This window comes from Pagrus major, chromosome 16, assembly GCF_040436345.1.
Source record: "Pagrus major chromosome 16, Pma_NU_1.0".
NCBI classification, from domain to species: domain Eukaryota; kingdom Metazoa; phylum Chordata; class Actinopteri; order Spariformes; family Sparidae; genus Pagrus; species Pagrus major.
The window spans coordinates 19,731,543-19,851,769 of record NC_133230.1 but is presented as its reverse complement, the minus strand read 5'-3'; the positions used below and the strand labels follow the sequence as shown (position 1 = coordinate 19,851,769).

General features: G+C 40.6%; 8 protein-coding genes and 4 non-coding genes across 20 annotated transcripts; 9 read left to right on the top strand and 3 right to left on the bottom strand.

The window, feature by feature from the left end:
* Nucleotides 1-6,859: 6,859 nt before the first annotated feature.
* Nucleotides 6,860-13,733, bottom strand: mtfr1l (mitochondrial fission regulator 1-like). 6 transcript variants are annotated; one of them, XM_073484348.1, is made up of 8 exons: nt 13,650-13,733; nt 12,572-12,702; nt 12,301-12,387; nt 12,074-12,183; nt 11,421-11,632; nt 9,933-10,314; nt 8,950-9,111; nt 6,860-8,804 (listed from the first exon to the last, which is right to left on the bottom strand). In XM_073484348.1, the coding sequence occupies exons 2-7, from the start codon at nt 12,605-12,607 to the stop codon at nt 8,994-8,996; spliced, it is 945 nt and encodes a 314-aa protein (XP_073340449.1). In that variant the 5' UTR covers nt 12,608-12,702; nt 13,650-13,733; the 3' UTR covers nt 6,860-8,804; nt 8,950-8,993. The 6 variants fall into 6 exon arrangements, with proteins under 6 accessions (XP_073340449.1, XP_073340451.1, XP_073340446.1 ...); XM_073484350.1 differs by having other exon boundaries at nt 12,572-12,734; nt 13,650-13,715; XM_073484345.1 differs by having other exon boundaries at nt 12,301-12,408; nt 13,650-13,713.
* A 1,073-nt stretch (nt 13,734-14,806) lies between these two features.
* On the top strand, nt 14,807-36,217 carry LOC141010365 (oxidation resistance protein 1). 3 transcript variants are annotated; one of them, XM_073483285.1, is made up of 16 exons: nt 14,807-14,898; nt 15,579-15,801; nt 17,303-17,493; nt 17,723-17,802; nt 19,892-20,035; nt 20,494-20,673; nt 23,033-23,164; nt 23,256-23,440; nt 23,529-23,878; nt 23,958-24,117; nt 27,211-27,412; nt 27,513-27,629; nt 28,274-28,426; nt 34,575-34,670; nt 34,898-34,971; nt 35,130-36,217. In XM_073483285.1, exons 2-16 carry the CDS (start codon nt 15,701-15,703, stop codon nt 35,263-35,265), a joined length of 2,301 nt encoding a protein of 766 aa, XP_073339386.1. In that variant the 5' UTR covers nt 14,807-14,898; nt 15,579-15,700; the 3' UTR covers nt 35,266-36,217. The 3 variants fall into 3 exon arrangements, with proteins under 3 accessions (XP_073339386.1, XP_073339388.1, XP_073339387.1); XM_073483287.1 differs by lacking the exon at nt 14,807-14,898 and having other exon boundaries at nt 15,623-15,801; nt 20,512-20,673; XM_073483286.1 differs by lacking the exon at nt 14,807-14,898 and having other exon boundaries at nt 15,623-15,801; nt 20,497-20,673.
* Nucleotides 36,218-37,092: 875 nt separating this feature from the next.
* Nucleotides 37,093-44,267, bottom strand: selenon (selenoprotein N). Its single transcript, XM_073483288.1, has 12 exons — nt 43,978-44,267; nt 43,114-43,231; nt 42,870-43,000; nt 41,110-41,322; nt 40,902-41,026; nt 40,239-40,376; nt 40,079-40,160; nt 39,485-39,673; nt 39,297-39,402; nt 38,538-38,650; nt 38,339-38,440; nt 37,093-38,079 (listed from the first exon to the last, which is right to left on the bottom strand). Exons 1-12 carry the CDS (start codon nt 44,164-44,166, stop codon nt 37,912-37,914), a joined length of 1,674 nt encoding a protein of 557 aa, XP_073339389.1. The 5' UTR covers nt 44,167-44,267; the 3' UTR covers nt 37,093-37,911.
* Nucleotides 44,268-45,802: 1,535 nt separating this feature from the next.
* znf593 (zinc finger protein 593) lies at nt 45,803-47,801 on the bottom strand. 2 transcript variants are annotated; one of them, XM_073483282.1, is made up of 4 exons: nt 47,719-47,801; nt 47,142-47,349; nt 46,919-46,981; nt 45,803-46,200 (listed from the first exon to the last, which is right to left on the bottom strand). In XM_073483282.1, the coding sequence occupies exons 2-4, from the start codon at nt 47,339-47,341 to the stop codon at nt 46,074-46,076; spliced, it is 390 nt and encodes a 129-aa protein (XP_073339383.1). In that variant the 5' UTR covers nt 47,342-47,349; nt 47,719-47,801; the 3' UTR covers nt 45,803-46,073. The 2 variants fall into 2 exon arrangements, with proteins under 2 accessions (XP_073339383.1, XP_073339384.1); XM_073483283.1 differs by lacking the exon at nt 47,719-47,801 and adding an exon at nt 47,493-47,625.
* A 704-nt stretch (nt 47,802-48,505) lies between these two features.
* Nucleotides 48,506-63,668, top strand: rlf (RLF zinc finger). The gene is made up of 8 exons (XM_073483291.1): nt 48,506-48,719; nt 50,434-50,588; nt 52,872-52,953; nt 53,853-53,988; nt 54,096-54,298; nt 56,826-56,962; nt 57,159-57,300; nt 58,461-63,668. Exons 1-8 carry the CDS (start codon nt 48,540-48,542, stop codon nt 63,126-63,128), a joined length of 5,703 nt encoding a protein of 1,900 aa, XP_073339392.1. The 5' UTR covers nt 48,506-48,539; the 3' UTR covers nt 63,129-63,668.
* Nucleotides 63,669-65,022: 1,354 nt separating this feature from the next.
* Nucleotides 65,023-71,100, top strand: zmpste24 (zinc metallopeptidase, STE24 homolog). Its single transcript, XM_073483719.1, has 9 exons — nt 65,023-65,442; nt 66,417-66,563; nt 66,648-66,851; nt 67,354-67,506; nt 67,697-67,838; nt 67,978-68,156; nt 68,860-68,964; nt 69,051-69,194; nt 69,280-71,100. The coding sequence occupies exons 1-9, from the start codon at nt 65,335-65,337 to the stop codon at nt 69,502-69,504; spliced, it is 1,407 nt and encodes a 468-aa protein (XP_073339820.1). The 5' UTR covers nt 65,023-65,334; the 3' UTR covers nt 69,505-71,100.
* A 1,016-nt stretch (nt 71,101-72,116) lies between these two features.
* Nucleotides 72,117-73,477, top strand: atp5if1b (ATP synthase inhibitory factor subunit 1b). Its single transcript, XM_073483434.1, has 3 exons — nt 72,117-72,241; nt 72,862-72,974; nt 73,179-73,477. The coding sequence occupies exons 1-3, from the start codon at nt 72,173-72,175 to the stop codon at nt 73,318-73,320; spliced, it is 324 nt and encodes a 107-aa protein (XP_073339535.1). The 5' UTR covers nt 72,117-72,172; the 3' UTR covers nt 73,321-73,477.
* A 1,174-nt stretch (nt 73,478-74,651) lies between these two features.
* Nucleotides 74,652-77,777, top strand: rpl13a (ribosomal protein L13a). Its single transcript, XM_073483227.1, is given in 8 exon segments — nt 74,652-74,687; nt 75,387-75,459; nt 75,740-75,805; nt 76,019-76,120; nt 76,728-76,813; nt 77,028-77,087; nt 77,525-77,640; nt 77,642-77,777. Coding segments are annotated over 8 exon segments (615 nt in total). The 5' UTR covers nt 74,652-74,666; the 3' UTR covers nt 77,733-77,777.
* Nucleotides 75,586-75,667, top strand: LOC141011302 (small nucleolar RNA Z195/SNORD33/SNORD32 family). Its single transcript, XR_012180273.1, has one exon. It is a non-coding gene; the product is annotated as a small nucleolar RNA Z195/SNORD33/SNORD32 family (small nucleolar RNA).
* Nucleotides 75,858-75,940, top strand: LOC141011303 (small nucleolar RNA Z195/SNORD33/SNORD32 family). The gene has a single exon (XR_012180274.1). It is a non-coding gene; the product is annotated as a small nucleolar RNA Z195/SNORD33/SNORD32 family (small nucleolar RNA).
* LOC141011306 (small nucleolar RNA SNORD50) lies at nt 76,547-76,622 on the top strand. Its single transcript, XR_012180277.1, has one exon. It is a non-coding gene; the product is annotated as a small nucleolar RNA SNORD50 (small nucleolar RNA).
* Nucleotides 77,204-77,279, top strand: LOC141011305 (small nucleolar RNA SNORD50). Its single transcript, XR_012180276.1, has one exon. It is a non-coding gene; the product is annotated as a small nucleolar RNA SNORD50 (small nucleolar RNA).
* Nucleotides 77,778-120,227: the final 42,450 nt, after the last annotated feature.

Genomic DNA, 120,227 nt, shown 5'->3' with positions numbered 1-120,227 from the left:
AATATGGCTAGCCAGGTTTCATCGGTTGCCATGCCAATTCCTAACAAGGGAGCTAGTTAGCGGTCGCTGTGTTTCTCTTCTGTCTTTGATTCGCATGTGTTTCACACTATTCTGAAGATAGTTATTATACTCTTGAGGACTTTCCTCACAGTATTTATGAGCACTTCAGCAATGTCAGTTGGATGCAATATGTCTCGCTCTCATTTAATCAGATATTTTTTTGTTTTAACCAAGATTTTACGCAAACCTCCTAATCACATATCAACTGTGGCAGTGATAGATTTTTGGAAATCCAGTCTGAAGTCGACAACAAAGAAATACATACATATAGTATCACCAATGTATGTACAGTACTTGGAGAGCATATTGGCTTCTCTGTTATCATTTATGAATGACTCTCACATGATACTGGGGGACCATCTGGGACTCACAAATTGGCTCTTATCAATTTCTTATCAAAACGTGACTCTGAGATGAGGGAAAAGAGAAGGAGGAGGAAAGAAAATGGGCATCTTCCCTGTGTCTTCCTCTCCTTGGGTTAATTTCTATTACATTTCTGTGACTCTGAGGCTATTCAGGACCTTATTTTGATTTGACCAGTAGAAAAAAAACAAGGCTGACAGTTTCCTGAAGATGCTTCTGAGATATTTTCTTGCTCAGGTAGCTGATGGATGCCAGTCGTCACCCATGAGGAGCCGGCAGACTAAAACAAGGCCATGATGATGACTTGCTCCAATTAACAGTGTAAAATGATGGATCTGAACACACCATGCTGCCTTGTGCTAATACCCATCAGGCTCATCTGTAATCCCTCCTCATTATGCCCTCACCTCATTTTTCCATTCATCACTTCTTCTATTCTACTTGCACTTTTTGCAGGCCAAAGTTAAAGGAATATTTTTGACATTTTTGTAAATATTCTTACTTGCTTTCTTGCCGAGAGTTGAATGAGACGATCAACGCCCCTCTGACGGTTAAATACGAAGCTAGAGACAGCAGGCTATTAGCTTAGATTAGCATAAGAACTGAGAACAGTGACAAGACATCCCGGTTTGTCCTCCACTGTCCTGGTTTCAAGCTGGGTGTCTTGAGTACCAACAAATATATGTAAAACATTAAAATGTCCTGGTCTGCACCATAATTAAAATAATAATTATAATATTTAACTTGTTTTCAGTGCTCACACTGACCTTTATCGTGTTCTGTCCCACTCATTATCCCATTATAAAAACATTAACAATGCATGATTTGTCCGTGTCAATCAATTAAGCAGTCGCTGTCAAGACTGTTGCCAGTCTATGAGTCAGAGTGTCATAGGCTATGACGTTTGCGGCCCTTACTGACAGAACCTGTCATTATGCTAACAGTTAGCTGTCATTCTGTAGATAAAGTCAGTCTTTTCGAAAGAGCTCCAGGAGGCAATCTCCTTCCTTTATAAAGATCTTTTGAAAGGTGAGCACGGCAGGTGTAATCACCTGTGGTGTGTGCATAAGTGCCTGCATAAATGTGTGGTACACTTTTCAAAAAATGGTCGCCTGAGGAACAAGGCAGGAAGTCTTTGCTCAGGAAATAGTCACATACAAAAATTTAGCCACATTATGTATTTTTTACACTTTGGTTTCTAAACAAGATAAAGCATATTGATTAGTGAGCTTTAAAGGTGTTGGTAGGTGGATTTTGATACTCAAAAGATAGGTTCACACAATAATGAAATTCAGTATCTGCTCACCCCAGTGCTGGTGGAAGGTCAGGTGAAGTTTCGTAGTCCGCAAAACATTTCTGGAGCTTCACAGCAAAACAGCTTTCTCCTTATCAACTGAAATAGATGGGGACTTGTTTTTTTGTTTGTTTTTTAAAATGTTTTAAATGGAAATAAACATAAAATGGACATCATACAGCACTTAGTTACAGTCTCAGGTAGCCACAAGAGGCTTTTTAAAGCCAGAATCGTTACTGTAGCTGCTGAGCTGCGTGTCAAGGGAGTAAATAACATCTTTTCAAATCAGATTGGGATCTCTGGGCTTCTGGAGACCTGGATTATGCCAGATGAGCTGTATGGAGCCAATTCATGGTTTTCTTGGGTTGTTTTTTTTTAACATTTTAAAGCAAATTCCCATCTACTTCAGTTGTTTAGGAGAACGCTGTTTTCCTGTGAAGCTCCAGAAATGTTTTGTGGGCTATGAAACTTCACCTGACTTTCCATCAGCATGAGGGTGAGTAGGTTATGACTGAATTGTCTTTTTTGGGGGTGAACTAATCCTTTAAGGCAGAGACAGGCTAGAATTGTCCATGTCTAGTCTTCACGCTAACCTAAACTAACCACCTGCTGGCTGTACTTATAAGTGTATCAGTGCATTTCCCAAAATGTTAAACTACTGTAATTCCTTAAAGCACTATGTGGTTCAAGAGGGATTTAGCTCAAAATTAAAGGGATATTTTAGAGTTAATTTCATATCTGATAGATGTTCGATATATTTTAATCTGGCTAACAGGGAACATTTTAGCTTTAACACAACACGGAAAAAGCAGCAACAAGTTCACAGTGAGAGGCAGCGCAACACTTAAGTGCTATCAACAGTCCCACTTATGGACGCAATTTACTTTGCATCACAAAGCAATCATGTTAAGAGGGCAAAGCCACTAATAAGGCAGAAACACTACAAAGGCCCAAAAATAGAAACAACAGGGTGAATTCAATGGAGCTGCAGCCGCTCTTGTGGAGCTGTTCCTGTTGTGACTCATAAGTGTTAGTTTTGTGTCTTGGTGACGCGGGCGGATGCGTGGGTGACACCGGGGGAGGATGGGTGGGTGGGTGGGAGCAGCAGATGCATCGCTTGTGTTCCCCCAGACCCTTGTCATCCACTCAGTCTCGGCTTCATTCAGCTGGTTGTTGCTACGATACAACATGGGAGATGACACTCGCACTGAACACGCAGGCAAACACAGGAAAGCTGTTACGTTCTTACGCATTCTGGGAAATCTTTTCTATTTCTGAAACAGTTGAAGTGTCTTGCGCACAACAAGTTTGTATGTTGTTAAATCGGGATCATGGCAGTAGTGGTTAAATTAAATCACATTCACTATGTCTGACATGTTTATTACAGTGGCTTTTCTACGCTAAATGAAGAGGATGGTTAGAGTTTGACAATAACTGGGTGATCTGAGGAGCTCTTGGCTCTCAGGTTTACTTCCTCTCATGTGGACATTGAGGAGCTTGGGAGCTGTTTTGTTCATCATAAAACTCAGAGCACTGTGCCTCTGGCATTTCCACAGTTGAGGGCCATTCAGTCCAGAAAACTATGCAGCAACTGCATAACCACACCGAGGACAGTCTTTTCTAAACTCACTTGTGTTAAATGTACTCGAACCCAGAGAGCAGAATGTGTTATTTCAACTTTGAGTGATGGTCAGACAGGCTGCTGTGAGGTTGGAGATGAAAAATCTACTTGGAATCAACATTCAGCAACAAAAGTCAGTTTAAATGATGAAAAAACAATCTAGTATATGAGGGCAAACATGGATCAACACTGAAATACTAACATTTAATCAATACTGTCTGAATGTACAACATGGCCAACTTTCAAATCAAAATACAACCATTTTAGGGCGTGTGTGTACGTTTCCATTTCACATAAAACACTCCTTTACTGTGATGTACGCATCTTTTTTACAGATATCAGTTAAATATAAGAATCTATGTATGCATTAATATTAGCTATGAATATAAATATAAAATATACTGTACAGAGATGGATGACAATAAAGTCTCTCTTATCTCATGCCTTAGTTCATGTTTATTCAATTGTCTTTTGCTATCTGGGTAGCTACGAGTGTCATCTGTTCATGTTTGTTTATTTAAGAATCCCCATTAGAAGAACATGGATGTGTCTTCATAGTTTCCCATCCATAAGAATACAATACAATTGTGTTTTGTGTAATGTTGATGTGTTTTGTGATATATTATTGTGTTTTGTGTAATGTCGTTGTGTTTCCTGCATGTAATGTTCTGTTTTCTGTAATGTTGTGTTTTGTAAAATGTTGTTTTCTCTAATGTGGTTTGTGATATGTTGTTGTGTTTTGTGAAATGTTGTTGTGTTTTTCATCAGCCATGTCAGATGTACATGTACATAGCTGACATTCGTAACAACCAAAAGGAGCTGCTTTTTTCTGCAGCTTGCTTTACCTTGGGAAAGCATATTTGTAATTCCAACATGACACTTTGTGCACATCTCTTCTCTTAGATGACAAAGATATTTCCCTGCACTTTGAACTTGGGATGCTAGCGCAGCATTTTAACACGTGAACCACAAATGAAGGCATTTCCATCACTCCCAGGAGGATGCAAATATGGCAATAAATAATACCTACTGTGACATGTTTTCTGTAACACCTGCTGAATGAGAGCGATGGCTCTCTTGGAGTGATATATGGTCCCCTGGTTTCACTTCAGCTCAGCTGTAGCTCAGAATGCAGCGGCGCTCGACACATTTGTCAAATCAATTTATCAAAACCAAAAACCCGAACAGTGTTTCTGTCCAAAGTAAAACTTCATCTATTTAGATGACACAGGACAATTTTCCCTCCGTGAAAGAAACCAAAAAGCAATTCCCTTTGATCATATTGCTCATGAAAGAGACAAATGTGCAGCATTAGAAAATTTGTTGTCCGTGTCCAATGACAGGTCTCCTTCTGAAGAGCCTCCAGCAACGTAAGGAGACAATGATAAAAAGCTCTGTGGCTCAGAGATACGGAGGAGCCACGCTGACCAGTCAGGATGACAGATACTCTACCTGTTGGCATGTTTCTGCTGCTTCATTGCCACTTATCACAGAGTGGGAACTTAGCTGGAGACACCGCCCCATGTGGTGGGACTGGAGTTGCCCAAACTACAGAGACACTGCTGCAGAGACATGTCTCCAGTTGGGATAAAGCAATTGACTTAAAATGTTCCAACACAGCAAGACTTAATTTATAAAAAATAATTAACATGTTTTAGCCATGCTCGCGGGATGGCTCTTGGCAAAGACGGTCTGTCAGTCAGTCCACTGCTTTGGTCCAAACTAAATTATCCCAACAGCTGTTGGATGAATTTGCCAGATTTTTGTCCCTGGAGGACGAATCCTACAGACTTGGTGATCCCCTGGCCTTTTTTCAAGGCATCGTCATGAGGATCACATTTTTGGCTTTGAGAGAAATGTCTCAACAACTGTTGGATGGATTGCTATAAAACCTGGGACAAACATTCAAATCTCCCTCAGGATGCACTTAAAACAAATAGGGGACAACATATCACTGGAGTTACTACTAACGGCTGCTAACTACAGCTGCTGCTGGCTAGTCAGCTCAGATAGAAGTGCAGGTGTGCATTGGCCCGCCTCAGCTGTAACGTTAGGCTAGGCCTAATTGTGTGCAAATCTTAGCATGCTAATATGTGAAACTAAGACGCTAATATCAGTATTTTTATGCTAACCCACTTCAATAGCAAACTCACACCTATTCACATCACACTGCTTCATTAGGACACTAAGTTTCCATTTCATTTTACTACTTTGTTGTGAGAGCCCTTTCAACAGCTCCAGGGAACCTCCGGAAACTGCTTATTCATATGTGTATTAAACAGCGTTGAAATTATTTTCATAAGTCTCGTCGTGATAAAAATGTGTCAATGTCACTTTGAACTGAAGGCCTGTATTTAAAGGCCTGTATAAAGAGCCTAATTTTGACACTGAGCCCTATTAATTGAGCTCTCCACAGACATCTCCCTGTATCTAAAATAGGTAGGAAGTCCATTGTGGAGGTGAAGAGGGACAAAGTAGGCCAAGGACTCTCACAGAAAATAGACTGTGACTCACTGAGGGGCTGGATCATCTTGGGAAAGGACAGGAAATGGGAAAGAATGTGGGTTAACAATAATCCTTGAAATTATGCAGGCGTGAGAGTACAGGCCCCCCGCGGTGTAATGAAGTGAAGAGGTACTACATGTTATCACTGTAAACTTTATCTAGCTACATATATGGAGGCTAAATGATCAAATGTTGAATATTCACATCAGTAGTTAAGTACATGTATTCGAGTACATTTCTTTACTTGAGTATTTTTATTTTATGCTGTTTCATCTTGCCTACTACATTTCAAACTATAATGTAATGTATTTTTACTAATTAACCCTACTTCAGGTAAGCCCTTCACATATGAAACATACCCCAGTTTGCCCCATTGGACCTTATTTTAGAAGAATGTACTTGTTTGAATTGTGCCATTAATTACAGATGTTTGTCAATTTAAAAGATAATTTTTCAACTTGAGAAAGTCGCAGCTTGTAAATATAAAACTGTGAAAATACGTAATTATAAACAGTCGCTTTAGTGACATCACCAAAGCCATCAAATATATTTATATAAGAATATAAGTCTAAATGGTGCCAGTCTGGATAATGAGCAGTTTTTACTTAGGTACTTGAAGTCCATGTTGCTTGTATTTGTATTCTTTTACATTAATAACATTTTGATTGCAAGACTTCATAATGTGGTATTGATATTTTTGTTTAAGTAAAAGATCTTAGGCCTTCTTCCACCACTGGTTGATATTACACTAAAGGTAAAAGTAAGCCTACATCCTTCTTCCTCTAACAGTATAGCCACTTACAACATACACATGTTTTGTTTAAATTGTTGAAATAAAACCTAAATGTTTATAGTAACCTGAGAGTTTTGGAGGGGTATGTTGGAATTAAGATGCAGCAAAACTGAATTAAACATACTTGATTTTGTTCATCTGCGGTGACCCTGTGTGGTGATCATTGGAACTGCATGGGGACGCCAAAAGCAAATTGTTCCCACAGACCAAACATAGTCAAGTCTCAAAACATCAGCCAATCTTTATTTACAAGACCTTACATGACAAAAAAAAAAACCCAAACAATGGTGGTGATGGGCTCAATCCTACACAGAGGTACAAGGATGAGAAACCTAAGAAACAACAAATTTAAAACAAACTGAAAATCTTTAACTAAATTCAGTTGGCAGAGTATCTCAAGCACAGACACACAGTTAATATATCTAAATTCACATACAGTAGTTTTGTCAGTTACTGTGTTTGTTCTTCATCTCTTTGTTCAATGAGGAAACTGAAAAGATCAGCAAAAACAAGGTAATGGCCATTTCTAGCAACACAAAACACTCTTTAACTCAACTGCATACAGCGACACACAGATGGGCACGTTCTTGTTCAATCCAAACAGGAAACTTTTCACACCGCAAAAATACACTAAAGGATTCCCAGTCGTGTAGCGTAAATACGACAGATAAAAAACAGAGCGGGAGTGACACGTGGAGGTCAAAGTGAAAAACATTTGAACAAACATTCAGCAACACCACACACAACTGGTCCTAAACATCGTTTTTCACTGTATGTTGGTGAGGTGAAAACATGGTAGAGATGAGGATATGAGGGCACATTCAGGAGAGGGCAGGCAGGCAGGCAGGGGTCAGCTGATTAAAACAAACCCATGGCACTTGAACTAATATGGGGGGGGGGGAAATTCAGGCATTGGAGCAGGCAAAATATCTGTGGTAAGGCATCAACAAGAATATTGTTATCATGACTCACACTCTCATACAGAAGGATGTGAAAGCACTGTTACACATAGCTTAGTTGTCTTTATCCAAACTGAAATCTCCTCTTTAAAGGATATGTTCACCCAAAAATAAAATGGGGACATTTTAAATTTTTTACATTTAAAATGTCCCCATCTACTTCAGTTCTCTATCGCCATGAGGTTGAGTAGGCAATGACTGAATTTATCCTTTTAATGTCATTAACAAACATCGTACAGGTCTCAGCTACAAATTAGCACAATCTACATGCATTCCTGTCTAAACAGACCTGTACACGCTTGTATCCGTTAGTTTTACATGAAAAACAAACAATGGGTGCATATTTCACTCATCAGTTAGTGCTCATTCCATTTAAACAGCTCAAACTTCAAACTATATCATCAGCATATACTCACTCCTTTCAGTTTCGGTGTCAAAACCAGTGCCCTGTGGTTCAGTGACTATAAATCTATATGTTAATCACAAACAAGAGGACAGGCATTGAGAAGTGGAGCAAGCAACGTATAGTATATGATGCTGTGTGCGCATTTGCAAACTCACTGTACTGTAATGCAAATATTACACAGCAAAGATCTGAAGTTATCCCCCCTCCACACACACACACACACACACACACACACACACACACACACACCCTGTGATAAGCTACAGTACATCTCTGCATCTGTTTCATTTGTCATTAAAATATTTTCAAGTATGTTAGAAGACTTCTTTACATAATTGAAAAACAAAAATGTTTGCATCTCTTCTGTGTAAAATCCAAAAAGAAAAAAAGGATAATAGCAGGATGGATAAAAGGCGTTTTAAAGGGACATTCTTCAATTTAACTCCTACAACTCTGTTAGAACTGTTTGGATGGACAATGTGCTATAACACAAACAAAAAAAAACACATCTAAAATCAAAACAGTCTGGAGAAAGTTCCTGTACAACAGTGGAAACAGTCTACAAGCCTTTTTTTCCAGAGAGAAATAAAGTGGTTGAAATATGTGATGCAGTGCCGAATCTGATTATTGTTACCCAGACTTGGCTGTTCCCCCTCACACTGCACCAGCACTGTGAAGTTCCCATTTGGTTTTGAATGTCTGGGACAAAGTGTTTTTTTGTTCTAACTCTGGCAGACAGCTATTGCCTCGGGTCTGAAGAGCAAGGTTGTGGATCCATGGGTACATATTCCACAGGCAAAGGCCTAAAAATAATGAGAAAGAAAAAAACAACAACTATAACACCCTGCAACTATCACCAACGATAACCTGCCACATGCCCTCAAAGGTTCTTTATACAAAAAGTAAAAAAAAAAAAATCGACTATCTGCTATCCTTGTCCTGACTTACATGGAGCAGCAGGATCGGGTATTGACGATAAACATGTGATTGGGCTACTTCCGGTTCAGAGAGGCAGTATCTTCTTCCTTCAGGACAAACTTTTTCCTCAGAGCTTCTGATATCAGAGTGGCAGAGTCCTCCTCTCTGAGAGACGTACAGCCTCTGTTGTACCTGCAATGACACCCACCAAACAGTACAAACCAAGTCATGTAACAGCCGTTCAGTATCGATAGTACTATAATAATCATATTGTGTATGAGAGGAAAGAAACTGTCATTTAAAACTCATGTAGAAAGGTTTTAAGAACTTTTAAAGCATTTTCAAGGTTTTTCTAGCACCTTAGGACGTAATACAATCCATTTTGCAATGTAAACCTGCATTATTTATTATAAAATAAAGTCTTCTGTATCATAAATAGATATTTGGCATTTGTTGGACAGGCCCCTAAAACACTAAATCACTAGTGGTTACAGAAACGAAGGGCAGCGTGAGGCCGTGCCGGTCTGTTGGTTGTTTTTATTAGCATTCGTATTTCTTTATCTAAAAATGTAATTATTCAGTTGGTTAGTGATTTTTCATGAAAGCAACGCAGTTACAATTTCAAGCAGTTTCAAGAACTTTATCAAAAATCCGAGCACCATTCAGTCACAGCATGGTGGTCATTTTAACTATTAATTCACTGAATTTTACAGAAAATGTGTCGTGACATGTATCATTACATTGATACAAAATTACCTACTTTGGGATCTGAGATTTTGGTCGTATTGCACAGCCTTACACAACAGTATGAAGCAGATTAGCTTAGCTTAGCTCAAAGACTGGAAACAACGGGAAACAGCTAGCTTGGCTCTGTCCATAGGTTAAATGATCGACCCTCTAGCACCTATAAAACAAGCTAATTAACACTTAATTAGTAAGTATAACTCTTTCTCTAAGTCTGATACATAACAAACAATGAGCTGTGTGGTGTTTAACTCATTGACAACTCTCACCTGTCTTTACTCATCTTCATGCGGTTCATGTCCTTCAGGATGTCCATGACATCAGCAAAACTGGTGGACTTTGACAGTGACACTGTGTCCTCCTCTGCCTCCCGGAAATCCATGCTGGGTCTGTCCAGGTCAAAGGTCGCTGATGCTGTCATGGAAACAGGCGGCAGAGGGTCGGGGACGAGCTCTGACACCACAGACACCACGTCCTTCTCATCATCCTCTTCCTCCTCCTCCTCTTCTTCCTCCTCTGTGACATCACTGATGACAAAAGAAGCAGAAGCCGTGGCAGCTGGCTGGTAGGGCACCGTCTCGAAAGGCGCCATGGAGAAGCTCATACTTGTGTCGTCAGGAGAGAGCAGGTCAGGGGTCAGGGGGTTGGAGCCTGAAAGAAAGAACAGTAGCAGATTGGAGTTTGCGTTGGTGTTGTGAGAAATGGACAGGGCAACTGAAACTATCAAAAGCAAGCAAGCGAGTCGCAATGCAATTTCAATTTGAATCCATCATCTGAATCTGAAGCTTGCATATCAGTACTGTACTGCTGTTTTCAGTAACTATCCTTCCAGGCACAATTGTACCTTTAAGTGACTACTTGGAACCTTTAAGTGTTTATGAAACAGTCTCATGATTCCTCTGATGATTATAAATGACCTGTAACAGCAAACGAGACCATCACAAAAGACTGCTATTTTCTTTAACAGTTATTATTAATGCCTGTGCTCGGGTCCAATCAAATATATCACATATAAAATCACATATAAATACATTACCTCATCGCAACCCATCCAGTGTCTCTCTGTCACTCGCTTCCAAAACAAAACATGCCGGCATGCGCCAGCAAAGATCTTTACAAAAGATCGGACGGCTTTTGTCCGAACTGAAAGTTCCTCATAGTCACTTTAAAAGGAGTGCTATGTGAGAGTCTACAAGCTAATCACCCACAGCTGTTTTTTTTCCCCCTCAGCAATATGTGATTTCTTCATGATACAAGCGTTAATGTGTCCCTTGAACGCTCAAATGCTTCCAGGATCACATTGTGGACATTGCACCAGTCTTCTCAAAGTCCGGACCTCAGTCCACAGCTGGACATCCAGTTCTCTGATCATTCAAGTTGTTTTCTGCTTGTTACTTCAGTAGGAGTACACTACATGAAAATACTTACTCATGACATCCCTGCTGAAATGTTCAACTAGTGACACCCAATCGCCACTGAACTGTAGAGATTATGTTTTGCCGCTGACCTAGAAACTGATGCCAAGACATCTTAGTACCAAAGAGCTTTACGAGAATCAGGTCAGCTGACTTGGCAACAAAAGGATCACAGTCACACGAGGACAGTAAAACAGTAGTGAAACATGGGCTCAATAAAACAACTTTAAATCTACACTGCTTGAAGCATCTTTATGAATCATAGTGTGACATATCAGTGAGGAGAGTGTCATGTTAAATGTGTCACACATTTACACTGCAATTCTTGCTTTGGTTACTTACCAGAGTCAGTTGCCACGATCTTGGCGATCTGTGCGCGGAGTCTGCTGAGCTCGTCCTGCAAGGCAGTAGTGCGGTTCAGCGCCGTCACCCCAGGCTTCCTGAGCCCCTCCATCCTTTTGCCCTCGCGGCGGAAGTTGGGCACAGATGAGTTCCTGTGGAGCACCAGGAGAGGCGTTGGCCGCCATTCATGTTTCAGAGGACGGGTGTCACTCCTGTGAACAAAAGAGTAGGTCATTAGCATTACTAAACAGCAACATTTATTATTATCAAACTCAAAGGGTTGAGTTCAGCTTTTGAAGTAATGTTACATGTCATCTGATGCCTCTCCTTCCCTCTGCTCTACTTTACCAGCAGTTTGTTACAGGTACAGCACAATCCAATAGCACTGCAATAAATCCTATCTTTGTTAAGCTTATAATGTGCAGTTTTCACCACCGCCAGCTGCAAAAAAAAATCTGCATAGAACTGAATCAGCATCTCTCAGACCCAGTATCAACAAAAACAGGACATTATAACCTTGCACTGCATTTCTTTAGGCTGCACATGTGCACCTTACAAGTTGGGAGATCAGAGAGTCTGAGATAATGGAGAAGTGAATTGGCACCAGTCCATAACCTTAGTGGTTGTCTCTTCGGGCTTGACTCGACACTTACCGCACTCTGGCATACGTCTCTTCTTCATCTGCGACAATCCAAGCTATGTCTGCCAATGTAGGAACCACAGGTCCATCCATAGGCCGAAGAGGGGACAAGCCTGGTAGTTCCTAATGCACAAGGACAATAATTAATGTAGTATACACAATCATTTCTATTATAATAATAAGGGAATATAATTAGCAGATAAAATTTACTGTGCTGGACTTTTGGGATCTGATATTTACCTGGAAACATGCCCTTTGTGGAGGCTTGAGTGGAAGAGTGGAACCTATTCTTCTCACAACACTGCGGGTGGATCCATGAGGCTTATTCTGCCAGATAGGAATAACTTCCTGTAAGCAAATGTTTAACAAAAACAGTCTCTACACAATGCGTAATACTTTAATATCAGCACTTACACTGCAATTTGCATTCCTGCACAATCATGTGTGAGAAAGAGTTTTGTGGTCAAGTTAAACAGTGTTAAGACATCATCAGCCAGGAGGCAAAACTTACTGTGTCTGTTTCCATTCTGATGGCGGGATGTCTCATTCACTGGGAAGTTGCACACCAATTCTTGGTGCTAGCAGCGGCTTAAGATGGGACAGTTCAGTAAACAGATGCCATGTCCGTACGACTACCAACTCCTAGGATATAAAGTAGTGAGTAGTTTGAGCATCTGTGAGAGAAACAGGCAGGAGGAAAACACTCTCATTCCACTAACATAAAACAAATAATCAAGAAATGATTAGATCAAATAATCATATTTTGAGGCATGTAACTTTATTTTAATAGAAATATTTCAAGCAAAACACATGTGGTGGAGGTACCTTCTGAATGTAAAAATGTGCTTGGTTTTAGCTATTCAGCCTGATTTTAAACAGATGTTTACATTGCTTTGAATCAATAGGTGGTTATTCAAGTAGCATGAGAGCTTTCGGCACTGCTGGCAATTTACAATACAACCTACATTTATTAGATGATGTCAATGAAATCACCACATGAAAGAGCTGAGTACTGTTGGAGAAAATGATTAAGCTAACGTGACAATACAAATATGTCACACCAATGCATACATCGCTAAATTATCAGCACTCAGCAGTGTTGACTTTATAAGTTATACAACCGGAGAATTTAATGATGAATTAATGATTATTAAAACCTGTCGAGCTAGCTAATGTTGGTGCAACTTTATCATCTCATCGTGATTGGAACAAACTGGGTAAAATCATCCGTGCTAACATAGCTCACCTAGCTAACTATGTCGTACATTTAAAACAGCTAACTGTACGATACCGCCACGGGCTGCATTAACTAACTTCGTGGTTGATGAAAACAACATGATGAACGCCAGAAAGATGGCTTTAGTGCAGTGGTTGTGAACAGCTGTGAACAGCTTTGCTCAGCTCATTAGCCGGTAGCCAAACCGTCAGCTAGCTTTAGCAACACCAACAACGATGCCCCTGACTGACCCTCAACTGTTCTTCAACACCGCTAATTCTCAGTGGGTGTTTCGTTTATCTTCACTGAATGTAATTATGGCTGAAAAAAGCGCAACTTACAGTGTATTAGGGGTGTATCTGGGAAAGCTTACCCGTTAAAGTGCTAGCAAGACGCAGCTTCTCCTCTACGTCTTTCAGACTACAGTTGTGTTGTCGTTCATTACGCCGGAAACCTGCGCGTCTTTTTCCTGTGTTTTGATTGGCTGGAGCTCCATGAGCGTCTTCTGTCATATTAGAATTTATACAGGAGCGCCCCCTGCAGGTGGAGGTGAGCAGTGCTGAATACAGGCTAACGCATGATAAATGGAAAACAACTGTGGAGTAACTATACTTTGGAAAAATAATAATAATAATAATAATAATAATACATTTAAATAAATCATAAAATAAGAACTCAAGTCGACTTTCTTTGATAATTTAGTTGAAAAACAAGAGTTGAAAAATAAAATGGAATCAAAATATAGGCCTACGACATTTTTCTACTGTTACCAGTATTGCAAAAATACAAAATAAAATACAAAATTTCCGGATCTGGTTAATGCAAACGGTTTGTTTGGCAAAATTTTATATGAGACACATCAAATAGAGTGATTTTGATGAAGTATTAGTATATTAAGCTTAGATTTGGTTATTTTTCCTTACAAAAGTGTTGGTCACACATGATTAGCACAAGCTGTATTTGAAAATCCTACAATAATTTCTATTTTTTACTGTTTTTGGCAATAATAAATGGTGTATCTTTTGGGATTTTCTTTCCCTCACATTCTGTTTGGGCTCCGAGTTAATATTTTTTATGCCAATTTGAAAAATAAAGACATGATTTCAAAATTGGAGAAACATATATTACAGCTGGTTCAGAAATACAATTCACTACCTCTTGGGTAGTAAAGGGTGTTTTTATTTGCAAACATCAAGGCCATGAAAAAGACAACACTGTTAGCGAACAATACACATTCAAAGTGTGAAATGAAAGAAATAATATAGGATAAAATAAATTATAATAAACATCTGAAGTAAACAACATAATAAATAGAAAGAAAGAAAGAAAGAAAGAAAGAAAGAAAGAAAGAAAGAAAGAAAGAAAGAAAGAAAGAAAGAAAGAAACTGAGACAAGATGTCTGAAAACACAAGATACTTCCCTCCCACGTACTTCCGCTTTCGCTGTATCTGCCGGGCGGGGAGGAACTATCTTGACAGTCGTCGCGGCGGCGCGTTAAGCCCTGGGCGGAGCTTGATCACTGAACTTGCTACTGTTGTCTGCAGTGATATCATAACACTGCAATATGAAGAAGCGCTCATATGACCGCCGCCCGTCTGCATCCCTGAGTAAGACACGCACAGGTCAGTAAAGCTACCACTGCCCACCTTACCTGATGCTCCCTCTTCATCTCTGTTGAGGCGCTGATGTAATATATATTTTTCGCAGCAGTCTCGATCGTTCTCTTGATGTCGTCAAAACTGCTTTCATCCTCCACGGTGATCATTTCACCTCCAGCATTTACAGGAAGCGAAATGTGGTAATTATTTAAACAGCTGACTGAGTTAACGTGGAGGATGCGGAACAAAGCTTGCTGTTGCTGTTAATTCAGAGATGACAGACGAATCACCACCCAACGAGATGTGTCATGAGTTGCCAAATTTAGGCTTCCACAGGATGTAGCCGGATGGATTCCTATGTCATGATGTGAACACAGTTTCACAGCATGGTTACATTCAGCTGAAATACAGAATCTGATCAGTTTCAGAGAGATCTATTAATGTGTAATAATATTCTTATTCAGGTCTTTATGGAAATATGAGTGCAAACAATCTCATTCCCCTCAGACAAATTGATTTCAAGCACACTCACACGCACACTAGTTATGCATTGATTGACTGTGTAATTGAATTGTAAGCTGGCTCCATTACTCTGCTAAATGTCCCCCACTTCTTGATGGGGTCATGTGGCTGCAGGTAGAACTTTTACCTCGGTGTTTGTAAAATCAGCCCACAAAATGTTATGACTGCGCTGCCTTGTGTAGGTGCTGTAACTGGGGCAAAGGGAAGGCATGAGGAATAAAAGAAAGAGGAAGGATGCCAGCTGAGCCCCTCATCCGCCTGCGCCTGCCACCGCTGCCAGCATCAAACTAAAGAAACACAGAAAATGGCTCAGTCTGTGAGGAGGCCTGAGACTCTAGGAGCCATGGACCACGAGCCCCAGAGGGACAAGACCAGGACCAGCTACTTTGGCAACGTCAAGACCAGGTCAGGCTCCTTCAACTGCCTGGATTACTGGGGAGAAAAGAAAGGGGGAAAGCTCTAAGCAGACATGTGACCAGTTTGGCTGGTGTTTGCTCCTCAGATTTAAGTATGCTACAATTAGCTCTTTCTTTATTGTATTCCTATTTAAGCACAAAATGCACATTTCCTTTAGCTGTTTTCATCCACTGTCACTGAAGGACTCCATCAAATAGCATCATGTGGGGGAGATGCTACAGCATGTTGCCAGGAACTCACTTTCCTGGCCATCGCAGACGACACCCACTCCCCTATAAATAACTCTGATCAGACACTCATTGCTGAGCTATACAGTTATTCACACTTCACATGAGCAATGAATCCTCTAATTCCTGCAACTAAAGGGAAAATCCACCCCAAAGTATAATTTATTTTTGAGCATGGATATGTTTTCTTAAATTATATGTGCAGAAATAATCTAAGGCTGTGAGATTTGGTCGAAATTTAGATTGTTTTGTTATTACAATTTTGTTATATGTAATAATTTGATAGACAGTAAAGTAACTCAGACTATTTTGATAACAGAAGTCATTCAAGCAGAAACGCCCCTAAAGTCACTGGTTCCAGCTTTTGTAATGTGCTTTTGCTGATGTCTCTGTTTTATGTGATATTAAATTGGATATGTTTGAGACTTTTACTGTTTGTTAGACAAAACAAGCAATTTGGAGATGTCACCTTGGGTGTCCATGAAATCCTGATGGCCATTTTTCACTATTGTTTGACCAGAGCCCGACTGTTACATGATTTTTCTGGCCGATGCTGATATATGACACTTTTAATTGATAAGTGAAGGATCTGTTTAGCTGTCAGACTGTGAACCCCATTCACCATGATCACCCCATTCACACGGACACCGGCTCGCCTCTGCTGCGGGTCTGATACTACTTCCGGAGGCTCATCAGAGCCGCGGCGAAACTGTCCCCCCTCTCTGCATCTGAAACTTGCTATAAGACTATATAAATTAGTTGATCAACAGAAGCTGTCAGTTATGCTAGTATAAAACAAGAAAGATGTCACTGAGGGTTCAGAGGAATTGCAATAAATTCTAAGATGTAAACGTGTGTGCAGATTGGGGCTGCAGCTAATCATTATTTCAATTATCCATTAATCTGCTGATTATTTCCACGATGACTCTTGAATTGAGTCAATAAAATGTGCCAAAAAATGTGAAAATTACTCTTCACAATTTTCTAGAGCCCAAAGTGACGTCTTCAGACTGACTCTTTTGTCAAAAAACACAAACACTCTTGATTTACTCTCATAAACAGCAAAGAAAAGCAGCAAATCATTCCTTATTTTTTATACTTTTGCTTGAAAAATGACTGAAATGATTAATCGATAATCCATATAACTGGCAGTTAATTTCTTTTTTTCAACTTGTTGACTAATTGGTCAGTCATGGCAGCTCTAGTGCCGATGTGACTTAAATATAGTGTAAAGATATCTGCATCTTATCTGTTTTTCCCAGGCTGGGCTCCAAGCTCCCTCCAGGTGTCTCTCAGCCTCCACAGTTCGCTAAGGGGCCCTGGGAGACTCAACCTCAGTCCCGAGTGACGTCGGGGCCAAACGCCAGCAGCCAGAACCAGCCCGCCATGGGCCGGCCTCTCAACCACATCCCCCACATCAGAAACCCCAAACTGCGGCAGTACTACCTGCAAGGTACTGCGCCGCTGTTTGTTGTCCTCGGGCAGGGAGCAGGCTGAGCAGCTTGAATTTACATTTTATAATTCTCACACTGAGCCTGCTGGCATTTTCATGTCTTTGCATGAAGTTATTTTCATACTGAGGGAAACGGCAGCTGTATAATAATCCTGTTAGGAAGCAGCGATACGGCTTGTGCTGCGTTCAGGATGTTGTGACAGAAACAGATATTTTCTATTGCTCACAGGGACCTCATGGGATCTAAACAATGCGGCCGTGAAGCAAGAGCGTATGAGTGGACCATCAGATGACAGCTCAGGAGGCAGGGTGAGTCACATGTTTTTGTTTTTTTTCCACTTTCCAGAGTTTATCCAACTTGTTGCGTGCATTGACGGACTCAGCCGTGGGAACAGGTAAGATAAGAATTGGGAAGTTGGACAGAGAGATATCGCTGCATCTATATGTCATCTGGTTAGACATTCTAGCGCTAGAATGTCGAGGCTGGTAATTGCTTACATAATTTATGGTCTTGAAAGGGTCTGATAAAGACACCCAAGGTTCAGAGTGTCAGTCAGAGCCGTTCTCGAACACCATGGGAAAACAGAGTCTGTTTCAGAGCCTCTACAACAAATACAACTGGAGGAATGTTTATTCTAAGGTATTTTCCAGCTGGGTTTTTATACTTCTATTCGCCTGTGTATTATGTCGACTCTGAAAAGGGCGTTAGTGCTCATTACTAAGAGCTCTAGTCTTACTTGTTCGACCTTTGCTTAGAAATTAACACATCATCCTCGTTCATCATCATCTTTTCTTCCCTTCTTCCTTTTTTCTGAAGTCATCAGCCTGTTGCAACTTCTATTAGAAATGTATTTAGTAACATGGAATTGAACTTTTTCTGAGCGAGGATGTGCATTTATTCAGATGCCAGCATATTGGTTACACCCAGCTAAAACAAAAGCACTCGAACACAACAGCCCTGCGATGAAGTGTCAGTTTTTGTAGAAATTGTTGTCAAGGGGCACTGTGAAGTTTAGGAGAAGACATTCAAAGTCAGGATTTTAATATTTACAATATTAATGAGGTAATAATGTAAACTCAGAAATGTTTCTATTTTGAGGGTAGATTTAAGAGTAGAAACACTTAATTCATATGGCATCTTTCAAGCAAATCAAATACAGTTCACAGTGTTATGATACATGATGAAACATGGGTAGCTGAAATGATGATATATGTGTAGTTAAAGATAATATAAGCAATGAAAATAATGATATAAATAAAACCATGATATAATTGAAAAGTAAAATGTTAATAAAATAAAAATAAAAATGTTGTATTTTATAAATGTATTTTAGCTGCTCATCCTCCATCAAAGGCTAACCACAGCGCCTATGCTGACTATGACGCAGAGAAAATGGCTTCACAGTTTTTTTTTTACCTTCCAGCTGAACGCCTTACAGGTAGAACAGCAGTTATGTCCTCATTGTATACGTATTCTTCAACTGATTAACCTGGTATTTAACCTATGACCCTACAAATGCAGATACTGCACTCTGATGTTGTTATCCCTTGAAAAGATATACAGGTAGTGCAATGGTGCATATCTGCGTTTGATTGTTTAAATGTTTGCATGTTTAAAAAGTTGAAATAGATTAGTTATAAAGGCAAAGCAAAGCAATCCTCAAGTGATATTTGGTGAGGTTGAACCTATTAGGATGGCTTGATATATTTAGTGTCAAACCTGTTTTTAGAATTCAATGCTCTCATTCAATATAATCTAGTTCCTGTCTGGATATACAGCTGTCACAGACCACAGTAACTGCAGCCGGAGCTCAGAAAAACCAAGGCAGAGCTCAGTAAGCACGCTTACGTGGGGCCTGCCTTGGTTTTTGGTTGGAATTTGTTGTTACTGCGGTTTTACATTCTAGTTACAGTGCTTTGGCTTTGTAGGGCAGCATAGATGTACTATACGTACCAACACACATAGATCGTGTCCAGATAAGCGCACATCCACACGTGTACACCCACACACCAGCACACAGTTTTTCTGTGGCCACATAATCTGTCAGGCGGTGGTAATCTAATTTGGGTCAATGGATCCATCTGTTCGCGGAAGATAGTTGTGGAACCGATGCTTCAACACTATAATATACCTGATTTACAGATGCACATCAGATTTTATCTGGTTCGCACATGGTTGAGCTGATTTGCAGCGGAAGCATGCAGTGAGATGTATTGTATGAAACCAGCGCTCTTTAATGTCGCGTTTAATGACCTTTAAAGAGGAACAGCACACTGAAAGATTTCTCTCGATAGAACAAATCACAGTTTTGAAGGATGCAAAACAAACTCGATCATCTTACACAAGAATAAAGGTGATCAGATTTGAGCTTCTACTGAAAATGTTCTTGTGTGTTAGGGTCTCCCTGGGGACACGGTGTTCAGCGTGTCATCTCAGTTCAACAGTGTCGGTGTGTCCTCGGAAGAAGAGGGCAAAATGGGTCACCATCCCTCCCGTTCCTCCTTGAACTTGCCCTCATCTGCTGCCCTCATCTCCAGAGAGGTAAGAGTCAACTTCGAGCACATGACAGCAGCTGAAACTTGTTTCGTGTACTGTGTGTGTTAAAGGATGGAAGTGACAGGTTTCTGCACCTGCTGTTGCTGAATTTGAAATGCAAAACAAGGCCTTTCACAAGCCTGTCAGCCTTTAGCTATGGGCAGTAAGCGTGCTGCTGTATCTTAAACCCTTTCAGGCAAACAATACCTCACCCTGAAACCTATCTTCATGGGCAATCTCAGACTGATAGTGTGCAGTCTTTACTCACTGTCATGTTAAAGATATTAGGTATAGATAAAGATATTGTCCACCACCCTCATGTGTCACATGGAGCAAAGATGTGACTACAAACAAAGAGAGGAGGGGGAATGCAGGCCTGTAGAAAGAGGAAGTAGTCACTCTTGTCACCAGGTTGTATCTATTTCAATGTCAGAGCTATTCTTATAATGGCTTCCACTCTGAAGCAGCTGCTTGTCCCGAAGGGGAAACACCCGTCCGCCGGTCAAGGATCGTCTCAACCAGAACTGGACTCGGACTCTAACCCTAACCTGAAGCGAGAGGTGGAGGCGGATCAGGACACATTGGATACACTTGCTGCTCAGCCTCAGTCTCCCTCACCAGAGGCAGAATATGACAAACTACTGGTGAGTAGAAAAACACATTACATAATAATTTGGGAAGCACTAATTCTGGAATATTTTTTAGAAATGTAGTGTGTTAGTGTAACTGAAGAGAACGGAAATTAATTGCAGTTAAGTATTTCCATTGTATGCTAGTTTATACTTTGTTTGACAACTGTAGTTACTAGTTACTTTTCATATTAAGATTTTACAATTAGGATTCTGTAAGATTTTACATAAAAGATGATAAGCTGTTTAGATACATTACACTGACAGCGATTAAATCACTAGTTTTAAACCACTTTCACTTGTGACAGTGTCGTCACAGAGAGTTTTCTGTTCCCCTTGAAACTTCTCAGATGATTTTATTGAAGTAACTATTTAAACTCTTATAAAAAATTACAGAAAAGTCCACGAAAATGAAGGCAAAAAAATGAAAAAATCATTTTTTTGAACATTTTAATGTTAAATGTAAATTATGTGCCCTATGATGTGTAATAAATTTGTTGCCATTGCCAGGAAAATTAATTACAGAACAGAGAGTGCGGTACCAATCCACAGCCCGTTGGTCTGGAACCCCTGCTCTAATACACACTTGTTTTTTTATTTCATTAAAGACCAGAGTGATGTTGTGTGAGACGTGTGAAGTGTTGTCATGTGTGCACATGTGCATGCTTACTGACTAGTATATTAATCTTCATTTTAAAATTGCCCCTTTTTTACTAAATGTATCTGTAAGCTAATTACATCTTTTTTTCCTGTAACTTTAATGGAATACAGTTACCTTTTTTTTGTATCCAGTTAACCAAAGCACACTTGGTTTCTGTTTCCACAGTCACTTCTAGTTTGGTCGAAATAAATCCTCAATCTTCCTCTGAATCCTGGCCGTTTCTTTTAAGTTACGAGTTCAAGCATTTTAGAGTCTTTAGGTACCAACGTTACCTGACATTTCACGCTTCAGTTCAGGAAATATAATCCCAATGTTGAAAAAAAAATGCAGGGATGCAAGCTATACTGTATATCGAGCCTTTCTTACCCTGAGGTGTGCGCAAACTACAGGTTAGGAGCTTCTCTTTTAAAATACAACAATGTGAACTTATTGGTCATGTAAGGTATCAGCTATTGGTGATTGTATTAGCTTCATCCCTGGGAAAATTAATTAAGTACTGTGACATTCAGAGGTGGGTAGGAGTGATGCAGATGCTCCACATCCAGTACAATATTTTAGTTTATAAAAACACAGAAATCTGCAGCAAAGAAACCGAATCCTCTTTGTAGTTAACCCGATTGTATCACATAAGTGTCTGTTCATCTCAATGAGCTCATCGCGCATTTCTTCCAGTTATTAGACAGTGATTAGCTGTGGTGAAGACAAATGGGGTTTTATAATGGATTGAATAAACAGAGTGTGTTGCTGTGGAAACAAGCACCAAAACAAGACACAGTCATCAAAATATTACAGCGCAGAGAGCAGGCTGAACTCAGGAGCAGACTATAACATGATTACATGGTTTAGGGGTGCAGAAATCTTTTGGTTTCCAACATTATGTCAGCGGGGAGGAATTAAACTGTGACAGTTCAAAACTGAATGTGAAGGACTCCGACAAGACGTGTTTTAATCTCACAGAAAACATAGACACAAAAAATGTGGCCACAGTTGCATAGTTTAATTTGTATATTTCAAATTTTATTTGAGTTGCAACTAACAGTTATTATGATGTTGGGGATTTTATTACCTTGTATTTTTAATCGTCTGGTTTTATTTGCCTCGTTGCAGTGCTGAAATGTTTTAACCCTGGTTCAACACTGGGAGCACTTTGTAGCTTTATTTAAAAAAAGAAAAAAAATTCACTGATTCAAAATGCCAATTCCAATTTCTCTTTTTTTCTTAAAGTCGCAGCCCTCAGCTACAATGTTTTACTTTCCCAAAAGGAAACAGGTGCAACAGATCACAAGGCATCCTGTTGTCAACTCGATAACGCCCCTGTCTCTGCTCCACTGCCGCTCTGAATAGAATGAAAACCAGCAGATTATGGCCCCTGGCCAATCGACTGGTGCATCTCTAGGTCTAAGAATGGTCGGAAAATAGCAAAAGAAAACAATAACCTTACAATTTCCCAAAGCCCAAGCAAACTTATTTGAATTACTTGTTTCGCCAGACTAACAGTCGAAACCCAAATATATTCAGTTTGCAAAAGTAGAAAAAAAAGAGAAAATCTGCAAACATTTACATTTGTAAAGCAAGAACCAGTAACTTGTTGGAATATTTTCTTCAAAGAATGACTGTAATGGTTAATCATTATTTTGTGGACTACTCAGATCAGCTCTTATTCTATCACGAGGCACAAGTTGTTGTTAACTGATGTAAATGTGATGCTGACAGGATGTGGAGGCGGTGCCAATGCCTGACGGACAGCTCTGCTTATTGGCTCTGCCACCAGAGTGCTGTCAGGGGGAGGGACCCGAGGCCATGCAGTACCTCAAGCTGTTCTGTCGCTACATCACAGACCGTAAGGTGGGTGTGAACGCCACTTACATCTGATCTGTTTTCTTTAGCTGTAGACATTAGTAGATTATCATCAACATTCCCTGTCTCTCTCTGTCAGGGTGTGGTTTCAGGTATCCTGCTGGTGACTTCTAATAAGATCTTCTTTGACCCGTGTAAGACACACCCTCTGGTGAAGGAACACGGCTGCGAGGAATACCTCCTGTCATGCTCTGTTGACAATCTGGCATCCGTCTCCTTCTTCTCCGACATCTCACATGTTCACTTCACCAAGTCCCAGCAGAGGTCCACAATGATTCACTTTCTCCTCAGCAAGACTACAGATTACATGAAAAGTCGATACAACTGTTTATTCTTGCTCTTCTCTTTTTAGGAAAAAAGGAAAGAACATTTTCCAGAAGTTGAAAAGCGCCAAAAGGCGAACAGACGGCGTCCCGAACCCAAAGGGGGAGTCTGCGGCTCCATCAGAGCTATCTCTGGCTCTGAGCCTGACCAAAGAGGCTTCTGTGGAGGAAGAGGAGGCTGAGAGCAGAGACATGGCGGAGGCTGAGGAGGAGCTGAACAGCAGCCCGCTGGAGGTGCTGTCAGATGCGTCTGTAGGCGTCCTGGGTGTGGCTGTCCTGAGCAGCGCTGCAACCTTCTGCTGTGGAGGTCAAGAGGCAGCGAGTAAGCTGCAGCACTCTGATGAAAAAGAGAAGTCCACTGTGAGGAGAAATACTGCAGGTACGAGTGTGATCCACGATCTGTCTGAGAGATTCTCTTGTGCTCGTTTTCTTTACCATTGCTCCACGTTTACTTTCAGGGCCTCGGAGGACGTCAGCAGGCAGTCCAGGGAGTCTGATGTTTGTGCGGCTGCGGGTTCAGCCGTCTGCAGGGAAGAAGAAGGGTGTAGGAAGCCTTCAGCTGGGGTCGGCCAAAACATTACCCAGAAGGGATGCCTGGCTCGCCCTTTCACAAGACAGGTGCAGCAACTCCTAAAGCATTGACAACTGCAACAATGTTTACATGATAATATCACTCACAGGGGCCATTTTTACTTCTGATACCTTATGTACATTTTGCTGGTAATACTTCTGTTTGATATTGAATGCAGGATTGTTGGCATTAGTGGTCAAATTTGATGCAAAGCTGTACATAATTGTTTTTGTGAGAGAATGTAAACGTGGAGTTGTTAAGTCTGTGACACTCCAGGCTGGTGGTAGCCTGTTGGCCATTGTCGTAGGCCATCGGTGAGTGTCAGTGGCCTTGCTTGTTGCCCATGTCAGCAGCTTTTTGACCGATTGAGCGTGTAAAATCGATGGCGGTGAGAGAAATCACTCTGATTGGCCCTTTAATCACTGCAGTGTTTTCACCCAACTTTTTATCAGACATATTCTTGATTAGAAGCGGCTACATTAGCGAAACAGGTGTGACAAACAGCTGTTTTAATATAGCAACAGTTGGTATATCTGCACTCCAAAGTCTACCAGGTTCCTTTTTTAATCGTGAATACAAGATTACTGCCACCTGGTGGTATGGAGAGGTATTTTCTTTCACAGAGGATGAGCTGATGTTCTCTCAGTCGCTCTGCTTTTGAAAAACTTGCTCTCGGAACTGCGTGCGACGCTGCGAACACACCAGTTATCACTTTGTTGTTGGTCAAAACAAAAGGGGAATGCTGGGCCTTGGCGGATGTATATGCTCTGCTGAGTCCCATTCTAGTTTTAATTTGTGGCTGTTTCTTATCTTAACATAAAACAATTGTGAATAATTGGTTAAGTTATATATTTGTACTTTTTTTTTAGGGATCCATCTACTCCTTATGCCATTTCTTGGTTTCTGCGACGACTGAGAAACATGGAGATGCACTGTTTTCTCCCTACAGTGCTTTAGTTGGCAGGTTTTATTTTATTTTATTTTGAAATGTTAAAATTAAGTTAAACAAAACAAGAATAACCAATGGAATAAAAAATAAATTATTTATGTCCAAAAAGGAGTCGTGTAGTCCATGTATAATGAGCTAAGCCTCTTTCAATTTGCTATAAAATCTATTTATATAGTATAGAAATCCAATGTCCATGCAACTTGAGGCAGTCAGTGAGAAGTCATCTGCTCTCTTCAGTTTGAGAGAGATGTAGTGCACATTTTTACTCACATGATTTATTATTCAAATCCAGCAGAATCTTCTGTTTTTACCTGCCAGACTGTTAAATATTACACATCCAGTCTGAGTTTCAAGCTCCTCTCTTGGAATAATATAGTGACCGACCAAAATCATACTGACACTGACAGCCAGTGATGGAATGTAACCAAGTACTTTTGCTCAAGTGCTGTACTTGAGTTAAATTTTGAGGTATTTCCATTTATATTTGGCTCAACGGACATTAAAGTGCAGTAGCGTAGGCCCACTCTATTCAGCTTACTGTTTTGCGCTGTTTGCAGCTAGCATTAGCAAAGTGCTGTGGGATGCTGTCGCGCCGCTTATTAAGTATCCACTAGCATGTGTGCTCTGTTCGCTGTGGTCAACTTCAGTTCCAACAGTTCGAAATATTCTCCTCCTGCTCCTCACTTTTCATCCTGATGTTCCCATTTGGAACGACAATTGTGGTGTTTTTGCACCTTTAATTTACCTCTGCTTGCTATCATGCCATCACAGTTTGAGTTTAGCTTTTCACTAATCATGGATGACGTATGACGTGTATGATCGTGACTACGTAACAGGCTGAAACTACAGTGTTACTAGTATTCTATTCAAAATTCTGTAGTATCCTAATAGTATTTTACTGAATGTTTTTAAAAAGCATTTCTGGGGTTCCTCCACGTACCACTAGAGGGAGCTTGCATACCACCAGTGGTACCACAGTTTGAGAATCGTGGATTTAGAGATATTATTTTACATCTAAATCTGTAAAGTTGTGTATTTGGCATGTCTTACACTGAACACTTAATATTATCTATAGTTTATTTCCTCAAGGCAGAGCTTTAAATTGCGTGTTGACTGAGTGTAACATCTTTTTACTCTTTTTCTTATTGTGCCCACCCACCGTCTTTGAGTGCTGAGATGTCCTGACTTTAAGTCTCTGGAATGCGTCATACTGGATCCTACAGTTCCCATAATGCAGCTCAGTTGTATCTCCCATTCAAATGCCACACATCCAGTTTGTAAATCTGGTTTTATGTTAAAACCTCAAGCCCAAGCACACGTTTTGGAAAGACAGCATACATTGGTTTTGATAGGCTGTGTGGTCCTCAGCTGAGCTAACTGTCTCCACTTGAGCCTAATGTGAACATTTTCCATCGACTTGTGATGCTGAAACTGGTCATTCCAGTTGAATATTTACTTCCTCTGTTTACTAATCTCTCGTTACTCAGTGCACATTATAAAAACATCAACATTACCTTCACCGAAGAGTACGAAGGTCACTTTGAGCAATAACAGTTTTCTCTGTAAAAGTTTTAAACTGTGCCATGTGTCATATTTTATGCTACCGTATACTTATATTCTCCTACATTTCACAGGGGATTTTGAACTCCACCACATTCAATTCACAGCTTTAGCTACTCTTTAGATTTTAACCCCCAAAACATGTGAGCAGTTTAAAAAAAAACCCCTGCACTATTATGAAAGCTGCTAAATTAGCTCCTCGATAAACTGCAACAATAAAGGATAAGTTCACCCAAAAATGAAAATGGTGGACTACGAAACTTGAAAGTAAGAAGATAATGACTGACCACTTATCCCTTACATTACTGCTTACATGATCCAATAATATAATAATAATAATATAATGCTGACAGGGTCCATCCTGCATAATGAGTACTTCTACTTTTGATACTTTGATAAGTAAGCTTGAGTTGCAATTACTTCTAGTAGTTCTAGTAACTTTCCTTTACAAAAGCTGCTGAGCGCAACACTTAATCAAAAACTCCACCTCAGTGAAAGGAGAGTTACTGATTTGAGAATGTGTACATAAAAGTACTTTAAAAGCATTGAAAAGTCTCCTCCTGGTAATGTTGACGTAGCTGCTGGGGTTGTTTGTCTGAGAGACTGCTTTTCTTTTGCCCCCTCCCCGCAGCTCCGATGAGTTGTATGCCTACCTTACACACTGTCGACCAGACTTGTGTATCCTCGAGGGAGTGGAGGAAGAGGGGGAGGCTAACCGCGACGAAGAGGAGTTTGTGCTCATTGAGGACAAAGAGGAGGAGGACGAAGAGGACGAGGAGGACGAGGAGGAGGAGGTGATCCAGATGCAGCGCAGCTCAGGGGACGACTGGGAGGTGAGAAGACAAAAATGAGCTATCATGCACCAAGATCTTCTGGAACAAACTGGCTCATTGTATTTGGTTTTGTTCCCAATGCATCAATGTTCCTGTGCAGATGGTGTTGATGGAGGAGAGCGGGGACAAGCAGACCCACGCCATCGACCGGGACCCTGAAGGACTGAATAATATCGTAGAGAGCAGCCACATTTTAGAAGCTTCAGATGTCAGAGAGGTGAGTGACACTCAGGCAGAGTAACTAGTCTAGATTTGATTGTGTTTTTATTTGAACAGTCATATTCAAAACATTTTTACGTAGACAAACCATTTTTTAAAAATAATTTAAATAAAATAAACGCAGTATTAACAAGACTAAAACTGAACAAGCTCAGTAATAAGACCAGGAAACAAAAAACACTACAAATAAAACAACAATAACAATAGAAACAAAGAGAGACAAAGTCAATAGCACACAGCTCCGGAAAAAGATGTGTACATCTTCTCCATTACAGTATTTTTAGGGAATCTTTCCTTTCATGGAAATTTGTGATTTGTGGCGTTATAAATACTCTTGACTCTCCACAGCTTATATATAAGCAAGTCCAGTTTTGTCAGTCAGCTATTCAAGAGTTAGGAGGTGTAAATATTTAACAGCTAATCTCGATGCAAGAACTACGTGCGGTGCAGCCTGTTTTAATTTAGAGATAACTAAATCTCTCAGGTGCAACCGGCTAATTCAGCATTGCTCGGAGCTTTAAAATACCCTTCTCTTAACGTACATACAGATGTGACCTGTGTGCCTACTGATGACAGCGTCTGGCTCTGTTCATATTCATGCTTCTTCATAAATGTTTCTCCCCTGCTCTAATCTTTTCTCAGCTCTGTAAGGAACTTCCCCCCAGGACAGTTGGCCACACCTGGCAGCTGGCTTACAGTACGTCCCGCCATGGCGCCAGCCTCAAGTCCCTCTACAGAAAACTCAGTACCACAGACTCCCCTGTGCTTATTCTCATCAAGGACGCACTTGACGAGGTAAAACACACTGTAGTAAGTGAGTGACAGGGATGATGTACCATTGAAGGCTGACAAAGAAGTTGACAAAAAGTCTTTGGGATTTTTTTCAATTGGATTTTGGATTATTGCAAAAAATAAGCTCTGTGGCAAACACAAGTTTATGATACGTTTTGTTCAGAAAGATAGATGAACACCACTTTCATGATTTTTGAAGCATAAATGCGATCACCAGAAGTAAAAAGCTAACGCTAGGCTAGCTTAGCTTCCTACTACACTTTACTATACACACTTCACTATAAATTGGTCAATCTACTAGTTGTAAAGTTAGAGTTATTAGCAACCCCCCTGTAAAGACACGTAGATTTTATAAATTCACAGAAAGGGGATTTACTGTTGTGGAGAACAAAACGTGAAAATCTCTTTAGCTTGTCTTAACCACAGACCTTTTTTCAGGCATCTCACCAAAAACACGTTGAATTTGAGACGAGGGAAGTGCAAAATCGGGGTTTTGGACTCTCCAATGTCTGATAATGCGTATCCACATTCCAAAATAAATGAAGTGTTCACTCAGGTAATTACCCTATAAACAGTATCACAATAATTTAGTTGGATATACACAAGTAAAAAAGTTAGGCAATGCTGACACTTCAATGTCAGTGTCAAAGTGAATAAACGCTCACCAGCAGTGACCATCTTTTTTACTGCTATGAACCAGGCCACTTGATTGCGGTCTGTCGGGCTCTGAGAAGAAAATCTCATGTGAAAATTAACCCGGTTGCAATTAACTTGCGTAAAATTTAAGAAGACATTGAACCTGAAATCCAAATCTTGGAATGGAAAATGTAATCTCAACAAAAGAAGTGTTGGTTTGTGAAGGTAATGTGGGGCTCACATAGCTGAAACCCAAAGACATCAGGCAATCCCATGTAAAACTTCATCTTCACTGTTCTGAAAGGCCTCTTGGATAAATTGTGTGTCCAATGCGTTGGTCCTGAGCTGACTCAGCTCTGCCAGTGCCTGATTCAGAACATCTTCACTGCAAAGGTTCTGTGCTTGCCAAGATTTAAAGTCTTACGTTTGGAAATATGACATTAAAAAGCTATTTCCTAGTTTATATCTTTCACAGTGTACAGCTTTTGCACACCTCAAGACCGACAGGTGCGTAGGAGAAGACCGAAGGCTGACAAAATCAGGAAAAAGACTCCTGCACACTGTCCATTTCACTTGCAACTAAGTTTATATTTATATATATATATCTTTAAATTGGTGGTATATTCTAAAAATTGATCAGGAAGTCTTAAAATGTAATAATTTACTCATAAAACCATCTACATTGGACAGAGTGAAGCCACATACCATTCTCTTTCACTAAAAAGGACTTGTTTGAAGTAACTGCATGATCACACTCCACAGGTAATAAGTAAGCAACATTTATTTAGCATCAACATGTTTAGTATTTATAGCTGAATCAACATCTGACAGCATAGGAAAACACAACCAAAATTAAATTTAGTTTTTGCCTTTTATTTTTAATTTTTTAATTTCTGTATTGTTGTTATTATGTTATTTTGAATAAGACGGAGTTGGTAATTTAGTTATCACTGCTGCCCATGATGCTAGAGTTTTTTTCATATTCCAAATGTAAGGTCGGGGAAACCGAAGCAACTCGGAGGAAACCCGTTCTAGCCAGGGGTTAAAGAAACTGCAACAGCAAAGATGGAAGGAATCATCTTGACAGAAAGAAGTTCTCTAGGTCACCGCTACTCTCCACCTTTATTGTTATTATGTCATTTTGAAAAAGATGGAGTTGGTAATTTAGTTATCACTGCTGCCCATGATGCTAGCGTTTTTTTTTAATATTACAAATGTAATGTCGGGGAAACCAAAGCAACTTGGAGGAAACCCGTTCTAGCCAGGGGTTCAAGAAACTGCAACAGCAAAGATGGAAGGGATCATCTTGACAGAAAGAAGTTCTCTAGGTCACCACTACTCTCCATCTTTATTGCTGTCATTATGTCATTTGAAAAAGATGGAGTTGGTAATTTAGTTATCACTGCTGCCCATGATGCTAGCGTTGTTTTTTATATTATAAATGTAATGTCGGGGAAACCGAAGCAACTCGGAGGAAACCCGTTCTAGCCAGGGGTTCAAGAAACTGCAACAGCAAAGATGGAAGGAATCATCTTGACAGAAAGAAGTTCTCTAGGTCTTGACCACCGCTATTCTTCACCTCAAGTCAGTTGAGCTGCGGAAAGCGGTCCTGGTTTCAGAACTTGTTTCTGAAGATGAATTCTGCACGCTTTGAATTATTACAAAGGAGCTTGGGGCAGTGGAAACTGAGGTGTCAATGTGAGTGTCAGTGCAGGTGTCGCTGTCGCTGTCACAACTCTTGCGGTCATCGGTACAACACCTGAAGGCTTTGGATATAGCTTTTCCTACCCTTGAAAAGAACCTGCCAATTGCACACTTCTTTGGAGTTGGACTGTTGAGGGCATCCAGGTGGAACTTGAAATACCTAAAAACAGCATCATCAAACGATGGATGGTTTGATGCCAGTGCAGCCTCCAGTAGCAGTTCAGAAGAGCCAAACTCCTTTTCAAGGTCTTTAATCACAGCTTTGATGACTTTTCTCATGCTGACCCTGTCCTTTTTAGGTGTACTGTCCATGAATTTGAGCCCAACCTGTGCTTTGTCCGAAAGACGCTCAGTGAGGAGGTGGATGTCTGCCTCCTGAACGGAGCCTATGGTTTTACGAGGGGCCTTTGACAAAATCCTCAGGACCAGAGGACCGATGATGTTGTCGGTTGACCTCTCTGAAGAAGAGGATGCTGAGGAACCAGTGTTTTGAGTCACTGAAGTCGCATCGACAATGTTGCTTTGTTTTACATCATCACTATCAGCATCATCGTTGAAAGGTAGTACCGGAGTTAAACAGTAGGGTGTTGTAGACTGCTTGTCGCTGGCTTTGGGGGACTCTGGTGCGGTGACTATGTTTTCTTCTAGTGAGGCCACTGTTTTTGTGATTAGGTCTTCGATGTTGCTTAGTGCACCAGACACTTCCTCACTGTAACTTCTCTGCTTTGATTGCTCCTTCTCCATCCAGAGCACTATCTGCTGCAAGAACCTTCCCACTAAGTCCTCTGTAATGGCATAAATAACGTCAGGAGAGAGGCTGCACTGATTGTCATTCACCTTCGTGCTGACATTAGATATGACACATTCAGAGACACGTCTTCCAGATGGTGGCAAGGGAATTTGGTATGTGTGGGTATCATTTAAATGATCATACAATTTGTTAGTCAATTCTTTTGAAAAGTGCCTGATCATGTTCTCTAGTTTGTCTTCTATGTATTTTTCATGTGCTGCAGGATTCTTTGGTAGCATTAATACTTTATACAAGAGCGTAACAACGTTCTTGATTGTCTCAAATTCTATTGAAGAATGCAGCTTCTTTTTCACACTGATTAACATGGTCTTCCCGGTTGGACTGCTGGCCTCAGATTTGGGCCTTGGAGTCTCTGGAACCTCTCCTGGTAGATTGAAATAGTCTTCAGAGGCATCCTCTTTTTTGAGTTTAGCCTGAGAGAACCCTGAATCCCAACTGAGAGGCACAGTAAAGTCATGTTCACCTTTCTTAATTGTTGTTTCCAGCTCCGACTTCATTTTCTCAAATTGCTTCTTGGCAAACTTGAAAAATCTGCATGTGCGCTGTTTTTGGTTTTGTTCATTGACCCGTGAGGCCAAAAGGCCTTTCACAACTTTAAGTACTGACCCCATACTGAAGTGAGGTTTGGATGTTCTACTGCTCTCACTGCATTCATCATATCCGTGGTCAGAATAATGGATGTCATCACTTATAATGTTGACAATGTCAATCGCTGCATCATAAGCATAACCAGAGGGGCTGGAAGCCCTGTCAGCATCTTCTCTGATTTCTGCTGTCTCACTGGACCATTTGTCAAGGATGCTAGCCACTTCCTGAGTCACTGAGAGGTCAGAGACCTTGGATTTCAAGCTCTCAGACAATTCACATCTCACTGAGGATTCCAGGAACTGTGCTGTAGATTCAGAGCTTTTTGGCAGCGAACAACATCTTAGGCGCCTGAGTTTCAGTTTACTTGCGCATCTTTTCAGATATGTGGTAGCAAGTTTCAGCATTTGACAAAGAGATGCGCTGGACACGGAGCCAGAGACATAAACTGCAGGCTCTTCCGGCAAAGTAGGGCTGTTGATGGCCAGACTTACAACAGATTTGACCTTTAGTGAAACTTCCTGCTCGATCAGTTGTGTCAGCTTTTCTACAGCCCTACTTTTGTCCTGTGTGACGTGAAGAGCTTCAGCAACAGCACCGCTGATGGAGTCTCCCAGGTGCGTGTTTAGGTTTTCCAAAGCCGTAGCTGTATCAGTCTGTGAACCATTCTTCGTTAACATTGGTAAGACAACGCTGATGACTGATTTAGAGAGCTTCTGTGTCATTTCACAAAGCATGTCAGTCAGTGTTGTGTCGACTCCTGGTCCACAGAATCCATCAGCTAACAGGTTCCACTGTGCTATGGAGATTCTGTCGAAATGTTTGTTCACAATGAGCTTAACAGCATCTGGATTGATGATAACAGTGTTATCTGTTAACACCATAGGCTTTAAAAAACCGGATAAAGACATCTCTTTTCCTTTTTCTTTGAGTTGGTTTGAAACTTGCGGAAAATCGTCCACTGATGTGTAACTCCTCACTCTGGTTTCTGTGTGTGGTCTGCTTCGGTCGCTGATCACAAGTGAAAAACTAACAACAACTCTAGAGCTCTTATAAAAATCAAAGCGCGCGCTTTGATCCAAAGCGCTTGGATCGCGCTTTGGATCAAAGCACGCGCGTCATATGGAACGCACATCTAAGGACGCGCCGAACACGCCCGCGCCTGCCGCACGCACGCACGCACACACACACACACACACACACACATATTTTGGTAGAAAACAAATTAATTAATTTAATAAAATGGCCAAATACAAATGCTAATACTTCCCGCTCACAGAGACGAGGACAAAAGCTACAGGATCATTATTATTATTATTTTTTTTAGCACATCACAATATATTTAATAGATTTTCAATTTCAGTTAATATAATGAGGGAAAGATTCACAAAACGAACTCATCGTCAAAATTCGGCTACGCTGCCTCTTTCTGTTTGTCATTATCGATCGCTGGGGCGTTTCCGCACCATTTATCCAGGGTGGATAATTCAGTAATACGCCACCAGCACCAGGCTCTTGCTAAAGTGCAAAGACTTTCTCGGTATTTTACACACAACTGATCGGCTACAAGTTGACGTTTATACGGTGAAAAACACCCTCAGTCTTCGCTCTGATCCTGAACAAGTCAGGGAGTGACTTTACAACAGCTGTCCTAATATTCGCTCCTTAAGTTTTCATTGAAACAGATGAAGACCTGTGGTGTAATAGAGAATAGACCTGGCTGTAATTGTTGGTGGTTTTTTTTGTTTTCTAAACTCGATCTTCCGCTTTTCTCTCTGGAAATCTGAATAATTTCGCCTGTAAATGACGAGTTTTCAGTTAAAACCGACATGTAGCTAAACATCTGAAAATACTGATGCTTAATTGTTTTGTTTTGTTGTTGCTGTTGTGATTGTAGTTACAACAAATGCAACTGAAATGAAATAAAATTATTCTAGGGAAATAAATTGGCCTACAGGCAACAGTGTTGGGCAAGTTACTTTCAAAATGCAATATATTACATATTACTAGTTACCTTCATTTTAAAGTAATATATTACATTACAATATTACTGTCTGCGTAGAGTCATGTATCACTTATTACACTACTTTTTCAGTTATTTTCAGCAAAATGCCCAAATAACCTCTATAGAACAATGAAATAACCTAGATCTTTCACCAACTCCAGCGACGTTAATTCAAACCAGAGAGGAACATTCCCTGTCCACATGTTATTAACATGGACAGATGGATAATAATACTGGTAATATAATGTTGCTGGTATTTTGATCCAGGTCTACACATTTCATTCGTATTTAAATAATGAGTAACGTGTGAGTTTAATCATGTCGATCATCTGCTGAGGGACCTCCGGCTCCCCAAAATGTGCATATTCTTCTTTTACAAATGCTGCTCTCTTGTGACTTTCCATCGTCAGATATTCGGGGCCTTCCTCTCCCACCCACTGAGGCTCAGTGAGACGTTCTACGGCACTGGAGAAACTTTCCTCTTCATGCTGCGTCCTCGCTTCAAGGTGCCGCACGCCACAGCCATCTCCAGGAGTGTGACTGTAGTACTGTTAGCTCAGCCAGTCTGTAAAATATCTGCTGAACATCACAAATCCATCCTGCATTTGATGTTCGTTGTTGTGAAATTGTCAGAAGATCATGAAAAAAATTCCTTTAAAGTGCTCTAATTAAAGGTGCGGAGTAAGTCATCAGTTTGAGAAGCGTTGTGATTGTTTTTGCCTTTTCTCCGCAGTGCTTCAGATGGACTGGAGAGAACTCATTTTTTATTAAAGGAGACTTGGACTCCTTTGCCATTGGTGGAGGCAGGTAATGTTTTTTTTTTTATATGTCTTTTCTACTTTCTCTCTTGCATTCAATGTTATGTACTTTATTCTGGAATCTTGTCAGCCTTTATTACAAAGAAAAGGGACAAAAAAAACCCAAAACATTTCTCTTTCTTTACCACTTGTGTCTTTTTCCTGCAGTGGTCACTTTGGGCTGTGGGTGGATGAGAATTTGTACCTAGGTCGCAGCAGCCCCTGCTACACCTTCAACAACTGTTGCCTCTCCGAAACCGATGACTTCCGAGTCATGGAGCTGGAGGTGTGGACGTTCAGCTGAAGAGTGGCCTCAGAGTTTCTCCTTGACTCACCTCTTCCCCGCTGACCGGCTTAATCAAGACAGCATTTATCACTGGCAGAAACAAATACAGCCGCTCATTCAATTCATGGAAACATCTGTGTAAAAAAAAAAACATAAAATCAACCACAAACGGCTGGATTAAGTGGTGTGGATTCTAGTGAACTGAACTGAACTGAACCGAGCAAGGCTGATCTTGAGTAGATCTGTGTCCCAGGCTGGACTGTTTCATTCCTGTGGGTTTGGCAACCAGACTGAGTTCTGCTGAACCGAGTGGAGCTGAACTGTTAAGAAACTGGATTCTTTGAGTCCTCATTTTTGAATGGAGTGGGTTACAACTCTCAGAGACTGCACTTTGCTCTTAATGTGAATCAGCAACTTCATGATATCTCGTCATTTATTTATCACGTGACCACAACGGTACACCTGTATTCATAGGTAATGCATGCCCCTACTTTTATATCATGTTCAGTTAATCCTGGAAGTTTGAAACACACATTAGTCTTCTTCTGAATGGATTTCTCTGCTTGTACACAGCCCACAGTCCCACAAATACAAACTCCCGTTATCACCAATTGCTCTCATGAATTTCATTGAATAGCGGCGCAGACTGCAGAAGTTAACACTGGACGTGATCATGCAAGAACACTTGAAACTGTCAAAGCCTACACTGAAGAGCACTTGTACTTGCAGCGGATCTTAGAGTCTCATTCATGACTATTCTGAACTCTTTTCACTTCAAGTGAAGTACTCATTCGTCCACTGTGGTTTCTGATCGTGAAAGGAAAAGCTCGAGAACTTCTTCGAATTAATGCAGTTTTGTCATTCAACTGTGTCAGCAACATACTCTCGCGCAGAGAGTCCGATCTACTGTGCTTACATTGTGCAGTAATGTAGATTAGTTAATAAAAATCAGTGCAAAGTGAAAATATAATTTTGTGTGGTTGATTGTTGATATGTACAGTGTGGGCTAGATGTCTCCAAAAAAGAGTCAAGTCAAAAGTAAATCTGTAAAAAAAACAAAAACAAAACATTTTTATTTCACCTTTTTGAAAAAATGGCACTCATAGGCGACAGAATAACAGTGTTTTCCCCATAATGGCTCCCCACGACCCAATAACATGGAGTGAACCATGTAGGACTTTGCAACATAATGTTATTGTGATTTATTGGATTTCACCGTATATTTTTTAATTTTCTTGGTCCCTGTGTTCTTCCATTTCACTATAAAAAAACAAACAAGGACCTGAAGAGGAAACTTGTCTTTTTGTATGATTAGAAAAGGGTGAAAATGAGATGTTTGTAGGTCCAGTTTGTCATCTTACTTCTTTCAAGGTTCTTCTTTTTTTTTTAATTTTCTTTTTTGACGATAAAGCAGGTCTAGTTGCTACATAAATAAATATCAAAAGGCTCGATTCACAGAGAAATGCACACAGCCTGTACACAGAAACTGTGCCTTCAAACGAGCCGTCAGGACTTGTGACGTTACAATTGTACACAATTTAAAGAAATTTTCAAGGCATTCTTGAGATATCGCCTTCACGGGAATGGGACGGACAACACAAAAACATATCAGCACTGGCAAAAACAAAAAAATCGGGATAATATGAGACCATTAAAATGTCAAGGAGTTCCTCTCATCTACCTAAAGACAAAAGCAAACACACTTTTTAACTGCAGCCTAAAAGAGGAGAATAACAGTACATGGTATCATGTGCCTCTCAGTTCAACAATCAAACAATTTTGCAAACATATGACCATTTGCTTACATATTAATACGTCATATATAAATATTAAACAAGTCGCAAGGAACCTATTGGATTTATTTCTCCTCTACATATTAAAAACAGTTCTTTGGTGTGGTCACATCGTCCTCAAAACAGAGTATCTGGAAAATATTCAACATTTGGCTTTAAATCAAAATAGATGAAAACAACTGAATAAATCTTTTTATGTTCCACGGTCCACTTTTTACTGCTGCTGTTGTCCCCAGAGTCGGAGGAGGGTGTTCCCTCCAGCAGCCTCAGCAATGACATCAGGCGTCGCCCAGCCCAGAGGGGGCTTTCAGGCAAAGTCGTCACAAACTGCTGAAACACAACTGAAAAGGCAACAGCTGCACCAGCTCCGTCTCTGGGTACACTCAGCGGCATGAAAACTCACTCAGTCGTTAAATATTGCACATGCAACACCAGAGTATAAAAGATGAACTATAGCGAGCAACAGTGCTATGATTGATTTAGGATTCGTTTTCGTAGTGGTCTGTGTCTACATGTGGTATCAACAGCAGCTGCAAGCAGAGAGAGCAGATCTGAATATGTTACTGTTACTGCTCAGTGTGCAAAGCATTTGTAGCTCATTAAAATATACTATACTGACAGTAACAGTAGGTTTTAGAGGCAATACCTCCTTGTACTTCATCTGTATGGACGGTTTGTAACCATACAAATACTGTGTATAAAACTTTCTGACCAAGAGAGACGCCCAAAGAACCAGTTACAAAGAGGATAGAAGGCAAAGACGTTTTTTCAGCTGCCAACACTGACAAGAAAGCGCCTCTCTCTAATTGTCGGAGGATTTTCCTTATCTTGGATCCCAGAGGAAATTCCTCTCGTTTCCTCCACACGCAAATTACACTGCCAGGTACTCCTTGGCTTTCTCGAGCCCCTCCCTCAGGAAGCTGATGTAAGTGGATGTGGACGGGTCCTCAAAGCCACCAGAGAAGCTGAAAGTTGCTCCTTCCTCCTCTGGTTTCATGGCCGTCTGGTCCAGGAAGAAGTTGGCATTGATGTGGTGGACCTGAAGCCAGAAACAGGAGGTAAATAAAAGACTTTCCATGAAAAGGAAATAAATGGAGCATCAATAACCATGACATGTCATCACAGTGGGAGTACAATGACATGAAATACTGTAAGTCGACTGGATGTAACATTTTCCCCTCAGACGCTGCACAAGCTAGGGATAGAGGGTGATTTTAACAAATCCAGTTTTAGTCTTGTACTTCTACACATGATTTGTGAACTCTTGTGAATGTTTGATAAAAGAGTAAAATACTTACAATAGTTCCATTGGGCAGTGCCACCATCATCTCCACAGGGAAGTTGTAGTTCTCCAGGTGTAATCGGGCCTTTTCACTCAACTCATGACTGTGCTCATCAGCCTGTTTTAGGGAAGAAACATTAAGTATGACATAGTTAAGATCTGAAAATAAGGAAGGTAAGTGTAGTACAAAGCATTTTTTTTCTGTCACTGATCACCTGCATGTTCTCCAGCTCTCTAACCAGAGACCAGCTGCTTATGAAACTCTGGTTGAGCAGCGCCAGGACGGGCGAACTTTCCAGGACTGTCTCCCGGAGAGTCCGCCCCGAACCTACAGAGATGTAACAGACAGAGATGTTGAATATTGACAATACACCTAAATGTACAATTCAAAAAGGTTTATTTCAAGGTAGGGTGACCAGGTGTCCCGCTTTATGTGGGACTACACAGGAATTTTATCCCTAGTTGTAATTGCAATGCATCAGCTTAAATGGTGCAATGATACTTAAAAATCTATTAATAATTAATTTCATTGAAAAGTAATAGTTTTATATCAAACCATACATTGCATTTGATTCCCACAGAGTGTACTGAACTAGTAAAGGGTGCATTTTACTGCTTTTAAAGTATCTATGCTCCTGTATGAAGCCAGTGGCCTGAAAGTTGACATTACTGATGGTGACATTGGAAGGAGTGTGGTCTTTCTTACACAGTTCCAGAATTTAGCACGTCTTCACTCAGACCAAATATATACAGTACTGATTTAAGTTGTATTTAAGTAACAGTCAGATGTATCTACTGACAGAAGACTAAAGTAACACTATTTTCCCCCAGAGACTCTCAGACTGTGGAAAACCCTGCCTGCAGAATTTCTTATATAAACCTGTTTTTATCTGGATGAAGCCCATTTTATCCTTGTGATTTCAATATTTTCTCAGCTCTCAGTATCAGCGTGTAATGCTGTGGCGTGATCTCACCTCAGCAGGACTGGTCGTCTAATGCTCCCCAAAGCAGAATGGAATGCACCAGTTTGTTCTCTGCTTCAGCGCGCTCGAAGGCCTCTGAAAAAGGCAGGTAGGACACCTGGGAGGGAGCACAATGAGGACAATGAAACTGTTGACTTAAAGCCAACAGTGTGTTGACGAAACACTTGATGAATTGTTACCTTCTTGAAGGGGTAGAAGGTGACATCGAGGCGTCGAGCGGCTTCTTGCCGACTGAGTTCTGATGTCCAGTGGATGTCCTCAAAGACAAACTGGATCGGCTCGCTGCTGCCGTCACGACTGTCGATGATGTTGCCCTCCTCATCCATGATGATGGAGGGAGTGGATGGGCCTGTGGACTGCAGCTCCAGCTGTGGACACATTAATAACTTTTAATAAAAGGCAACTTCTCATTAAAAAAACATGACGGACTTTAAGCTGTAACCTTAACTTTTATGAGAAAAGAAACTTAAAGGGAAAATATTTGATGATCTTTAACATATTTCTGGGAAAAAAGGCTGAAATTAAATGAATACTAGTCACATTCCAACATTAGGACACACTGTGAGGAGGACAGTAAATCAAAACAGTGACAGGACAAAAATCATTAAAACCACTTGGAGAGTAATTGCACTGAATGAGTTTAATTTGGCTTAATGAGCTGGAACAACATTAATGAAAAAAATTAATACTTTGGGCACTCCATCATGCTGCTACACTAAGATAAGAACAGTAAGTCACATGAATATAGTAATAGAGACACTCTGCAGCTGTACCTGTGGCAGATATCCGATGTCGACCTCCATGTTGCTGCTCTCACTGGCCCCGTACAGCCACTCCATGTCCACATTCAGAGACCTGGAACACAACAGGACATTTCACACTAGAACTACAGCAGCTGACACGCTGAGTGGGGAGTGATCTTGAGGCAGTCACCTGTCATTGGGGACGTAGAGGTGAAAGTGGCGGACGTGAGATGCATCTTTAGACAGAATAATGTTGCCGGTGAACTGTCCCGGGGTGAACCAGAAGGGAAAGTCTGGAACGTCGTTGAGCTGGAATTCAGCATGAATTCTGCAGGAGGTGAACACAATGAGTTTTTTTGTTCAGCAAGATGTGTTCACATTTTTTTTCCACTGTGACAGAATGAAAAGAAAGGACTGTTGTAGCCTATTAAAAGTGCATTTCTAGCCGCTTTATCACATATAGTGTCTATTTAACATTTTGTGTTGAAAAAGGTATTCCAAGATATCAGAGCAAGCTGTCTGAAAGTCAAAGCTGAGGGCAAAAAATATGAAATGTTTGGTGGTTTAAAATCGCTTCTGTTCAGCAGCTGACTCATACAGTACTTGCAGCTGCATTAGCACACAATGATAATGTATCTTTGACAAAAAGTGAACTCAGTAGGTCGGATCGATCTCTGCATGCTGATTTTAAATCCGAATCAATGGCTGCCTGCCAGGGAGGACATTACCATTAAAATTCATAGTTTGTTCTAGATAAAAGTCAGCAGTAATGTAAAGTACACAGAATTAATGGGCTAAAAGAAGAAAAAGCACCACTCGGGCCTTTCACACCTCTTTCGGAATTGCTCCTCACCTGAAGACGATGTCATAATAAAAGTCGTTGCTGGCACGAATGCAGGCGACTGCGCCCTGAGGAGCGAAACGTGCTTTGATGAAGGGCCGAGGGTGGAACATACTCAACAAGGAGTGGATGAGAACCTGTAACGGGATAAGAACAACTATTAATATACAGTAAGATCCTCACAACCAAATCTGACGTCACACAGTGACAGGTCTTTTACCTCTTTGCCTTTCGGTGAGGGAGGGTGGTAACGATTGTTGGGCAGGTACCCAGTGAAGATGTTGAGCTCGCTGGGAATCACCCACCACGTGTCTCCCACCTCGACCTTGTTCTTGGGGGGCAAGAAGACTCTGAACTGGCTGGCGGAGAAGGTAGAAGAAGGCACCGCTGGGCTCTTCCAGGAGCGCAGCCCGCCCAGAGAGCTGTGAGACACCTGACGAATTCCACAAAATAAGAAGAAATGCTTTTGCAAAAAAAAAATCTACATTACAATTTAACCTACAAGGTAAATTGTAGGTTAATGTGATGACTATAAGTTAATTCTCAGCTATTTTATAGTTGATTAAAGTCTTGGTTGGTTGCTTACACATCTTAATATAAGAAATACAGTTAGAAACTTAAAAGGAAATCATTTTTTAAGCCCCCAGTTTTTGTGGACCTGAGGTATTCAGGAAACTTGTGTCGCAGGTGGGGAGCATGAAAACTAAAAGCTGCTCCGCCTCTCTTGGTGGCATCTGTCACAGATGACTTTATGTGTCTGGGTGCTACATAACGTAAAAAGTAAATCAGAAATGTATTTAAGCCCGAGACCATTTAGTGCTTTATGGACGCGTAATACGATTTTTATATCTATCCTTAGACACAGTGGGAGCCAGAACAGTGATTTAAGGACTGGTGTAATGTGCTCCACCTTCTTTGTGTTGGAAGAGCTGCAGCTGTCTGATTGATTTTTTTTTACAAAGGCCTGAGAGGACACCATTACACTGCTGAAAATGATTGCATGAAGTTTTTCTGTATCTTGTTTAGACAGGAATCCTTTAATTCTTGCTGTGTTTTTAAGGTGGAAGTAGGTTGATTCTGTTATTGTTCTTATGTGGCTGTTGGAATTCAGGTCCGAGTGTATAACTACACCAAGATCTCTGACTTGATTTGGAGATTTCTGCGTCATCGATTCCAGGCTCAGACTGAGAAAATGTATTGTATTATTTATAAAATCCTGTTAACAGTCAGCGATCCACCCACAGATGATTGATGCAGCCAATGAGATCTTAAATCCAGTAACATATAGTTTATTACAGTTTTAAAAGCCATAAACTTGGAAATTATCCAAGTTTAGGTCGTTTTATGCATTTTGCTCCTTGAACAGGCTGTTTTTCCACCTAAGCACTTGTGTTTGACTATTTAATATACACAAAGTTAATGTAAATAAGGAAATAAAGAATTATAATAAGTGTTTGCCCCTGTTACTCTCAGGCAGGGTTATTTTGAGGTCATAAAATTGCATTTTTATGCCAGGCACCTGGATGTTTCCTCAGAAAAACATGTGTTAAGCATACATTTTCAGTTATATTGTAATTAAATTCGAACTTGGACCATGTGAGACTATTATGATGTGGACCTATTGTGTTTTCCAGCTAACCGGCAGTTACAGGTCATTTTTGCATTCAAAACTTAAGTGAGAAAAATAAATAAATAATTCAGTGTGTTCAAACTCCTATAGACTAAAGACACAATGCAAGCTTCTGACAGCTTGGGGAAGAAATTCAGCTTATAACCTTTCAAAAGAGCCTGAAAGCATGCCTGTATTCCACATGGTTCAACAACAGCTTTGAGTTTACTTTAGGCTGGACTGGGATAGGTGTTTCAGGATCATTTTACATACATTTTCAGGAATAAGGACAGGTTAATACTAACAGAATTAAGTCATCTGCTGAGCCTAAACAGTGATCAATAGAAAGAGAACAATAAACTTCCTCTTACCCCGAGGAAACCATCCTTGCTTTTTGTCATAGAGTCCAGCAGCAGAGGCTGCATTTTGGCCTCCAAGGTTAAAGTCTCTCCATTGGGGTCATGGGCCACTTCCTCCTCATAATCGACCGGGGGTGTTATTCCTGCGAGGAAGTCACAGGGATCCCAGTCAGTACGTGGGGTACAAATGACCAGTGAGAGTAGGAGAAGGCATTGATTAAATGGGACATTCGGCAAGACAGATAAAGTGATGTACCTGTGAGTTTCTCAGCAATAGGTTTAAACTCCTCCGGACTGAGATAGAGATCGTGATCGGTGTCTAAGGAGGAGAAGAGAAAAAGCCCCTCGGCACCCAGAGTACGAACACTCTCTTCCTGTAGGAGGGGACACAGACTGATCCTGTCATTTACTCACGCTTCAAGGATTTTCAATGCAGCATCAAAAGTAGGACAGTGGGTCTCATCACATGAAAACATTTTTGAAAATATACTAAATGACAAAAATATTGTTGTAGATGCATGATCCCATTGCTGCAGTGCTTTGTCCCTGGTGTCAGAGCACTTATTCATCCTCAGCAGTCCAGTCTGGATAAAGATCAGCCCAGAGGCCACAGATTCTTAACATGTGTTTGTTTCAGTCAGACCACCCTCTCTCCCAGGCAGATGCGTGCCTACCAGCGCTTGTACAATGGAGGGAGAAGGGGGGAGGGAAGGTGGGAGGCAGCAAGAACAACTCAGGGACCCACTGGAGCCAAACAAGCATTAGATTAAAACAAGAGGTTGAGTTTAACCAGCTGTGGCACAGATCCAGCTCCCTAATAAAACACCCAGGCGTGGAAAAAAATGCAGATGTGGTGTTTAGTGGCGACTGATGTCTGACAAATAAATGAGTCTAACACACATTTCATGTAATGTGTCCTTACAGCAATGTTAAAGTAATTAAAGGTTATAAAACGTACCAGAAGGTCAATGGAAACTTTCTTTTAAAACAGGCATGCATCTTACAGTAAACTGGCATTTTCTGACATCATCAATCTTCAAGTTGCTTTTCAGACACAAAGTTAAGATCAACGCATATTTATGAGACGTGTGTAACGTGTAACTACAGATGGGGCTCTCACATGACGTTTGATGAGCTTGGCATCTTGGTAATACTTGATCCCAAAGGCGAGAAGAGGGACAGCACCGACTAGGAGCAGAGTCCACAGCCCCTTGGAGATCCAGGATCCAGAGCCCGGACTCTGGTGTCCACGCTGCGGCGAAATTTTGCTCCCATCCTCGGGGGATGTTTTATCCACGTCTGCGGCCATCCTCGACCTCCACGACAGCTATTTAGGCGAGGGCATTATCGTCGGATAGCGGGCAAAAAGGCTACCAGCGGTGGTCGTTCAGTGTAAACTTTGTCCTTAAAGTGGCGAGAATCTTCCGACAGTTCTGTTATCTTGTAAGCCGGGGACCGCGCGTCTTTCCCGGCTGTTACACTCGCTGGCAGCAGCTGTGAAATGCTAGCTAGCAGCGCAGATTTCTTATTCCCCCCATCTAATCTACAACCATTTGGATGTGGTTAACATGAGTCAAGATAGGAGAAAAGCGGATATTGGGCGATGAGGGTGTCAAAATAAAGGTACAGGTGTCTACTTTCTGTGCGGAATGATACAAACTTGCTTCCGGGGCAAAAATCGATGGTTACATTCAGAACTTCGGCACACTGTGTCCCTCCGCTCGGCTCTTCTTCCTCGACAGGTAACATTAGACACAAGGAAAATACCTTTAAAGATACAACACGCTTCTGTACATCAGGCTACGATAACATTATTACATTTCTCTTCACTTTACGGCCGAGTCAGTATAGCTAACCAGCCAGTTCGCCGTCGAGAGCATTATTTTGAAAGCGGCGACCGGAAGTTTGTGTACATCCTGTCTGACTTGCCTGAAGTCGGCTCCTGGCACAGTAGTCACATTTTAAAGGGGCCGGGTTGCCTCGTTCCCACCAGGAATGTCTGCTAACAAGCTTCAATTATATGTTTCCCTGCCAACGGAAGGCCGTCATTACATTTTTTGCAACTCATGTCTGCCAAAAGAAGTGAAGGCTTTTTTTTTTTGTTGGACCATTCTTTATAATTTCAACATATCTCTGTCACGATAACTTAATTTCATATACACTTTTTTTGTGTTTTCATTCTGCATACAGGAAAAATATGGACAAGCTAATTGGATGATAACCCCCATCTAGATTAAGACAGGAGAAATTACCATTATCTGGTATGTGTGTTAGACCACTGTGTTGCCAAAGAAATCACTAAATCAATAATCACCATATATTTGATATTGCCTACAGCAGCACATGGAGCTCCAGCTAAAGGTTAGTCTGGCAGATGCTGTAGTTCCCAATTTTCCTGGCTTGTGACCCCTGAAAATGAATGATCTTGTGGCCAGTCCATCCAAAGAGAGTTTCAGGATAGATGCAAAACATTGGCCTGGATATAAACCTCATTGTCGGCATGTCCATTTTCCTCAGTTAAAAGAAAAATTGAGTGACAGGACTTTTTTCCATTCTTTTAAGTGTACAGGAATGAAACAGCTAAAATTCAAGCACTTTCAAGTTACTCAAACAAAAAATATTCACTCTCAATGCCTTCGTCATCACAAATAAATTACTATAATGCAAGAATTCCATTATATCCACAGCAATCATCACTTTGTTTATTTTACCAGCTTTCCATTGATAACTCTGATGCAACAGGGCTGTTATTATTTCAAAGATTAAAAGATGTTTTGCTTTTCATGAGTGATTGTGTAGAAACACCAGATTATGTTGAAAGTCAAGTATATTACTAACCTTGAAAACGAAACAGTTCAAAAAAGCATTTCTCGAACTTTCAAGACTTTGTACGAACTCTGCTGTTGCAACACAGTGTAGTCCTATATTGATGCAATCTGGCTGAATCCATGGTATGTTATAGTTTATTTGCATTCCACACAGTCCTACACATACTCAATATTTACATAGGTACATTTTGCATTACATTACCCAGTATAGGGTAAGGCTTCCTGAATCTGGTGACAGCCAGACATCTAATGACCAGAAGTGTGTCACATAAAAGCATTTAACAATGCACTCAACATTTGTGACGGCAAGGGATAATAGAAGCATTATCCATTTTATTTAATACTTCTGTTATTGAAGGAATAGTCCAACAGATTAGGTGTGCAGCTCTCAGGCCATGTCCTCTTCCACAGGCTGCGTCTTTACTTCCACTATTTTTGGAGGGATGTAGGAGCCCATACCTGCTGCCCTCTCTGCCTCTGCCTGGGTGTACGGCTCCTCTCTAAGCTGTTTCAACCTGGACGGAGAGATGGAGAGAGAGAAGAGGTAAGCTCTGAAACGAGCAGGGACGCTTGGCTGCAGTACATCTATAGGTCACAGATAGGTCATTTAAAGTTTAACTTCCAGACAAGAAATGTAGGAATATAATGGGGATGGGACGATAAAAGATTTTAATCGCAGATTGTGATAAAAAAAACAATAAGCTGACTGTGGTGAATTTTCATTATCAGGCTAATCAAGACTAGAGATAATTGTGATTATCCTCACATGAGGGACTTGTAAAAGCTGTCTAGCTCGCTGATGATACAGTCCTTTATTGGTTTCCTGATTTATTCTGAATTGCGTAAACCTGTCCCCATGGCTGAAGACATGGCTTGCACATTGTATTCCCTTACAAAAACAAGTTAAATCATTCCAAACAAAAAAAAAGAGGGAAAAAAAAGGATACTACCATTTATTAATGATGACTTATTTAAGATTATTAGTTTTTCACAAAAAGAAATATATGTCCTTTCTATGATGCAATAAAACTTGGTCTCCTAACAAAATGTAAGGTTAAACTGTCTCCAGTGTGTGTTAGTGCAATTGGAAGCGTTTTAAGAATACTTTGATGATTATCTGGATAATATCGTGAATCGCAATTATGTTGGACGGGTAATCGTGACATGAGATGTGCATATCGTCCCATACCTAGTATGTAACACAGAATACGTGGGTGGGATGTGGTGACTTACCTTCTTTTGTGCACTTTAGTTTTGAAGTGCTCTTTCAAGGATCTCATATCCACAAAATATCTCCTGCAAGACATCAAAAGTCAAGGTGTTAACAATCAAATTCAAGATCAAGACACAACAAAACCCAGCCAGTCACACGCTATTTTATCTTTATTAGTGCAATTGTTGGGTAGTGGGTAGCCTAATTCTCAGCTAGGTCCATCAGACCAACAGGTAAACTCACGCGCAGTGTAAGCAGTAGTGTTGCGCACATCCTGTCACATCGTAGTCCACCTCCTGATGTAGGAGCTTGGCTGCGGTCCCAGGTTTCATGTCTGCGTGGATCTGGTCCAGGTCTTTGGTCCTGCGCTTTGTCTTCCATGTCTTTGCGATGTTCTTCTTCTTATCACTCTTGTGATTTCCTGTTTGTTTGGACTTTCCCATGGTGGATGCTACAGGACAGGATGAAAACAAACCCCGTCAGACAGCACGGAGACAGCAACACAGATAAAGTTGTTTGTATGATAAATATCAGTTAAAAACTCAAGTCTTAATCGTCGGGTTAGTCATTACACCACAATTTTGGGATGTGCACCTTTAAAATAAGCTGGATACGGTCTTATTTAACTGTCGAGTGTGTAGAAAACAGAAAATCCAGCCTGCGTAGACGTTTTTAAACCGAATTTGCAATTTTTTGGCACCAAATCACGACTTGTGAAGTAAAAAGTGTTCCTAATCGAAACTCTCAGCTCAAGACAATCAGTCATATAACAGATTTACTTCTAAAAAACACTTTGCGTGTCATTTTTAGCTCTGCTTACCTTTCACACGTGTGGCCGAGAGATATTTTTCTTTTACTTCCGGGTCAACAAAAGTTAACGTTATACCTCCTCACCAGTAGAGGGCGCCAAACACCACTGCTTAGCAAAAAGGGCTAAGAAAAAAAAAGAAAAGAGAATAATGTAATATTACGGTGATAATAATGTCAGTAATAATAAGTTAATAATGAAAAGAAACCACGAAATTCAAAACATTTACATGAGTTCATAGTTTTTATGTTTATTTGCCGAAACTAACATTTTTTAAAAAGTGAAAAAATATTAAAAGCTGAGTATCAATTCAAAACTGAACAGCGTTTTATTAAAAGGGAACCGCAGTAGTTCAGTGTAATGTAATTTTCATATTCCTCCTCTCAGGTGAATTATGCTCAAACACCTTGACATGTTACCTTCCTTCGCGCTCCGTAACTTTCGCTTGCTTTGGTTTTGATCATAATAATAATGGATTGTATGGAAATAACAGCAGTAACAGTAGTGTACTTGTGTATGTAGAAACAGTGGAACAGGAAGAAGGGGTAGCCAAGAAAAAAACAGACAATTAATTAAAGGCTATTAAATTGACGTTAACGCTAATTTACGGACAAAGGGCTACGTTAAATAAAAAAAAACAGATGTATTAACATAGTGACAACAATAACTACAACATACAACGAATAATAACACCGACAAACATAAAAACCCATTTCTACAAGACGCCCCTTTCGCATTCTCGGGTGAAGTTTAAGTGACATCTTTAAATATTCCGAAAGTACATGAAGGCGGCGTCAGACTGCACTGCATACGCGCCGTGGCGGAGAGCGAAGATGGCGGAGAATAATGTTGAACCAGAGCACGAATGGAGCGACCGGGCCCTGGACACGGCCGAGGACACTCTGGTTGCAATGGAAACCCTGCTGGCCACACTTAGAGCCTTTGAAGACGTACTCAGGCAACAAGAAATATCCATTGCATCCTCCACGGAGTATTGCGACAACTTCTGTCAGGTAATGTGTACATGCAACATCGAAGCTATCGTCAGGCTAACCAGCGTTAGCTCATCCAGGGTTGTTTTTCTCGCAGCCCGCAAGCTAGTAGCTTAATCTGCGACGGCTGCTGGCCCGCTAGCTAGCTAGCTGCCTGGCTAAGTGTAGGATTGGTGTACAACCAGGGAACAGTTGCACAGCTGTGTGTTTATGTTCGCATACTTCTATGTAATACATAAACAATCACATGCATACATTACGTGCGCATGTGATTCCACGCCAAAACATTTTGGGCTAATTATAATGTACAGTGGCAGATGCAGTTTGCTGGTTCAAGTTGATACAGTAAGCCCTCTTTACTTCCATTGATATAACTCTTTTAAGACAGCTGCTTCTTATTTCAAACCATACTGGCACAACAGGAAGCCTAACAGATGCTTCAACGCACATGACATGGCCAGAATGTGCACATCATGCATTATTGCATGTGTGCGGGGCGGGGCGGCGTCGCGGTGTGTTTATCCAAATGTCCTCTCTAGTTGGGGCGTGAAACCACTCTGAAATGGCATTTTGGTCATTTTAAGGAGTTGGGCCAATGTTTACCTATCATATTTAGCATTCTTCAGCTTTTGTTAAAGAGCCAAATCCTGTGCAGCCAAGCACTTTTGTTGTTTGTGTGTTCAAATGGGCTGCCAGTGCTGTGGACCCACCATGTTGTAATTATTCTCTCATCAACAACGCAGGTGCACTCTTGTTTGAATTGCCCTCATTCCCTATATCAGGATTTGTACTTTGGAAACCAAATTTGGGGAACTATCTCATTTCCCCACCTGCGTCCCTGATTGGAAAACCCCCTAACCAGTTGACACTTTCCTTTTTAATGCTCAAGCCAAAGTACATGTCGTTCAATTAGAGAGGAGCCTCCAGTGAAAGTTGGTTACCTGCCAAACTTGAATGTAGAGAAGAGTAATTCATTAGCCAGCTCACTCTGACAGCACTTCTGTGTTTGGATAGCAGCTGCTGTTGAAGGATACGCTTTTGAAAACTTTTGTCTGAAATGAATACTCTCACTGGGGAAAAAAATGAGTCCATCCTTTCATATCTGCTTTGGGTAAATTTAATGCTTTTTAGGCTCACAATAATCAACCTTAAAATTTGTTGTATGTATTTTTCCTTATGAATTGGAAGTAGTCTGGATGTAATTAGCACACTGATATATGTCTCCAGGGCTGAGACCTTATTCTTGGCTTCCTTTGAGATGGGACCGTATATTTAGACTGAGGGGAATTAATCTGGTGCCTCTGTAGACCTGAGCACCAACCAGCAAGTTTCCTGCTGTCTGGTAAATGAAACTCCTGGGATGTTGATAGTGATGACGATTTAATGTGTGCAGCTACACACAGGTGACACGCTGGTTGAGTCATCATGAGTGTGTCACTCATGATGTTTTTCATTATTGAAGGTTCAGGGTTTGTCATATGCTGTACAGTCAAATCCCCTCTGACCCAATCAGGAGCATCTCACACCTGACAGTGTCAGCTGGGATCAGACTGGTGTCTCCAGGTGGAAACCCCCTGTTCATTCACAGCTGTCTGTCATCTGATCCCCTCTTCTGATCAAGTATCAACAGCGTTTTTCCATAACTTTTTACTTTATTGTTTACATCTTGCAATATCTGTGTGTGTGTGTGTGTGTGTGTGTGTGTGTGTGTGTGCGTGTGTGTTTGTGTTTATAGGCGCTGATGCACTATGCTGGGAGCAGGAACTCCATGGAGCATGGTCTGCCTCTTCTCGAGGTCTACTGTCTGTCCATAAACTGTTTCGCTGCAGCTCGATCTCACCTCACTGCAGAGTCTGACAGAGTGGCCCTTGTTTTGAAGAGACTAGCGTTGTAAGTATTGAGTTTGGTGTGCACATTTAGCAGTCTTGGTTGTAGAGCACCTTGTAATGGATTTGAGGTGAAAAGGTCAGCTTCTTCAATTTTTTTATGAAGTCCTTATTAACCTGGAAACACAAGCCTACAATTTCTAGTCTGCTCAATGTAGTCTTAATTTGCTTTGTGCCATAGATGACTGACAGTTCCGTTCTTCATTTATACATAAGTATGTACCCTTCATATCCATAACCAGATGAATGCACAGCTAGCTGGGTTTTTGCACCTGATTTTCAAATTTCCAAAACAGGGTGGCTGTTCTGAAAATGTCAGATATCTCCCATACTATTAACCAAATTGAGTTTCTCCATAAATTTAACGGACAAACATGCAATGCCCTTGCAAAATCACGCCTCATCATTTATATTTTTAGCTTTGTTTTTTTACAAGTTTACGAGGCTTCGACAACTATCCAGTCTTGCTCAATTACTTCACTGTGGATTTTTTCCCAGGCTTGAATCTTCTCAAATTTTGCATTGTAGTCTGACTTAGTGAGAAAGTTCCCATAAAGGTATCAAATTGCATTTCACATTAAAAGATACTGTATATTTGTCTTTCTTTTAATTTCAGTTTTATTTCTTGGTCCTAAAGTCCACACAAGGGCTGCAAGATATCAGCTGAAATCAGCATCTTGCTTAATTGCTTACTTAAGCTCTAACAATAACTGACAGTGTCATTATAAATGGACTTGCATGCACACGGGACTCTCGGTTTTCTAAATGAGCTGCATATTAATTATTTGTAACATCCTGGATTAATAACTCTGAGTAACATTTATTCTATAAATGTAATAGTCGAGTTAACGTTTAGGTTATTGCTAAAATAGAAACGAAAGTAAAAATACTCGATAAGAGTACAAAAGTAGTAGATGTAAGTAGACACTCAGCATGTTAAACCTACATGCAACCACTTGTTTCATTAACTCATTTGTGTGATTTTCTGTCCTTTTTGTTTCTTGGCCGAGCACTCATTTTATATGATATAGATACAGGTCATGTAACAAATTATATCAAATTAGCATTTCAAATAACAGTAAGAATTCAAACTCCACTAACTCTGATATGGATGAACCTACATAAAAGACATAAGCACACGCTGACTGACATTGATCAGTTGTTACTTTGGATTAGATGTGATTCTTGTTGTACTTAATGTGGTGGAAATTCTTATTAAGAAGTGAACAAATAATAGATGATTCACACAAGGTTGTCTTTCTGTAATTTAATAAAGTGGTAAAAGCAAAGAGCAAACGGAGTTAACCAATTTCAGTTGAAAGGCCAGCCTCATTCACCAAGCAAACCCTGGCAGAGACTGACCAAGAGTCACAGACAAAGTTAGAGTTTATAGCACACTCAGAGATAGCTCGAGAAAAGGAGATTTTCCCAAAACAATATCCAGCTGACCTGACAGCCTTGGATGTACCCACAACACCCGACATGCGCCTGGGGAGAACAGATTGCTACTGTGCACAAACAATTTCAAACAATCAGCGAGGTCACTGTATAAAAGTAAGTCAAACAGTTCATACTTAGGTCAGGTCATAATTCACAGTGCTAAAAAGTGTAGTAAACCATAAGGTTATAGATCAATATGTGAAATAAAACCATGCAAGGTAATGCAAATTAACAATATGTGGTTAAATGCAAATGATACATTTTGCTATTACACTTAAAGATTTCATGCTGCAGATGACAGCCTGTCTGAAGGAATTTACTGAACACTACTTAAATTAGGTCGATTAGGGATTCATAATGTCTTGCGATTAATTGTCAGGGCCACAAACCACGGCTCCACTGACACTCCTTCCATTTGCAGATGTTCTCATATGAGGGAAAGAGGTTGTTTCAGTCTATTCAGCTGAATAAAAAGGATCTTTTAATAGATTCTCTTATAATAGTTAAATTTAACTATCAGCAGATGAGAAAAACATGTCACCACTGTCCACTGTATTTTCAAATGAGTATTTTTGACATGTTTAATGTATGAATATGTAAAGCTCACTTCTCTTGAACATTAAAACTGAGCTAGAGCTTTGTGGTACTTTGTTATACCACCAGAAGTATAAGTTGTGTCACAGGCTGGGGAAAAAAAAAAGTGTTTAGTTGAGATTAATGTCTCCAGACTTTATATTTACACTGCTTCTCTTTTGTAGTTGTGTTTTTATTGTCAAGAATAGAACTGTCCAGAATTATCATGATTCACAGAGATCATTCTAATCTTGTTTGTTTTTCTTTTTTGTAGGAGCTGTTTTGAATTGTTGCTGTCGGTGCCTGAGAATGAAATCCCATATGAAGCCTGGGTTCAATTTCACCACTCGGTTCAGGTAGAGAGCATTGAGTTTCTCTACATTCTTTGCTGATGAGTTGCAGATTTAAATCCTATCCTGATGACTTGAACAAAAAAAAGTATTTTTGTTGTGTTGGTGTGTGTGTTAGAAAGAATTTAGGAACTTGATTATATGTGCCTCAGTGGGGTGTTATCAAAAACCTTCTCATTGAGACTTGTGAAGGCTGAGAACAAATGCCCCAAGCTGGTGTAGATGGCAGTTTTGTCTTTTTCTGCCCTTGTTGAGTCTAAACCACCACTGTTTAGAACTACTAACTCATCATTGGTTGTCAGTTGTGTGCCTCGATATGACACAAATGTATGCTTGAAATAGTCTTTTCCCCAAAGGATTTAAGGTTCTAAAATGAGCAAAGTAGTCTTCAAATTATTTTAATCCATTTTGCAATTTGTTTCTAGGTAAAGAGCCTTTCAATCTCATGGGACAGCAGGTGTAGATATACAGCAGACTTCAAGTCTTGTCCTTCCAAATTTGCACTGAAGGGTTTGCAGTACACTCTGCTATGACCATTGATTGAATATGTCCAAGATGAACAAAACTGTGCTGCATGAAGAGTCAGGGGAACTCATTACCACACTGAAACAGTCTAATATAGATTTTAAAAAGTACTATAATTTTCTTTGCTGTCAGATCGTGTTCTGCTGAATCACTGTAAGAAATAAAGCAGAGTGTGTTATATTTGACTGCATTCCTCAGTAGAATTACATAGTTTGATGTAATTTCAAATAAGAAAATGTTTTGATTAAATCACTGCACACCCTGTGTGACAGGAGTGTTGGAGAAAGATGAGTCCTGGTTATTTGATGTGATTTCAAATAAAGTGCTGAACACACGGTTTTTGTATTTAGATTTAACGTCCTTTGTGCGTTTTATTGCAGATTGCCCATGACACATTGTTACAGTATGGCAGCACAGACCTTCAAGCTTTACTCCAGATCACAGGAGAGGGAGGAGCATGGAGCAACCATGTCCTTACTTCTCTCCTCACAGGCCAGCCCACCAACTCAGAAGAAGGTTGGAATCTAGTTAACATTATCCAAGTTATTTCATTTGAACATGACGGCACAGACTTAGGCCTCGTCATGGTTGCTAATCATATTGTCTTTGAATTCTATCGTTAGTTGACGCGTACATCAGCTTGGAGGGCGAGGGCTTCATGGAGATGCGGGTGAAGCACCTGGAGAAGATGGGCGAAGTGGCCAAGGCGGTGGTGCTGGCCAAAGCTTGCACTGAATGCAGCTTCATCTCCAACCAAGCTACCTTTCGTCAAACTTTTGTCTCCCTGCTTTGTCACCTGCTTCCCAATGAAGAAGCCATCATGGAGGTAATACCACACTTTGTTTGCAAGATGCTCTTTGACAAAAAAATACTCTTAGCCTAATTAATGGATAAACATTAAAACATGCACAAAAATATAGCCAAGTGGTTGGAATGGTTTGCTAAAAGTATAAGGTAAATGGTTGATGTGGATTGGTTAAAGTATGTCATGACTAAACATTTCAGTAGTTGGCTAAAAATTTGTAATAGCTGGCTAAAAGGATAAATGGTCAAAAAAAGTCCAGCTTCTGCTTAACATGCTGTTCAATATTAAGAGACATATGGTTGTGGCAAGAAGTGTAGAAGGGTCACAGCAGGCTGAGCGACAGTAATTCTCTCCCTCTTTGCATAATAAGATGGATATTATTGAACTGATGAATAAAAATATGGACATATTTGCAAGTCAAACTTTTTTTTATAAATATGAAAAGGGTGTCTATTTATAAGGTTTATCTGCACCATCTCCAAAAATAGAGCCTCAAATTCTCATGCAAATGAAGCTTCCTGGTGTTCAGTTTGAAGACTCAGAAAACCTTCAATCTTTAGGGATTCAGTAAAACTTATTGTGAATTCATTTTTTCCACCTTTTTTAAATGTATGAAAAGGCCCAACAAAGAGCTGAGGGTATCTGTAATGTTTAACTACCAATCTCTACTTACGATCAGAAAAGACAGTGACTCAGGCAATGACGTGTACATTCTTAAATCTTCATTAGACATGTCTCTCAGACATGCTTCCTCATTGTTACGTCCTGCCACTGTTGTGACACCTGTCTCCATTCCCCAACCTTTTCTTGGTATGCTGTGAAAACCTTGTATGTCCAGTTTGATATGATCATGCTTTCAGAGCTATTGAAGGATCTCAAAGGTGAGAGTGTTTCATAACCAGTTAAACATTCATTGTAGTATGTTTAACAGATTAAATAAAGCATATTCACATATGTGAATGCACTGATGTTTGTGATATGCTCCCATTATATATACCAGTCCAAATGTATAGCCAGATTACTCACGCCTTTTGTGTGCTTATTGCACAGCCCACCCTGCCCCTGATGGAGGCCCCTGTTATCTTTATGGTTCATTACCTTTCTTGCTGTCCTCTGCCTTGGCAGGGGGGAGGGGATAGACAAAGTTCAGGAGGTCAGCGATGAATGCAGAAAAAGTGAGCTGGGGTGTCATGAGTGCTGCAAGTTCAAACTGAACATTTAAAGCCTTTTGCCTTCATATGCAAGCAGTTAAATACTTCATGTGATGCATGTTTTGCACTAATATGTTTAATTATAAAGAGTTAAATGATCTTAAATTTCTTATTTATGTTATGTTTATGTATTGATTTTAAAACTTCACTACACTGTATTTGTATTTATGATTCTTTTTTGATAATTTTGCCCTCATAAGAGAATTGACTGTAGAGTGTGACATGTGTCGTGGCAACTGAAAACCAGTCGCTTGTCTAGTGCAGATGAGAGTTGGTCAAACACCAAGTTCAACACAATATTTCTTTTCTAGAAGTTCTTTTATTGCGTCACACATCAGCAGCGCATAGATGTTGACTGGAGAGAGGCAGTCTCTCTCAGTCGTTTATAGTTGGTTACATCTACACAAGGTTATATCTGGACCACTTCGAAAAACACTCCCATTATCTCCACTTTCTCCACAGGTTAACATAAATTTAACATGCACGTACATCCCAAAGTTTATGTTTCATATATCAACCGTTATCAGAACACATATTTCCAGGAGGGGCTACGCAGAAAGGTCACAAAAGTACTCTTTAGGATGAACTCCTTGGACAAGAGTCTGTTGTCTTGTCTATGTTAGGTTTTTCAACTCTCTATCACATACGCTATGAAACCATATACTCTGCAACCATAAAACTGTTACATGACATAAACCATTGGAGGCCCATAGACACAATGTCGCTCTTAACACATCTTCTATACTCGTTAAGTTTCATATGCAAGAATAACATCAAAATAACAAAGGGACATTTGGGAATCTCCCTTACACATGTGATAAAGGTTTCTGGCTGTAATCAAACTAGGGACATCACAGTTGCATGATATGTTTCATGAAATGCTGGATCACTGGTGTGTCATGGCGTCTTTGTTGATGAAATTATATTTAATCCCTAATATTCTTTTGTAGCAACTTGAAACAGGGTAGAGTGACTGTATGGATGCACCGATCCAACACCCTCTCTCAGTACCGCTAAAACATTGGTGCTCTCTTCCTCCCAAATTTAAAATCTCTGTACCCCACTGTGCGGAACCAATTAGAGTCATGCTAATGTAAGGTTGATGAGGGATTTCTGTGGCATTAATAATTAGGTCGGCAGCCCCACATGAATGAATGTAACTGTATATAGTAAGGGTTGGTCACATCATGATGTACACCTGATCTAAATAATAAGGTCAGTATCAGTACTGATCAGCCATGTCATACTGGTGCACCCTAACTGAAATGTTTACATAATTGCTCTCTGACTGCATGCTGTTTTCTTAACTTTCAATATTGTATTTACTCCCTCAACAGATCTCCAGACTTGACTGTAAGGATGTACTGGAGATCACATGTAATTTAGAGACTGAGGGGGAGGAGAACACGGCCTTCATCTTGTGCACAACTTTCCTGACACAGCAGCTTCAGCAGCAGAGCCTTTACTGCTCCTGGTGAGTAGTTCCTTTTTGGGGTCAAGAGGTTAATTGAACTGAATGTATTGTACATTATGTATTTATGACTACAGTCAAATGTAAATTGACAATCTACAAACATCTGGATGTTTAAAAAATCTCTAATCAATTAAGTTGAGTTTTTTGTTATTGCTGTGGTCAAAATTATACAATTACTTAATTTTCTTCTTCAAAGGGAGTTGATTCTGTTGTGGAGTAAGCTTCAGAGGAGGATCGACCCCTCGTTGATGTCTCTTCTGGAAAGATGCCTTCAGCTAGGTGCCATTGCCAAAACAGTCTACCATTTGCTTTCCCTGGTCCGTGTCATTCAGACAGAGGTGAGCCCAACAGCCATACAGTCTGTTTTTTATACTGGATTTGTGTTGTTACATCAATTATATGGGTATAAGGCTCATTTTCAACCAGTTAGTTCCAGGTACGAAGGAGCCTTAGGAACTAAACTCAGGAACTAAAAGCTTTCTTAGCAGATGTTTCCTGTTAGCATTTCCATCACATCTGAAGAGCTATGAAAATCAGTTAGTCTGCTAACAAGTTAAAAAATGCACACAATTTACTACCATAAAAATCAAACATTTTTCCTAATTTTGTTATAGCAGAGAGAAAGGCAGTGCTCTGTGGTTCTACTATGAACACAAAGAAGCAAAAAAGAATGATGTGGAGCACCAGATGGTTGGAAAATGCAGACAATATGGTCCGTCTGTTCTCCAGTGAAGTTCAGCTTTATATCACAGCAGTCTCAAGACTACTTAAAAATAAACTTATTATATTTAAACAAGCTCACAACTGTTTATAGTCGTGAAATTGCTCAAACTGCAAAATTTCTGACAAACCAGAAATGTCAGAGTCCAGTCCTTACTCTTTGGAGTGATTAATCAGACTTTGTGACTGCATGTCAAATGAAAACTCCATTAGTGGGGTTGTTAGTTGTTTCCTGGGAGAGCTGCCCACTTGTACAATAGTACAATTTTCAGGTACTTTACTAGAGTATTTTAATTTTCTGCTACTTTATACTTCCCCTCGACTACATTTATTTGATGAATTTAGTTACTACTTACTTTCCAGATTCAGATTATTCAGTGTTTATAGGCTATTGATTGTGATGTGTTACCAATCAGATAGTGGTGAAAAATCACTGATACTGATAGTCAGAAAAATGCTGAACATAAGCACAAATTCAGCCAGGGCTGATAATTGGTCTACCCCTAATTTGTACGAGTGCTACAGTACAGCTACTTTTTCTCCTTCCAAAATCAAGTTTACAGTTGCTCTTGAATGGGATGAATTCACTTCTCTGGGTCCCAATATGAGAAAGTAAAGTTAGCCCTGTTTTAATATATTAATTAATTTTGCATTTTGAAATGCAATGACATTGTTCAAAGAGCGTTTCAGCATATGATGAATATAAAATGTGTGTGTTTGGAAGAAAATGTGTTTTTCGTCTAATTGATTTATGCTAATTACATGTCTTTCTTTTCAGGCGGAGGAAATTGGGGTGCCTGCCTCAGTAGAACTTTGTGTCAAAGCTCTTCAACTTCCAAAGCAGGATGACTCAGAAACAAGGATCTCTGTCTGTAAGACTGTGTCTTGCCTTCTTCCAGACGACCTTGAAGTGTTGCGTGCCTGTCAACTCACAGAGTTCCTGCTTGGCCCCAGCCAGGAAGTCTTTGGGTGCCTTGAAGAGCTATACTTACGGCCAGACCAAAAGTACGACCAGGAAAGCGAGGTTATTCCCAACTCACTGCGCTGCGAGTTGCTACTAGCACTGAAAGCCTATTGGCCTTTTGACCCCGAGTTCTGGGACTGGAAAACTCTCAAGTATCACTGCATCTCCCTTCTAGGGTTGATGCCGGAGTCAGAAGGAGAGGAGGAGGAAGCCGTGGTAGACAAACAAGAGAAGGGTAAACAACCTGAACCAAAGGGAATCCCAGTGAAAGTAGAATCTGAGCACCAACAGAGGATAAATGGAAGTCTTGATGGTCATGAGCAGCAGGATGAAAAGCAGTCTTCTAACTTACCAGAAAGCCAAGGAGAGTCCGAGACAAAGAAACACAAGCTGTGCTGTCAGATTTGTAAGAGGTCGGTCACTGACACCCAAATAGTTCACCACTCCAAAAGACATGCAGAAGACAAATGCCACCCCTGCCCTGTGTGCTTGGAAAAGTTTAAGAGCCGAAAGGATCTTGTCCCTCACATGAAACAACACATTCAGAGTGAAACACATCTTCAGAAAAACAATGTAAAGAAAGAGGACATGGAGAAACAGATGGACGAGGATGATGATATTGAACCAGGAGAGATCACCGTTGACCCTTCCTTAATGCTGTATTACAAATCCACACATGATCCAGACGTGCTGCACCACATCGTGCAACAAGCCAAAACCGTGAAAGAGAAGCATGTGGACGATGACGAGCATGTAACGTTCGAGTACATTGAACAACACTTCAAGCTGCAGAACCGGGATGAGTATCAGTGTCCAGGAACCGGGTGTACGCGGATATTTAAACATTCCAAGTACTTGTATGTCCATTTAAAGTCAGAGCACAAAGGTGATGAGAATGTGAAATATTTTCATCAGATGAGAGACAAGCGAGAGAAGTGTGTTTTTTGTAGACGCCATTTTGTCTCCGCTTACCATCATCGCAAACATCGAAGAATTCATTATGGTGATCGGCCTTACGCATGTGTGGTGATAGGTTGTGGCGCTCAGTTTAGTTCCTCCAATGAACTTGTCTCACACAAACAGACCCATGGCTATCAGCTCAACTACCAGTGTGAACTCAAAGGCTGTTACGTCACTTACTCCGACTTGGGCCAAATCTATCACCATGAAGCACAGCATTTCAGAGATGCAGCATTTACTTGCTCTAGTGCTGAATGTAGAAAATACTACTTATCCAAAAAGGAATTCATAAAGCATTTATCCACACACAACATCACCTTCTCTGAAGAAGACTTTGAGGCTCAGAGGAAGGCAAAACGGAAACTTCTTAAGGCTGTTCCTGAAGTGACAACCCACCAGAATAAGTCAGTTGATAAAGAAGAGATTGTAAATGAAGATGTTGTAAACTCCTCCTCATTAAGTTGTGTCTCCTCTTTGGAAACCTCCGACACCAAGGAGCCCAAAGCAACTATGACCTTGGTGGCTGTGTGTTTTGATGGAAGTAAGTTCACCTGTGGTTTTGAGAAGTGTGGTATGACTTTCTCCAGAGCCAGAGATGTCCAGCGACATCTGAAATGTGCGCACCCAGAACACCTTAAACTGGAGAACAAAGAACACAAGCATGACAAAGAGCGAGGCTCAAAGTCCAAATTGATAAAGGCTGAACCTGAGCCAGACAATGAGGACAAGGGAAACAATGAGCTCTCAACTCCCATTCAACCCACGAAGTCTGGCAAAGAAAGAAAAGCATCCACTCAACCCAAAGACAGTGAAACAAACTCCTCAAGCCTTCAAACAAAAAATGATGCTCTGAAAGAAATACTGATTGGGCTGAGTAAACTGGACCTGAATTCTTCATCACCTCACAGTGTGCCAAGTGAGGCCCCTCAGCCCCCCTCAGAGCCCAATGCATCACAAGTATCTCTTCATCAGGCAATCATGGCCAAGCCGCCTGTTGTAATGCTTCAGACGAGACCTCCAACTACGCCTGAGGAAAGGGTTAAAACCGAAGAAGAGGCATCAGCAGCTGATGACGAAGGGAGTGGTGAATCATTAGCCACTGCTAAGCCATACATCTGTGGGATGAAAGGGTGTGGCTTTCGGACTGCTCAGAGTTACAGCTTACTGCGACACTATAACACCAAACATGGGCGTACTGTTGAACAGGCCAAAAGGTTGACTTCTTTGAAAACTACATCTTTTAAGCCTTACGTCTGCCATCTTTGTTCCAAGAGTCACAGAGAAAAGCATGTGTTGAGGGCCCACTATATCCAAGTACATAACATGAGTGAGACTTTGGTGGACAAAATAAGCTATGCATCTAAACGATACGAGGGAAACAATGACCCTTCAGATCATACATCTCAGCACTCGACGAACCACGATCTAAAAGTGAGGAAGAAAGAGATCCCCAAGTTGCAAAGCCAACACGAGAAAACAAACTCAACAGTGGATGCTGAAAATGCACAAAACTTTGACAATCATTCTCCATCTGAAGAGGAAGGAGAGGATGAACCAGAGAGTAGAGAGGAGGACAGTGAGCAGAAGGGAGAAAGCGAGGATGCAACAACACAGCAGGTCAGAACTACAAGACGCCTGGTAGCCAAAAGTAATCTGTGCTACATATTGGATAAATTCAGTAAACCCTTTCATTGTGTCGCAAAAAACTGTGATGCAGCTTTTTCCACCCAGGGAGGTCTAGTGCGTCACCTACAGTTGGTACATCATTACAATCGCTCTCAGCTCTTGTTGGAAAAAGACTTTGATGCACCTCACAGTCCAGAAGCCAGAAAAGAGCCAGCCAAAAAAAGGCCTCTCCCCAACTGTGATGAACCTCAGCCCCAATACAAATGTCACTTTGCCAACTGTAGCACTTCCTACCACCTTAAAAGCAGCCTAGTGCGTCACACTCGTGATTGCCACTCACAACCACCAGAGCTAATAAGGTGCAAGTTTGAAGGCTGTACCAGAGTTTTCAGCCATGATGAAGCACTTAAAAAACATACGCTTTATAGTCACTGTGAGTACTACGATTCACTGGTGGTTCGTCTACAGAGCACTCACAAAAAGTCAATTACTGGATGCCAAAAGAAGCTCATTGTTGCACCGCAGAGTCCTCAGAAAGAAGAACCTGCTTCAACCACCACACAGGCTGAGATATCGAGTCTGAGCCGAGTCGAGTCAGAGCCTGAAGAGACCACCCAGCCAGAGGAAATAATTAAGGAGTCTGTCGAGGAGAAGACATTGCCAAGAGAAAAAAAGTCCAAAAGAAATTGTTTCAGCCGCTTTGTCTTCAGATCACATGAAGAAGCACTACAGATGTGTCAAGACCGCTGTTTGCGTGTGGCCTACCCATGCATGGTTCAGGACTGTGATTCTGTCGTCACGTACATGGGAAGCCTGCACCGGCACTACCTGAAGGTTCACCGCATGCGTCGAGAAGATCTTGTTAAGAATGACGCTATGCTTGTTTTTACCGCTGAGCAGCTCGAAGAACTGATTCAGAGGAAGTCGGCCACACCAATAGTTACAGAAGTTACAGAAGCATGTGTGGTTCACAAAATGGAGTATCAGGCAGAGCCAGAAAACACAGAGGGGCAGCCTGCACCCATGAGCTTACACTCAATCAAGACAGAGGCACAGGAGGAGGAGGATAAACATGATTCATTGGGATTCCCAGAGGAGGAAGTGGAGGAGCCACCACCACCTGTTGAGAGAAATGGCGTCCTTGTTGGTGCAGACGAGGTGCTTTACGGTGAACCGAGCACTGGCGGGCACACTGAAGAGTCAGCCGCAGCACCATCACCTAACACTCAGAAACAGGAGGAAAGATTGAGCTGGGATAAAATCAAACCTCTTCTTCGTCCTGTCACTGTTGACCTCTCGCCACCATGCTCACTGCGCTTTACTGCTGATGAGGGCTTCCAAGACGTTTCAGGCACCAAGGATGGTGGTAAAATGGTGAACGGGTCAGCTCCCACTCCTCCAGTTCGCCAGCCCCTAAAACGGAAAAACGAACTGTCTGAACAGCCGTCAAACTTGAAAGATACTAACTCTCGTAGCCCTTCTCCACGCACGTTTGACATTGCTGCCTATAAGCCTATTGGCTTTGAGTCCTCATTCCTGAGGTTCATACAAGAGACATCCCCGAAAGAAAAAAACGCAGCTCCGGTGAAACGGCGAGACTCTTTCAGACGCAGTTGTTCCGTTAAGGAGAACAACCAGCTGGGAATCACTCACACCCGCAGCAGACGCACTCACTCCCCAATGCTGAAGCCACACGCGATGACTGGAGACTTCACATCAGTCCAAAACTTGAAGTCCATCTTGGACAAAGCCCTGGCTGGGTGTGGGGACCTGGCCATTAAGCAGCTTCAGTACCTCAGACCTGTGGTGGTTCTGGGTAGACCCGTGTCCACCACCGCCCCACCGGACCTCTTCCCATCAGACACCAAGAACAGCAAACTGCTTCTTGGAAGTTAGTTTAACTGAACACCTTTTTAACATAGCTATGGCAAATTACTTTGTATTTTCACGAGCTGTGTACCAGTATTTTTCTTTCTCCCAAAATTATAGTATTACGTTTCTTTGTTTGCTTTTTAATTTGCCAAACTTAAGCGTTAAAGAAATTAGCGTTAAGATAAAAACAAGCTCAAACGGTGCACTTGAGATTCAAGTGGATTGTTTTTCTTAGACATCTATTACAAAAGCAATCATGTAACACCTGTTATGTTAACTCATGAAGTGTATATACTGTAGTTCTCAAAGATAAATGTACAGATTTTCAGATTGTTAGACATGGTCAGTAGCGTATTGCAAGGCCTTTTCAGTTGTGTGAAAATGTGACTGAAAAACATTTCCTTACTACAGAGTTCTTGAGGAATGTTTGGTTATTTTTCACCTCAGTTTATATTAAAAATCAGTGTTGGGATGCAGTGGAAAGGTGTTGGCTGACATGTATGTAACACTTTCTAATAAAAATAAATGTGGAAACAAATATAAAGCCCCCTGCTTTGCAAATAAGTGACTTCTTTTTGGTCGTTTGGAAGAGTCAGAATGAAGTGGCATCTTAGGAGCTTCTAAGTGACGTGCCGAAGGGCCAAACATTTACATTTACCTATGTCAGCAATGAATTTAAATTTGTTGAAACAATGCACTTTTAATGTTTCTCTGCTTTGTTTACTAGTTTTCAAGATTGAAAAAGAAACATTATATAGATGATAGTACAGGAACAAAATGGTGCCAAACTTGTCAGTTTAATTTCTTGTAAATTTTCTCTGCTTGTAGTATTTTTTTTTTATAAAATGAGAATTTTATGCTAAGCAACAGACTTAACTAATGAAAGGGCTACTTAGCCTACCAACAAAATGGTCAAAGTGCTGGAATGATGTTTTTAAAGGGCTACTTTTGTCTTTAATTTTGTAAATGGGCTGGATTACCAACCAGGCAAAGCTGCCAACTACTTCAGGGCCTAGACTCCATCAACTGTGTAACAGTTACATTGTGGAAATTTAATCAATTGTAATTTTGTTTGGGAAAATGCTCAACTAAAAGAACAATATCAGATGACATAGGAACGTTCTTCAGGGATATTCATAATTGGAATTACAAATACATGGTGAATATTCTGTGAAATAAATAAATACACATATTGAATTAATCAGGGCCCAGTAGCTAATGTTTGCCCCCAGGGGCGCCAAACATCTTAATCTGGCCATGACTAATTACTGTATTACTTAACATCATCTGCAGTGTTTCTTATGATTAACTGCCAATTAGTAGACATGAGATCTATTACAAATGTATTCATATTGGAATGGCTATGCTGTTTCTCATAAGATCACTGAATTACTCTGACAGGTAGACTATAAATTATTTTGAGTTGAGTTTTTATCTTGTAATTTCGACTTTAATCTTATAATTTTGACTTTATTCTATAATAATGACATTTGATGTCATAATTATGGCTGTTTATCTCATAATAATAAAATAAAGACTTTTTATCATGGTTTTTGGCTTATATCTCATAATTATTACTCTTTTCTCTTCTTTTCGACTTTATATTTCGCAATTATGACTTTCCATGTTTAAAAAAAAATATCAAGCCGAAGTTTTTTTTTCTTTACATGGCGGAAATGAGCTTCCCTAAATTTGTAGTAAGTGGCGATGTATCAAGTCTTCAAACGGTACGGTCAGGACAAACAGAAATAAAAGTAAGACATGTTTGAAACTAAAACAAAATATTGTATTTCCTAAGTTCGTATTAAGACGTTTGGTTCACTTATAAATGTGTTCATTTGATTTCAGTAACTTCCTCATAAAAGGGCTGCGGAATCAATCTTATAGTGTTGTTTCTGTAGGGATAGAATTTGTTGCTACACCTCAGACTCGCTCGCATCTAGCATGAATGGAATGATATTAGCTGTAACAGCCTTGACTCAGGAATGGAAACTGGATGCAAAGATTTCCTAGTTGACATTTTTAGTCCGTATCTATCTATTTAACGCGTGGACGGTTCCTCTTTATTCAACTTTAAAGTGTTGCCTGTTTGTTTTTTTGTGTAGAGCTCAAGCTAAATAGCTGCTAGCCTAAAACTACCAGTCAGGCTAGGTAACGTTAACATCAGCTAGCATCAGCCTGCTAGCTCGTCATCAGGGCTCCATCAACATAGAGCAAAAACAGAGCAAAGATGGTTGAATCGATATTTGACCTCCCAGTGGAAAAACAGATATTTTATGCTGTTTTGGGATTTTCGTGGACGGTGTATCTATGGGAGGCATACCTTTCTTACAGACAGGTAAGTCAGTCATTTGTCAGTGTCATACCAAAGTTTCTGTCTTATAGGTAAATGTGTTTTTCCAGGGGGGAAAAAGACCCGAAATGAAATTAACTCATTACATAAGCTAATGTAAGTTGACTTAAAACGCGTGATAGTTTGCTAATATGATGCAAAGTTGTTGCAAATGTATGTTTTAGGCCACAAGGATGACAGTATTTTTACTGTGTTTACTCATAAACCTACACTATGTATAAACTGAGGATATGCAAGATACATGTACACATTTACTAGAAATGTTCAGTAATGTATTGCAAAGCCCTTTCACTTTATGAAACCATGAAAGCAATAACACTAACTCTTTACAAAGTTCTTGAGGAATATGTTTGATTATTTCCCCCCACAGTTTATAGTAAATGTCAGTGTTTGGATACAGTGGGCAGCCAGATGTTTCTAATACAATAAATGATAAAGCAATTAATAATAGATTTGATGTGTTCCCCCTTGAAACAGGATATTGAGACGAACATAATGCAGGCTGAATGACAAGTGAAATTAGTGCAATATCAAGTTTTAGTTGATCATGTGAACAGCAAAGCAGAACTAGTACATCTTTATGTAGTTGGAATACATCTCTTATGGTTATTTTCTTAGTTGCATTTTGCTAATTTGGGTGTATTTCCACTGATGCTCCTTGGTTAATACACCTTAATCAAATGAACTCATCAAAGAAACTAGGTAGCTCAAAATGTGATTGTATGTGATGGCCATCATGCTAATAAAAAATAACATTATAAGCTTTTTTGAGCATAAATCTAGTCAAATAAAACTAAGAAAGATGCATAAAATCAGATCTTTGTTGTAATTTTACATTTTTTTCGCATGTTGTTCGAATTCAACAAACTAAAATGCAACATGACTGAAATTTGTATCAAGGGCTACTGGTATAACTGAGATCTAGCTAACATTGGTGCTGAACTCTTTCCCCTCCACAGAGGAGGATATACAGATCAACTACACATGTGCCACAGGAACTAGGGAAGATCATGGATTCTGAAACATTTGAGAAGTCACGTCTTTATCAGCTGGATAAGAGCAACTTCAGCTTTTGGTCTGGGCTCTATTCTGAGACCGAAGGGACGGTAAGACAACCAGTAGATCTATTTATGTTTACACTACATGTTTAACTTGTCTAAAGTAAAAGGCTTATGTTACGCTCCTTTTAGTTGATCCTGCTCCTGGGGGGAATCCCATTTCTTTGGGCCGTCGCTGGTTCTGTGACAACTCGCTTTGGATTTGGTGCAGAGTATGAGATCACCCAGTCGCTCGTATTTCTGACCCTGGCCACCATGTTCAGTGCCTTAACTGGACTTCCCTGGAGTTTGTACAACACATTTGTGATTGAGGAGAAGCACGGCTTTAACCAGCAGGTACATTGACTGATCAGCGCTCAGCCTCTGTGGGCCTGAAATCTGGCTCTTTAGTTTATGTAGTTTCCTTCCTCAGGAAGAGGAGCAGCTGTGATCATCACGATGGTTACAATGAATTGCAACCAACACGGATGTAACAATGTGAATTGAGGGTTGTGTCATACCATCACCCTCTTAATGGGCTCCAAAGCTGCAGAAGAAGTAGTGTGATTAGCTGTATTTTGGCAAAACTATGACTATCTTAAACATAATGAGCTGGGACAGCAAAGATTAACTAATGCTATGAATTAAAAATGTGGTATTTTTCTTAGTGAAACCACCTATTGTAACTGACCACAGCAGCCTTAAAAGCTACCAACCTTTTACAGCCACACCAGAAGTCTTGAGTTATTATTTGATACTTCACCAGATCACCAGTTTAATCACACACACAAATCCTGCAGATCCCTCACTTTTACTATCATCCACTATTGTGTCCACTAATGTCTTGTCTTCCTGTCAGACGCTAGGGTTCTTCCTTAAAGATGCTGTTAAGAAGTTTTTGGTGACCCAGTGTATCCTGCTGCCCGTCACCTCACTGCTCCTGTACATCATCAAGATTGGTGGGGACTACTTTTTCATCTATGCCTGGCTTTTTACCCTGGCTGTTTCTCTGGTTAGTGCTGCTGCATTGATGTTGTTAAACAATAAGTGAACCTGTAGAAAAGGCATCGTTGTGTAATAAGCAAACAAGTAGTTTGTTCAGTGACTCAAAAGTATAACACAGGTCACTATTTAGTTCCACTTTGGCTATATTTGTCGCTGACAATTCATCATGATGCCTCTCCTAATCTCCTGGTTCTCAGGTGCTGGTGACGATCTATGCTGACTACATCGCTCCGCTGTTTGACAAGTTCACTCCTCTGCCCGAAGGAGAGCTGAAGACAAATATTGAGACTATGGCCAAGAGTATAAGCTTCCCCCTCACTAAAGTTTATGTGGTTGAAGGTAAATCAGTGCTCACATATACTAATTAAATCATTAAAGTCTCATGTTCTTGTTTGACATCTTGACATTATTACATTATGAATATTATACATCTTTTAAGATACTGTGTAATTGTTTTCTATGTTTTCCATATTTCCAGGTTCCAAGCGTTCATCACACAGCAATGCATACTTCTATGGGTTCTTCAAGAACAAACGCATTGTGCTGTTCGACACTCTGCTGGAAGACTACTCGCCTCTCAACAAGTCTGGAGAGCCACAGCCCGAGCAGCCAGACAACGATGATACGTCATCCAGCGAAGCAAAAGCCAAGCCCAAGGTGAAATAGCCACAAACTTTATTAAGAAAAGTTCACATTGCACTGAAACAAACAAAAGTTTCAAAATTTGAGAAAGAAATAAACACTTTCAGTAATTATAGGTCTTACTTGACAGTACTTTATTTGAAAAACAGCCCCCAAAACTAACATGCAAGACTTCTCCATCCAAGAAGTGTCATATGATGTCTTGATGAGGGATAAGATGAGATGTTATTAATGCCAATGCCAAGTTTTCACTGTGGGGCCACTGTTTCTAAACCTGAACACAGTTTATTAAGTAGAGTAGAAAAATGGCATACATGTGACTGAGGTGTGCCAAAGCTCTACTGTTAAACCTCTGTTTGAATTGCAACCAGTTCTGGCTGGGAGCTGATGGGCGAGTCGAGCTGGCTGTAGCCTGAGACAGCACATATTTTCATTTAGGGTTACTCTGTAAAAGAAAAAAAATCTGCTAAGTCTTCCTACCTACCCACTTATTGTCTGTGTTGGGGCTATATGTCCTATTAAGTGCTGGGTTTTGTCAAGTTCAGACGCGGTCACTACTCTGACGGACTTGGTCAGGTTCAGCCTTGGTCAGGTTTTCTTTGTACAATGAAGCCATGCATCTGTTGGAAGGATCCCTGTGACCTGACTGTTATATGTTCTTGTATTGTCTTTCTGTGTAATCCAACAGTGTTGTTCTCTTACAAATATACGTTTACAGAACAAGAAACAAGGATGCAACAACCCAGAGATCCTTGCAGTCCTCGGTCATGAGCTTGGCCACTGGAAGCTCGGCCATACAGTCAAGAATATCGTCATCAGTCAGGTGATTAACTGTTCTCCTAATTTTTTTTTTTAAATCAGATGTGAGTTGAAATGCACATAACATCAGCTGACTGTGTTTTTTTACAGATGAATTCCTTCTTGTGTTTCTCCCTGTTTGCTGTTCTGATTGGACGTAAGGAACTGTTTGTGGCTTTTGGCTTCAATGACAGCCAACCCACATTAATAGGCTTGATGATTATCTTCCAGTTCATCTTCTCCCCGTACAATGAGGTGAGTGTAGTAGCGATAATATCATTGCAGTTGGTTTTTGAGCTCTTGATCTGACATTTTTTTCTACATATTTTTATCTCTGCAGCTCCTGTCCTTCTGTCTGACAGTCCTGAGTCGCAGGTTTGAGTTCCAGGCAGATGCCTTTGCACGTGGCATGGGCAAAGCCTCCGAGCTCTACTCTGCTCTCATTAAGCTCAACAAGGACAACCTGGGCTTCCCTGTGGCCGACTGGTTGTTCTCCATGTGGCACTATTCCCACCCTCCCCTCCTGGAGCGCCTCAGAGCGCTGGGCAGCGTCAAGCAGGACTGACGGGGCTGGAAGGAGGGGCGACGACCGCTGCCTCCTCCAAAGGGCCTCCGCAGACCACTCCTGGCCCTGTGATGCACCCTGGTCTTTTTCTACCTATTCACCCCCCTTCTTGTTTTATCTTGTTTTAGTCTTTTCTCTTCTTGCCAAACTTTCTATTTTGTTCCCTTTGAAACTTTGTTTTCAACAAAACCAAAACACATCAGCACAAGCCAGCCTAAAAATGCCTGAATTGAAATCGCCGCTCTTTCTCGAGAGACACCTGATATACACTTGCTGAGAGCAACATGTCTGGGCAATGTGTGTTGAGCAAAAGCTATTGTCAGAGCACTGGTCACATTCTGCAGATTGACCTGAAGGTTTAGTTTTTGAAATTATTTTATTTGTGTACACTTTGATTACAACTTTGTCCTCATTACTTTCCTTCTATAGAACAGTGCGTCCTTTCAAAAACTTCAATTTTACTGCAGAGCTTTTTCTCAGGGCTCCAGGGTGAACCTTTTTTTGCCACTCATGCACCCCAAAATCTGTCAAATGCAACTAAACATTTTCATTGGTTGCACTGGTATGCCTGATATTCAGCAGGTCAGATTGTATAAAGATATTTTTGTTACTGAAATTTGTTTTCACATGTGCTGTGATTTAAATGAAGTAAATCATGTATCTGCAGCTTCCCATTAACAATCATTTACATCATTTGTTGAGAAATTAAATTAAAATCTGTTATTGGGTGAACCTAAATTATGTGCTGGTACACCTAACCAGCTGAAAAAGTTATTGTGGAGCCCTGTTTATTATATAATGCACACATGACATCCAGCTGTTTAAGACAAAAGAGTATTTTTTTAAACCCAGAGATTAATCCTACAGTATACAGATTTTTATTTATTGTGGATTTCAAAAACAACCACAAAGTGATATGTGGGCAAACAGACTTCTTCATACAACTTCATTTGTGCTCATGACAATGCTTTTGCAGATACACAGGCCAGAATTTGATTTGTCCTTCAAGTGCAACTTTTGCTTCTTTAGAAAGATCTCCAGGCAAGCTCAAGAGTAAAAACATTGATCAAGTCATCAACTCAAATTGTCAGTTTTGCAAGAGGAACTATGTAAATGCTTTGTCACAGTGGAAAAAAAAAAGTGCGGGCCTCTAATTATCTCTGTTTGTGTTCCGATAATGGACTCATTATGAACAGAGCAGTGCAGAAAATTTCATTTGAATTTATGTGATTTTCATTTTTTACTTGCTTTTGGGGGGAACTTGTTTTACTTTTTCTAAAGCACTTGCTTGCCGACAAGGTTCCAACCATACCTGTACATATGTAACTTTGATGAGTAGAGTAATTTGCGTATGATGTGAATAGTGAAAAAATGTTGAATGTGGTTTGAAATTTAAAGTTGATACTGTGTTTCTTAGTTTCTTCTCTTGGTTTCGGGCTGGAGTGAGCCCAGAGTGGCCTGGCAAGCAAAGTATTTATAGGAGACTTGGGGGAGGAAGTCTGCAAGGTTCCTTTCACCACATAAGCCAGTGCTTGGTTTGTTCAACGAGGGGACCGTATAATTTCTTTGCAGTATTGAATAAAATCCTTCAAAGCATTCCTTATCGTTGTTGGTTGTTTTATTATGAAGTAAAACGTGTTTTTGTTTCTAAGCATAACAGAGTGACAACATATTGTTTTTAGTGATAGATGAGTCTTAGTTTAATTCTGCAAAATGGAGTAGTACTTTTTGTTGATGAATACCTTTTGTATATGTGCATGTTGTAACTATGAACTACTATCTAATTAAGCCATTGTAGCTTTTTAACATTTAACAGCTAACTAGTTAAGAGCAGCTACAGCAGTTACTCTAGTGATATGTTGCCCCTTATTTGTTTAGAGTATTAATTTGATAGATGGCCGATTCTTACATATTGTACCTTTTTTTTTTTTTTTTTTTTTTTTTTTTTAAGAAAAAAAAATCTAAATTTGTATTTTTTGGCGTGGTGTTTCTTTCTTGAACATTATTTGAACATTGGAAATTAACAACAACAATAAAAAAAAACAACAACTCAAAACACAGGAAAACAATAGAAACAAATAATGAAAAGTAAAAGTAAACTATCCATGACAAAAACAGTGACATAATAAGCCGGTGTATAGCTAACATACACAAATTAAAGGAAACAATTTAAGTGTAATATACTTTTTTAATTAACAAAATTGAAAAGTTTTAATATAGACTATGAATTCCTCTAAGAAAAGAAAATATGGATCAGTGTCTATGGTATTACATGGTAAAATCCCCTTGGTATTAATAAATACATTAAAAAAATGACCTGTCTGAAGTCAACCACTGATCAACATGCGGTCACAGGTGCGTAAATTACGTGCGGAGTCACGCTGTCCTTTTTTTTGAGACCATACCATCATGAAAAACGGACTCGGTTTTTCTCCTTAGACTATATTTAATCAGCTGTTAGGTATTTAAAACCATTTTTTGTAGCGCACTATATTAATAAATCAATATGTGAATTGCCATTCACCTCGGTTTCTCATTAGACCAACATGATGCTCGTGCCGTCACCCCCTGTCTAGCCAATAATGGCGCCGTCCTCTGGCGTACTTTTGAGGACAAGGGCAAGTCCGCCTGTCACTGTCAGTGTTGTTTTCACGTGTGGGAAACAAACATGGCGAGGTTTTTGAGGCCCAACATCAGGAGTTTTGTCACCTCACAGCTGAGAATGTCATCCGACCAGGTAACATGTGTCCTGTGAACACAGCACTTGATTAAATAACCGCGATGTGTTGGCGTTATACTGTTGTGTGTGTGTGTGTGTGTGTGTGTGTGTGTATGTGTGAATCATTCAAAATGAATTGGCCTAATAAATAACAAGTAGCCTTTATTAAGAACTGTTGGTGACATGATTATAGGTGAGAAGGGTCTGTGCAGTAATGCAGATTTATGACATCAATCAGTGGGACATAATTATAATAATAATAGCAGAGATTTGTCTTGGTTGAATGCCATTACTTGCCTGTTAAACCACTTTTTCAGAAAGCAACAAAGGTGTGTGAATTGTTTGACTGTCTAACCTTTCGGTTGTTTGTATTGTCCTCACACAAGCAGTTTCTGGTCTGTTCCAATTACCTCTATTATCACCTGGCAAACAAAAAAGCCCTTTGCTCTCTTTGGTCAAATAAAGTAAATCTTGACCTTCAGAGCACAGGGTCCCGACTGAATACCTTAATATAACAAAGACAAGTCTTGATAACAAAGCTATTTCTCTTAAGGAAATGTCTACCGATAAAACCTCTAACAAGGCTCCTATTTGTCTCTGAATGTCTATACTAAATATTGTCCTTTTGATTGTCTCAGCTGGGTGAGCTGGGTAAAGGTGCAGGTAAAGGTGGTGGTGGTGGAGGGTCCATCAGAGAGGCAGGTGGAGCCATGGGAAAGAAGCAGGCTGCTGAGGAGGAGATGTACTTCAAGTATGTATTTCTTTATTTTAGCTCTACTATCTCTTTATTAATCATGGGCTCCAAACGTATAAGTCACCATTTTGTCTTTTTTATTATGATCACTGTTCTAATTTCTCTGTTTCTGTTTGTGTCTCTTACAATTCTTTGTTCCCTCCCTCTCTGTTCTCACTGTTTATCCTTTAACTCCTGTGTTGTCAACCATCTGCATATAAGGCGTAAGGAGCAGGAGCAGCTGGCTGCACTGAAGCAGCACCACCAGGAGGAAATTGATCACCACAAGAAAGAGATTGAACGTCTGCAGCGTGAGATCGACCGCCACAAGGGAAAGATCAGGAAGTTGAAGCACGATGACTGAGTGAAACCCTCCTGAAACAAAGTTCCAGTTTTCTCACCGATCCAGCCAGACACTTCTACTTAGATTTCTGCATGCACTGTGTCAATGGGCCAGCCATGAATGTGTGGGTGAATGTTCTGTAAATGCTTGAAAGTTATTAAAACCGGTCATAAAATGATCATTGTTTCCATGGCATGCTGTGACACAAGTTGTATGTTTTCAGGCCTTTCCCTTTTTTTTGTCAGTGTGCTGTGTGTTGCAGGCAAAAAGCTAAAGTAGAAAATCTAAAATATCTTGTAAAGCTTCATATGAGAATATCAACATACTTTTTGTGTGATGTATAAATAAAATTATAATATAAGTGGAACTGGTAGTTCTATCCTTAAGTGTTGAATAACTGATATATTTAACATGAAAATGTAAAAAATATGACCTCCAGAAGGGCATTTTCTTTAATATAAAAGTCACATGAGGTATTGTAAAGAAATATAATCACTGACATTAGAAATATCTAGGAATATGAGGCAGACCTGTCAAGACATGGACTTAAGACCTCTGAGGGTGTCCTGTGGTGTGGCACCAGGGTGTTTTTATAGTGGATCCTCTGGGTCCTGTATGTGGGGGGGTGGGGCCTCCATGGATCAGACCTGCTCCAGCACGTGTTACAGATGCTCGATCAGATTGGGATCTGGGGAATTTGGAGGCCCGGTCAACACCTTGGGCCCTTTATTGTGTTCCTTGAGCTGTTCCTGAGCAGTGTTTGCGGTGTGTCAGGGCAGATATATATATATCATTTAGTGGTGCATATGTCTAAACAAATTCCACAAGCAATGAATATGGGGTCAGTTGCTCACTTTCCCCAGTTGGTAGCCAAGTCTTGAAGCGGTCCAAGAACTGGTTATACAGGCAAAATAAAATAGAGAAAATCCCAATTCCAACATGCATCATCTCTGAATACATGAACCAACATAAATACAGAATTACATTATGGATGTTATACAGTAACATAACTTAGATTTTTAGTTGAATTACTTAAAAAATCAGTATTGTATTAATAAGACCAATAAATATTTGCCATAAGGAGACTAGTTTTCTCAAGTCCAGGTTTAAATGTGACAATATTATTTACGGAGAAGAAAAGTAGAAAACAAACATGTTCAAATATAAATCAAGGTAGCTTCAGCTTATTTGAATATAAAAATGGTATAACATTAAACACAAGTAAACGAAACTTCTCCCTCCATACAAACTGCGGCGATGGAGCATTTGCACACACTTCCCACGAGCAAGAAATATAAGTGTCGTCACTTCCGCCTGCCCCTGCCTTTTACCACGAGCAGCCCCGTGCGTCTTTCTTTTCGCACATCATGGCGGACCGGTTCAATAAGGTGGGGAACTGCTGCGGCGTTATAATGTCTTTTTTATGCCGATAAGTGGAGGTTGAATCTTGTTTTGTGCAGTAAAACTTCGGGCAAGAACTGTGTGACACTTTGGTGTAGTCGTTGTTAGGTTGGTGTCTTTTTTAAGACTTGATTTTAAAGCATGTTTGAAGCCGCTAGCTGTAGCTGACATGCCTTCATCATGGCAGCTTCCCTTACGAGTCAATGCTGTTAGCATGCTAGCTAACTTCTGTCATAATGTGTAAGTCTGGGCAACGCACGGGGAAGTGTACTACAACTAAGTAGATGCCACTAATTTCTTTGACATAATGTAATACTTGATCTATATCCACTTTATAAAAATCTTAATTACTGGTAGCGTGTCAGCGTGCTTTGACGTCGATGCTAAGCTAACAAGTCTTATGTGGCATCTTACTAGCGTCCATGTGCCTGTTATCACAAAGTTCATGGAGGAAACTGCTTATTATTGTTGCCAAAATACGTTTCTGATTGGAGTTAATTGTTTTAAATATGCAATTCTTGCTCTAATCGCTGAGGAGTAATTGTAGTTTCAGTGAAATGTGACCAGCAGTTATGTATTGACTTATGTGAAGGCTCATGTTAACGTGCAGGTTGTTTGCAAAGCTAACACTAGTCCGCCTTTCCCTAGTTAATAAAGCAAAATTAAATTTTCTTCTACTCCTGCAGGTTCTGCTGCTTGATGGCAGGGGCCATCTACTCGGCCGGCTCGCTGCCCTTGTGGCTAAACAGGTTCTGCTGGGTAAGTTTTAGACAGATTTGAGGTTTAATATATGAATGTTGGTTTAACCTTCTGCAAAAGCAGTGTCCAGTGGCTTTATGAATGCTACATTCTTGGCAAATTAATGAGAAGTTGCTGTATAGCCGGTCTGTCAGTGATGAGCAATATCAATTTTCTTTTGAGTTTAACGACCATGAGAAAGCTTACATGCACTACCATCTGAGACGAGACTGAGATGATCATTTACGTGACAGGATTTTTGTGATGCCTAAATGTTAAAAGCTGCCTTTTTCCCATTTAGGACACAAAGTGGTGGTGGTAAGATGCGAAGGCATCAACATCTCCGGCAACTTCTACCGCAACAAGCGTAAGTAGGGTTATATGTCCAATTAAACTGTTGTGATAAATTTATTGACATGCTTGTCAGTGATGTTAAACCACTATGTAATTCGAGTTTCATTGACCATGAGAAGAGCTTACATGCACTACCATCTGAGACAATAGCATTGCATATAAAATTGTTACCACTGCTTAGTGGCTTGAAGTATTTGTAATTCAGCTCAATTATGTCTGTTTTCAGTGAAGTACCTGGCTTTCCTGCGTAAGAGGATGAACACCAACCCCTCCCGTGGACCCTACCACTTCAGAGCTCCCAGCAGGATCTTCTGGAGGACTGTTAGGGGTGAGAGTGTGGCACATGGAAACTTCCTTCAACTTGACAAATATTCTTACAGCGAATGTAGCAAGAAAATCACAAAGAATGGATGCACTGATAGAAATTGATATAGGGTGGATATGACAAATTGACCATCAGTAAAACTGTACGATACCTTTTTATAAACAGAATTTGTGAGGATCAGTTGAGAAGAGTAAATGTGCTCTTTAAATTTTGGCATTTTGTTGAACATGCCAGTGCCATGAAAAGTGGCGTTTACATGTTGAGATGCCTCATTTGTGTACTTGATGGTCCTAATCATGACCCTAATAAAGATCCAGTGTTGGATTGAAATATTATTCCCAATAGTGTGATACATCTGCAAGTTTTATTTCAGAGTTGACAAATTAGTGTGATTGTGTTCATTTGACCTGGCACACGTATTCCCTTGCTTGACAGTGATGAGCTCTTTATCCCGAAACTGATCATTTATTGATGAGACAAACTTTTCGGATCTGATTGCTGAGTTTAGTGGGGATGAACGTTTGTGCTTGGTCAAATAATCATTTGATATAGCTACAATAGTTGCCATTTAAAATGTATTTAACTTACACGTCTTCTTGCTGCTGAACAGGCATGCTGCCCCACAAAACCAAGAGGGGCCAGGCTGCTCTGGAGAGGCTGAAGGTGTTCGACGGTATCCCCCCACCCTATGACAAGGTGATAAACGTCACTTAACGACCAAGGATAATGTATTCATTGTTTGGCCCATACATGTGGCTTCAACTCTGCTGTCTGTGATGTCACCAATTACCCTTACTACCTTGTTTGAGTAAAAACCTTGAAAAAGAAATAATGTCTGAGACATGCTGTCCTTTCAATGTTAAGATGTGCTGTTTGCGTCTGTATCTGACTTTGGTTTTTTATTCCACAGAGGAAGCGCATGGTTGTTCCAGCTGCTCTTAAGATTGTGCGTCTGAAGCCCACTCGCAAGGTGAGCCCCGGATATTTGATTGAGAGCTGACCAAAATTAGCTTACCTGGTTGTAAAATTAGTAGACATTAACTCTAATCAAAATATATCATTTTACCTGCCACAACTGTTCTTACTTGACGGTGATGAACTCTTTATCCCGAAACTGATCATCTATTGATGAGACAAACTTTTCGGATCTGATTGCTGAGTTGAGTCAGACAAGTTGTGCCTCAAGTTGAAAGTTTAAACATGAAAAATTGTAAGTGTTTAATACAATAGCACAGAACGCATTTAAAGGGTGATTTTAGTCTGAAACATTCTCTAAGTTTAAGACAAACCTGGTGTAGTAAATTACAGTTCTATTTTTGCAAGTGGTATGAAAATATTGGGCACATGATTCAGTTAATCATTGATGCCCCATGAAACGTACTGACCTTGGTTTCCTCTCCCCTTAAGTTCGCTCTTCTTGGGCGTCTGGCACATGAGGTCGGCTGGAAGTACCAGGCCATCACAGCCACCCTGGAGGAGAAGAGAAAGGAGAAGGCCAAGCTCCGCTACGGCAAGAAAAGACAGTGAACAAGCTGACCAAGGTGGCAGAAAGAACGTTGAGGCCAAGATTGCAAAGTACACAGACGTTCTGAAACAATATGGAGTCCTTGTCTGAGCTGGTTAACTCTGGCTAATAAAGATGAATAAATGTTTATATAAAGTGTTTGACTTTTCATTCTCATGTCTGAAAATAGCACTTGGGTTGAAATGAAGTTCAGTGGTGTGAATGCAGATAGTTGAGATGAATATGTGAATATTCTATGACTCAGACTATGGCATAGGGACACTTCAGCTGCACTTCAAATGTAACCTCAGATAGTAAAGTTTATATTAAGTTGTAACACTTTGATTCAACAGAGTTGTGAGAATAACTGCATACTACAGCCATCATGGGACAAATGTGAATTTGCAGAAACTGCTGAACAGTATCTTGTATTTCTGCTGTCCTTAGAAACAGGATTTCTATTGCGTATATAAGCCTCACTGAAACATGACAAATGTGGAAGGAGAAAAAGCATGAATAACAAATGTTTCCGGCATGAGACAATTTAATACATGAAGTATTATCCACAGAATGGTCGTCCTGTATTATATGGCAACATTCAAAAGTGCCAACTGAGAAATTTGGCTGACGAGTAAATATGCTCTTAATATTTCCTAGTTCAATTTCCCATTGTTTTTCATCTGCGCATCTGAAGATTAACATGAGAACAGGATTAAGTTCAATGTAGTTTTGCCTCCTATGATAGTAATCAAAAGGCAAATGCAGTATTTTGTATACAAGACACAAAAATGAATGTAAGATAATGACAACATAGTGACACTAATTACCTTTTGTCACAAGTTAATTGATTGCGCTGGAACTTAACAGTTTTAACAAAGTCAGGTGCAGAGTTGAACTACTGCAGTTCAACCTTTCTGTCAGCAGAGAGCAGTGTTGTCCTTGACTTTAGCACACTAGTGATAAAATGGATAATTAAATCAAGTGTTTGAGTGTTTAAGAGTTGTATTAAAGATAATGAAACAGGTATGGCTGATGTTCTGCACTGAGGAGTTAAAGGAAAAATTAAGATTCCTTCCTTTCTTTCTACTGACTTATAAGCGTGATCTTTTAAAATACTTTAAATGTGACAGTCCATCAAGAACTTGAACCCCAATCCTTAGAGCTGGTGTGGACAGTCCAACAGGATTAATGTCATAATCGTTTTTAGTCTTTGAAGATTCAGATTGAATTTAATGGAATATGAGTAAAAACAGTGTAAGCTTCTCACCAAAGTGTTTAGCTAAAAATACCATAAAATGCTTCTTTTGAAATACATTCAAATCCAACTAATTCTTTTTAGGATTTAATCATAATCTACTTGTTGAAATTAGATTTGTCATAGGCAGCTTGAAATAATCAGTAATTCAGCAGAACTTTTGTAGCGAGGCATCTGAGTCCCCTGGGAGGGAATGCCTTCAGTGCCCTTTTGCTCAGTTTTCTGTTACCTCCTTCACTTAAAATAGGACAGACTCTGAGGTTATTACAAACCGAGTCATTCCCTCTTTTTTACTGGTGCTATTGTTTCATTTTTTAAACCCCAACCTAGAAAAGAGTATCACTTTTGCCATTTAGTGGGTCAAAGGGAGGTGGCAGGAGATGATTGACAGAGTAAGTTGCTCTGTAAAAGCCTCTGAGGAACGTGTAATCATACCTCAATTGTTCTGCTGTGTGCTTTCATATTTTAGGCATACTAAAGGATCTGCCTACTCTGCAGTAGGAAAAGATGTTATTTACATCCTTCGGTCGTTGATAAAACGTTTGATGAGGATTTTGATCCTAGAACATGACAGCTTCAGACCCACCACCATGTAGCTCCTCTTTATTTGCTGAACATGGAGTCTGCGATGAATGCTGAAGGACATCCTTCAAAAACATCTCCACGCATCTGTCTCTGCACTTCCTCCCAGCATCTTGCGATATCTTAAGGTGATTAGTTGCGCATGTGTGGGGGCATTGTGTTCGTGTCATATGGCATTTCTAATTTTGAGTGAATCCAATCAAGGCGAAACGTTGGTTATCTTTCTGATTAAAGCATATGGTGTATGGAGAATCTCTTGTGTTCCCAAAAGCTGGCAAGACATCCCATGCTTTCTATGTTTGTCTCTTTCCTCTCTGTTCCGGAAATATATTTTATAAACACGTATGCCTTCCTTAAAAGCAAGCCCACCAAGTATCAGGCCTTAGGCCAATCTGACGCCTGTCTACCTGGTTAAAGAGGGATGTCGTGTCTCTAGTAAACAGATGGAGAAATCACTGTGACGGCTCTAAAAATGAGATTTTTGGATGATGCTGCCTGCAGTACATCACTCTCTCATCACACCATCTGAGACGGATTGAAAAGACCATGATTGTATGAAATGGCTCCTGCAGACCCAGCCTATTATGGGCTCCAACAATTATAGTGATCCTCCTTCTCCTCCTCCTCTTTCTCCTCCTGATTGACCAGTGTTTGGTGTTCACTTTCAGAAAGGGAGTGCTCGTCTCTGTGTGAGCCATGACATGGAGTCCTGTACATGGATAAGACTTAAGGTCAAGCTGAAATTTGAATTCCAATCACTTTTTAGGATATAAAGCATGTCCTGTTCAGCATTTTTTCCTCACCCTAACCAAATGGGTTTTGTACCCAAACCTAACCAGAGCATAAGCACAGCTTTGTGGCAAGAGGAAAATTGGAAACTGAACCTAAATGCAAATAAAGTTGTGACACAAAGAAACGTTAAGCTGTGACTTATCTGTTGTTTTGCAGAATTGCACTTTGCCAACATTTATTCTGGCTGTTGGGTTGGCAAGAGAGGAGTGACACCAGGCTGGCCATGCAATAGAAAGACAATGGTTTTGCTTTTGACACGTCTCTAGTGGCGTGTCTCGGTTTGATCTGCCACTAATTCACTCAGAAAGTGCAAGCTAGTTAGCCTATTTGCTAACATTAGCACCGATTCCAACAGATGTTACCCTTCGTTCGTGTGATTGGTCATTTATGGCCCCCAAAGCTAAACGTAGGGCCAACGATGCCAGTTCCAAAAGTTCACACAAAGTGGAGAACACCATCCTGACAGAGAAGTAAATTAAATCCAAATTTGTTCTGTTTGGTATCACAAGTTGGACCAAGAAAATACATTACAGAGCAAGACATGCTGACTTCCTCACAAAATTTTAGTTTCTTTTCAAAGCAGCCACACTAACATCTATTAGGCTGGTGCTGGGGGGAGTGACACACCTGGAGGATTATCCCACAGTCATCTGAAGCAGTGGATGTTTTACCACAGTGTGCATTCAAAACACACAGCGTGTGAGTAATGAGGACAAAAAGGCTTTCCTACATGCCATCGTGAGCTGATTAGTTTTTTTAAGCTTTCATTTGATGTTTCAGCAATGTCTAATTTCTACTGACTCTGTCTTAAGCTTATGCTGTTGAGTCATTATTGAACCGAAGATAGCTTTAAAATCAGATTAGCAAAGAGGAGCATGTCAGGGCGCACAGTTTGGATAACATATCTAATTCATTCCTGAAGAAAACTTGCTAAATTTTGGGTCTATACGCAGGCATCACAGAAGAGCTGATCCCTCTTTGAGCAGTTAAAGTTTTCCAGTCTCTGCTGATATCACCCTTCAGTGGGACCGCATTTATTTTAAGTCTCAAAGGTTGGCTTTGAGAAATGTATTAAAAGATAAAGAGCGAGAGAAAAAGATGGAATTGGAGTTCGGTCAAATGTATAATAACTAAATTAAATATCTAAAAGACAAGAATGTAATATAAGTCATGACTGGCTGCTACACTCGGTTTCCATTCTTCTCGTAAGGATTGTCACCATCAGGTCAAATTTGGCCCATCACTTGGATTTATGACCTGCCAAACTAATGACATTCTCATTAGTTTGTGTTCAGTGCCAGGTAGCAAATGTTAGCATGATAACATGCTAATCATCAGCTAGATCATATATCAGCCTCATGGGCAGCTTTAACCTTCTGTATTTAGAAAGAAGGGAATGCAAAGCAGTATAACATCAATATGTGTGCCAAAGAAACCTGGAAGGAAAAAGACACAAATGGCTGACGAGTGACCCAAAAGGTTCAGCCAAAACGACAAAACTCTTAGCAACACATCTCGTTTTTTTTTGACTGAAAACTTAGAGAGGAAGAGAGGAGAGACAAGCAAGATCATTAATGAGAGGTAAATTAATGAGATCAGGTCCAAGCAAAGCCCTTGTCAGTTCAGCACTATCATTGCCAGCAAGAAAAAGGAGAAACAGTTTAAATTGTTTCTGCATTCTTTCCTCATCATTTGGCATTATTGATTTTTTTTTTTGCACTTACAAGTTGCTCTATAGCTCCATTGATTATGCACCCTGACTTTGCACAGGAGGGTAAAGAGCAGTTGCTGTGCAGGATTATCAAAACTGACAGACAGGAGATATTTTCAATATGGATCTCTGTGGAACAATAAACAGTTGCTGCGTATCGATTCTTGCTCGGGCATTTACAGGGTAAGGTATATAGCTGTGATCACAGAGGCGAATTATTTGATATAATATGTAATAGAACTTGCACATTCAATTGGTTTTCTCAAATAAATATCCCGCTATATGCAGTAAAACAACACCTTAAATGGTCGGTTTTCAGATGAGAAGGCATCGACTTCAGAGCTATGTGAAACAAATGGAGTTAATGCTTCTGCCAGAGGCATCTGGAAGGCTTTCCTGCCGCCTTTTTCAGTCTCTATCAGCATGAACGGGGCTTTAAAACTGGCATTTAAACGAGTACTTCAGCGTGCGTCTATCCTGGTGCACAGCAGACCTCTCAGCAGCACAGCACGTAAGCCATTAATGCTTCAGAATCATCTACCGCCGAGCACACACACACACACACACACACACGAACCACCCCAACTGGTGGAGCTCGTCCAGAGCGAATTTCATCTCTAATGAATCAATCTGAACCCTGCAATGTGAACTGTAAAATTAGAAATTAGTTTTCTGTTGTCGCAGCTTTGAAGCGGCTGTTTTGCTTGTGTGAAATTACCTGTAATGAGACAGACACAGAGCATTATGTCCTCACAGAGACACCACCGCTGCTCAGACAAGTCGAGGAAAGTCAGAAATACATATGAAAATTCCTGCACATGCGTTTTTCAGGTGATTCGTATTTGTGTGTGGGCCACGTAAACAGTCCCGAGAGCTTTATGAGACAAACAACAAGCACATATATGCATTCATATGCTCCTACTTCCCAGATACTCAACATACACATACACACACGTGGGAATAAAATGCTGTGAGCAAGAAATGGAATTGCTCTAAAGAAATCTGTCAACGCAAGAATCCCCCTGAGCGTGCATGCTGGAGAGCAGACAATCCCTCTGCCGCCTCTTTTTATACACTTCCTCTTCACTGAGGTCATCATAAGCCACAGAAAATATAATGATCTTCCTCGTAACTTCCTGCCATCTGTTTTCTGCTCAAGCAGCTCATATCTGTGTCCAGTGGTTTGGATGAGGGCTTCAGTTTGGTTTCTGTGTTGGCATACCGTACTTAGACTGAGTGTTATTATTTAGAGTTAGCTACTTTTGAAAGCTGGGGTTGAACGAAGCTCAGTTGCTAGAAAGCTGAACACCATTCGAAGCGTATAATCTGCACTACATCCCAAGTATGGGACTAGGCCAGTGTGACAAGCACAGTCTACAGCTTTCCCTAACCTCCTCCAGCCCATTCTACTCCTCATCCAATCACAGCCTGTCAGGCAACTTTAAAAGTACTCTCTTCTTCTCTCTCCCCGGTGGCGACGACCCACCTCTTCCCCTTCATCACCTCAACCACGGATGCCTGGTCATCTCCGGTCAACCCTTTAATCAGAAGTCGTTCAAGTTGCCCCACATCAAGCTCCATTCCTCAGGGTCAGGGTAGGGTTTGGGTTACAGGAGGTAGCTACAGAAGCTAGCACGAACATGACGTCATGACTTCACTTTTCTGTTTCCTGCAGAAATATGTGAAATTACTGAAGAGCTGCTGTCTCACTGTGAGGTATTAAAAATAACCCCAATCCAAAAATGGATCTGCATTCAGAACCTGTATGGGGTTTTAATTAGAGTAGATGCTGAGGCACCAGAGGAAAAGATACATATTTCATTAACAAACCAAATAAAGCAGCAAGAGCTTTTCTCAGGGCTTTTCACAGTTTAATGAGGAGAATTTAACTGATTTAAAGCTGCGGACAAACTGAGTTTTATTTCTGTTCACCGGGCAGAGCTTGTCAGGGAATCTTAGATGACACATACAGAGGCAGAGAGAGAGAGAGAGAGACGTTTGCATACAGAAAACCCACACAGTGACGAACATCTCTAATGAGGCTTTCAAACCGGTGTGTTTGAGAGCGGCAGTGTATCCTTGTACTTGGAGCGAGATGCTGCACTCCCACATATGCAAACTCGAAGAACTAGTTTTAAGTATGTTTTTCCCGTGTGTTTTTCCTCATTTATAACAAGTAGGAACGTGATATCCATAAGAACAGATAGGGCAGAACAATGGAGCGCTCCCGGGAATCGTAAATGGATCATGATAAGCAGTGATGAAACTCAGCGAGTTGTGCATTTGGTATTGATTTTCTCTCCTGTAACACGGTGTGTGGAGTCGTCCCCAGTCATATTTAAGCCTCTCTTTGACAATCACTGATGGTTGTATGAGCAAATAAGAAGTGTCTCTATCGCCAGTGCAGTCACAGGGGACGTGCTTTTCCCATGTTCTCGCTATAGCTCCATTAATCAATTCTCCAATAAGCACAGGGCTTGTCTCGCAACTGCCTTCAAGACCTACAACCACCCCCCTTAGTTCAGTTCTCTTTTGTAGCCTGTGCCCCTTTTTTCCACTGGTTTTCTTTTACTTTTATTGTGTTCTTTTTTCACTTTTGCTTCTTTTTAATGATTAAACTTTGAGGGAAAAGTTTTGTAGCCTTGTATCATTCCACATAGGGTGTAATCTCCCTTTGAAAAAAAACCCCCATGGTAAAACGACTCTTTTGATCATTTCCTGTTAAAGCCAGGACAGCGTGGGCATTTACATCGACCTGAGGTAGGTCCACTCTGGACTGAAACCTTGTCCTTCTGTTTTTAACACAAAAAACACAGCAGGCTGTCCTTTAATGAACGATTCTCTCCGCTCACACCTAGAATGCATGTTTACACATCATACTGCTACTGTCCAGCTATGAAATAGGAATAGAAAGTAGGTTTTGATGCATTTTTAAACTATAATGGCACTCAGTAGAGTGCATACCTTTGCCAAGGCCCAACAGTATCCTGCTGAAAAACCAACCCAACAACAAACGGACAAGGAACCATTCATTACAGGTTTAAAGGTTGGAACAAATGGCTTTATTAATGGATAATATATGATTTTCTGGCAACACTTCATTATAACCATTGATAAATGGTACATTTAAAGTTAATTAAACTTCACAATGGCCTTTGTGCATCCAGTGAACATGCTCCTTCTGAAAACTTCTGTTTTTAATGATCATTTCTTACTTTTTTTTTTCAACACTATTTTCCAGAAATACTGAAAACCGACAAATTCTGCCGCTGGCAGTAAGGTCTACTCTGTGGGTGGTATTTCATCTGCAGTGAACGCCATCACAGCTAAAATGCTCTGAAGCAAGACACCGAACCCTAAACAGCCTCAGGGATGCTGCACTGCAGACCATCCCTCTTTAAACCATTGTGTACTGTATTCATGGAGGGCAGTGAGCGCAGCTACGACGGATATTTGGGGAAACAAATCATTGATTTTAGAGCTTATATATTATGCCAAGTACGTTATTTATTCAGGAAGCCAATTACCTCCCCACATCAATGAAACAGTTTGCCTTCTCTCTGGTGGAAATACCGATTTTCACTTTTATCATCAACAAAAAATGTTCAGTGGATTTTTTGAGTACAAAGATGTTCTCTGGACCCTTTATCTGTGCAGATCAAGGTTTACCAGACGATACGATGAAACTTTCATACATCACAAAATGTTTTGCCAACCGGCGCAGCTGTATTGTAGTTTTTCATTTTCACTTTTTGCTCTAATTAATCAGAGCATATCCTCAATACAACCTGAGAGCTCAAAGCACTGCAAGTAAAACTGAAAAACATGCTAAAAGATAAAACATACTTTATGCGCACATAATGATGTGTGCTGAAAATGAAGAAAATGTGCTGCAAATACCAAAAAACCGAAGGCTTAGTAGGAAATGCGAGTTTATCACAAATATCTGCAATAGTATCAGAATAACGCAATCAGAATATTAAAACTACAATAAAGCGAACATCATTGTGTTTTGAGCTCTCAGGGCCACCATACAATGAACCTTAGAAGGGTTAAAGAAGGTTCAGGGCAATTGTGCTGCCAGTGAATCTCAAAGCTGAGAATAAAACTACATTATCTTCACAGAAGAGAAGAAGAGATCATTTCTTATAAATATTTAGCTCGCGCTGACAGCTGCTGCAGAAAGACTTTTCCTCAGGAACAACAGAGCTCCTCTTTTGAATCAACCACACTATTCAAGCTTGTGCGCTCTCAAAAGTTGCAGAGAAAACTGTTTTCTGTTATTGCCATGACCCTGGGTAACCCATTTTACTGTTTGGCAAAAAAATAAATAAAAATGGATGAATACAGCTTTAATTTATTTTGAGTTGAAGTTAGTAAAGTTAAGTTCTGTTCAGTCTGACAAAACAAAGCGTGAATGCATTATCTGTCCACTTAACAGATTGTAAAGGTGATGGACATGTGTTAAAAAAGTCCACCTACTGCCGACATCTGTTGACCATGTTTTTGCTTGGAACATCTTGGAACATTCCTTATTACCCCTCTATCTGGTAATTGAGCTACTTGCTATTTCTCTGTGACAGAGCTGAGCATTTGAAGCCATAACTCGGTGGGGATTCATTGTAGTCTGTAAGTTTGCACTCTTCTATTACATCACAGCTAAAATCTTGAATTCCTTCCATCCTGACTGTCAATTGATCCTTTGACCTCGTCATTAAATTTAATCTCGCCCCTCTGATCAGGAACAACGGTGCATGATGCTGCAAACTTCCCTGCATTAAGCTTATCAAAATAATCAAAAATAAAACCTTAATGATCAATATACAATAATAATTTTGTGTCATATATACTGTAAAGTACAAACTGAATATCTCAGAAGCTCCAGGAATAAAATATGCACACACTGTGAACAGTGACACCCCTCCTCTCTTTCTCCGCGGGGACAAGATGAAATAATCAGAGATCCATGTGTGAATGCTTACCTAACTCTGAATTTATTCATGATGTTCCCCTGGAAATGCCTGGGAATAAATCACTTCTTTTACAGAAACCTCTGCCCCCCTCATTTCTCAGGAGTTTTCTCTCAGCCTACTGAGAGAGAAAGAGAGAGAGAGAAAGAGAGGCAAAGGGCAGGAGAGAGAAAACCAGGGAACTCATTGCCCTCGTAGGTGGAATTAGTTATCACACTCAAAGGCTCAGTGTTGCATTAGCAGGTAGATGCTGGGTAACTTCTCTCTCATGTAAAACATTCTGGTAAGAGAATAACAACAGGAGGACCCCCACCCCCCCAAATTTATTGTATCCCCCTCCACTTTTTAAAAGTCGAGGCTCCACTCTCGACTTAAAGTAATACTTTTGGTAAATAAGCTTTGGATTGACAGCAGATTGATAACTTTTTCATATCTGTGCAGTTAGCTTATCTTAGCACAAAAACTGGAAATGGGGTGGGAGTAGCTGGCCTGACCATGTCCGAAGGTAACAAAATCCACCTATGACCTCCTTTAAAGCTCATCATGTAACACATTATATTTTGTTTGTGTAAGCTGGACAAAATCCAAGTGTAAACATGACAATTCACAGGAGTTTTTTCATAGTTTTTACACAAAAATGCACAAATTAAGACCCAGTCCAGCTGTTTCCCTCTGTTTTTAGTCTTTACAATAAGCTACCCACATAAAATACATAACTGGCAACTGGCTTAGCTCATCCCAATAGCATGCATAAGTCTTGCAGACATTGTTGCGACGAATAGAAGTTACGTCTGAAAGATGTAGTTTGGGGAGCGTTTGCTGATTGGGAACACGTCGCAGAGATGTTGACCTTTGGTCGCTGTCTCAGCTAAACTAACCAGGTGCTGTCTCCAGCTACACATTTCTGTATAGATATGAAAGTATTTCTTCTTGATTTTTAATGTTTTAAACCAAAATCCTTACATATTGCACTTTGTAAGGAGTAGCATTTTGTTGCTTAGACAACAAATATCTAGATCTAGTTGTTTTTGGACATTCTAATTCAGAGAGGTTACATATTATATCTTTAACTATTTGAAACAACATCAGTTTCATTCCACCACTAAGTCCTGATCAGTGTGTTCCACTGCTATTAAGTCTTTCTGATTGGGGCACAAAGCCCAAAGGAACAAGGGGACCTTTATAAGCTAAAAAAACCTTTAAGTGACTCCATCTGGGGAGGTGCAGGGTTCAGGGGTGTATGGCTGACTCGGGTTAAGCCCCCTCTCCTCGAGCGGTATATCTCCAAAAGCCAATTATGAGGAATCAGAAAAGTATTATTACGTCGAGGAGAAGCCATCTGTGTGACTTCCTAAGCTGTCCTGGCCCACGCTGGATCCAATTACAATAAGGAGACGTGGAGTTTGGTGGTTATATAAACACAGATTGTAGGTGACAGACAGACAGAAATAAAGAGATAGTGCAGGTTTCCAGGTTAGTGAGAGCAGCAGATAATCAGATGTGTGTCAATGTGTGACTTGCTATCTGTCTGATACTTAAAATTCTCCGTGTCTTTTCCATTCCCATGCCTCAAATCCACTCTGTTCTCTGTATCGAGTTCCTGTTTAATGTCAGTCAGTGTGTAAGTAGAGTCTGTGAGAGCCTAATGACATGATACGGAGCGTTTTAAAATCTTGGAAAAACCCCTTGGGAAAGGCGAGAATGAACGATGCGGGAAAAGGATGTGCTTGAATGTGTGCGCCCACGAGAATGCATATTTATTGCAAAATGGGAAAGCACATTTGTACGCTCAGAAACTCCATGTCTCTCTCAGACTCAGACACAGCAGGCTATTTATGCACCGAAAAGCACAATTAAATTCTGTCTTTTCCACATCTCACTATTCAGATTTACCTGTTTTGTGTATCTCACCTCATGCATTATGTCATATATCAACGGTTTCTTCCGTCTGTGCTGCCAGCCTTTACTGTATGGATTTCCTCTGAGACTATGATACCCGACTCTAACAAGCACAAAGGCAGGAACAGCATGCCAGCCTGAAGCTCCCAGTAGGCCAACAGCGCCTGAGGTCAGAAAAAAAGAAAGCATGACGGTTAGTGCAGCCTTGAAAAAGACGAGCAGGAGCACAATACAAGCACGTCAGCCGACTGAGTCACCACGTAAGTCAGGTGCAGCATGTGAGTAATGGAACAGCCGTTGTACAATCATCGATTAGCAGCCGTTACGAGGCACAGCAGGCCTGTCGAGCTTTGGATTTTTTGATATGCTGAAGTGGTGTATATGTAAGAGAGATATCTTTACACAAAGAGGTTGAAAGATGTCTTTCTTATTGCCTTTCTAATACAATGACGATGTAAGGAATGGACTAAACAGTGCGTTTCAGCACTAATGCAAGCTGCAAACATCTGGCTTACAGCTTACATTCTAGAGTAGCAATGCTAACATAGTGTTATTTTCAAGGTCAAGGAGCACATCATGAACTACAGTTACATTATTTTGTGGGAATATTTCACGTTATAGAAAGCCTCATTCAGGACTGGATTGTGTGGGAGCCAGTGGTGGATGCTAGCCTACTATATCAGAGTTTATGCTGATGTTAGCAGCTTTGTCCTACTCGGATTTAGGGAAATGTACACTTCGACAGCTCATTACCTCATAAAAAAACTGAGTTCAAAGCCTGGCTCTCTTCCTGGGGGCTTGGGAAAATGCCTTTTGGGCCGGGAGTGGCCACTGGGCAACATTGGAAGCAAGGCTGCTGTATCCAGGTCTAAATAGTAGTCGATTCATGAGGGAAGCCTGCTGTTGTCTACCGCTCTCTGATATCAAGGACCTGTTGTTTCAAAAGTTAATGAGCCTTTTTGCTTTTAAATCCACCAGTTATCACTGTTAACTGCACGTGTGCTGTACGAGAATAGAAAACCTGGCAGATATCAACAATAACTAAGGGTATACTATCCTCAGAGGGATAGGAGGGCTGGGAGGGAATGTGGATTGAAACCTCACAGGTATTGGGCTGTATGGATACTATATTTAATATTTTTCTCTATTTACAGTCACCTCTCAAGCGCTATGCAAGGAGGAAAATGCTGACTAGCAGCATCTACATACACTGAGAGCCAGACCCTACCCGCGGGGAGTTCAGTGATGCGAGTCAACAACTCAACTTTGAAAAAACTTCCCACGAATAACCAGCAGCAGCAGCAGACGCAGAAGTCTTGTCACGAAATGAATCACATCCGCAAACTTCTCTTTCAGCATGAGAATGTGAGTCAGGGTGAATTCTGGAGGCACAGTATTGAATCAAATCCTTTGCTTTAACTTCAAACTGAACCTCAGGTCGTTTCCTTTTCTCACTTCCACCACAGCAGCGTCTGATGTTCATCTATTCCTTTTTTCTCCAGGTCGGTTTCAAAAGCCCCCAAAGACGTGAAGAACTCAGGTGAAAGATGAAGAAGAAGAAGTGGGAGATAAATCTTAGGTGATATTGTGTTGTGAAAGAGGGAGAGGTAAACGGAGTAAGTAGGGTGTTCCGGGCATCAGAGGAGACTTTAATCATCAGCTGCGAGGTGAGGAATGCTGGGAGGGCCTTGAATAGATCTATTGTTCGTCTCTGGTGGGTCTGAGCATAAACAAACAAGAAGATGACGACAGGTGCAGGTAATCACGCTGTCTTTTATGGTTTTTCTTTCACCCTCTGTCTCTATCGCTCTCTCTCTATCTGCCCACTGAAAATCACTTACTGTACATGGAGAGCAGCAGCGATGACTGATGGCTGCAAACCTTACACACCGCTCGCAAGGCGAAGCAGAATAAGATGTCATATTTTGTTTGTTCGCACACAGCGCCGAAGAGTTCAACCTTCCGCTGACTTGCGCATGCAAATCCCCCCTGACGTCTTTATCAGTCACTTTTGAATAAATCCTAAAATATAATAAACATCCAGTTCGGCACTTGAGTTCAGCTGCTCTCCCTCGGCTCTGTTCCTTGGCAGTGCTTCGAGAAGACAGGCTCCATTTTAACATGTAATCCATTGTCAGTTTAAAAGAGGAAAAGTCCCTCATGGTGCAAAACAACAACAATGGTCTTTTATTCTGTCTGACAAAGAGAACAGAGTGATTTAGCATTTCCACGTTTGGCGTTGTTGAAGTTGCTCTCGCCACTGGCCTGGAGAGGCAGGAGTGAGAAAGAGGTGAAAGCTCAAAATTATTGAGGATAATGTAACCAAAATCAGGGGGTTCTTGGGGTCCTACCTTCAGAGCTTCTCTTGCATTCTGGGACTTTTAAAGACTTCAAATCACAAATACACTGGAACAGCATTTGTCATCTCAGGAATGAATCCAGGATAAATCACCCCTCTGGCATGAACTTTTTTGCCCCTGCCCCTGTACTGTACATGCCACTGCCATATGCTTGTCAGCCTCTTGATGGTGATTGATGTCCGTGCACCCCTATGATCAACAGAAAAATTCCTGACCAACATGCCGCCCCAGACACACCTGGCGAGATGTCTGCGCTCTCTTGAGTGCACTCCTTTACTTCGGCAATGTTATCAATTTTTTAAGATTCTGCATCTGCTCCTAGGAGTAAGATGGAAAATGTTTTTTATTATCTGGAGGAACTGCCCCTCAACTTTTAGTTGTTATGCTGTATTTGAGCAGTTACTGTAACCGTTGACTTCGGTACACACACTGCAGGCATTTTGTGTACGTTTGTGTTATTTGAATGCCAAGGGATGAGCAGGGTAGGTGAAGGAGAGCATGCAGGTGTGGTAGAGTGTGAAAAAAAAAAAACTGTATAGAAAATGTTTTATTCAGTATCATACAGAGAATCTGAGTTACAGTCTCTCTCTCAGCGTTTTGCAGAGTTGTTGACTTTCTCCTCTTTGCTTCGGTCGACCGGCTGGACGAGCTAATATGCTGCGGTGCTCTTATTTATTTGAGCTGTAGACGTGATGAGAAAGCAGTTAAGAGAGAAGCGCGATGAGGTGAGAAAAAAAACAAATTCAGACCATTAATCATGACAGCTGATTGTGGTCTGCAATGCGAACATCTCAAATTGCTTTGCTGCCTCTGACATTCTCATTAGCGCCGCTCTCTCTCGTCTGTCCGTCTTTCTTTCTTCTGTATGTGACTTGATTTGAAAAGCAGCGGTGATGGCGAGCAGGATTATGTGTTTCTTTCAAGGGAAAAAAGCGCTCGCCCCAAAATACAATAAATCACCATCAATAATGCAGCAGTTAAAAAGTAATTGCACCCGCTTGGCAGGGCTTTGAATGTCATCCACATCAACGTTTAATGATAGAGACTCGACTACTGAAACTGCTGTTGCTGTTAAGAAAAGGCGTTGATAGTTTTGAACCACACACAGCATACCCTGGAGCAAGACAAGGCTAGGCGTGAGATTAAACACAGCGATTTACAAGGCAGGGTAAAAATCAAGGCTTCACATATGTAAAGGAAAACAATGTGTGAACTGGTATGCTTTTACTGAAACTAAGGCAACAATAACTCATCAGGTGAGAAGAGAAAAGATTTGCTCTGAAGGCAGAAACTAGGCGCAAGCACAGGTTTTTTTTGCAGCTGGTGAGCCTGGAGCGCAAAGTGTGAAGAGTAGTGTAAGTAGCTACACTGTAAGCAGGAAGAATCGACTATCAACATGTGGGTGACCTTGGATAATGTCAATCGCATTAGCTTCTCCGGTCACAAGCCTCAGACAGTTTAATGGGCGGCAATCAAACTCTAGGGAACTGTTTGACAGAAGCTATTTGCGAGATCTGCTTACACACTGATCACAAACGGTGGCAGCTCAATGATTGGGAAAAGATTGTCCCTCACAAGTCGTTTACGAGCAAGAGCCCCGTGTCTTGGGCTGCAGAGAATAAGACAAACTTGTCAAAATAAGAGAATAAATGAGCTCATGTTGCAAATCACAGTTTGGATGTTGCAAATTTGGATTTGGATTTTCCAAATCCAGATCAACAACAACCCACGCAGAAAGGTCGGTGAAAAAAAATTTGACCTGATCAATAGCGCAGACTTTCTGTTTTAAGTTCTGATTTGATTCACAAATCTGATTTGCCTGCTGTCTGAACGTAGCTTTCAAAGAGTTACGATGGAAATTCATTGGAGTGGAACAGATTATAACACACACTGGTTTGCAAGTTTTGTGAAAACAACACTACATTTTCACTTAACTCTCTCCAACCATCTCCATGCTTTTGTGGCAGCCTGCCTGCAGCAGTGAGCCCCCTGAAGTGATGCCATTACTCTTTGGCCTGAGTTGCATCAGGAGTTTGGACTCTGGTACACCTGCTTGCAGGTTTAGTCTCTTGTGTACCTGAACCTCGAAGCCAAGAGACATAAAAAAGAGAGATCGTGAAAAGTACAACATTAAAATTCTTCTCCACAGTCATTTATCCACACATGGTGGAGACATAACTTCGTGACCCACCACTGCTTTGGTTATCGAGAGGAAATGTCTTTTGAAGGCAGATAATAAGGCAGATAATGAAAAGGTTAAGAATTGTTCAACTCAAAACGTGCCTGTAACAGAGAAACTGTGACATCAACACCACATTTAACAGATTACCTTCTACCCATTGTTGACAAATGAGATACAGGAGTATACAGTCTGTATGATGCATGCCTGAGATACATGGACACCCACTGTGAATCACTTGACCCTCCTGTGTAGCAGCTTGTCTTACAAGGAACATTGCAGGAAAAATGTAGTCATATCGTATCTGACAATTCAAATAATGGTCGCAGCGGCAGAGGGAGGGGTGGGAAAGGTAGGGGAAAAGTAAATCAGCTTTCCGTACCACCACTGCCTCAGGAAAAAGTGTCCTGGAGGTTGAATTTTACCCACATCCATACATTTCATCTCTATACCCTCTGTTCTTAACATGTAACGAGTCAGAACATGGATATCTAAAAATACAAAGTAGCAGACATCTTTTTAAAAAAATGTTTTTTATCATAGTGACATGCTGCTCTAGTGACAAAGACAAGAAAATAGCAGAAAAGTCACTATCTATCATGTATCTATCTATCTAGTAGGCATGGCAAGCAACTCCAACTTTTTTAAATTCCACCAAGAGAAAGTCTATGACTGCCTGTCCACCCAATTAGCTTCCACGGCTGAGATTCTTCCTCTGTGCTAAGCTCCTGACAGTCTGCAGCCTCATGAAATATCATGAAATGAGCATGTCTTAAAATGCAAATCATGTTCTCGGCGTACGAAAGGGAGAGAAATCTGTTTCCGCACCATGAAAGAGGAGACACGACTGGAAACAGGCGGCAGGAGTGACATTGGAATACAGCAGGAGGTTGAGATTAAAGATGTGTTTCTACATTCGCCAGTGACCACAAGTTTTCCTCAGCTTTCAACTCTGAGTGAAAGACTTTATTTTCAGTGTGTATGGAGAATGAATAGAGGTGTCACGATTCTCCAAATCCACGATTTGATTTGACTTGACTTGATGATTCAATTTACAATATTCATTATTAGAAGGTAGGTCAGCTCAATTTATGTGAATTTGTGACGTTAAAACACCCTCTGCTCCTGGCGGTCTATCGAGTGGAGAGGCTATTAAACCAAACTCCGCTCTAAAAGCAGGCGTCCAGTCTTCCCTCAGTCCGACGGGATGAAGAAGCAGAGTTGCTCCAAGGGCGTATTCTAAGCACCCGTTCACAGCAAGAAAGTGAATTCAGCGTCAAAGAAAAGGTGTGATTAAAAAAAAGAGGCAGAAAAATAAATATTTGCTTTGCTTTCCTCTGCTGGAGACAGTTCGATGCGGGACGTGCAACGTTTCTTTTAGTTAACAGCTGTTAATGCTAATGTTGGCTACGTAACTAAAGCTTATAAAGGTAGCTAATTGTGTAACATTTCAGACAGTGTTAAAATGTTTGATAAGTGAGCTAGACATACCAATTATTGTTTGGAGTGTGAATTTAACAGGTGGCTGATTCTTTCATATAGCACCTTTAATGACACTTGGTTACATGCGTGTCATGCTATAGGTTCAATCAGTCATCCTGTCTGAGCCCTCAGGTATTTTCACACCAGCGGCACCAGTCTTGCTTGAGATGTGTCACTGTGAGAGAAATTGACAGTGAAGGTGGCAATCACACCTGCAGTGTGAAGCGGCTGGGTGTGTTTTATAACCTCGTAAGTGAAGAAGACAACATAACGTTAACAATGATCAGCATAACGCAGCATACTGGTACAGAAACCCTTTCTCAACAATTCCAGTTTTGCAGATATTCACTCCTTATTATCGGTACCTCCTGATTTTCATCTAAATTTGGTGCGTCAGTGGCAACAGGTGGGTGGAAAAGAGCAGACAGAGCAAAGAAAATGCAAAATGCATGAGAATTTTTAACTGAGCTTTCCAACACCCTCGGGACATTTTCCGATGCTTGCAAGTTAAAGCAATAAGAGAGCTGATTCCAACTTCATTGAGGCTCCAGCAGTCTATCCAGCAGTGCTTTTATTGTGTTGTTTTTGGAACATTATTTTTTTAATTATGACAGCAGATCTACTCATTCGCCATGGTGTATTTTCTTCGTTTGTAATTGCCATATTTGTCTTTGCGAGACAAATCAATCTGTGATTTTGTTTCTTTTAATGTGAGCGTGCCTAACCTTTTATAGACGATGCCTCTGCCAGCTCTTTGAAACGCAAAGTATGTCTTTATTTGGTTGTAAAATAAACGTACTTTGGCATCCGTGCTCCACAGGCATCTCAATATGTCACTGCAATTTTTTGTGTTTTTATGCATGATCACCAGATGTATCTGTTTCTTTTCCCTCCCTTTCTTTTTGTGGTAACAATCCTAAAGGTTTGTCAGCCCTTAGAATGATGCTAAATGGTTGTTGTCAGTGTAAGTAATGGTTTCTCCAAAAACTGGAACTTCACAAATGCACACATCCATATAGACATCTTCAACTTTGGTTCAGACTCTCTATGGTTCGGTCCTTCTACAAACAAACCAAGAGCTGTGATTATAAAGTCACATGGACGGACAGATAAATGAATCATTCATTTGGTGAGCGGTCATTCTGTGCTGCACCGGCCCACAGGGATAATCAAAACAACGTTTGACTGACAACAACCTAATGAGATGCAAATGAACTGCAAATAGACAGCATCCATCATAAATAATAAAGAGGGAGAGTAATGAACTGAGGATGGTTATAACTATCATAAATATACAGGGTTTAAAACCTGTAAATGGCCGCCGTTTGAAGATACCCAGTGGACAAAGTGGCATAGAGGAAGTGAGGACACTGAGGTCATGTCCACAACGTTGTTTCCAGAAATTTGGAGATTGCAACAACCCGAGGAAGAGTTCCCGTTCTATAATTACTGACAAATTTTCCATCTACTGAAATTTTTTTCAGGTTAATAGTAAAAGTACGTATTAATTCTGCATTAAAATGTCTAAGAACTAATTGACCTTTGTTATGTAACTTGTTGAGTTGTGTACTTACATTTTCCCGAATGTCTCCAATAATGTTCAAACCCAGAGAATCCACAAGTTTACTCAAAGTAACGGTGCTACCTCCGGGATAGGAAGGTTCCCGAAAGAGACTAAATTTCAGGTGAATAAAACTTTAAAACATTACCTCATCTGTGCACATTGGACCTGAGTCACACCAGATTCCTGCTCTGCTCATGAGCAGTGGTCATTTTTTCATCAAGCTTAGTTTTCATCTTATATTTCTTCTTTAACTGGCGGAAATGGGCTTCCATATATTACCTCAAGACGTCATCAAACAAGATGCCTCCTGATCTCCAATGACGTAGACAAGAGAAGGCCATTTCTAGGGTTGATCTCTCGGTGATCCTTTGCCTGATTAATCTGACTGATCGATGTGAGAGGGTTAAGGTGCCATTTCTTCCTAAAGCCCTGAGCCTGAAGGGATAAGTCTGCCATCATGTTATTTTTGGAAGCAAACCAGCCTGTTGGTGGTGGAGCCTACTTTCTAAAACATCTCATTAAGGTGAATGTAACAAGACATCTTGATTGTACGTGTGAAGGGAGCAGAGTAGAGAACGCCTGAGTTTCACAGATTGCATCAGCCTCATCTTGGCCCTGGGTCTGGCTTCAAAATGCTAATCACTGTTGTAGGCGATCTGACTCAAATAAGGTTGACTTCTTTTTTTTCTGAATTCCCTCAGAGGTTTACAGTTCGATAATAGAGGACAAAGCCTTCATCTGACAGCAGCGTGGGCGTGACAGCGTGCCAAGTCGCCATACAACAAGCTTTGAGTCATCCCGATGGCCGAATAATCAGGTGGATGAGAAGTGTGGGAAGCAGAAGCAGCCTACGTTCACCTTTGTGGGGACCATAACCAGCTGTTACATAACTGTCTTCCTCACCCACTGAAACGTCTTGCAGTTTCCAGTGTAGCAACTGATTGGCAGGGCTTTGAGGTGACCAATAACCAAGTGGATGAAGTGGACATTAAATCTTATTAAACAGCTTGTTGGTGTTTGATTTAAGTTGATCACGTAGGAAATGCACTCTGCGTTTTGTAGATATGTAATTTAGAGTCGACACGCTAAGTTGCCTCTGGGCATTTATTTATTGATTCAGATTCCACTCCTCTGGCTTGATTATTAATTCATTCGAGCTCTACAGAAACTGGTGACTGAGGTTATCACTGTTCTTCTTGTTTGAGGCATCAGAACAAAACAAATAATGTCCTGCAGAGGATCGTCTGCTGTGAAAAGCAGGAAATTATAAAAGAAATCACCAAGTGTAACTTTGTGCAGAGTAACATTTTTAAAAATAGTTAGAATCAGCAAATAAAATTTTTTCAGGGAAAACAATGAGAGTTATATTTCTATTCCCCAACTTTTCTGTGTCTCCTCTCTGTCTACAGCGTACAAGGTTAACTGCAATGAGTATTATCCAACTATCAGAAGCACTCGATCAAAGGTTCAGGCCGAGGGCAGCTCTGAGGTTTGGGACGGGGAAAGAGGAAAAGTGCAGACGCACTACATGAATATTCTAGTGATTTAATCACTGTGCACTTAAATCTTTTAGAGGTATTTCCCATGCCTTTCTCTGCGATGAAAAAATAAAGCATTATCTTTAAAAACTTTGCAGAAAAAACAAAAACAGTGAAGTTGAGAAAAGCAAGTCGTATGCCCAACAATGACAGAAGATTGCTCCGTAGGTGTTTTTAATGGTATTTCAGAGTCTGTAACTTCCGGGAAAGTAATAAAATGTTGATTAAAAAATGCTGAGAGAGTAAGAGTAAACATTTCTTCTGTATTAATAAACAAATAAAAAAGATCATGTTCATCAATGGTGCATTTGAACATGCAATCAACATACAACTTATCAACTTGCTTCTGTCACCGCTGCATCAATGTTTTCTCTGACACTTATCCAGGTCACAATCTCTGCATGCTAAGCAGGTTAGTCCTAACGTCCTTCACTCCAGTCACGTCCTCCAGCTCCTCCTGAGAGGATCCTGAGGTGTTCTCAGCCAAGATGGGATACTTAATCCCTCCATCATGTGTTGGGTCTGCCCTTGGGTCTTCTTCCCATTGAACATGCCTGGAATGCCTCAGCAGGGAAGCATCAGGCTCCCAAACCACCTCGACTGACGTCTTTATGACGTGAAGGAGGAGCGGTGAGAGTCACTGCATCTCGTTCCTGAAGTCGAGCCAAGGCTCCGCGAGAAGAAAACTAATTTCTGCCTCTAGATGATCTCATTATCTCAGTCACTACCTGGAACTAATGATTGTAGGTGAGGGTTGGTGAAGGAGAAACTCTTCTTCAGCCAGCTTCGAGACAGCTTGTGTCCAGTAGTTAAACTTTTGCCTTTTGAAATTCTTTCTGCCAAAACCATGTCCAACACCTTCATACATGTCTGGTGGGGAACTTCGAAGGATGATAACTAACTGGTCACTTCTGCAAAATGTACATCTGGTTGACTTCCCCCTCCTCCATTAAAGAGCAGCACAGAGACGCTTCCCTGAGCTTTTCCTTGGGAACCATTCAGGACTGTCTCACAGGGGGCTAATTTACAACATGTACTGTAGAAGGAATCAAGTCTCTGTAATAGAGTTAGATAAAAAAAGAAGAACTGCAGGAGAAGTATTTGTGTCGAGTAAGATAGTTATTATAGATTCGGTAGCGCTGTAGTTGCTTTCATTGAACACAAAAAGTAATAGAGGTTGCATATACTGTATAGAAGACTTTGTGCCATGGTGCCGTCGGCAACAAAAAATACAAAGAAAGTGTAAAGAAGTGTAAAGAATTTCAGAAGCTGCTGATGAAAACTTTAAGCGAAAGTAATCTTTCCATTTGACAACAGAATCCAACTTTCCTCTTTGACTGAGAGGAGCAGTGAAGTGAAGCTGCAGAGCTCTTTTCCTCTCCCTCAGTAGCTGACATCGTTTCTGCTCTGCTACATAATTTACATCGGTTTTACACACAAACACCTCTACATACAGAAAAAGGAAAACAATGTGTCTAATGAGACCAAAAAGGTGATGATGGCAAAGACATAAACCCTGCTGTCGGTTCAGTTCACTCTGACTTGTTTCTGAATCCACCACCTGCAGCATCTGACACATTTTTAATAAGACAGTCATCTCTTCCTTTCCTGGATGTCCACTGATCAGCAGTCAGTTAATTTCCTGTCAGGGGTGTGAGGTAAACACAGCACACCGATGCTGATGCTCAGACATACGTGTACACACACACACACACACACACACACACACACACACACACACACACACACACACACACACACACACACACAGGAACAGACGCACACACTGGAAACGACTCCAGCGAGAGGCACAACATTATAGTGTTGACAAGAGGAGATTATTTTAGTCAAGCCATATTTATGTGCGGTGCTGAATTCTGTTGCGTCTACTAAAATACAGACTGTTGAGTTAAGATGAACCATGTGGTGTATACCTTTTAAGGATTACTGTAGACTCCTGCTGATACAATATGCATGCCAACATCAATTTTTCACTGCGTCTTTCCACTCCCAGACAGGCTCACAGACATGGACAGACATGGTTCATCATGCAAATGTTTTCCACCTTACTGTATTTTCAAGCTGTGGTAGAAGGGTGAGAAGGTCAGACTCATCCGTAAACAGACCACACTGCATGTTTATTGACCCAGTACAGTTACAGTAGCACATACAGTACATCTGCTGTTGCTGAATGCCAAAAATGACATTACGATATCAGATTTAAATGGGGATCCAAAAGTGTGAGACCACATTGACAATCTTTAATGCTGTCAGTTAAACCTGGAAATAATCAGAACAATTTTGAGGATTCAGAAAGTACATGAAAGTGTCAGGGATCTTCGCATCAAATCTTGGCTGGGTTGAAGGTTTCTAAGAGGCCAGTGCATGTAACTCTACAACACTTTACAGTAACTGGATCAGTTGTATCCAGATCACGATCTGGCAGACCCAAAGTGACCACACCATCAGAAGAGCAATACATCAAGCTTTAGAAAAAAAAGAACGCATGCCTCCAGTCTGAAAAAGTCAGTCCAGAAAGACGGGCTTTTTCTGATGAAACATGAAAGTGGTTTTAAAACGTATAAAAAATTGCTTTCGAGTGGACCCTGATTCACGCGGTGGTTTTCTGTCGCCTGAGGGCCCACATGTTTTCATCTTCACATCAGGAGGCTTCACTTTAAGCTTTAGGTTGTTAAATTGAATACAGCTCAGACAGAAAATGGACCAGTGAGGTTTGATTTTTGGCTTAAAAGTAATAGAGATGTTGTTATTGACAGTTATTGGTGCAGTGAGTTGGTTTCAGTGAACACCGACCTGACATACATCTACGGACATGAGTTTTCACATTAATACAGCTGTGATGCATTTTGGGTTTACAGTGGACTTTGTGGCCTTTGCTGTGTGATGTGGTGTAAAATGTTGTCACAGTGCAGTTCCACTTATAACAGCCACTGTGATGACTTTTCAATTTCCACAAGGCTTGTTAAACTGCGCTAAATGCATGCAGACATCCGGTACAGTACATACAGTACTCTTATTCTAGCTTCCTAACTCGGCCATTTTCAATGTGCTTATCTCAAGTATAACGTTTGCTTGTTGTTTCAAACTTAATACATATTTCATGAAGCGAAGTGGGAAAAAAGCAGGAAGTGCAGAAAAACTGAAAAAGACAAAGAATACCTTTGGAGCACAGCTCTACTGCAGCTGCAGCCTATCCATTACACCTTTTGTTTTACTGTAGAGGCACTTTTAGAAAACAGGGAATCTGAATATACTCAAGCTTTGAGTCCAATTTAATGTGTTTCCAGCCGACCACTGGTGGAAGAAGTATTCACACCCTTTACTTACAGCTTTGTTCGGTTTTTGTTTATTAACAATGGATCACAGGACTTAAACTTTTGTGTGAAAGAGATTGATGAATCCTCAGAGAACTACTATCAAGTATCAAGTACGAGTTTTATTAAGCAAAAAATATCCGTTGTGGACATTTTTTCATGACATTAGTGGATGGATTAGTTTTACTGATATACAATAGAACATCAAACATGTTAAATCCTTATCCATACAGGAACCAGGACATACAGATGAAAGATAAATGTGTAGTAACGGTTCAGTATTTCCCACTGAAATCAAGTGGAGTAGATGTATAAAGTAATATGTACAAATACTAAAGTACAAATACTGAAGTACCACTCTATAGTCAACATATCACTGGTCAGTCATTTAGTAGCACATCACGTTTGCATTCTTCAGTGGATGATACTAGAAAATATTTGAAGGCAACGTGTTAGTTTTTGTTGAAAATAGAAAATGTAAGATAGTTCATTTTTGCACAGTCGGTGAGGAATGGTGAAGACCTTCCTCTCTTCTTCGCTCAAGTCTCATAAATTTTGAGCCACTGTTGATTGCTCTCCTCGTGGCCCGCAAAACTGGCTGATATATTGAGATGTAGACAGTCAGTGAATCAGTCACACTGTCTTACAAGCAGTTAAGATCTTCTGTCTTGCATGACAAAGCTGCCACAGGAAATAACTGATGCCCGCCGCTCACTCGAGGCATCCACTCCGTCTTCATTCCTCAGACTCAACATCAGACGACTCCATTTTCTCATAATCACTTGAAGCTCGTGTAATATCTTTTGAAGCGGAAAGATGTAAGGATTTATAGATTCTTATACTGCTCCATCCAAAGTCATATGTCTACAAATTTCACCTGAAAGGCATATTAAGATGCAGCAGAGTGATATTCTGCTTTGCGATGCCTATTGACACTTTAAAAAAGATGGTCAAACTTTCAAATTTCAAAGAAGCATTTATTCTGTATTTTCTGACAGCTTAATCAATAATATAAAATAATCATGAGCTGCAGCCCTAATTACAATACTCCATCAGGAGGGAGCTGGAACTCACATAAACAATAATGTACAAACAAACAGTGGTATACAAATTGTGTGTGCAAAATGATAAAGCTAGTCTTTCTCGGACCGTGGTAATGTTTGTCTATCAAGCATTGTTTGTCCTCCTTGTGTCCGTCCCCGTGTTCATTTTTCAGCCGCCTGTCCTGTTGGTGTGCGAGCAGAACTCATTTGTCAGCGAGCGGCTCACTCTGTTAAAGATGCGTGTCGTTAGCCGGGGACGACAGGGCCTTGTTTCACAGCTGAATAAGCTTCTCAGCATGGGATCCAACCCTTGATTAAAAAGTATAAAGAAAACACACCCTGTGGAAATCTTACAAATGATGAATAGCTGAGCTCACAGGGAGTTAATAGCATTTGAGGTGAAGCGGTGCCAAGATGCCTGCGAGGGACGCCATGAATGTGTTGAATGGCCGACGACAAACAAACGCCTAAACACATGCACTCACAAAACACACACTTACATGCATGAAAGCACGTCTGCACGCACTTCCTATCACAACAAAACATGCTCTGCTATGTGACAAATCTAAAGCTTACAGCCGTTGTTTCTCCTCCAGTCATTTGTCCCAGCAGTAATCGAGCAGTAATCTATTTCAGGACTCTCGTTAATGCAAATATTTTCCACCTACAGTTTGATTCAGGCTCCTCTGCTCTTGGAAAACATTTCATACATTTCTACTGGAACTGAGGGACGCGAAAGCCTTTTTCTTAAAGGGATCGGCTTAAATCTCCTCCACGTTTCCAACTTGGCTTCGCTGCATTGAAAGTGGTGAGCGTTCGCCTTCACAACAGGCTCCGTCTCTTCCTACATCTTTCATGAGGAGGTCTGGTGTTGTGTAAGTTGTCCTTTGTCTGAGGGGAACATCCAGCATTAAATTAGACTGAGGGTTTGAGTTTAGTTACCTGAAATGCAAATATGAGTTAGTCTTCAGCTCCAACGCCACAGCTCATACATACAAAATAGAAATAAAATGTCTGTTTCTAACTTTTGCCTTGTTTCAAATCTTCAATTTGGTTTATGTATCCATATTCATTTCAATATAACTGATACCTGCTCAGGTAATGTCACTACATTTGTTGTTATCATATCATAGACCGAAAGCACCCCAACCGTTTCATCCATTAAGCTGCATGAAAATGTGGATGTGGGTGATTGTTGTGTATGGAGGTAGGTGTCAAGCAATAAAATACAAGGTGAGACTATCCATCCATTAATCAGTTTTCTGAAGCGTTAAAACGTATTCAAGGTCACAGAGGACTGGAGCTTTTTCCATCAAGGGATATAATTTAAAGATTAAATTATATCAGTAATAAAGGAATTCAATCTTTAACTAAGTTTAAACACCTGAAATAACAAAAGGTAATCTCTCCACTCATCACTTCACGTTGTTTGAGTAATATGCAGAGAGTGCAGCAAATACGAGGATGGTTTCTAATTCAATTAAAATACGCTATAATCTACAAGACTGATGGATGATGCTGGGCCGTAATGGCATTTTGATTTAAATGTTTCACCTTCCTCACAAAGAAAGCCTTCCTCTTCACACATTTGCATGGCGTATCTCTCCACACGCCACCTCTATTTCTGTTGTTAGCAGCGGGTCTATACCTCTGAGCGTTTTTTATCGTGCTGACACAGCCCTGCGACTTGCTCCACTTGTCTGTATAATAGGGGTGTCACCCCACCGGCAGCGTACAGCTAAAGTCTATTATGGAGTACTGTTCCAATACCATTTTCTTAATCTGCGAGCGCCTGTTAGCATTTAGCCGGAATAAGATGGCACACATGGACGGGCTCACGAGTGCATGGGAGGTGAGACGGACAAGCAGGGAAGGAGGATGACACATAGATGGATAGGCAGACGTGCTGTGAGTTGAATGCAAATGATTGTATGTAGAAGAACATACTGCTTTAAGATGAGAATTCACATCCAATATGACCCGCTGCTGTCAGAGAAAGACAGTACACCATATGTTTGCTGTACTTGTCATACAGTCTAAAGAGAATGTGTGTGTGTGTTTGCGTGTAAGAAAACCTCGTCTCAGTACATTCGTCATCCGGGAGTAGATCCGCTTCGGCATTCCTTTTCATTATTTTGCGGATGCTGCTTTGTTCCCGACAATTATTTGCTTCTCTTCACTGCTCCTCTCTTCTCTCTGTCAATAACAGCAGCTCTGGTTTTTACCCAATACACCTGTCACGGGAGACGTTGTCTATTTCATTCATGAACACAAACTCACCGCAACCTCCTCCTCCCGCTCTCTCCTCAGGTGTTTCGAGGAGATGGAAATCAACGAATTGTTGGTTACCAGTCCAAGTCTCGTCACAGGCCAAAGTTGGGGGGAAAAGGTTGTGCAACAGTTGAAACACTTTAAGAAGTAGTTTGAGTGTTCCCTTCAGCCTTGGATTCTGTTTCTGCATGGACTGATAATCAGACAATAGGCTCTTAGGCACAGACATATAAAAGCCCCCCCACCCATCCTACATATGAGTACGAACCACAGGCAAAACAACAGCAAATGGACAGACTGTTTTCTGTGTCTCTGTGGCCAATTTGTGTCTCTTTGTTGTTATTTTGTGTCTCTTCGTGTTCATATTGCGTCTCTTTATGGTATTTTTGTGTCTCTTGATGGTGGTTTTATCTCTCTATGGTCATTTTGCAAGTCTCTTTGTGGTCATTTTGTGTCTCTGTGTGCATTTGTGGCTGTTTTACATGTCTTTGTGGTCTCTCTGTGTTTCTTTATGGTGGTTCTGTGTCTCAGTGGTCATTTTGCATCTCTTTTTGGCCATGTAACATCCCTCTGTGGTTATTTTGATTCTTTCTGAGGTCACTGTGCATCTCCCTGTGGTCATTTTGTGTCTCTTTTTCATCTTTCTGTGTCTCTTCGGTCACTTTGTGTCTCTTTGTGATCGTTTTGCATCTATCTGTTGTCATTTTGCGTCTCTTTGTTGTTGTTCTGCATCTCTTTTTCATCATTTGTATTTTTTGGTAGTCATTTAATTGACTTTCTAACGAGAAATGTTGAAAATCTGTCCAAACGGAGGCTGTGGATCAGGGGCCCTCTGACCCCTCGGGCCCTGTGCCTGTTCCTAGCAGGGCCATTCAATAATCCATCCATGCATTACTGCTCTGCACAGGAGACGTTTAAATTTTTTTCATTTCTTGTCATAAAAATACAAAGCAAGAGATAAAATTCACCTACCAGCCAGACTTAATTGTCTGTCATTAGTCGTTATAGTCAGCTGGAGAAACATGAGCCCCACATTGCTCCATCCTGCTGTGAGGGACAGGCCAACACAGGCGAAGGGACAGCTTCGTAATAACACATCATATTTTCCTTCAGGCTTCTTTTCCCATTTTACTGCTTTCCAATTTTCTTTTGATGGGTTGCAAGAATTTTGATACAGCTGTTACACATACCTCCACATCAGGCCAGTCAGTGCATTTACACATGCTTCCATGTCCTGTATTGTTTTCGAGCATGTTTATTAACCACGGTCACCAATTTTCTCTCACCAGTAGCTGAAATCATTAACCTTAATTTATCAGTTTAGCTGCCATGACCGAGGTCTTTGTCATTAACCAAATGGATTTATTTGCAGAAAATTTGATGTCGGTTTACCTGAAATTTTCTCTTAATACAAAAATGTAACATAACATTAACTGATAAAAATCTCTTCCTCTTCTTACAGTGTATGATGTATAAATCCCTGCCAGTCTCTGTCATTTCTGTACAAAGTTTTCTCAACAGTTGAGGATGAAAATACTTCATGATTTATTGCTGCCTGGAAGCTGCTGCATCTTAATTCACTCCGCTGGATCTGACTCCTCCACCTTATCGCCAGTAATCGAAGATGAGAGCGACAAGTGATAATGAGTTCATCCTTCTCATCGTCGGTGTCAGTCGTTGATTTCACATCAATATGGAGATGATTGTTCGTCTATCATCAAATTGTTGAAAAATGGAATAAGTACCTTTGCAGACAGACAGTAATCAGAAACTTGGATGAGATGTTTACAGGCCGCATTCTCCTGATTTTCTTTCACAGTAATGAAGACACTCAATCTCAAACCAAGGTATGAGCTCATATTTATATGTACAAAATACGGACAGGGCACCCTACAAGTCTGATCCTGATGAGTTCACTATTTTGGGAAATACAATTATGAGCCAGAATGACCGTTGGAACCTATCAACAACAGTTAAACTGGACCTTTATTGTACCATCGCAGTTTGGATAGGTTCAGGCAAGAAAATGACTTGTTAGGTTTGGGAAAACATCATAGTTTGGGTTGAAATAACTACGTGACCTATGTAACTTCAGTTAGGTTATGTACGTGATGTCACTTTACTTCGTTAGTGAGTTAAAATAACTCAATGTCAAAAAAATGTCTTTATATAAGGGACATATATCTAAGTTAACAAAAACTACAGAGCATTTTTGTATGGGAAGGGAGCATAGTAGCACAGTATGTATGGACAGTGAAGAAGTGGATTATGTTGCATGAGTGGTTTAAGAAGCTCTCCGCAGTGAGAACTTGTCATTCTGGACCACAGTGCGTCCGGCATGAATTCAAGCTGACCACGGCTTCTGTTCCCAGTGAAGGAATCGACCAAGTTTTAGATGATAAATCATTAATCACTCTGCTCAGAGGTGTCAGCCCAGTCAAAGAACTGTGTTAAACCAGCTGTTTTAGTCAGAACCTCTCTGTGGAAAAATCGTTTTGTGCCTCTTTGGGGTCTTTAATGCAAGACAGCACGAGAAAAAGGTCAGGCTGACTTTTCTCATTGTAATGCTGGTAAAGGACGACGCTGACCCAGTGTCGACATCGATGAAGTGAGTCCTCGCCCCACTTCATTCACTGCTATTACTCTGTCATTTATCCAGCGTGATGATACTGACACGGTGATTAGTCAGGCCACGGTTCTCGAGAGTTACCCATAACCTAGATTGAGGTTTTTCAGTATGAACCAACATGGTGGACCGACTGACTGACGTTGCCATCCCAGGAGCCACATTGGCTAAAAATCATAACCTGGGTATTTGTAATTCGTAGGGGACAGAGTTGCAGAGGAAAACCAGAAGTTCGCTAAACAACAATAAGACCACTAATTCGCTGGCTCTCTCTTGTATCATCCTCTTCCTCACTCTCTCTTGCTCTCCTTCCCTCTCTCAGACTCCGTAAGCAGATTTACAACCCTCCATATTTCTGTGTATCAGGACCTCCTTGATTGCCAGGGACTTGAGTGAGGTCTCCCAGAGGAGCATCTCCTCCTGATCAGCTGCTCCATATATAACCTCTTGCCATCCTGCTGCTGGTTGTAGATTGCCAGCCCCCCTCTGGCCTGCTCTGATCTTTAATTACTCCACTGTTTGTTATCTCAACTCTAGAAAACTACTAGAACACAGCGTATATAACACCTCTGATCTGTGCCTGCTGCTCGCACTAAAACAGTGTTTTTATATGCTAAACCTCCCTGTATTTACTTATCTGAACAGTGCTTTATCTGACAGAGGGGTTATGTTTATCTCATTAAGCCCACTTCACTGCATCTGCTTGCACCTACATAGATTATAGAGTACAGAGTTATTAGCTTTGCGTCGCTCACAGACACTCCTCAGCTGTAAAACTATGCACAGCAAGTGAACTCTGTGTCCATCAAACTTAGAGAAACAGGCAGAGGGTTGAAATATTAACTCCGCAGGCTCTGATTGAGGCAAGCTTAATGACAGCAGGCAATATAGATGTGTAATCCACGTTAATGAATAGAAAAGCAGTTTAGCACTCTGTGTTATGAAATGATTGTGCGGCTGGCTACAGGTCAGTAAATGTTCCACTTTGTGAAAGCAATCAGACGGAGCAATATTGAGATGAGAATTAGCAAAACTTACGTTTTCATTCTCGCCACCTAATTTGTTCATTTCTCACACTGATGTCAGAGCGAAGACATGCTGAGCAGGTGGCCGATATGTACAACCTCAATTTCCAACTGCATTAAAATTGATGAGTATGTGAATTAGTTTTACCTCTGCGCACGAGTCTCGACTTCAGGGAGTATGAACTCCTCATTGATGACTCTCTTCTGTAATTATTGTACTCGGGCAGAAACTCACTGAAACACTTGAACCTCCATGAGACGACATCCAACACTCTTGCAGTTTGGCTGCTGTTGTTGATATTTTAGAGACGAAATGTTAATGAGAAGCTGGACAGTTTTTTTAAGTTTGTAAGCCGCGGAGAATCACAGTAAAGTGTTTTTCCATTGGCCGATTCATTTGTTTTCACTTAGCCACGCTAGTTTAATCAATCAGACAGAAGCATTTGGTCGCTTGGAGAGCCAACACGCTGACAAAAAAGACTAATGGCTCACACCCAGTGATGATAATGATGTCTGTTTACTCTGTATTCAACACCACAGCGCTAGTTGACTGTGACATATCTGTTCAGTTATGCATGAAATTACCCCGATGATACGACACACAGAAGTAAAATAAAAATATTCCTGCTGATAACAGGCATAATTCATTACTGGTTTTTTTTGCATTTATAAAGAGAGGCCAAAACTTTGTGAGGTGAGGATGATTATATCCCTTCTCAGAAGTAGTTAAAGTAGTTTTTCTTTTTAAAATTTCATTCATCTGCAGCAACCAGTTCTTGAGAAGAAAGGCTGAACTTTGCAAAGAGATTTCGAATCATAACACAAGGGATGAAGCCGTTTTCACTCAGCCTTGCAGGATGAAATTCTAATTCAAACTTAAAATCAGAGAGGCAGATCAATTTACATTTAAATCAATAACAGCTTTGTTCTCTTTGAGCACAGCAAATTTTTTTGCATAACAGCTAACAGGGTGCTCTACAGTATAATCTTAACCAGGTTTTGTAACTATTTCACTATAAATGTACCACGACTTTCTGCTCTTTGATGCCCTTTTCATTTTTTTCACCCCTGCTCCTCAAACATCCCGTGTCCGCCATTGCATATGAGCGGCAAATATCCTCTAAATATGCTTGTTAAACACACACAAGAAAGTTGGCATAAAAACTTTAAACAATTTGGGGTATGTTGTTGCTGAAGAACAGCTATGTGAAACTGTTCCAGTGGACGAGTGGGATATCACACACACACACACACACACTCACACACACACACACACACATCTGAGCTAAATCATGTGAGTTTAGACCAAGTACAAGCTGCTTGAACTTCAGCCTCCTGTGAGATAAATCCAGCAGAGTTTAAGGAGCGGAGAGGCAGGAACGCTCAGACCGAGCTGAAAGGCCTGCAGCTCGTTCACTTGTGGCATTGTTAATAGGTCAAGGTAGACAAGATGCTGCCGGAGCTACGAACCCAGAGGAATATCAGGCGTGCAGCATTACTTTATTTGTAACAGAGGGCGTGAAATGAGAAGTCAGGGACGATTAACCTTTTTCTTTTTTAGTCCTTTTCCATGAAATCCTAGCTGTCTGGCCTCAAAAATAAAAATAAAAAAAGACAAAAAAGAGAGCAGAGGAATGCATGCTGTTGTGCGCCCGAGCAAATTACAGTACATTTCAAGTTGTGTGCTCTCCTTGCACAAATGTAAGAACTCTCTGTGCCCTAAATCACACACCGCTGGCTACTACTGATCTCAGCTGGCTGTGCGTAGAGGTCAAACTCTATCTCTCATTACTATTCTTGTTTTTTGGCTATCTAGCATGCAAATAATTCAGAACCAAACAAGTAAAACTTTTTTGTTATTTGCTGTTTGGACAAAAGATATCTGAATGCAATTACTTTTCATAAAGAGCCATTGCTTTTGGAGGGGACAAACAACAAGCACTGATAAGAAAAACTATTTTGTCAAGGACACATTTTTAGAAGTGTTATTTCGAAAAAGTATCGGTCCAGAAAATAACTTCAGTAAAAACACATTTTCAGGCAAAGTTCACACGCTGTAACCTCAAGTCGGTGGGATGGGAAAGTGAGTTGGCCGCAGAGTGTTTGGGGTCATGATGGGAGGTCACAGCCTTTTGGCAGATCCTCCACTTAATCTCTTGACATGTGCATGAGGTCTGACCCCGGTAACCCCTCAGATACAGTATATGCACACACACAAGCACACACACACGTGAATCGCTCGTGCCTTATGAAAAAGGAGCTGTATTTTTGCTGTCAGGTCCATATGTTCATGTGGTGGAATACTGCATTTAATGCACTGAGAATTTCAAAGTAATCTCTATTTGTAGATGTCATGACCTCAGATATATACGCTATGTTCATGTAATGGATGAGGGTATCAGGATTAGAGTTGTCCTCCCTCACTTATCCATAATGTCAAGTACCAGAAATTATGTGTGTTGTGTGTTCAGACTACTCATTTTCTTTCAGGTGTAAGCACAAGATCTCATGTAACATGAATAATATGAAATGTGTGTTATTCATATGAAGAATATGAATCAGAAACAAGTTAAAGATAGGAAATGTAATACTTTAATTTGAAAGTGAACTGAGAAGGTGAAGAGAACGCTGACGATTATTAAATATCATTGGAGAACTTACGTTTTTGACTGTCACAGCGATAGTTATTCCAATTATACAATATTTTTGACCTCTGTACGATCATTTCACCATTTTGTGACCGCTACATTAATAGTTTGTAATCATGCTTGATGTACGCTCTGATGATGAATGTGATTCGCGAGCACGGCTGCCGTTCTCGCTCTGCTTTGCCGGTCTTCAAACACGTCACACATTTACGCATTATTCTCTTGGTTTTGACTTGCACATGGTACTTTTTTATAAAGAGGATGATTTTAAGCCTCTGGTACGATAGTTTAGCATTTCCCATCTGGCAACGCTACTGTGTCAGGAAGCACATCTTTTCACCAGCTGAGCCTGAGGCACAGCTACCCTGCGGTGAATTAAAAAAGGGCTGTAACCTGGGAAGTGAAATGGGAAATATATTTGTGTTTATTTACAGTGACAACAGCGTCAAAAAGTGCCTAGAGGCAACACTGACTCTTGAGCGGACCATTGTTTGCATTGATTTTGTTGTAATCTGGCTTGTCATTATGCAGGCATAGAGCACAGCGTTGAGCTGTCATTCATATTCACAAGACAAGAATAGCCGCTTTCTCTGGAGTCTTTTACAAGCCTCACAAAGATCAAAATCCTTATACAGCTGTGCTCTCAAACACACAGGGTAGTAATTCCTGAAGAGATTCCTATAACTCTAAATCAAGCCAGGAAGAGGTTTGCATCTTCAAGCTGTTCTACAATAAAAATATACTGTATTTGTGTGACATTTAACAGAGATGAAAGGTGAACAGGAGGGGGACAGCGACAACCTTCATGTGACTGATTGATGTGAACGGATGCAGAACAATTCAATCGCATTTATGAGTGCTGATTCAATCTGGAGTTTATTTACCACGGTGAGGGATTATAGGAGAAAGACTGCGCTGCTTAAAAATGTAATTTATATGGATTGACGGGCCTCGTGGTGAATACTAAAAGAGGAGTCTGTATATGATATATATGCATCATTTTAGATCCTCAGAGGGGTGAAAATATGTAATAAATCACACACAAATTCACACACACTGCTCAATAATGAGGCGTCACCGCGTGAATAAATAGAACAGAATCACATTGGCAGGACGCCTGGCAGCACATTCACAGGAGATAATGGCTGCTGATTTGATGAGCACGCTGTCATCAAATGTCACCAGAGCATAAAAATATACTAATAACACGGAGATGATTATTGTGGGAATTACAGACATTTGCATTTCCCACCTGATTGACTCAAACTCGGGTTAATACATCTTCTGATGTCTTATGTAAATCAGTATTTATGTGTCTGTTTTGAAGCATTTCTATATGTTTAATTAATCCTGAGCTCAGAGGAAATACCAAACTTCTCTCTCTGAGGTGTGAAGCAAAGTCTTCTCTGGGTGACCCTCAGGGACTACAACCAACAAAAATATTTTAATTATTGACTATCTGATGTTTTAGTCTGTAAAATGTCAGAAAAAAAGTGCAAAGCCTCACAGTTACAAAGTCCTCAGTGTCTTCAAATTGCTTGTTTTGTTTGATACAACCCAACACTGCACAAAGTATTCCAATAATTATCAGTATTGCTGTTAATTAATCTGAGATGAACATATGGCACTTTGGCAACTTCTTTCACCTGATTTGCAACTTCTTTCATTCGACTGACTTTGTGTTAATGTTGCCCAATTTCTTGTTGAGAGAGGGATTTGTTTGTGTTACCCTAATTAATCTGCAGTAAGTTAAGTGTCTATCAGTCACCGTCTATCATTTACAGTCGAAAAGGATCTAGTGATGGCTAGGAGCAGTAGCTTAAACCTGCAATGACTGACTTTTTTTGCCCACTTGGTGGCAGCAGAAACAAGTTGTGAACACACCGTTGACATATTATCAGCTTTGAAGTTGATATTTGTGAACGATTGCTTATTTACACATCCAGCAGCTTTTCCGTTCACCTGGTGGAGGATTTATGAGTCCAATATTCACTCTGTTTTAGCTCTGTTTTTGGTCTCTACCAACCTTCCTTCCTTGGGGAAATATCTGGCTCTGTAGCTGCTAAATGCTCATCTATGTTCACCAGCTAGCTGCTATCTCTGTCTGTCTGCCATTTGGTGCTGAGTAGGTAGGGTGCAGTAGGCTTTTTAAAACACAGGATATTTTCTTAAACCTTAACAGGCAGTTTTGGTTTCCAAACCATCGTTAAACAGTCCAAAAGTCATAATATGTGAAGTATTAGTGATGTTTGTTATTTTAAAAGTCTAATTGGACTAAACTTGACAGCAGAGCCCCTCCTGTTGCAAAACTGACACCAGAGGGGTAGGTGTACAGCTTAAGGCGCCGTAGTTTAGGGCTTAAAAACACTATCCAAGCTACTGTATTTGACAAGTTGTAATAAGAATGTGGTGTAAATTCCTTCACTACTTGTTCTCCAAACCATACTCGACAGTTCTATACATATGGCCCGGTTTGTTTACTTATCCGAGGAAGTGCCACATCGCTATACAGCCGGCATCCCTGCCTCAAGTTGAAATATTTGCTGAATCACCAAAATCACATTTAATAAAAGTTTTACACTCATGTTCATGGTTCAGTGGTTGAGGAGACGATAGGTCCTGACATCTTGACAAGTCCATGTACAACGTCAGATTATTTTTATTAAACCTCTGAGATTTTTAACTTAAAGCCTTATCTGGGATTTCATTAATGCCATGTTTCCATGACATCCCTCTCTCTGTTGAGATATGCGTGCTCAGTGCCCCCCTCCAGTCTGTCATACACAGTTAATAGTAGCTGTAACCTCATGTTGTAAGTCTTATCAGCAGTACCCGCTGATGTCACAGGGAGAAAAGCAGCCTCACAGGCGGAGAAACCCACAGAGCCATGAAAAGAGATGAAGACCACCACGGGTGGCCTCACACACATGAATGGTGACAGGCGTAGTGAGTAGGAGCACACACATGAACAAATGTGTGCACACATGCACAGACACACACACACACAGGTTGGTCAGGATTGAGTTGACAGATTGCCTCCAGAGTCTTAGACCGTAAGTAAGAAAATACATTTTCTAGGTCTTCCTTCGCATTGCTGGGAGATTAAAGAAGGACTGGGGAAACACAATCAATTGCTTTTTGACAGAATAAGAGGTGGAAAAGAAGAGGGGGTAGACAAAAAAGCGCTGATCCTTTTTATATAAAAAATCTAAAACATGTGACGATCAATCAGAAAAAAGTTTGCTGTGAGCTTATAACAGAGAAAGAAATAGTGCAATGGGAACACAGGAGGTGCTGACTACAGCAGGGTCGTAACAGATAAAGTGATGAAGGTAGCGGACTGGGTCTGACTCCATGTGACCTTGAACAGGTTGTAGAGATGTCACAATGTGATAAAATGTATGATGTTATCAACTCCTTTTCAGACCAACCTGATGAATGCAACAGTGCAAGTGGGTTGTGTCATTGCTGGTGTGAATTGTAGGTCAAAGAATATTTGGTAACACGAGAGCAGTCTGAGGCAGCCATGTATAGTTTTAGGTACTGGAAAGACCTCTGTGTTGAAATGCACAAACCAAATCTGGGCTTTTGCACCAGTCTGATTAGTATTTATTAGCCAGTTTTAAGATGGATCAATAACCATCCTCTCATCTCATAGTTCTGATGTGTTAAAGCAAACTGTCCTGCTGGAACAGATAATCCCTGCGGCAGAGCATCTGAGAGAGGCCTTTGAGAAGAAGTTCACACTGTATGAGCTCTTGGTGTCGTGACTTCTGCCACAGCAGCTGAAGACTTCACACCATTTAAGGTTAGGTGCAGGGGGCTTTGCAGTCCATCTCGGCAGCCTTGAGCAGTTGTAGCGGATAGAAAAAGAAAAGCCAACTAAGCCAGAAGAGCAGTTACCACCTGGACACAAGCTGAGCCCTGATAACACTTGAGGAAGCAAACACCACTGATTAAGAGTTGAGGGCAGACCAGATTTCTCTTCCTCTCCTCTCATGCTATGGGTATATAAGAATACATTAAAGTTTTACTCATTAATGTATTGAAATGCTGCACTGGCATTAGATAGAAGAAGAACAGGAACAGCACATCTCGTCCCCTCTGTGAATATGCACAGTGCCGCATGTGGAGGAGTGGACATACAGTGGGTGAACATACACACTGCATATCTGCAGTCTGATTCATTATACTGCATGAAATAAGAAAATTAGAAATATGTGGAGGAGTTTGCTCTTTGCTCACCACTCGTCTCCTCATCGCGCTCGCTGTCAAATATAGGTACATAACTGGAATGAGGCTACATTATGTGAAGTCTGGAGCTGTACAGGGCCATTTGTTCCCTTTTTCCCAACTCTCCAGACAGACTGATATAAAGTGAGAATGGAAATGAGGCAGCTCCCTTTTTTACACCTTACATCTCCAGGCCCCAGGTCTGTCAGGAGAATGAGACAGGGACAGCCACCAAGTTCACCACTACTCCTCTTTCACGGCAGCTCCCATTACTGTACATTCAATTAAATATAGTAACAAGACAGTTATAAGTGGTACACTGAATGCATGCTGATGGTTTTCTGGCATAATTATAGTAAAGCTTTACTGATAAATGAGCATGGTTATATTTATATATTATATTAGATTATCCACAGATTTCAGTTCATCATATATATATCCAAACAATACAAACAAGTCTAAGCAAATAGGCAGACACCTCAATTTAGGTGTGTAGTCATGCCATACATCGTTAGAAAGCTTAGATTCTTGTGATTCTGTTCATGCAAACCATTTCAAGATAAAACCACATCAGCAATGTACAATCAACAAATAATCAAACGGACAAGCTAACAAACTATGCCCACCCTAGAGACTACAACAGCCAATTAGTGATCGTGTGTGTGACCCACTCTCTCTTCTTTCTCCTCTCTCCTGAGCCACTACCACACCAGCCTCCAGATGATTGATGCATCATGTTGCCAATGACATTTCAAATCCAGTAATATATAGTTCATATCAATTCTTAAAGCCCTCAACCTGGAAAAATGCTGTTTTGCTCTTTGTATAGGCTGTTTTCCCACACAAGCACTTGTTTTTGACTATTTAATATGCATAAAGTTTGTGTAAATAAGGAAATAATGAACTTTAATGAGTTTTTTTGGAGTCTGAATTTGACAGGTGGTCAATTCTTCCATTAACCAGTGAAATACATTTGGAAATGCTAGAAAAAGACAAATTAATCAGGAATAAAAGGGCAAATATTCCATTCAAGTTGATTTTGATGCTTTGTGTGCGTGCATGCATGAGCATTTTATGAGTAAAAAGATGGTCACAACTTCCAAACATAATTACAGAGCTTGAGAAAGAGGTTGATAGGACGTTTTCATATTGAAATGATTACTGTCAAGGTGCCGCATTTGCTCTTTCACGGAGATGATACGCATCTCAAGTACCTTTAACTGAGAGTGGGCTTCAAAAGAACCACTTTTATACTGTTGGCTGGGTTTCAGCACAATTTCTACCCTACTATTTTATCTACATCTGAGTGCAGGTAATTTTGGAGAGATTGAAAAACTGCCTGATGCAGATTGCTGAGAAAAACCGGATAGTCAGAGAAGTGTTTACTGCTTTCACATTTGCATTTTACCATTTCAAACTATAAAAACTGAAGAGTGGAGAGGTTTGTACCGAACTTACTTCATCCAGTTTGTTTTTAACAAAATGGGAAAAGACTTTTTGACAATGACAGAATATATATATCTGGGTGAACAGGCAAAAAGTGACAGGAATCTGACCGATGATCAAGAGTATTTCTAAAACAAATAAGATTGGCAGGTCCTTGAATCCTTCAGTTCACACTGTTGTGTTCAGCTTCATGTCAAACCAGAGTGACGTCTGCAGAAGGCAGCAACATGTTGAGCCTTTAGGCAGCGGCATTCACGAGCGGGGGAAGACTGCAGCTCAAATAACATATTGTATAATTCATGTAGTGTCTGTACCCTCTCACCCTGTACATCTTAATTATACATACGCTGTCCCACCCTGACTGACCGACCATAAAAAAAAAGTACAGTAAAAGAACCACGGCGTTGTCAAGTCAAAGGAGATAAAAATATATGCTGAGAATGGAAATGTGGGGCAGCTTTCTATTACTTCGTGGTCACATCTTCTATGCAACAGAAGAAATAACACAATTTAACGCAATCGCAGGAAATAGCCTGGAATATGGTGTGTCTATAATATGGTAAACACACATGACCAAAGAGATTATCATTATCATTATTATTGGGTCCAACACTTTGGTCCAAACTTAAATTTCTTGACAGCTATCAGATGGATTGCCATTATATTTGGTCCAGACATTCATGGTTCACAGAGGGTGAATCCAACTGACTTTGCTGATAACTTGATTTTTCCTCTACAGATAAGATGCGGTTGACATTTGTGTTTTTGAGTGAAATGTTTTGACAATTATTGGGTGGATTGTTATGAAATATGAATATAATTACATAGGCCTATATCATTTCCCAATTGTCCCATACCAATACTTGCAAAAGCCAATATTAGCATGCTGAGACCCTAAACTAAGAAGTTAAACTTGTTCTGCTAAACATCAGCATGATAGCATTGTCATTGTGAGCATATTACCATGCTGACATTAGCGTTTAGCTTAAATTGCAGTCTTACAGAGCTGCTTTCATGGCTGGTGACAAGGAAGAGCAAAAGAAACAGATGGAAAATCTAGATACTGCCCCACTCATTCCTATAAGAGCTGCTCAGTGGTGCATGAAGCAAAAAAAGCTCGACATCCCGGGAATAAAAATAACTAGACCTCTCATCTTTACACCTATCTCAACTGAAGTAGTATCTGAGGTGACAAGAGCTATTCATTACATCTAGATAAAACACAACACTATGGTGTTATCTCTGAGGAAGGATAGATTATGTAATAGAGAAACTACAGAATGACCTTGGTTTCCTACACATACTGCCGTCATGTACGAGGTCATCCCACCAGCTAATGCATGCGTGAAGCTGCATGATCTATTTTCTCACATCTGACTCCTCTTTAATTAGGAGGCTGAGACAAGCATCTCTGTGATGTACTGCAGGTCAGAGTAATTGAGGGTGTTGTTTCTCCAAACAGTGAGTTGAAGGTTGGATTTTCAGTCTGTTGGTGGTGGCAATGGTGCAATTTGAAAGGGGAGATTAGTCAGTGTAAGAAATCATTTCAGTTGTGATGTTTATTTGGCATAAATTATGCAAATGTGTGACTCTGTGTCGCAGTGTGATGCCACAAAGTCACTGAAATAAAGGCGGGACTACGGATAAGGTGTTTCAGGAGCAAGGCTTTCTGTGGGAGAGAGGAGCTTCTGTTGGTGCGAACTCCCTTTTTAACTTTCAAGATCTTTTACATGTGCAAGAACCTACAGTATATAAAACACTGAAGGAAAGGCATTAATCGTCTCCTTTAAGACTCTTAACTTCTAAGGTTGATCACTATCAGGAGACAGCGATGTAGCTTTGATACAGTTACCTGTCTTGTTGTTCTTTTTGGTGTTTTATTCTAACAAGACTACAAGATGTCTCCTTTTCTCTGACCACCACAACCCAAACAACGAATTAAGAATAAAATATTTCTGCTAAAAGCTTCTGTTTACTAGTAAATTCCTAAATGTGTTTTGATCATTCCTCATGCTGATTGATTCCTTTAATGATGCTGAAACAGAGGGAGAACTGATGAAGTGTGATGGTCCACCATGACAGCTGTGACAGGTTTTTGAGATGTCACATTGCATGTTTTCCTCTCTCGGGATGCAGGTATGTTCTTCTATCATAATAAGCTATTGAAATTTTATTTTATTTTTTTAAAGATGACGACAGGCTTAGAAGAAAAATACATGTAATGTCATTTGGCATTCTAGGAGCACTGAGGAGTTTGGTTATTGAGCTCTGGAGGCTTAATCTCCATACCCTCCTTTACTGATGGATGTATGACCACTGTGTACAATCAGCAGTCTGAGGTACCTGTAGAAGACAAACCTCAAAGAAAACCTTAAGATGTGAATGCCTCTGGATTGCCCTACCTGTGAACATGATGACGGCTGACATTTTCTGCTAGAAGAGAAAAAAAGGACACATTATTTCTTGCAGATTCCTTGTGATTTATGAGAGGCAGCAAGAAAAAGGGAGACCTTTGGTTCTCTGAAGTAGTGAGGACTTTAAAGCTGCTCTGATCAACATTTTAATATGACAAATGAAACTGTATGACATGTAAGGAGCTGCTCGTAGCAAGAGAATTGTCATCTCTACTGCTCCGCTGCACCCTTCTGCTCCATGGAGTGTTTCAGCATCTTTCAGCTCATTGTGTTGTTTTTTTTGGCCCACAACGTCATGGTTTTATTCACCCTCACCAATATTACAATGATGTGCTTGGCAAAAAAGCTCAGCAGTACAGCGAGAGGATGTGGATAACACATCCTCAGGTGGTGCCAGAGCCGTCCTTTCCAGCATATTATAAAACTGCAGAAGTGGGGGAGGGGTATGGAGGAGTGAATGATCTCAGGCTCTCAGGGTCTCTGCAGGAAAAACAAGGATTCTGCTGGAGCTTTTATAGTCACTGGAAGCACATTGTGTTAAGAGCAACACACGATCACATCTAAACTCAACAGTTCGATAGCCAGTGACAACATATATCAACATAACCATTGCAGCGTACCAGCCACAGGCATATTGGACCTTTCTCATACACTTGGAGGTTTTTTAGGTTTATGCAGGAAAACTACTTGGTTAGGTCTGGAAAAAGATTGTGGTTTGACTTAAAATCACTATATTAGTTCTGTTACTTTAAGCAGCATCAGCACTAAGTGGATCTTAAGTCGAGACTTTAACTGCTGTTTCAAAAGTTCATGAGGGTCATGATTTATTTCAAAATATTTCAGAGCAGCATCAGAAGAAGTGAGTATAACTGGCTCATTTTCTTTTCACTTACTCCACACCACTGTATATTACTAACAAGACCAAAGAGTGTCTATTAATAAAGCCCTCTAGGCGCTTGTAAAGGCCATATGAGTCTTAGATTTTTTCTCAGAAGTCATTAATGCAAAGACAAAGACAAGTGACTGCACCCAAATCAAAAACACTCGCAGCAATTCAGCCAAATGGCTGCCGTATATTCTGAAAGGTGCCACTAAGGCGGCTGTCAGCGCTGTAATGGAGGTATTGTTACCTGCAAGTCAGGGGAGCGAGCAGAGGAGATGGTTTTCGACCCTGGAATCTTAAATCAGATTAGAGGACACTGAAATTAAAAAGGGACGCTTCGGGGCGCGAGG

Coding starts and splice junctions, on each gene's coding strand:
- mtfr1l (XM_073484346.1), bottom strand. CDS start 12,607: ATGAGACATCCCGCCATCAGAATGGAAACAGACACA. Junction 10,315..11,420: donor GATCGTGGCAACTGACTCTG/GTAAGTAACCAA, acceptor TCTTTCTTTCAG/GCTCCAACCCCCTGACCCCT. Junction 9,112..9,932: donor ATGAAGATGAGTAAAGACAG/GTGAGAGTTGTC, acceptor GTGTCATTGCAG/GTACAACAGAGGCTGTACGT.
- LOC141010365 (XM_073483285.1), top strand. CDS start 15,701: ATGGCTCAGTCTGTGAGGAGGCCTGAGACTCTAGGAGCCATGGACCAC. Junction 20,036..20,493: donor CTGCCCTCATCTCCAGAGAG/GTAAGAGTCAAC, acceptor TCCACTCTGAAG/CAGCTGCTTGTCCCGAAGGG. Junction 20,674..23,032: donor CAGAATATGACAAACTACTG/GTGAGTAGAAAA, acceptor TGATGCTGACAG/GATGTGGAGGCGGTGCCAAT.
- znf593 (XM_073483282.1), bottom strand. CDS start 47,341: ATGGGAAAGTCCAAACAAACAGGAAATCACAAGAGTGATAAGAAGAAG. Junction 46,982..47,141: donor CACTACTGCTTACACTGCGC/GTGAGTTTACCT, acceptor GATGTCTTGCAG/GAGATATTTTGTGGATATGA. Junction 46,201..46,918: donor ACTAAAGTGCACAAAAGAAG/GTAAGTCACCAC, acceptor CTCTCCGTCCAG/GTTGAAACAGCTTAGAGAGG.
- rlf (XM_073483291.1), top strand. CDS start 48,540: ATGGCGGAGAATAATGTTGAACCAGAGCACGAATGGAGCGACCGGGCC. Junction 50,589..52,871: donor GTTTTGAAGAGACTAGCGTT/GTAAGTATTGAG, acceptor TCTTTTTTGTAG/GAGCTGTTTTGAATTGTTGC. Junction 57,301..58,460: donor TCCGTGTCATTCAGACAGAG/GTGAGCCCAACA, acceptor CTTTCTTTTCAG/GCGGAGGAAATTGGGGTGCC.
- zmpste24 (XM_073483719.1), top strand. CDS start 65,335: ATGGTTGAATCGATATTTGACCTCCCAGTGGAAAAACAGATATTTTAT. Junction 67,839..67,977: donor TAAAGTTTATGTGGTTGAAG/GTAAATCAGTGC, acceptor CCATATTTCCAG/GTTCCAAGCGTTCATCACAC. Junction 68,157..68,859: donor AAGCAAAAGCCAAGCCCAAG/GTGAAATAGCCA, acceptor ATACGTTTACAG/AACAAGAAACAAGGATGCAA.
- atp5if1b (XM_073483434.1), top strand. CDS start 72,173: ATGGCGAGGTTTTTGAGGCCCAACATCAGGAGTTTTGTCACCTCACAG. Junction 72,242..72,861: donor TGAGAATGTCATCCGACCAG/GTAACATGTGTC, acceptor TGATTGTCTCAG/CTGGGTGAGCTGGGTAAAGG. Junction 72,975..73,178: donor GAGGAGGAGATGTACTTCAA/GTATGTATTTCT, acceptor TCTGCATATAAG/GCGTAAGGAGCAGGAGCAGC.